General features: G+C 43.1%; 2 protein-coding genes across 2 annotated transcripts; both read left to right on the top strand.

Moving 5' to 3' along the window:
- Positions 1 to 3,901: 3,901 nt before the first annotated feature.
- GPR132 (G protein-coupled receptor 132) lies at positions 3,902 to 84,187 on the top strand. The gene is made up of 2 exons (XM_005149673.2): positions 3,902 to 3,947; positions 83,069 to 84,187. The coding sequence occupies exon 2, from the start codon at positions 83,093 to 83,095 to the stop codon at positions 84,185 to 84,187; it is 1,095 nt and encodes a 364-aa protein (XP_005149730.1). The 5' UTR covers positions 3,902 to 3,947; positions 83,069 to 83,092.
- A 13,966-nt stretch (positions 84,188 to 98,153) lies between these two features.
- CDCA4 (cell division cycle associated 4) lies at positions 98,154 to 107,311 on the top strand. The gene is given in 5 exon segments (XM_031049361.2): positions 98,154 to 98,509; positions 102,994 to 103,074; positions 104,931 to 105,102; positions 105,105 to 105,199; positions 105,332 to 107,311. Coding segments are annotated over 4 exon segments (1,062 nt in total). The 5' UTR covers positions 98,154 to 98,509; positions 102,994 to 103,035; the 3' UTR covers positions 106,088 to 107,311.
- The last annotated feature ends 9,131 nt before the right edge of the window (positions 107,312 to 116,442 follow it).

The following is a 116,442-nucleotide window of genomic DNA, read 5'->3' on the forward strand; positions in this document are numbered from 1 at the left end:
AGTGCTGTGAGGCTGGGTCAGCCTAGGACTAATTCACTGCTGGTAGGGGCCATGGCACTCCTGGCCTCCATCCTTCCAGACAGAAAGCTACTTTTAATTTCCTGGTGGCTTGTGGCCACTAGAACCCCCACTCCCAGATACTGGAGTCAGTATCATTGGCCAAGCCCAGTTCTAATTTACTTAATTTTCTGCAGTGATTTAAAGCAGAAAAGTTTTGTTGATTTCCTCCTTTTGAGGCAATGGCTGTGTAACACTCCTGGCTTAAGATAGCTGCTGTGTTCCAGTCCAAAGCAGCTGTGTTGCAGCAGCAGATTTTGGTGATCCGTATTACTTAGAGTGTCATTTGTCTGGACACCCTTCAGTCTGGGGTGAACTTTATGATGATAATGAGTTTAATGTCCTGATCTCATTTGGGAATTTTATTGGGGAACATGTGCAGGACTTGGCTAGTGATGGGTAGGGATAGTCAGCCTGGTCTTTACATATCTATCTGCTTAAGCTACATATGCTCTGACAAATGCTATCTGGAAAGCCTGGCACGGCTGCAATCTCTCCATCTCAAGCAAACCCTTTGTATACCTACTGCTTTGGAAAGTGGTGCCAAAGAAATGAAGAGATCCTCTCTATGCAGTTAGGTGACAAGAAAGGTCTGGCTCTTTCACAGAGCGATGGAAAGTAGAGTGACATGCAATCAGGAAAGCAATCTTGCATTTGTTACAAGAATGGCTTGCGCTAGGGCAGCAAGAGGATATGAAGACACTGGAGGTATAAAGGACAATTAGCAAAATGAGACTGCAGCTGGAAAAACAGCTCTGTGGATCGAGGACCAGAATGTTTTTTGCTTGTCAGACAGCAGGCTGTCACATTGGTGGGTAATTTCACCTGAAAGAGATCTGACAGAGGGGAACCAGAGAGGCTTTTCACTTTTGCTAGTGAAGGTGCAATATGATCAATGTGAAGCTTGGCAAACCCAGCCTCACAGTAAGGAGTCCACTGACATCTCACCTTCCCACTTTGGTTTTAGCACGAGAGGATGTTTTCCTACATAATGTGCTTTGATCCAGCTACTGGGAAAACTCCTCAATGAAATGAGTATGTATGGCAGGGCAAGACTGCATGGGGAGTTCCATTCTCTGAACCCAGAGGGAATTCACCTGCTTTCTGGACATTATGGAGAAGAAGGCAAGTTGCAATTGTCCTCAATGTAGTTATCATATACGTGGCTTCAGACTATGTCTTCAAACTATGACAACAATATAAGCTTGTGGTTCCTACAGAAGTAGACGTATTCTAAGAGTATATTTATTTGTTCATTTTCCACCTCCCTCTAAAGGCTCAGGATGTTTCCAGTTCCAAATATGACAGCAAAAGGGACCAACCTGCAAACTGAAATGTCCCTGAAAACACTCTTCTGTCTGGCTGATGCCTTGCTGGAGCACCACACATGCTCACAGAGGGTGCACACAGACTCATTTCTCTAGAGGCAGAGAGAAGAAATAGGAAATGCATGTACATCTGCAGAGAGTTGGGTGATTCAGCTGCAAGTTCCCAGAAGCAGCCAGTGAAAGGATGCAGCACTTACTGGAAATGCTCAGGTGTCATTTCCCCAGGACAGAGCACTAGTGTAGGTGGTTGAGCTGGCAGATTGTACTCAGTCACGCTCACCAAACCAGTGCAGAGAGAGAGAGAGAAGATTGTGGTTTAGCCATTCTCTCTTGTGGGCTCAGTTTGATCAGCCTGTGCCCCAGGTGATTTGCACTTTGTGGCATGTGCAGAGGGCAATCAGGAGCCTTTGACAGAAGCTGACTGCTAAGGATAATGGTCTCTGGCAAAGGGAACACTCTAGTCTACACTAGTCAGGTTTAGTCCATTCTGTTTCATTCTGTTTCTATTCCATTCCATTCCATTTGGAAGGTACCTACAAGAGTCATCTAGTCCAACTGCCCAACCAGTTCAGGGACAACCAAAAATTAAAGCATGTTATTAAGGGCATCGTCAAAATGCCTCTTAAACACTGACAAGCCTGAGGCATCAAACACCTCTCTAAGAATCCCGTTCAGTGTTTGACCACCCTCTTGGTAAAGGAAAAGTTTCCTAATATAAAGTCTGAGCTTTCCCTGGTGCAGCTTTGAACCATTTGGCTGGACCTGGGGGGTGTTGGTCTATGGGAAACTTAACATGAGCCAGCAGTGTGTGCTTGCAGCCCAGAAAGCCAATCGTATCCTGGGCTGCATCAAAAGGAACAGGACCAGCAGGTCAAAAGAGGTGATCCTACCCTTCTACTCTGCTCTCGTGAGACCTCGCTTGGAGTCTTGTGTGCAGTTCTGGTGTCCTCAACATAAAAAGGACATGGAACTGTTGGAACAAGTCCAGAGGAGAGCCACGAGGATGATCAGGGGACTGGAGCACCTCCCGTATGAAGACAGGCTGAGAAAGTTGGGGCTGTTCAGCCTGGAGAAGAGAAGGCTGTGTGGAGATCTCATAGCAGCCTTCCAGTATCTGAAGGGAGCCTACAGGGATGCTGGGGAGGGACTATTCAGTAGGAACTGTAGTGATAGGATAAGGGGTAACGGGTTAAAACTTAAACAGGGGAAGTTTAGATTGGATATAAGGAGGAAGTTCTTTCCTGTGAGAATGGTGAGGCACTGAAATGCCCAAGGAAGTTGTGAATGATCCATCCCTGGCAGTGTTCAAGGCCAGGATAAACAGAGCCTTGGGTAATATGGTTTAGTGTGAGGTGTCCCTGCCCATGGCAGGGGGTTTGGAACTAGATGATCTTAACGTCCTTTCCAACCCTAACTATTCTATGATTTCCATGCATGCTAAAACTGGATACCAGGGAGATCAGAACTGCCCTCTCCATTTCCCCTCCTCAGGAAGCTGTAGAGAGCAATGAGGTCACCCCTCAGCCTCCTTTTCTCCAAACTAGACAAACTCTTAGCCACCCCTCATAAAATAGTCCTTCTAGCCCGCCCACCTCCCCTCTCTGGATACATTTGAGTACCTTAGCATCCTTCTTAAATTGTGGGGCCCAGAAATGCACATAGTACTAGAAGTGAGGCCGCAGTAGTGCTAAATACAGGAGAATAATCACCTATATTGATGAATTAATTGCTTTGGGGAACAGCTAAGGTGCTGTCATTCTCTCATGCTTCTAAGGACTCTACAGAGGGCACCATCTCTGAAAGATCTGGTGGGAATATGTGTTTATATACATACACGACAACAAACCCCCTTCTGAGATTTTAAAATATTCAACAGCAGAAAAGGCCATATAAATGAGGAACACAAAAGAATTTGTTGTTGAGAACTTCCAGATTTACTGCCTGGTAATTTATTTTCTTGCAAGTGTTTTATAGTATTCAAATGGCATGCCCAATTTTTTGTGTGCATCAAGTCCTTCATTAGAAATTCTATTCATTTTACATGTTGTCTGGGAACTATTAACAGTTACTAACAAGAACATTATAGACTATGACTCTGATTTTTATTAATGTAGCATTCACAAATCCTGACCAAAAGGGTCATAGACCGTGCTTGAGCAATAAGTGGAAGTGCAACAAGAAAAGTGGTGTAACGGTTGTACATGGCATTGTTGCCACATCCCCTTTTGACTCTTGACTCTAACTTCCTGAGGGTCAAAGTGATTACTGTGTTTGAGGTTTAAAACCGCTTTTTCATCAGATCTGAGAGCAAGAACTTGGATTCTTTTTGCCTTCTTTTGCAGTAGTGGATTGCTTGTTGCCTGCTGGTACCATGGAGGCACAGTTCACCCAAGCCCTTCTCTGCCACTGACAAGGCATCAGACAACAGCAAGATCAGTCTACCCCATTCCCAGACTTTTGACTGAAATCCTATAGTCTTAAGAGGACCAAGATATTTTTCCTAACAAAGTCACCGGACCCACTATTCAGGTGAAATCTGATGGTCTGCAATTGCCAAGCCAGGTAAGACAAACTAATGGCCCCTTTTGACTTCCAGCTACCTCATGCATTGGATCTGGTGTTCTGTGTGTGTGGCGTCTCACAGGGCCTGGAGCATGATCAGTTTTGGTGTGTGTGGAGGGGGACCCAGCACACAAAGGTGGCACAGCCAAGGGGACAGATCCCCACCAGGGTGGCTGTGGGAAGACTCTTCGTGAAGGGAAGGTGCTGGGTGCAGCTGAAACAAGTACCCAGGAACAGCTTCAGGAGGAGTCCTGAGAGCTTGAGGATGCTGTGCTTTGAAATCTCACCTGATGTTTCTCCTGGGTGATTGTGACCAGGCTCTAGAGCTGTTCTCATGCAGCTCAGGCACTCACGTGTCTGCAGGGTGTGTGACGTGCACTCTCCATGTCTAACCCTTACCAATATCTGCAGCATGTTTTATGCATTTGTTTTCTAGTGGTGCCTCTCCCTTCTGCCTCCTCTCCCATGTTGCAACTATGGTCCTGTCCCCACTGCCCAGCTCCTGACACAGACTCCAGCTGAGCTGCTCTGGGAGGGAAGCAGTGCCCCAGGGGCAGCACTGGATGTTCTGTAGCTCCCACCTCAGTCATTAGCGTGACTGCTGATGTGTCACTGCTCACAAGGGAAACTTCTCACGTGTTCTCCTTGGCTTCCCTTTATTCCCAGTCACGGCAATTATACGGCTGCTTTTTGGCCTTTGTTTGTCCTAAGATGTTGTGCCTCAAGTGAGTGCTTATTAGCACTTCCTTCTTTGAAAAGGAGTAACTGCAAAATGAGCCGAGGGTCATTTCCCTTCCCTTGAGACCAGGAGACATCCTGGCTTTTAAATCAGGCTCCATAAATTTTAAGCCTTAGCATCTCATGTGTTTTGCCTGGAGAGGGGTGGAGGTTCCCCTGAAGAGAATGAGGAAAACTCCTACTGACATGACAGTGCATTGCTTGGGCAAGTGTTTTTAGGGCATGTAAGACAAAAGACAGCACAGACCAGTGAAAAACCAATCATTAATAGACCAAGTGAGTGAAACCAATCAGAAGAAGAAATGGAAGAAGGAACAGACCATTTTCAATTTCTTACATCATCTTTACTTGCATTTCATCCTACAGAGCTGGGCATCAGCAGGTGGAGTTGCTAAACATCAGCCAGTAAAACTGCCAGTAAATAAAGTGCTGTTGTTGAAAATCAGCATGAATAGACAGCACTATATGTGATGAATGTAAATTTTTAGGCTGAAAATGCTCCTGATATCTGCAATTCTCACTCTAAACTTGGAAACAAGGATTTGCTCTAACGTCAGAAGCTTGAAATTTCTAAGGTCCATAAAACTCCCAAATTTCCCAAACCATAAATTGCCATCTCAGCACTACCCATGGGTTTCTCTAATCCATGCTTATTTGTTCTGCAAGAAATTCCAGTGGGAAAAGCTGTCAGAGAACAAGGTGGCCCTTAACAAGTGGTATCAGGAGTACGTGTTAATGGGTGATATGGCAGGGAGGTCAAGAGCTGCCATGGCTGTCTGGTTTCAGTGGTAAGCATGATATTTGTACCTCAACATGTTCTGGTCCTTTGATGGAGTACCATTCTGACACCTGTGTTTAAATCTTAAGAGCAGAAACAAGGACTGCCTCCAGGAGCTCCTCTTTGCCCCTTCCCTTTCAGGGTGTGGGTGTACTGGTTGCTGGAGGTATGTGCCCCAGGGCAAACACCCTCATCGAAGCAACACATCTGGCCCAGAAACAACCAGAGGTCCTGTCCCAGGCTCAGCACTGTTTCTTTGTTAAAGACAATAGATTCTCCGTGTCTTCTCATTAACAATCCCATGGATACTAAAACTAACTTTGCTTTTTTCCATCAATCCCATGCCTTCTCTTGGGCCTCAGTTTTAATTTATTTTCTACAGACAAAATGGTGATGTTCTTACAAATTGCATATTCAGAAAGCCTTATAGCCCAAAGAAGTCCAACTTTTCTAAACCCATGAGCTGCTCAGTGAGATTTTCACACTGCCCACAGCTGTAATACCACCCACCTCCCACAGAGAAGCAACTCATGGGTAAAAGACAAGTGTGTGCCCAGGGCTTTTTTACTCCATCCCAGGAGTAGATGCCCTGCATGACTATGGCAGGATGGTAGCCTGATGGTTCCATTCTCAGGTAGGGATTAGACACCAAAACCCTCTCCAGGGTAACCCACAAAGTGGGTACGTGGGCTATGGGTGAGGGTGTGCAACAGACAGAGGGAGAAGGCAGGGAATCAGAAGAGTATTATTTCTTGATTTCTATGCTGCAATTAAGAAAAGGTTGTGTTTTTCATTTTCACGTGCCTCAACCCCCACCAGCTGCATGCACCCACCCACAGAATGTGTGCCGTGTTTTTATTACAGCTGTAGCCTCAGGTAGCATGGAATCGGGGCCAAGCATACATTAGTAAAATTAGAAGAAATATCATCTGACGGGTCTGGACAGTGCTGTGGGCAGAGCATATTTGGCAAGACTGCTTCCTTCACAATCCAGCCCAGAGACATTCCTTGATCCTATCTGAACAAGGACTGAACTTGCAAAACGAGTCCCAGCTTGCGAGCTGTGAGTCAGGGATGTCTTAAAAACTGCTTCAGCATCCAACACCAACAAGTTTTTTTATCTTGTTCATCCTGCTTAAATAAACGCAGCAATCCCTCATGTTATTAGAGCAGCCTTGAGGGCCGCAAGGCATCGGTCTGTTTTTTTCACACCCTCCAGCATTTGTCCCTTTGTATTTGGCCAGTTTTGATCCATTATTCTCCTCTTCTCTGGCTGAGCTAACACGAATCTAGACTACACTGCTGACAGTCAGTGGTTTGAAACCTGCATCTGCTCCATATGGCCATGTTCATGTTCCTCATTGGTGAGCCATAGGGACATACTCACTTCTATTGGTTTCTATATGTAGCAGCCTTTGAAGAGTGTGTATCTGTTCTTAAAAGCAAGAGCACTTTCCAACTTCTTTTACGTACCATCCTAACAAAGAGTGCCTCCTTTAAAACTCTAGAGATTTCATAAATTGTCTGTCAGGCAGGAATCTGTGGAACACCCAGAGGCACCCCTCCATCATATCTGAGAAAGAACAACTAGAAAGGCTGCATTTGGGAAACTTTTTCTGGAAAATGGCAATGAAAAACATCAGATCAGAGGAAGGCAAGATGTACAGTAATCTATTAAAAAAATCCTACCTAGTAATGGTATTGTAATGGCTCAAGCTTTCCCTGAGCAAGTTTCAGGGAGAAAGTGCAGATGTAAACACTGTGGAATGATATCTGCAAAGGTACATCTACCTTGTTACTAGAAGGTGGGAAGAGAAAATGTTACTTACCTGTGAGGAAAAGGAATTTAAATGGAAGTTAGTAGTGACAGAGTAGAAAGCATAGTGTTTTGTTCAACTACAAAGTAATAGAGACAAAAGGCTGATACAAAGGGACTACACAGGGTATGTTTGATGGTTTCATAGCCTTGATTTATCTTACTTACAAAAAGAGCAAATCATAGAGAATAAATGAGTCCTGGGTAGTAATAAACAAATTGCAACACTATATAGGAGAGAGAGGGTCATGCTCTCATGTACCACGGATGTACCGAGATTTACCGCTCTTGTGTACGAAGAAAGACCTGTTCAAATCTAAATTTCTAAGAAGTAAAGATAAGGATCAGACTGGAAGGGAAAATAAAGGCAGCTTGAAACTGACTTTTATCTTAAATATATTTCGCTCCTTTTCCAAAGCACAGTGCAATGCAGTCTTCGTGCCCCTTTTCTCACCTTCCTTTCGTTTTGCAGTATCACTCATTCTTTACATGACATCTTTACATGTCAGTACTGCCTGCTATCAGCACAATGCACATTCCTTTAACAAACAACACCATTCCCCTCTCATGGGCTTAGGATGAATTATTTCAGAGATATGATTCAAGGGACTTAAATATATTGGCTTTAGAGCTATTTTTACTTGCAAGTGCTTGAGCCAGACCTTTGATGTTTCGTTTGGGTTCAGGACAAAATAGCGAACACATTAAAATGAGAAAGAGCTGGTGGTTTTGTTCTAAGTGTTACCAGAAACCAAGGTAAGACCCAGAAGAGGAAGAGAAGGTATTGCGAAAGATTTCTGCTGGATACTTACTCTCTCCAGGGCTTACAAACCTGTCTTGTAACACTCTTAATCCCTTCTCCTGCAGAGGAATATAGTATCACTGAAATCTCCACAATCTCCTGCAAACAGAGATTTTAATGCAGCCCTTTGTATATTGTTTCTGCAAATCTTTCATTTTTCAGGAGATAAAAAAAGGGTCATTTCTTCTCCAGAGCCTGAAGGCTCAGGGAAGTTACCCAGTGTCCTATCCTGCTTTGCCTCTCACCCAGCATTTTAACAGGCATGGACTAGTCCATATCCAGACACCACCTCTCTGGACATGCCAAAGGAATGGCATGCTGGAGACCATGGCCTGACAATTTTCCAAAGTACAGGTGAAGGGAAGACAACCACAACTAGTGGGCTTGAAAACAATGTCCATGTGGCAGAGACAAAAGCCTTTAGAGAGATCTGCAGGCCACTTGTGGTGTCCACTGCCCAAGTCTCCTTACTCATGCTGAGCAAAGGGACTTGTAGCTCCCCATATCTCTTCCAGGACCCTGAGTGGTGGGGATGAAGAGGTATGAGGTGCTTGTGTGCCCTTTCAGAGCACCCTATGGCTATGGTGGGCATGTTACGTGAAAAGGAAGGAGGTAATCCTGGCCCTGAGAACAGCCTTAGCTAACTGTATTAATGTCATCAAAGGTGGTAGGGTTCAGGAGGCTGAACTGATCTGCCCCTGTCCCCCTACCCATGTAGGAACTGAGGGAAGTGAGAAGTGAAAAGCAACTCCAGCAGAGGTCATTTTGGCAAGTCTGACCTGAGATAAGATAGGATATTTCTCATCTAATGGCAGCTAAAAGCAAGAAGTAGGGAGGGATGTTCCCCTCCATCCCTGGTGCATTGTACAGGGAACAATTCACATCCAAACAAAAACAATCCAAGGATCATGCCCTGGTAAATGTGTAGCCTATTTGCTGTTTCATGTAATGAATTTTACTTACATTTTACTACATCTTTCAGCATGTGGGTAGACCCATCATTGTCTGCAGCTATTTTAAGGAGACTATGTATTAGAGGTGGCCCAGTATAAACTTGTTGTATCTGACATACATACGTAGAAAGGAGAGTAATTTGTCTTTAATTTATATTTTTTAGGAAAAGAAAATTCTATAGAAGTCATTTTAAAGTAAAAGTATTCTGGGAAGAATATGGGAGCATAGGAAGAAAACTGGATAAAAATGAAAGCAAGTCATATATAAATAAGCAGGGGAAATGCACAGTGCAACAACATGGTGTTGATGCTAAAATGGGAGGAGTTTTGAATGTTGTTGAACAGAAAAATTACCCTGTGGCACCTACAGAGATTAGCCAGGAATGACATAATGAAACTGGAATAATTTAGGCTACCAGCACTCAGGAAAAAATATCCCCAAAGGATACTCAGAAGCAGCCATGTAGGGAAAGGCTGGGAAGTGATACAGGAGGACATGTAACTTTTGGCAGTCACCTTGCATTTCAAAAGACCCATGGCATTCTCAGTGGGCATCACACTAACCAGCCTGGCTTAGATACAGCTGGAAGGTTGCTGTTCATTTCTTTGCATCCCAATACCAAACACAGTAAAATGAGAGGCCTCAAAGAAGAGTAGAGACATGATCAGATCGTTTGGTGTGGGTTTGATTTATGAAGATTAGTGATGCTTAGATATAAGCTGGCAAAGAGATAAGAAAATAGCAGACATGAGTCTACAGGTATCTGAAGGATGTAGGCAGGGTCACATAGATGTGCTTCAAGGGAGAAAAAACAGTATATGATTGGAAGAAGGGAAAATTCCCTACCAGTATCAAGTAGGCAAGACTTGGACACAGGGTCTCAGACAAAAGAAAATTCTCTTGAATGGGACCTTTCAAACAGCAGAAAATTATCTGTAGATGCAGCCTTGCTTGGATAGGGTAAAAAATAGTAGTTGCAGCTCAGACTTTTAAAGATACAATGATTCTTGATGAAAAGTGAATTTTAAAAGTGAGTTCATTTCTACCATGGATGCAGTGAGCTAAAAAAATCATCACCTACTTCAGTTTTCTAAATTTCCTTTAAAACCATTGTGTGGAATGAGAAGTCAAAGGAAAGCCAAGAATCTGAGAGATAAAAGTTAGAAAAATCATTAAAGGAATAGCAAAGAAATATTAAGAGCACAATGTGTTCAAATCAGCACAGAGGGCCAGATGGTACATACCCAAGGGCATTAAAGGAATTATCTGAAAAACTCTTAGGCCCATTATCCATTATATTCAAGAGCTCCTGGAGAACTGAGGAATCCCTGGTAACTGGCAGAGGGAAAACGCCACTCTTCTTTTCCAAAAGGGGAATTGCAGATCAATTAACTTAACATCCTTTCCATATGAAACTTGTTCTCTGATAATCAGAAAGTAGGCGTTCTGCAGGAAGAGCAAAACAGAAATGTGTTACACACAACGACAGGTTACATTAAGAGAAGCAGTTGCACCCAAGTGATACAAGCTCTACAGCCAGATTATACTCACAGTGTTGATGGGAGGAGGAAAACCACAGGGGGAGTGTGTTGTGTGGGGAGAGTAAAGAATAAGCATCTGCTTATCCATCATGTGGGATGGAGTATAAACCATAGTGGGACATGCTGATGGCAGGAAAAGGGGAATACTGTCCCTTGAGTCACTCAGTAAATTTGCCCTTAAGGGTTTCACTTATAGACAACTGGTTGTAGAGAGCTCTCCCATAGAGACCTCCTTGATTTCAGTGAGTAATTTTATTCAGTTCCTTCAGACCTAATATTCCTGTAGATTCTGGTCCAGCCTTAAGAGGTTCTGTGCAGAGACAGTTGACTCTAACAGTGGCTGGACTGGGCCCAAAGCAGAAGTAGAAAGATGTAGGGTGTATGCAGAGAATAACAATGAAAGATTAAAATCAGCCCTTGGTATAGAAAGTCGAGTATGCTTGTAAATATTGTTATGTTTGACTCCTCAGGGACTCCTGCTGTTTTGGACACTGTATTCATCTGCAGTAGCACTGAGGGAGAAGGATAAAAATGCATCAATCAAATTCAAATATAACACCCAGCTGGAGTGTGAATTGCAAATCATTTATTAGAAGTACCATCCTAAAGGGATTTCAATAAATGAAGGGTGTCACACAATGGGAATAGAAAGAAACTGAACAATTCTAAGTGCAGAAACATCCACAGGGTAACAATGTTCACTGGAGGGAGGTCAAAGCAGTAAACCAGAGGCTGTGGAGAGCGGTAATCCAGAAGAGTTCGGGATGCAAATGTTGATAGAAAACTACAACTGATGATTCATTTAAAAACCCAGATCAATCCACTTTTGAAGTGCTAATAGGAATACCACAGCGTACTGAAAAAAGCGCGTGCAGACAGATAATGTTATAGATCAACTGGTATAGACAAGAGGGTGGAAGGAATTATCTATTTACTAGGAAGATCAAAGGAAATAAACACATTCATCACCTGGAAAAAAGAGAGGCAGCAAGGTACAGTCTGATATGGAGACAAACCTTACCATGAAAGAATGCTGCTGAGTGGGAGGGAGAACCAGGACTCACCAGTTAGTAGTGATGGAGTTACACATGCAGGGCCACACTCAAACTGAGAAAAGGGGTAATGATCTGATGACTTGACAAGATCTCCAGCAGGATTGGCTTGGAAAGGTTCCCATTGTCCAGAAGAATAGGGTTTAAAACCACTATACATTCCAGTCCTGTGTTTTGTTCTCCTCCTACATGGAGTAACCAGTTGGCTGCCTCTGAGTTCAAGGTATGTTTACAGACAAATTTTCAGCAGCATTACTTGGGCCAATATATGTGAAAATGGAAGAAAAACTAATGAAGTTTGAATACTGGAAAGAAAGGTTTATGGTAAGTGGAAGGAAAATTGCTGCAGAAGAGGTGGAAAATCCCAGCTGCATGGGGTTAGGTCACTCCAGCTGTATACAGCCAGGCATGGCTGTAGGTAAAGAAGTAGGCACAGTAGGTAAAGAAAAGGACATGAATTATCACATGGAGAAGCCCAGACCCAGCGTGAGGATTGCAGGTGTTCTTTGTAGTGATGTTGTTTGTTCCCCTTTCTTGGAGACTAGTCGACATGGGCCAGAGAGGAGATCAATCTCAGCTCCTTCTTGATATTACTGTGGTAGTACCATGGTTCTCTCATGTGGAAACTTGGAAAAAGTTATACTGTCATACCTCAAGGGCTTAAATCCTGTTAACTAGCAACCTCAGCTAGACTTTTGCCATAGACAGGAGACTAATGCTATACACTTTAGTCCCAGTTTTGTTCATCATCTCTCAATGTCTCTGTTTCTTTTGTGGACAGCACCATCCAATCTGGCAAAATATTAGGGGACCTATCGCAGTGGTTACCCTGCAAAAGTGCTGGACCATTTGTTCTACCATGCCCCCATTTCTCTGTGTTAGCTGCCCACTGACTTCCGCCTGGGATTCACAGTGCAAGCTATGATCCAGAAACCTCAAAATGCACATGGTGTGCCAGTCAATTCTTCTTTGTTTTCACACATGTCACCTCCAAGTCTTTATTAACATGGGGCTTTCAGGAGCCTAAGGCAGAATGTATCTACAGCAGGCTCTCTGCTCTTGACTTTGCACCCAGTAGAGACACTCCTCATTCTTATCTGATATTCACCAGAAATAGCAGCTCTTCACCTCTCTGCTCAGGCAGTGCTGCTCACAGTAGGCTAAGGGATTCCTGTCAGCTCTTCTTGGTGGGAAGGCTTTCACTATATGTAAGCGATATGAAATCCACCTACATGTTTGGGAGGGTGACAGCATATTATAATCATACAGCATCACTCAAGTGCCATAGCAGTGACTGCAGCAGCACTAACGGAAGCTCTGAAGGAAGGGAATGAGAAATTGACTCCCACCACTTGACTCATGTTGATTGCTGCTTAGATACAGGTTGAAGCAGCCACTGAATCCATGGGTGTCTGTGGGCTGCCAAGTTTCTAACTTGATGTTTTATGGGGCTCTGCCTATCAAAATATTGGGATCTGCTGATCTCTGGTTACCATGCAGGTTTTGGGAGTAAGTTTTAGTGGCACAGAAGCCATAGTAAGGCACCATCTTGCTCAAATGCTGGCCGAGTTAGCTGCATTTTGACCATGAAAATAAGGGTAGAGCCCTCTGTGTACAGTAGCTACGAGCTGTTGAAAACAGTTTTTAAAGGGGCATCTCAAGGCTCCATGACTGCTATTCTGACTGGACAATATGGTGCTTACATAAGTATTGTTTCAGAGAAACAATCACAAAGGGAATATGCAGATACATGAACAATTGTTGGATCTGGGACTAGCAGTCAAGGACACAAAGTTGATATTACATTTTCAAACTAAATGTTACATTGTCTAATCTTCAAATTGCATGCCACTTTGGTTTTACTAAATGAAAGGAAGTGCAGACTCACAGTTGAAACAGTAGGACAAGTAGCTAAGGGTCAGGTCTAGTTCTGTCCCAAGCTTCCAGAACCCAAGTTACTTAACTCTCCTACCCTTATGCCCACAGTTCCCTATCAGGAGATAAGGATAATACTCCCTTTTTTCACACTTCCTCCGTTTTATCTATCAGATAATGGGGGCACATTGAGAGATTTAAGATGTACTAAATCCTGCACAGTGGAACACCTCGTTTTGATTGACGATATATAAATTATCATTATTTATATTAATTTAAGCTGTCCCATCAAGTTCTCATAAACAAAATAAGACTATTACAGAAAAAAAACTCTTATGGAGCACAACTGACTAAATATTACATGGTTCTGTCTTTCTGTCATATATATCTGTCTACATGTGGGCAATGTGTTAGAGCCTGAGTGGTTTACAAAGGGGCCAGGTTTTGTGATGGAGAGTTTATTGTGACAGAAAGACTGAACTCTAACTCTTCATTTTCATGGAATGGCTCCCAGAACTAGCTATTATTCCCTACATGTCTACGCCATGAAAGGGTAACATGTATAATTAAAACTATACAGGTATTTGATCAGTTTTGGCACAGATTACCACACAAGTCTATTTTAATTCATAGAATAATGTCTATTCTATGCTTTGCAAGCAAGAGTAAAAGTGTATGTATACTGTTTTCCAAATCGTGGTGAGTCAGTGATAGACTATTTAAAACTTCTTATTCAGGTAAGAGATTATTCCCTTGTTTTCTTCCAAATTTATGATCTTCTTTCCTGCCTTTAATTGTCCTGGTTTTCCTGAGGAAATCAAAATAAAATGGTATAAACCAGTAATATAGCTGTACATAGTGCATATGATATGGGTTTCAACTTTAATGGTTTTTACCTGTCTAAAGGTAAGAGTGCAGCATTTGTATGGGCCTGAGTTATTCCAGTGATGGTGGAGAGCAGGTTCTGCTGCCTGGTTGGGTTGGTTTGGCTTGTTCTCCAAAGCGTCTGAGGACATTCAGGGCCACATCCAGGCTTGGAATCATCTCATACAGTCTCAGATGTTTTAAAGTCAGGAGCTTAATCTGTATTAGGCACCATAGCCACTAGAGAGACAACTTCACTAAGAAATTCTTCATGTGTTTTTTCTATGGTCTAAGAGCTTGAAGAGTCGCAGGTGCTGCCAACTAGGCAGGGTGATTAACATTTTAAGTTGAAGAACTTACCACAAAGTGACAATCTGGTAAGGAATAAAGCTGTCAGAGCTCAAATGAGTTCACACAGAACTGCCCCTGCACCCATTGGGTTCAGGTTGATCAACTGCCCTGGAATTTATGCAGTTACAAGGAAACAGTATCTAGGTCCTTCCACCCACAAGGTCATATACAGTTCTGAAGTCCAGAAGCAGAAGTCTAAAGTACATAATCAGGTATCTGCTCTGCCCTTGTATTCAGCCTTCTGAAGGGATTGAGCTGAAGACATCTCTGAAACTAATTGCCCTTCATCTCCTTTTGCCAGCTAGTAAGGAGGGAAAGTTTAAAATTTCAGTTTCAGTGTTTCTTATTCATTCCTCCATGAATTTATTTTAATAAACGGGATGAAAGGGGGGGCATCAGTGCTTGCAAACCAGAAATTCTTGGCAGAATTGATGTGCCAGTTTCAATTTATGTCCAATATGTGCCACTTTCTGTTTCAGTTCTTAACAGTTGTAAATGACCTGACGCAGAGCACACTGAAATCTGTGGGTTTCAGAGCAAGTCTGTGGTGGATTCAATGTCTAGGAATGCTGACTATATTGATAAAGCATAAGATTTTTAGTCAAGCTGGAGCAGCCATGCCAAACTTTGAACTGCCTCAAGATTACTTCCAATGACAAAATACCTTTTAACACTATACTCCATCTGAATTTCTCACAGGGACGAACTTAATCCTCTTTCATAAGCCCTGTAGCAATAACAGACTCGTATTTTATAACAAAAATCACAGTTTCACTTTGCCTTTATAGTTGATACTAATCTTTACAATAAGGCTTTAATCACTGCAGCTTCTTTAAAGGAAAAGGATAATAAGGGAAACAGAGTGGGAAATACAGTTTTTTTTTTGTAGATAAATGCTGAATCACTGCAAAATGTGCACTGTGCTCTTAAACCTGCTGCCAAGGAAAAGTGAGAAAACAGGCACTTTTCCCATGTTTGTCTGTGTCATCCTCTCATAGTGTCTGTTCTACAAGCAGTACCGTTTGTGCACTGACAAGCTTGCAGGTTAATCTCTCATGTAACCCAAATGTGAGACAGACCCCAGCTGAGTAGTTCTCCAAGTTATATTGATGTCCTCTTGAGGTTATTTTGCTGAATATGGTTGTGCTGAACTCACTGATAACCTCACTCCCACAGGAAGATGGAGCAGTTCACAGCTACCAGTCTATTTGTCAAGCATGATCTCTATGGTCACTGATTACTAGCTTCTTCAAATTTAGTAGCTATCTGGCTCTCTACACTTTTTACATATTCTTTACAAGCAATAGCATTTGAGTTGCAAAAGCAAGTCCTGTCAGGGTGAGTATTTCTGTTGGTTCATTTTAAATTTGTTTTCCTGAAACACACAGATGTCATTGCAACATTTGCTTTCTACTCATTTTCCCCAAAAGGCTATGACAGTGGGTGTCCAGTAAGATGAGAAGCAATATGAATAACATTTAAATTAAAATTTTGCTGTACATAGGACATAGATACATGTTAAGACACCTTCTTTGACACTACAGTAGGATAGATCTTGTCTTCAGAGTATCCTAAATGGAGTGTCTTCCTAGAGTCTCTGCTGTTCCCATATGTTGGTTTTAAATATCAGATGAGATTTTCCAATTGGTTTCAACATCTTATGCTGTGCCCAGCTGATATAATTTGGCATAGGTCCATTATACTATTGGAAACATGTCAGTCTATACCAGCTAAGATTACAGAACAGTTCTAGTTTAAAATATACTTAATGTCTTTTTAATATTTTCTTGAACTCCTAGTAAAGTCCCCTGTTTCATCTCAGTTTCTGTCCTCAATAAGGGATATGGGTAAAAGTTAGCATCTGGGGGAAGGCAAGAGAGAACAGGACCAATTCCCACCCAATTTTTAAGGCAAATATCCTTTACAAAGTCATGATAGTAAGGAGTAGGTTTCTGTAAGAACCTGTGGGATAGAAGAACATAATTTACCATGTTAAGTAGTTCTGAAAACAGCTAAATTCAATGCATTGAAGCAAATCTTTTTGGCTTCAGCTCTGGCGCTGCTTAAATTATTCACTGTAAATATATGACCATACTGATTTAACACTTCTGCTGTTCTTTGTGATTTTGTTGAATGAGATGACCTTGATTTGCTGCCTGTTCAAAGCACAGTTTTGCCTATTAAGTAATTTCTGAGTGTTCACCTTAGGCTGCAAAAAGATGTTACTGATACACTCACATAATTCTTCCATTTGAAGTGCCAGTCTAGTTATATCAAAAAGAAGTACACATACACACTGCTCTCATGCCCCCATGTAAAGTAGTGTTTTGGCAGGGCTTTGTACTTGCCTGCAGTAACCACGTGCTGGTGGTCCCTTCTATGTTCTCTTACTTCCACACTCTGATGTTCCCCATGGGATGGGGGCTGGGGGGCTGTCAGAGAATAACGATGTTTTGGGATGGAGCAGCTAACTCCTATGAGTTCTCCCCCACCATGGTGCCATTTTGCTCTGGTGTCTTTGGGATGGCTGCTGGTACCATGAATGAAACCAAGAATTATGAGCAGGGCTCTCAATGGGGATTGCAAGTAGGCCTAAGCAGAGGCTGGGATGGAGCTTTCCCAAATGTGTGCCAGCTGCAGGGTTGGCATTCCAGTATGGCAAAAGCCACTTGCCACTTTCCCAGCTGAGCTAACCCCACCACTAGCCAGTGCAGTATAAACCCCCAGTGAGCTGTATCCTGACATGCCACCAAGCTTGACACTGCAGAAATTTCCTATAGATTTGATGTGAAAGTGCAGCTCAGCTTCATGGGAGCTGCTCTTGTGTGCTCTAGTACCTTATAGATATCCATCACTGGTCTTTGGCTCCACAGGCAGCCACAGCCTGGACTAGAGCAGACATACTCATCTGAGCTCTTCCTTAATGTATTTACTAATTTAACAGGAAACACGGATAGTAGCTGGCTATCTCTATAAAACCAGAAGGACTGAATATAAAGCAAATGTCAGGTGATTAAGCTGAAGCATGGATAAAGACGGGTGTTGTCAAAGTAGAAGGTGATTTACTCAACTAAATGTAGCTCCTCCTGAGTGTTCAGTCATTGTGGGAAGGCTTCCATTTAGGTTGACTGTAATGGTTGTTGCCAGGTGGTGTGATCTCTGAGCTTCAGCTGTGCAGCAGAAGGGGTTTATCTCAGCTGTTGTCCACAGGGTCAACACTGCCCCTTTCCTGAGGGAAAAAAATACACTTTTGGATGATTTCAGAGAGTTTCAGGGAACTACATCTGTCATAAACCCTGCCTTGTGTACCCAGGCATCACCACAGGCTTTCCTGGAGCATCTTCTTCCTTCTCCCATCCGGAGAAGTGCCTGCCACTTTGCGACTTTCCCTGCATTCAGAAGGAAAAAAGTTGGACTTTTTTTTTGGCATTTTTTGTAAGTCAGAAAGCTTTAAATCTTTATCCCATTTTTGATATCTTTAAAAGCCTATTTTGGACCATTCAGCTCAAGTCTGGGGTTTGTGAGAGTTAAGTGTGCAACTGAAACAGAGCTGACACGCATTTCTGTCTCTATCTTTCAATACCCTCAGCTTGTCTGCCAGGCAGTGCACTTGCTGCTTTTCAGATTCGCTGGTGATATCTGAAATCATCTGAAGTGTGAGTGGGGAAGCAAAAAAGATGCCATTTGGAAACTGGTGATTTCAACACGAGCACATTACTGTGTTGCTTTTATGCAGCAACAGAGTAAAGCTTAAAGATCTCTGTGTGTGCCATTTTCAGTATGTTGGGGAAAATACATTTTTATATATATAGAGAAAGCAAGCTCTAGAAGGCTGCCAGCTCCCTCCAGATAATACAGAAATTCTAATACCTGGAAAGAATAAGTTAAAACCCCAGAGCTGTGTGAAATAGTAAAATGCAGAGCACAGACTTGAGTAGTAAAACTCCAAAGCAGTTTGAGGATGCCAGTGTGCAAGGTCATGCTGCTTTTAGCTGTCCAATTAAATGTCCTTCTTGTCAAAATCAATCTTTGGTAAGTTTGGGGATGATTGTCGTGTCCAGAGGGTGCTTAGGTATGCTCCTTTTGACCTGAAGGAAGCATTGGTTGACAAGGGAGATTAAACATCAATCCAAACTCAAGTCTGAGTGGTACCATTGGCATCCGTAACCCTGAAGATCAATGAAACTTCCAGATAACTGCATAAAATACTCCTCCTCAAGGCCTGAGTTGAGTCTATGAGACATTTGATCTTGATCCTATTTTGGTTTAAAGACAGTTTGATTGTGTTGCAGCCCTCGGCAATTCTGCCAGTCTACACCAGCTGGACACATCTCCCTGGCCATTGGTCTTCACAGTGTGTTGCACCCAGCAAATATTCAGTGGTTTTGCTGTTGCTTGTGTTTCTTCTAATGGAACTCCTAAGTAAAGTAATTGGTAATTCACATTTTAATGAGCTCCTTATTATGGGGTTAATAACCTGCATTATTTTGTGTGGTTCTATCCATTAAAAGCTTGATGTTAAATGGCTTTAATTTGTTTTGATGCACATCTGTTGACTTAGCACCTCAAAAAGTAAATAGTTCAGTGAAGATTTGATCAGGAACAAATCTGGGATATGCCCTTGAGGTCCTAAATACAGGCAGCAACCCTCCCACTATCTGCTCTTTCAATTTGGTCTATTAAGATTTTCCTGAGACCCAACAGGATGCATTTTTCCAATACGATGCTCCACAAAGTTGTCCCACCACTACCGTAATTGGTGGCATGCTATTGTAACCCAGTGTTTTCAAACATCTCACTAGGTGTTCAACTCAAGGAATGAATTGATACTGGCACCTTGGGGGAAAAAAAAACCAAAACAAACGAGGTAAATCTGAAAAGAGACCTGAAAGGGTGGGAGAGGAGAAGGACCAGTTCGCAGGGATTTCACACGTAACTTCTGTTGCTATGGAAATCACTCTGTCTGTACTTGCTCAGAGCAACAGCTTCATCTGGAGCTGCACACTCAGGCAATTTCAGTACTTCTCATTTGGGAGTGTGGGGAACAAGCAACAGGGATGTTTTCTCAAAACAAAAAAATAAGTGGTGTGTAGAGTATGTGTTAGAGGGAGAAAAAGAGTTTGCAAATATGCATTAGCTTGGTCCCTGCTCTTGCCAGGGTGTCATCTGGGGCACTTTTGTGAATGCCGCCCTGCACAGCCACAACCTGAATTTCAGCTAGAGCTTCTAGGAAGAGCCACAGTACAAATAAGCAAAAATGTTTTGGTCAGGGAAGTGAGAATTCAGGAATCACACCTTTCAGCATGTGGAAGAACTGCAAAAAGTGTCTCTTTCACGTGCTTTCCAACTAGCAGGATGGAAGAAAGTATTGAATCACAGATATTGTCCTTGGTAAAACACCATCTCACCCACAAACTGCTTATAACACTAATAGAAACATGGCACAGACAAGAATCTGTGGGAAGAGTGAATCACTGGAAATGACATATTTATATATGTAATATATACATACATACAGTCCATACTCTTGGCATTGTATTATTGCAGCTCTGCTTCTGTGCAATCTGATTCTAGAGGTCATGCTGTGCTCTAAACCTTGAGGATGTACTTAGCCTGCAAGCTCTGCTTAACCATGGCCTTTCCAAATGTGGGAGCTGGTCAGCATGTTCCCTCCAATAGGGTACCAGGTGCCTGACTTCCACTGACCTTGAGACAGGCCACATTTCAGCTGTTTTTCATGATGCTGCATGGCCACAGAACAAGAGGGGTGCAGAGTTAAAGTGTAACCTGCAAGCAAGTAATATTGCTTCTGCAGAAAGTATTGTCTCTGGAGCAGAATTGAAGAAAAGCTCCATACCTTTCCACACTCTTTTCACCATGTGATTTGAGGAAACTGCTGCCTTGTGATGAAAAGTTCCTGCAATAACGCACCCTGAGGTGTTGGGTTTGAAGCTTTTCCAGTGAACAAGATGTGTCCTGCTTAGAGAAGTGTACTCGCCAGGGCGCAGCTTGCCAAGTGCTAGGGTTCAGAGAACTGATTTTTTTCTTTTTTGTTTCTTTTTCTAAGTTGAGCTGGATCAAGTCTTTGTAAGAAAAGAGTATCTTGGCACAGACTGGATAGAAAACAGAGTTAATGCCAGCTGCGTGTTAACTTTTCAACTGGCATGTATTTTGTTGTTTAGAGCTGGTATTAGTGGGATGTGATCTCCCTGGTGCCAGAGAGGTTAATGTAACTGTCACTACAATTGCTTGGGTTAGGCAACAAATATCTCAGTTTAAATCATGCTTCACATGTAGACTTAGAGTACTGAAAGGATTTAGGATTTCAATCCACACTTCCTATTTCAAGTCAAGGCTTCTTTCAGCTTCTCTGAATCCTTTTAAAGAAAATGAACTAAGTGGATGTAGTGCTTGGTACAATTTCCAGCACGTAGAGCAGTACAATCTTTAGGCTGCTCTGAGCATCATGACTAGCAAGGCTTGCTCTGAGCATGAACTGAGTGCTGTCATTCCCTAAATCCTCAGTGCCACAAGCAGTGGTCTGGAGGAGCTTCTGCTCCATTTCACTACATCCTCTAGAAACATTTCCTGGCCCCAGGTGCCCTGTAGTCTACTTTGATCTGAAAAAATATGAAGTGTCTTTTCATGTTCTGATTGCTGGTGTATGAAACACCATCAGGAAAGAGCATCTCATCAGGGAAAGCTCCTATGAGAAAGCCCTGCTCAGAATAAAGACCAGGCAATGAAAGGTCCATTTTGTTGGGCCACATGGTTCTCCTGGTTTCTGCTGGATGGAGTAATGTGAATCTCCCACGTTTTCAGCATCAGGATAGGCTTCTTTCCCAGCTATTGAAATGTTCCACTTAAATAAATGGAATCCTGAGAGGGTTGCCTCCCCACTACAAGAGTGAGAAGTAGTAGGTCCTATCTGAAGTGAACTGCCTGCAATCATGTTTCTCTTTGAGAAAAATCTCACTTTTTCCAGAGGGCTCCCCCAGCCTGGAAGCCTGGAGATAAGGAAGTGAAGATAAAAGCTGCACTGTGAGGCTGTTTGCATTGGAAGAGACAATAAAGTTGATGATAGTAAATGCTGAGTGTATGAGACTGAATGGATGGATGGAAAATCACTGAGATATTATATGTTGCTTTATCTTGGGAACTCAGGGAGCAAATGTGATTTCTAGCCCAGCATGATATCATACTAGCTGAGCTGCATCCTAAGATATATGGGAGAATGGCTGGCCTCTCCAGCATGCCAGCCCACTGCTCTTCTAGGGGCTTATTTCTGAGTGCTTCATGCCATGGACAGAGGGTGGCCTGGGGACTGGTGCATCCTCCATGGACCACCAGGCTTTTGGGAATCCTGCCCTACCACTGCCACCCCTGGGAAAATCACACAGCCTTGTTCCTCACCACCCTTTGATTTTTATCTCAGCACCTTTGGGGTTCTGAGCCTCCATTTGCCTGTCAGTCATTCTACATTACTTTATCTTCTTTAAGGCCTAACAGGACTTCCCTTACCACAGTCCTGTTGTGTAGATAAATAGGTAGTGCCTTAGGGTATATACTACAAGCCTTTCTGACAGTAAACCTGAGGCCAGCACTGGGAGTTGGCCGCTGGGGCAGCAGAAAAGGAGATCATGATGGTCTTAAAACAACATCCAAACCAACCAACAATGAATGAGACACTCACCTACCCTCTGAAGCCTTCCTCATCACCACCCAGTGCTCATGGCTGCCAGAGAAAGTCTTCATGGAGCACTGAGCTGATTGAATGGAGGCATTGGACTTTCTTTCCTCCAGCTTATGGGTTGCTGTGTTGCACCAGTAATCTCTGAGACAGAGAGGAATTCTTAGATTCAAGATCCATTAAAACAGAAGGCTGTTGTAGCTGAGCTGGAATTAGGGTGGAGACTTCATCATTCCTTTATGTTTTTCTCTTTCCCCTCTTGTCTCCTCCCCCCCTTTCAGTGATTCCAAGCACACTGTAGGGCAGGAGTGGGACCAGTTTGCATGTGGGGAAGCACATGCAAAGTCCAAAGGATGCACCCAGGGCCTTTCCAGGGAAATGATTGCAGCCTGTGGGTCATCTTTACCCAACGAGGAGCCAGATTGCCTCTCAGCCCCAGTGCAGGGCTCAGCCTCATGCATCCAAATCAGAAATGGAGAAACGGTCTGTGACCAGCTCAACAACAACCTGTGTGCTTCTCCTTTCCAAATTTCCTGCAGAAACATGTCAAGCACTGCAGGGACTACAGTTTTGGTTTGCTCTAGACATGATATTTCCAAAGGAAAGATATTAGCCTTTGCAGGGCAGGGAGAATAGGAAGGGTGGAAATAAATGCATGGGCTACATTCCTTTTGGATATAAAGCAACTGGGCCACCAGGAATTAACTTGCCCTACTGCCTTCTAATTTGAATCAGAATCTTTTTTCTTTATTCTTATTTTTCTTCCACAGAAAGGCACATGCTTTCCAGAGGTAAGAGCAGAGGTTTTCAGATGTGAGCCTCAGAGATTCAGGTGGGATTCCCAGTTTAACCTCTGAGTCTGGAGAGAAAAAAGCCCCTGCTTCCAGGCTGCACTGAAAAACAGAGACAATTTAGTGTCTCCCAGCAGCATGCTGACCTTCTCCTTGCTTTGGTCGATGGTGCAGAGCTTTCCTGTCCAACATGCTGTTTCTTCACAAGCCTGGAATCTGACAGGGCCTAAAAAAGGACAAAAACTATACAGATGTGCATTCCAGGCAGCATTCCCACATGAACTAGTGGAGCCCGAATTAGCCTGGATTTACCCCAGCACAGTAGGTCAGCCCAGATGTGGGAACAGAACTAAGCATACACCCAGGAGCCCAGCTCCACTGCCCCAGTGTCTCTGCATGTCTTGGAGCATCTCAGTATGAAAGGGATGGGGAAGGGTCCTGGAAAGACCCTTGTTGACACAGTGTTTCTGCAGCAGCTGCTGCCTCATTTTCCCCATTCCCAGGGCAGTCTGGAAGGAGGCTTTGGCAGGGGTTGGTTAGTCCAGTGATGTGTCCATGGGGAGGTTATCCTGCCACATCTCATGAGTAACTGGAAGGCTGGGAGAGGGTCCCAAAACTTTGGCTATTACCCAAGGGGCAGTACTTGTACTCTAACATTTCACACCACAGTTTCATGACCCATAGAAGGGTGCCTGTCATTACAGGCTGCCCTGCATATTGATCCTGCAAACTGGAGATATGCCTAACAGCTTTGTTATTGATATTCATTCATATATACACATAAATCTTACAGAGGTTAGTGGGCCAGAGCCTTATCAGGCCAATAAGGCCAGCTGGTGTATGCCAGAAAATATGGCTATGTGTGACTAAGGCTGAAAATGTTACTGGGATCAAACTGTCTGTGACATTTTGTCGCATGTCACATTGTTCCTAACGCTGAGCAAACAACTGACTCTAAATCGCCCAATCGACAGATGCAGCCGCATGGTTGCTAACAAAGTCAGCATGGGAATGGCAAGTGCTCTCCTGCTGAGCCCCAAATTAGTACCAGAACAAGGATTGGCCATGCACAATTCCTCCTCCCAACACCTTGGGGAAGGACTCCCTCCATGAGGCTAGAGAGGAGACAAGCTCTGCCTTGCAGCTCACATACCCCCTAGTCTGGGCATGGCCTAATTATCCAGAAGCAATGTCCAGTACTCACAGATTAATTTCCTGTGACTCACGATACAATAATTCCCACCGTAATTCATGGTATGACTCCAAGCATTGTGCTTCTAGGATTCACCATCTGAAATCTGAGGAGAAATGCAAGGGCTTGATTGGATGTGTGGATTACAGGGCGTCTCCCAGGAATCTCATGGCCCAAGCATAGAAAGTGCTCGGTTCTCAACTACAAATGTTCTCAGCCCAGAAGTGTGGTGGATTTCCTGTTTGCAGAGATACCAGATGTTTGCTTTAAAATTCACTCCAGCCCAAATGTTCACATTGGTGAACTCGTTCACTGCACTGTTTCCAGAAAATGGATGCAAAAACAGGGCTGGGACAGAGGGAGGGAGTGACAGGCGATGGTGTATTAGTTCACCATGGGTGAAACAAATGCACACAGCCACTGTCTGGGACCTGAGCAGCCATGACTGGAAAACTTGTAGCAATCGAGTAATGGAGATGGTAGAGGAAATCCTGTCATTCATTGTTTTAGTCTTACTGATGTCACTTCTATGTCCCTTTTATCCCTTGTCTCATAGAAGGCTTCCAGAGGGAAAGTTGTGACTGACAGTCTTGGTCAGACAACCAGACATGACGTGCAAGAGGTCAATTCATTCTCTGTTTGTCAGAGAGGAAGAGATTTATTTGCTGTAGGTACATCCGGCTTTGACTTCTTTGCGATGCTCTTTGTTTATGCAAACCAGTCAGCTGAGGGCACAGAGGTCAAGATCTACATCCCAAGTAGGAAATCAGTGCTCAGAAATAGCAGCTCTGGGAGTTCACAAGATGAAGGTCCCTCCAGGCTCCCTCTCAAATGCACCCTGTGGAAGGGAAAACAAAACCCCTGTATAAAAATACAGGATGGTGTATTTATGGCTTTAAATTGCAAAGCCAAGCTTTATCATAATGCAACCAAATGATTTCAGGGCAGATACACAGAGGAGTTGATTGGGAACTATTAGTTTGCCACATTTTTCAAATGGAAATTCCAAGCATTTTAGAACATGTTGTGTGTTTTGATAAATTTTGCCATACCAGCCCCTTTTGCAAAAACATTTGGGGATCAACATGAGTCCCTGTTTGCTACTTAAACACAGAATAAAGGTCAGGTTTGTGCCCAAATGAACACAGACTCTTAATAAATCTATTCAGGTGGCTTTCTTCTCTTGATCTGCAGTTATGTGGTAACCATCAGAGGTTTTTATGAGATGAAGGCTAATCTCTACGTGACATAGGACTGCTCTTTCTTTGCAAGTTACTTTTACTAGTTGTTCGCAGCCGTGGCTTCTTTCTTGTTTTCCTAACCCATTGCTGTTAAAAATTGAAAGTGGTTCAAGTTTCAGGTGAAATAACTCCCTCCGTTGACCCTGTTAATGACAGACCTATGTACTTGCCTTGCACTGAGTTCACGATTGGTTTCCTTGTGCTGCCATCTACAGAGCAAGCAACAGGTAGTGCCTGGGGATTATTAGCAGCCAGTTAATTCCAAATCCTCCTCTTAAATCTTCATGATCAGTATGCTCTCCAGCTCTGATAAACACTGGTGGCAGCTGGGGCTGCTGGTTTTCTGTCCCAAGACTGTCCTTGAACTCATCACCATAAGACTGTCAATCAAGATGGCTTTGCTGCAGGTCTGTGTCATGGGCTGCCTCGATGTCAGGGAGGTTCAAGTCTCCAGCCATCTGACCAGAGATCAAAGGACAGGTCTAAGCTCTAGGAGCTATGGGCCATACAGCAAGTGATCTCTTCCTGCCTCATTCTTACATCATGCTTTGATTCTTCATCCTTGTCTGCCTAAGACTTCTGTCTCTCCTTCAGCCCTGTGAGGCTCTGAAATACTCATGTGGCATCAGCAGTGGTGATCTGTTTGGGGTATTTTTATGTACATCAATACTCCTGTTGTACAGGGCACAAAGGAACTAGAGTCTCTACAACCGAGCTGCTTCATGCCCTTAGTCACATCACTTTACCCCAGTGGCTTTCTAAGACAAGGCAGAGGTGTGAAGTGCTCCTTTAAGGGAGGAAAATGTTGCCTGGGGTGATCCTAAATCTTTCTGTTGATTTCAGCAGGTTCAGGGTTAAGTGTCCAGAGCCAAGTACTGCTCTTGCCAGAGCCCAAGAAGTGGACAAAGAAATACCTTGAGAAAACCAGGCTGATGGGAACCCATTTGCTTCTGATGATACAGACATGGTGAAAAAAGTCCTTTAACTAATCCTGATGGTGCTTAACTGTCTGGAACCTCAAGATGCTGGGTGGGCCTTCTCTTTCAACAGAAGAGAAGAAAGTAGGCAGGGAATGTATTGATTTATAATGTGCTAACATCTTTAAAAACCTGATCCATCCCGAATGCTCTGAGGGTCTTTGTACAAAACCCTACCATGTATGACCCCATTTAGGTTAAAAATAAACGCTGTGTTTCTGTATGTGCTGCAAGCAAGCTGCAGTTGGACAGTCTGGATGCAAAGTGTATGCACTGGCCTGCACCTGCAGAGGGGATTGCAGAGCAGGAAGCTTGTCACTGGGATGGGGCTGGTGCCACGTGTTCCCCTGTGGCAGTGAGAAGGAAGCACTCCAGCATGATGGCCTTCTCCTTCCTGTTGTGTTTGCTCCCTGGGATGGCAGTGGGCAGGAAAGATCAATGTCTGGTGCAAGGTTATATGTTCAGTATGCAGACCAGCAGCAGGGCACACAGTAAGGATGTCTGCAGACACGGAAAAGCCAGACCCTTTGGAAACTGCAGCAAGCATTGCCCATGATTTCTCCAGACCCGTGGGAAACAGGGGGATTAACATGGGCCAGTCCTCGTGGGGGTCTGCATGGGTCTGGAGGACAACTAGGCACTGCAGAGACAAGGGAAACACGTTGCTCCTGCTGATTTGCATCATGCTGGAGAATCCTGTCCCTCTTCATGACAAAACTGGCAGCCAGCTGCCTCCCTGCACTGTGGCCTTTCAGGAACCAAAGAGGGGTAGGGCTGAGCTACAGCTCATGGAACCACACCAGGAAAAAAACCCTCCATGTCAGCATGCACAGACCAGGCACTGCCTGGGCCAGATGTAGCTTCTGAGACCTGCTATGAGGCAGAGCTTTCACCCAGCTAATGGCCAAGCTGAGCTTGCCAAAGCAGGCAAAGATACAACCTGCAGCTCCCTCAACGTGTTTGTGCAGCTCTTTGTGTCTCAGAGAGGAAAGAGGGCACTAGGCAATAACTCACATACCTGCACCAGGTTGTGTAAAATGTGGCTGTGAGCACCCGCTTGCCATGTTGATGCATGTGCATTGGTTTTATTACTCTCTGCCCTAACAGCTTGTATGCTGGTATTTTCAGGGTGGGGTTCATCACAGGTTTCCATGATTTATTTCCTTTCTCTTTGCTGGGGTTTCTGAAACTTATGAAGAGGCTTTTGGGACTGTTAGAAGGAATCATATTTTTGTGCCTCTGCCTGTTCCCCTAGATGAGGCTGTGTCCTAAGAGTCTTTGGCTTCAGGATAACTTTATCCACAAGGAAGAGGACTGTGAACAGGGAATTTTTATGCTGCAGAGGCAAGGTCTGTATTAAATCAGAAGCCCTGTATTAGATAAGAAGCTACACTTGAATAGGACAGGAATTTGTTTTATACCCAGTGGTTGACATCTAGTACTCTGCAGAAGCCAGTACTGGCCAAGGACTTATGGCCACCATGCAGGTTTTGCTGAAAGCCTTACTTGCACTGCATAGACAGCCTGCTGGCCTCCTGTGTGGGATCCAAATCCGTTGCAAAGGAGATCCTAATGAGTTACAAAAGCCACTCTGACTCTTTAGTCTCAGTTCGCAGGGTGCTTGCTCCTCCCTACACATCACACATAGTGCCTTAACTCCCCTGTGCCACCTCCACTTCCCCGGGGTGATGGGAAGGCACTAAGTCACCTGCGGCACTGAGTCAGCAACAGGTACTCATTGCTGCCTGTGGCTGGGGATAAAGGCAAACACTTCCCTTTTCCTGCAGAGGACATTCATATTTACTGAAAAGGCGTGATTAACATTAACAGCATGCACAGCTACCTGGGGGCTGCAAAACCTGTAGGAAAAGATGCATTGAGAAGCGGCCTGCAGTGGAGGAAGCATCGCGTTGAGCTACTGCCCTCTGCTGCTGCACGGCCCGACCGAGGGAGATCGTCGGGGTGTGCATCTATTTCCAGCAAAGCTCCTCACTGGAGGCTCTCAGGGGCTGCGGAGTCAGTGCTGCTGGAGTCTGCCATCCTGCCTTGCCTAAGGACTGGGAAGCTTCTCACAGGTTTTTACTCAGGATCAAAGTAAACAGATTTGTTCAGCTTGTCCTGAACACTCATTGTCAATGTAGGTAGCCTACGAGGAAGTAACTGTCATTTACCAAGATAAAAGGTTGCAATTTAATACTAATTATCTCTGATCATGCTTTGCTGACCTCACACGAGGAAAAATGAGTGCAGTGCTGCCAATAGGTGCTGTGCTGGTGCCCAAGGAGGGGGAACATCTGGGTTCATCTGCAGTGTGGGCAGACAGGGTCTGGTGTTTCAGTGTCCTCAAAGCCTTGTCATATGCATGGTACCCCTGCACACTACACACCATCCCCATCAGTCATATATTAGTGTAACACTACATTTTAAACAGATCTTTGATCTGTTCTGTTGTATTGATGAGTGTCTAAATGCTGCTTAAAAGCAGGAGGTATTTGTGAGAAGTAGTAGCACAAGGAATGAACTGCTTGATTAACACACAGAACAGGCAAATGAGGTCCCACTTAAGTGCCTTCAGGTCAAATGCATAGAGACAGATGACATAAAGAAGCCATTTCAGGGTGGGGATATAGGCAATCCTGAATGACAGCAGGGTCTAGAGAGCAGTGTTGAGAACAAAAGTCTGAGAGGCACCTGAAGCACACTGTGGCTCCCTGGCTCCTGATTTTGTCCCTGATGATGGTAGGAAGTAGCATTTGTTTGGCTATATCCAGTTCCAGCCGAGCAAATTGAAATACAGAAAGCAACGTTATAAAAGTAGGTGGCAAATAGATGTCACTTCCCTGCTGCCACAGCTTATCCTACCACTGTCCATACCAAGGAGTGTGATGACACTTTATACCCCTCCTTCCTTGGGTAAACAAAATAGGCTATGAGACCAGCTCAAGAAAATAAAGCTGATACAATCTCTCGTATTTGACAATGTCCTTTAAGAGAAACGGTCTCTGCTCTGCCCTGTTCTAAATTGCACATCCACCTCTAAAGATAAAATGATTTTTCATACGTTTTTGAGTAAACTATAACCCTAGGTTCACATTTTCCTCTCTTTCTTGAAAGAAATGCTTAGAAATTTTACAAGCCATATGTAAAAATGTGTCATTTTCAACAAGAATAACCTACTGAAATAGCAAATAGGTTTGGTAGAATAGAATAATTCAATTGAAAGGGACCAACAACAACCATCTAGTCCAACTATGTGTTAGAGAGATAAGCAAGTATTTTTACAGAGCTGTGTATAACTTCTTAAAATTACACAAAAATACATAAAATAGGATGGTTCTTTAGCAACACTGGATGAAATTCCTGTCACTGCATCTTGAACAGAGTGTACGATTATGATCAGCACTCAAAACAAAGATCACAGACTACATGCCTGATGCTGCTGCTCTTTTCACTCCAGAAACATTATGTCATAGATATACCATAATATTTTTTCAGCAAATTAGGAAAAAAAGGTTTTTTTAGCTAGCATATGAAATGCATTCTGTGCACTGCTACTGTCAAAATTGTAACTGCATAATGAAACATAATGTGGGATGTAAAAATGGCGTTATAATATGCTCTACTCAGGGAGCAGAATTTGATATGCCATGCTGGCTTACTAGTAATATACATTTCCCATTGGGCAAATTAAGAAACAAGTAGTCGTGCTATCCAGAAAGATGTCAAGTCATACCCAGTCAAGAATATGCTTTTCAGGCCATACAGAAAAATGTTATATTTTGCAGTACATGTTTTAATTCAGAGAAGATAACAGGAGTCACATGCTTTAGACTAAAATTACAGTAGTTGGGTGATTGCTAGAGGAGGCAGTGACAATCACACCAAATTGTAAACAAGCAGAAATTGCCTGGCATTACACAGCCTAAATCTTGCTCTGCTCTGCTCTGCTGCTTGGGGTGCTGCAATTTCAGGGGTTAGGCTTGGGCAAAGGCTGATGTTGGAGCCAAGTATAGTAACTGGAGTTGCCCAAGGTGTGAGATGTTTGGAGCTGCAGTTCCTGACTGATAGCTTTAACCATCCTTCCCTTTTGGCTAAAAACTGGGGAAATGGTTTCTCAGATATATGACTTAAAACCAGAACTTCCATTGACCACTGCACAGAGGAACATACCAGTTACACCTCAGAGTGTACACCAAAAAAGACCAAAAGAGCTGAGCTTGTGATTAAAAAAACTATTTCCATTAGAAATAGTCTAGTTTCTGAATCAGGACCCTCCTGCTTTAGAAAAGAGATGCTGTGCATTGTAGCAGATGTGCAGATGAGCTTGCAGACCCAGTCACTGCCACCACCATCCACAACAGCAAGCTGCAGGAAAGGGGTTTTTCCCATGGACAGCAGGAATCTGAAAGTGGAGTTGCTCTGCACCCAAAAATGCCCCTTCACCTTCTCCAGTGATCCCAAGCACAGTGACATGCCTGAGCCTCCCCTCAGCCATACATCAAGCACCTGGGAAAGTCAAGGTGCAAGTTGAGACTTGTCCACGCCAACAGCAGCCACTACAAACCCCACACCCTGGACACCAGAGATGCCTCCTACCCACAGTGCAGGCCACCTTCAGTTGTGGCACTTCCAGTGCCAAAATCCACTTATAGTGCTTCATCCTGATTGCTCCTTGACCAATTAGTGAGCTTCCCAACAGGATGTCATGTCATGTTATCTCTATTTGCACAGTGCTTCAGGTGCCAGAGAGCTAGCTGGGCAAAGCCAGACGCTGACTTACAGGAACACTGGACAGTTTATCATCTGTTCTCTTAATATCCAGTTGCTTCATGGGGCATCATCTGACCTCTTTTCTCACAGGACTCACAGGCAACCCCTTCACACCTCCTTTTTTTTGTATTTTTATAGGGTTTTTTTCTTTTTTCTTTCTTTCTGTTTTATTTTTGTGTGAGGGGCAAAAAAAAGCCCAGCCCTTCCTATAGCTCTAACTGCGTCAGGCCAGGTTCATCCTGACTGTCCAAGCAGAAGTGTTTCCCAGGCTCCTGGATCCACCCTTCTGGTTCCACAGTGGTGGAGGAAATTTCTGACAAGAGAAAGAAACCTTCAAATCTCACAAGAGCATCTTGCTTGGAAAAATGGAGCCTCTGAGTCACAACACAGCTCCTTCTTCCCATTTCCACAATATCCCACCAAAAATGTTGGTTCTCACTGCTTGCACCAGGCAACATCAGTAAAGAGACACAAGTACCGCAGTAACTGGCTCCCACCATCCACCAGTTATAAAGTTGTTGGCCAGCAAGTGGAGTTTGTCCATTGACTGCCTACAGAGCCCAGTATCCAGTGCTGTAGAACCAGCAGACCAGGAAATCTGCCCTAGGATGAGCCCACCTTGTCTCTGACTTAGCCCAGCCACAAACAGACAATAATGCATGCAATAGTATATAATCTTGCTTTCGGAAGCAGCGTATGAACAGTCAGCAGCTTGTTATCCTGATTGGTTTAGCATTGCATTTTGGCTGGTTCACAAAAGCCTTAGAGTCACACAAAGGAGCCAGTGTCACACTAGCTGCAGCTGAGCAACATTATATAAGGCTAATGAAGGTAGAAGAGAGCATGGATTCCCTTGAAGGCTGGGGATGTCACCCCAGGGAGTTTGTTAATGCTGCAGCTTCACGTTAGCATCATGAACGATTCGGGATAGTTTTCTTGGCCCAACAGTCTCTACAAACTCCAGTGTCTGCTGATGGATGACCCACATGACTGACAGGGTGTTACAAGCATGGGGAAATGGCATGCACACCACGTATGTAATGAAATGTGTGTGTGCACATTCATTAAAGACACGGAAAAAGGGGTGAGACTCAGAAGTCAGGACAAAATGGAAGAGACTTTTGGAACTGACGACCCTTGGTCACCTATTTCTGCACTGCAGTAGGGTAGATATAATTGTAGCAGTCATCTCTACTTCCACCAGCATCTGAATTATCTGGGATTCCCTGGTGTACTATCTCCACTAAAGCCTTTTCTTATCATTCCTGTTCCCACCAGCTGTACTTTTTGAAGTCAGTTTAACTGACCATTTGTTGAACTTCATCTTCTCCAAGTGGACCAGAAACATTGTGTGTAAGTGCAGGAAACATGGAGAACCAGTTCAAATTATGTTGTTTAACTCTGCTGGAGAAAGGAACCTGACCGGTGATTACGTGGGGCAAAACAATGCAGATGAGGCTTTCTAATTGTCTCTAGGAGTATAATTTCAGGGACACTAATCCTGGCCCTGAGTTGGTGTCCAGAGTTGGAAGAAGCGGAGAAGCATCTTGCAGGCATCCTGTGCTCCTCTTCCAGGCTTTCTGCAGAGTACAAGAGTTTCCATGCAGTTTTCCCAGAGACCAGGTTTGAGCCGATGCATCAGTGCTCAGTGAAAGGATTTCTTCACAAGCACGTGTCTTTCTCCACACTTCGGTTCCTGGAACCTGGCAGCAAACTGTGAAACAACTGCATATAAAACGGGTCACCTCTGGGAAGAGAAGGGGAAATGAATTGTCACAAAATATATGTGAGAAAAGGAAGTCATTGCTCCTAGAAAATGGGGTATGTTGTCCCTCTGCAAGCCCAAATGTGCCCTTTCCAGTTAAGACACTTTAATAGCAGTGGGGAATTGTCCTGTCCCATCTGCAGAGCAGCACCTTTGGACTTCTTCGTTAATGGAGCTGAGATTTCCCCATCCCTCAGTGATGACTGGAGTAGGTGGCCTGAGGAAAAATTCTTTATTCATGTGAAGACAACCCATCAGGTTCATTAAACTGCAGATTACATAGGCTGATGACAAAAAGAAATTAAATAAGGTTTTGTATCTTTACTACCTTATTTTTAATTGAATAATAGACAACTAATTTGATTGAAGCTAGTGATGTTACACAGTTTCCTAGGATATCATATTGAGAAATGTCTCCTCCTGCAGGTTGCCCTGTCACTTCCTTGGCAATGATTTCATGGCAGTGATTTTGAGGTGCCCATGAGGTGTTGCTCCTAGATTGCTACATCTTTTATTTTTTTGGAGGAGGTGGTGGAAAGTAGGATTATTATCATTATTCTGTATTTAAACCAGACCCAAGGGTGGTGAAAAAGCAAGCTAGTGTGAAACTGGGACAACTCCAGTGGAAGTAGGAGGGCAGACCTGGGCTGTTGAAATAAAGAAGGTTCAGGATGAGCATTGGCCTGTTCCTTGCACTCATGTCTATGTCCGCACTAGTGCATCTGTCAGGAAGTTTTCCTGGAGACATGAACAACTGCTTGAAGGAAAACAGGCTGAGCACTTTCCAGCCCACATCTGCAAAGCCCATGGGGGTGGGCAGATCCTCAAGGAAGACTGCCCAGTAAGTTACATGGGCAAAGCCACTTCCTTACCTCAGTGGCTGTGCCAGCACCTTGCAGATGCCCAGGCTGATCAAATCTGGTGTGGAAATAAAGCACGAGCTCAGTGGAGAAGAAGCGTGGCAAGGTAGCTGCCCCTCAACAAGTTTGGCTCCCTCCCCACCGCAGAATGTGGAATACTGTTTTGCTCCAAGCACACATAGTTTGTGTGGGTGTAGATTTACATTTTGTTAAGGAAAATGAAATAAGGGGACCGGTTTCAACTAGCCTGCAGTTTTATTATTTGCAAGAGTCCTTGCCTTCATGTGATGCTTTACGTAACAGCCTTACACATCTGCAAAGTATGTAAAGCATTTCCACTGTTGGGGAAAGAGAAAAGAGGGGAGGAGTTTTCTGAAAGGTACTGTATCTTCTGGGAGGACTTGAGGAATTCTTAGCTCCCACCAGGCCAGAAAACAGCAAGGATCATGAGTCTGCTCTCTAGAGACAACTTTTCCTAGGTTTGTGAGAGAGTAGGCTATATTTCTAGGGATGACCACAAAGCATACTTGAGAACATATTTGATAATAGCTTCAGTTCAGAAATAAAATGCTAAAATGATGCAGCTGAGTGGGAATAAAAGAAAACTGGGACAGGCATCCTGACTTCAGGGAGAAATAATGGTACCAGGAAGAACATGAAATTAAGAAACATAGAGTTCAGGGAGCATGAGAGATGTTGCCATGGGCAGTCTCTAAGTGGCTGCAGAGCTACAGAGAGCTGAGGGCTACACTTCTGTCTTACATCACCTCGAAGACGTGAGCAAGCACACTCCTTTAATGCTTATTAGCACCCTATCTGATAGTGCGATGTATATACATGTAAGGCTGTGGAAAAAAAAAAAGGCAAAAATATTATGAATGCCTCCAAGGAGAATTGGAATGAATGAAAAATGTCTGAAGCTGTTCAAGTGCAAAGTCTAGTGAATCAGCCCATCCACTTTTCTTTGGCTTCTGAGCCTGGGTGGACCCAAACCACAAAGAAAAGAGGAAACAAAGGTGGAGTAGACATCGAGAAAGATCTTTCTGAAACTTGGCATTAAAATATAAGAGCTCCCAATCACTGCTCAGCCCACGCAATGTGAAGCAATTGGAAAGGACTGGAAAATCACTGCACAGTGCCCTGAGATACAGGAGGTGTTTGTTTGTTTCTTTTTCCCAGGGGCTGCTTAAGACTTGTATGACTTCTGAGGAACTGTTCCTCTTCCACTGAGATCTCCCTTAAAATGACCTAGAAAAAACACAAGAAACAAAAGTTTGGTTCAATTCAGTAGTTCTGCTTCTGCTTGGCACTTAGTTGCCCTCATCTGAAGGTGTGTCATCAACAGTCTTCCCCATTTTTATGGAGTAAGTCTCAGGCTGCTAGACTCCTTCATAATAGAAACTTGTAAACATGGTATACAGTTTCTATGTACCCATCTTTTGGGCATAATTCTGCAGGTACTTCTTATCATCGGCATGGCTTACAGCTGAAAGCAGATCATCATATGGCTCTGTCTTGGTTCACCAGGTTGCAGGAGCATAAGACCATCCAGCACCTTTCTGCCAGTTCCCGTTCAAAAATCTTAATATAAAAGTTAAAAAAGCAGTGTTATTCACACCATGTATCACCTACCCCCACAATCCCACTTGGAACTCATCTTAGAAAAGTCAGATAGATGAATATGAAGTTGTAAATTAGCTTAGTTAGACATTCCTGCTGTCAAAAAAAGGATTGGATACAGTATAGTCCCAGCTCCTTTACCAAATCAGCAGAAGGCAAGAAAAACTGGTACACGCTTTCTTGTAGGCCCTTTGCTATAGCTCTGCTCCTGTGCTATAAGCCTGTTGTGCATAAGCCAGCAATGGGGAGAAAGAACCCTGCTTGAAGAGATGGGAGGACAGCCGCCAGCCTTTGAAATTCCTGCTGAGGGAACCATATAATAGAATCATAGGATCATAGAACAGTTAGGGTCAGAAAGGACCTTAAGATCATCCAGTTCCAACCCCTCTGCCATGGGCAGGGACACCTCACACTAAACCGTGTCACCCAAGGTTCTGCCCAACCTGGACTTGAACACTGCTAGGGATGGATCATTCACAACTTCCCTGGGCAACCCATTCCAGTGCCTCACCACCCTTACAGTAAAGCACTTCTTCCTTATATCCAATCTAAACTTCCCCTGTTTAAATTCTAACCCATTAGTTAAAACTTAATCCCATGAGTCTCTCAGATGTGGTGCAGATGGAAGAGCTCATTCCCCTGCTCCCTACCGGGGTTGTAGCCATCTGAGAAGGACAGACATTGCATTTTCCAGCACATGAAGAGGGTGATGCTTCCTCCATGGATTTCTTTAGATCCTCAATTCTGTCATATAAAATGCACGTCAAAAAACCTTGCACTGCTGCCCCCATGACTGAATGTTGCTCTCTTCCTTTGTTTGCCTGAACATCTTCTTGGCGGGGATTCATTTACCAGGACCCTATCCTTCTCTTAGTTGTGTACTTGATTCATTATCCTGGTTTATACTCTCCTCCTTCCGTCTGAAAAGTTTACCACTCGGTAGAAACATTTGCTAATCTCAGGTCTTTTTACTGTTGCACATCCCCACAGCATCTGATCCTCTTCCCTATCACTTTTCATCACTTATTAATATTTTTATACAATCCAGGACTCAGAGATCACTGCCAGAATCATATCCCAGTTGTGCCAGGCCCACAAGGAAAACTGCTCCATTCCTGGAAGTTTTCAAGGCCAGGCTGGACAGGGCTTTGAGCAACCTGGTCTAGTGGAAGGTGTTCCTGCCTGTGGCAGAGGGTTGGAACTGGATGATCTTTAAGGTCCTTTCAAATCAAACCATTCTATCATTCTATCTGAGGGGTTTACAGTTGAAATGGCCAAGACAGAAGGACACCTGGTGTGCAGAACGACCAACCACTATGCTTGCATCCCTCATCAGCACCACATGAGTGTCTTCCTTGCCCCTGACTATGGATTCCCCTGCCTGCCACACTGTAATGAAGTGTGACATGAACAATACCTCTTGCTTCACAAACAAAGACCAAGGAGCCGGCAGGAGTTCTCTCCCTCCACTGAGCCACCATGCAGTACTGTCCTAGCCTGGAGCTCTATCAGGTCCTTCTCCAAGGGAGCTCCATCCCAGAACGACGATGGTGCCACCTATCCAGCTTTTGAAAATGATTTGCAGGGCACGGTTTTTACCGTTTGACCCCTGACTTGCAGCTTTTCTCCACTGTGTTTTTATATTATTTTCTTGCCAAACAAATGTCAATTTTTCTTCACTGAAAGGATAAAGACAAAAATTTGCCCCCAGAGAGAAAGGAGAGCTTTTCTTGTCCTTTTTTTGCCCCTTTCCGTAATGCTGGCACCAAGCCTGGTCTCTATGTTTTACTTTCTTTCCTCTGTATGTTTTTTTTTAATTTTATTTTTATTTCTTTTTTGCACAGTTCCAGAGGAAAATGATTTCTCAGGCTTAACATCCTGTTCACTTCTGCATACTTTTGAATGCACATTAATAAAAGCTAGTTATTTATACACAGGAACAAAGTACATTCCACTAACCCCTCGTGGAATAACTCTGCACGCTAACTGCTAAACTCTAGCAAGGTGAATCAAATGTGTAATAGATAGCTTTTATAGGGATTGAATACCCACTGTACATCAACACAGTCATACCCTTTCAAAATTCTCTTTGCTATCATGTCTTTGGGAATATGAAAGGAAAACCTTTCAACAGCCTCATTCCCTCTGACTCTAATCTTGATTGTATTGAGGGGGATAGGTGCCAGATAACTGTATCAGTGGAAACAAAGATAAGAAGGCTATGAATACCATAAACTGTTATATTGCTTGAATTATGTTCTTGGGCAGATGTAGTGACAATAGCAGGACAGCTTTAATAGGGTGAGTGGTTAATTTACCTGCCTGGTGTCTTTCAAAGGGATTAAGTTGCATTTCATTACTGGAAAATTCCTAAGGGCCTAAAATGAACGAAGAACAAGTGCATTATCTCAAAATCACCCATCTGACAATACAACACAGTGGGCATCTCACAAGGAAAGTTTAATTTAAATGATGCCTCTCTGCAGCTGACAAAAGGGACTGGGATTGAAAACAAGATGTCAAAGCAACCTCTCACCTGAAGAATAGAAGGGTCCTTCAGGAAGGGCTTGGATGGTTTGGATCTATCTACTCTTGGAATATCTTTAAGACAAAAGATTGATGCACAAAGTGTAATTCAACATTTTTGCTTTGATTTTCACCTTTTTTATATTCCCATCAAAGGGTACATGGTGCCCCTCCAGTTTGCAGCTGGTACATTGGTTTCAAAATCCACTTTTAATCTTGATGGAAGCTTCTTCCACCTGCATGCTCAAAAAGTGCTTTACTGTATGCACAGCTGTGACTGTAGTTCCATCTGCTATTCACCCACCTAAATGTTTGCTCCGGGCCTTCAGAAATAAAAATCTAACCACAGAACAGTGTCTTCAGAGAGCACCAGGCCCCAGGTTCCCTGGAGCAGATTCTGGTGAGACCAGGTCATGGCTTCCAACTAGTATATTGTGGGAGCAGAGAAAGTACAGCACTTCAAAGTCCCAACCTCTCGAGAGGACACAGTCTGTAATGCCATCCCTCCTCATTTGTAGACTTTCTGATCAATGCATCACCCAGTTTTTTGTAGATCCTCTTTCTTTTACTATGCTGGTACAAACTGTGTCAGAAAACCCTGGCAAAAGAGAGCAAAAAAAAGTAGCCCTTCTTAACCTAGTTTACTTGACAGTTTCCATAACAACTTGACATGGCTATTTATATAGCAGGAGAATATAATTTGCGTTTCATCATTTTAGAACCTTTGTTGCCATATCAACCTCAGTGTCATGTAGCAGAGCACAGCCCCATTCAATTCTCCCTTGCTCAGAGAGAAACTTGCCTCTCAATGAATTGAAATTCAGTTGGTTTCACAAGGACCCATGAGAGGCCTACATGTCACTTAAAGTACTCTTCCAGTCCTAATTTAAATGGGCTGATGGGTGAGATCATCTGCAGTGAGAAACAAAGATGAGGACAGGGTGGGCAAGCAGACCAGCAGTGCCAGCAGATTGATTACCTTTGTCGAGAAGAGAATAATCAGAGGGACATAGCAGCTACTGACTCTCTCTGCAATGGCTGCAGAAGCAAAAACTAATTTTGAAATGTCAGAATTTCAGAAGCTTTCTGTTAGCATTCCTGAGTGTGCATTTTGGGAGGGAGATTGGTTGTCAAGGAGTTCCAGCAAAAAGAAAGGTTAGGGTGCAACGAAAATCAAGACGGGCAGAAGACAACTGCCACGGGAAAGATTGTGTTCTGAAAGGAAGAGAGGAACCTTCCATGTGCAGTCTCATGTTCTGCTCAGTCCTGGATTGATTCCCTGAAATGCCAAGCATTAAAAGGCAACCCAGAAGGAGACAGACATCATCAAAGGACCACTCAGATGGGGATTAGGTATCTCCCAATACCTCTCTCTGGAGGAAGCCACAGTGCCTGGACACCTAGTGAAGTCCTTACATCCAGGTGAAATGAATCTGGGCCTCAGTTCTCACTGATGCTTTTTTTCTGGTTCCTTGCTGGCTGGTCCAGCAAATACTCATCAGTTGCATAGCTATGGTCTGTCTGGGGGATTTCAGCCTTGCAGACTCATGGCACCAAATCTTCCATTCCAAGTCAGAATATAATTAATTTTAAAATACTCACACAATGTGCAATCACAAGTATCTATAATCCACCTGACACCTTTGGCTGACTAAACAGCATTCAAATAATCCTTTGGCTGCTCTGCACTTTGTCACTCACACTTCCTCCTCCTGCTGGCAGTTGGCAGGACTGTTGTCCATGCCCTGACACCCCTCTGTCTCAACCTTCTGTGGTTTCTACTTTCCCAAGACACTCCTGTTCAAAATAGGTGTCCCCTGTCTCTCTTCCTTCTAAGAGCTGAAGGTGTCTACATATTCTCTGGAACAGGCATCCATGTGGCATAACAAATTTCATACAGATAAGGAGACCAGCTGACTTAGTGCCAGTGATTTAGCCTGGTTTCCACCAGCAGAAATGCACACAACAGCATTTCTAAGAAGCAGCATCAGTACCAGATTTGCGTAAGTTGTATTGTTGTATTAGTTGTATTGTTCTATCTTGTCTTAATCATCTCACTATTTCTACAGGGTCTCCAGTGAGACTGAGAAGTGTGTTCGCAGCTCCAGCATGGCTGGGTTTAGCTGCCTATGTCAGCAGATGAGAACTTCTACTGCACGGATGTGTTTTGTCAAGCAGCTGTGCTGAATACAGACTCTGCCAGCTTTGTTAGTAGCAGACCTGTTATTTTAACTTGATGTTACACCAGCTCCTTGGACTGGGGACAATGGAACTTCCATGTTTAAATCTGCAACACATTGAACTGTTTGGATCTGTATGATTCATTGTCAGACAGTACTATATCAGGCACTGCAGGCAAAATAAAATAGACTGCATATGCATGATCTATAAGTAGTTTATACATAAGCTGTATGAAATGCATCCTGTGCAACCACCTCTTGCAGAAGCCATAAATGAACTCCATGTATCATTTAAAGCATTATTGGTAGGATCTTGGGAAGTGCCAATCTGGCGCTTTTATCCACAACCCCAAACGGTACTAGGAGCTCTCCTCTTGTCTGCAACCTCTTGAGGATGTCTGGCTGGCTACTGAAAAGAAATAGCTTTAGGTATGTTCTAGAAGAGGTCATTTGTATTAGTTTAGCCCTGAAAAATCTGGGAAGACCTCAAAGTTTGAAACTTGCACTGCTCATATTCCTGCAGCATCTGCCAGCATCTGCCTGGTATTTCTGGGTTTCATTTCACTCTCCTCCCCCTGATCCCTGCTTGATTTGCAGAATTCAAGAAGAAACTTCACATTTGGAAAACTGTACCCTGGAAACACTAGTCTTTGCAAGAAAATAATAATTCTGAAAGCTGTGACATATCCTAAAAGCTTGTGTCTCACCATACATACGGACCAATATAAGACTTTCCTAGAATGATTTGCATTATTCAGACTGCATCTCCAGTCCTGGAACAGAAATAGCCCTAAGCAACATGTATGTGATTCTTCCTTTAGGATTCTTAGCCCAAACCAAATCCCTTTTCCTTGAGACCAACCTGTCCTAGGAAAAGACTGAGGCAGTGACAAGCTACACTGCTAATACCCCTTTGAAAGACTGAAATTCTCATTTCCAAAATAGGATTTCTTCAAAAGCTGATTGCAAACTAAACAAAAGATGTCTGATAAAAACTTTAAGAGTCCCCTGGTAATTCCCAGCCCATAAACATGCTCCATCTCTACTGCTGTTAAAACAGTGTCTTTCTGCTGGTTGCTTTGAGTATGAAATTAGAACTTACACATGGTATCTCTTTTTTTACTTGTCTGCAGGAAATAATTCTCAATTTGCATTCGTATGACAGTGATAAGATTATTCATTTTAAAGAAAGATATCAATTTAAAGAAAAGCCCATTTGTCTGAAAGCTGCAGCAAAATCACTGCATTACCCCATCCCTCAAAAACAAACAGGTTTCTGCTCTGAGCATCTCTCATTACCATTATTTAATCCAGCTTCTCCCTTCTCCCAGCCCTGCTCCAGCAGCTGTCCAACCTGACCTGCCTGGCCCTGATAGGAACTAAAAGCCACCCCAGAGGAACTTTTCTTTGAAATCTAGCAGGACTGTAGCCCCTCTAACACCACAGACATACACAGCATGTGTTGTGCCACCTTTGCTGTGATAAGCCACAATACAGGACTTTCCAGAGACGTCAAGGCCTCCTTCTGTTGCTGATCCAAAATCTTGTGCATAAACCACCCAGAGCTTGTGACAACCAAGGCAATTTTCTCACTGTCCTCCTTGACCCTTTGGTGTCTGCCCTCCTGCTGCACATCATCCCCAGCCCATGTAAGAGGCAGAGAACTGTGGGCATCATCTTCCAGTGAGATCTGCACAGCTTTCACCAGCAAAAACCATAACCGGCTCTTTGCCCTTTGTATGTCAGGTGGAATCTGTATCTGTATCTTTGGTTTTTCTACGCATAAAACAATGAAAGGGAAAATAAAATCCACACTAAATGCTGAGCCAGGGTCTGGTACTCTAATGTGATCCATCCCATTTATTTTATAACACTTTAATGCCTCTCTCAGTTGTCTCACTGCACAGACTTCAGGCAGAGTGGAGCCATGTTACTTAGCAACTCACAGTACACATGACAAAATTAACCCAAACAGTTTTGTTTATTAACTCTTAATAAGTAGCAAACAAAACAGCAACCTGAGTTTTACAACAAGAATGTTTTCCATTTTGGGTGCATTATTAATATTACAGACAACAATGTTATCTTGGGTGTTCTGTGGGATTTTTCTTAGCCCTTTTGTAAAGACCTATTTGAAGCACAAAAGTCTTCCCCACCCTCCCTGATGCCTGATGTTTCTATAGTAGAAAAAGTATATGTAATAACAGAAAAAATAAAAGACTACTGGAGCTAACGAGCTCTAGCTGGTGCCTGCTTGGCTCTGTGAATTCCAGGTTTGGAGGCTGGAGATGTGAATGTTCCCCTAGACTCCCTCCCAGAGTTTGGACAAATTGCAGGGGTGGGGTTTTCAAACTGCTGTGATTTACTGCAGGCTCTTCAGAAAATGTCACCACATGTTATGCTGCCCCTGTACCCCAACCCTTGAAATACAGTCCTGCTTCATAGAGATTTCTTGAGGATACATGTATTAATGCATGCAAGGCAGTACAGTCTTGATTTGAAAAGATACTTAAGTAGTTAATTCACACTGATTTCAGCAGCAGTTAGGCTTCTAAAGATCTGGTCTTCAAGTGTTCTGGAGATGTAAGCTAAACCTGTTCCTATGATGAATATTGAGGATGCCACTTGTGGAATATGTTGGTTTATGTTCACCATAAAAAGGGACTAGATGTATTCTTTCTATGCTTCCTGTTATATGTAGTTAAAAAACAAAGAAACAAACCAAACCAAACAAAAATAAAAAACCCACAAAAAAACCTTTACTTTTCAAAACCATGTAAAACTTGCCAGGCTTTACCAAAGGACAAGAGTCCACTGCCTTGCTGTCTCAGGGGATTTGGATGAAAGGCTCCTGCCAAGAATTTCAACCCTAGGAGAGACTTCTGCAAGATTATTTCCAGATATGAAACCCTTTTCCTGCTGTGCTGCTGAGCCCTCCCTGTCCAGCACTTTATGGTGATTGCTGATAATGAAAGTGCAGAGGCCTCCCTCCCAACCATTAACCACAACAGCTGATCCAGGCAGTCTTTTCCGGCTTTTATGGAAAAGAATGAGTGACTTGTATGTTCTTGTGAGAAACTACTTAAACACCAGATACAGCATCTATAGGTTTTTATGGAAGCAGAATGCAGATTCTTATCAGACTCCATTTATTTCACAAGCAATGACAAATGAATTCCTTGGAAACTTACTCCCAGTAATCCCAGGGCACTGAGTGCTCAGCACTGATACAACTTGGAGGCAGGATGGTCAGAGGCACGTACTCTAAGGGTCATGCTCTGCCTGGTGCCGGCTGGTGGAATAGCGGCAGGGAGGTGAGAAGAGAAGGAGGGTGAATGGAAAGGAAGCAGGAGGTGAGAAAGGAGGTTCACGTATGTTTTTAGCTCTGCACCTGAGATCAGCCTCTTTGAAGGGTTTCTGCCCAGATGCAAGTGAGGAGGTATGAGCTGAAAAGATGCCAATATACCCTCGCTTGATGCAATATAGTGTAAGTAAATAGAGAGGCTCTGAGAGCCTGACAAGATCTTTTAACTTACCCAGGCCATCCTCTGTCCTACACAAGAATTTTTCTTTTTTTGTACATTTTTCAGTGTGCTAAACCTCAGTCAATGTAAGCATTTCCCTTAGGAAGTCTTTCACAAGGGACTTGCTTTCCCTGCCAGGAGGTCTTGCACAGACTGAGCCCTGTTGCCAGGAGTTATTGGCAGAAAAGGAGTTATTGGCAGAAAAAGAAAAGGGGGGAGGTTCAAATATATAGGGGATTCCTGCTAAAACTAGCTTGCAGCCTTGCTCACCTTCCCACCCAAAATTTTGGCTATCATCTTCTGAGGTTCCCTGAGCATAGTATATTTCCCCTTACATGAGCACTCAGTGCAGAGGGGAAATAGTCTGGGAAGGCATGAAAGCAGTAAGTCAGCCTATGCATGCATACCAAGTATAAGGCAGATTCCCCTCCTATGCTGCCTACTCAAATCCTTTTGCTACACAGCCCATGGGCTCTTCACACTCTGCCTCAGCCCTTTCTGTGCACCCCCTTATAATCTTATTACTTGTAGAGATCCTAGAGCATATCACGAAAAATCATCCTATCCTGCCACATGGAATGGGCAAGGGCTTCCCCATTTCCCCCCTAATCTGCCATCTTTATTCCACTATGGCCTTGGCACAGTCTTGTGCTTGATTTTTTTCCTCCATGGAAAGACAGGCCAGCTTTGTTTCTACACCTCAGGTAAGAACACAACCCTTCTTCTATCTAAGCTCCACAGCCTCTGTGGTCCTTGACATCAGAATGAAGACAACCAAGTCTTCATAATCAGGTCTGCTGCCTTTCTATAACAGAATGTTGATAAAATCATTGAACCTCAAAAATTAAAAAGGGGGAGGATTCCAGCTAGGATTAACATGACAATGATGGCACAACATAGCGCTGCTAACAACTGAAGAGTACACACTGACTTATCATCAAGAAGGTTGAGATTTTGACTCTGCTGAGCACAACAAGCAGACATCTCAACTGGTAGCCACTTAGCGTTCAGTGCTGATGCTGGAACATAGCAGCAGCATCAAATCCCAGAAATTATGGACCAAACCACAGACTGAAATTTCAACTTTTCCTGGCCTCCATGACACATGAATGTGACCAACTGAGCCTTATGGAGCTACCCATGCATCCATCCATCCATCCATCGCTAAAGCCCTAGGAACAAAAAAGGGGCAAGCATGAGGCTCAGGACCTCAGCCCTGAGATCTGCTTCTTCTGGCTCCAGTGGGAACAGACTCCGAGAAGAGAAAGATGAGTGGATAATTCATACCTGGTCCCCTTAATATGCCTGGTCTGTTTTCTTGCTCCTCTCCTTCACCATCCCCAGCAGAGAGGAGGAGGAGCAAAATATCCAGCTGCTGTTCTGCCCCCAAATCAGCATCTGAGAAAAGGAGAGGCAAGCTTTATCTAAAGTGTTGCTGAAGAAAAGGACAGCATACCCTGGGGAAAAGGGAGGAATTTCCCCAGGGTCCAAAATGCCTTGCCCCCAACTACTCACCAAGGTTTCTTTCTTTTCTATGTTTATTTTTTCCCTTTTCTCTGTGCACTTTCTCTGAAAGGAAATCTGAAAGCTGACATTGCCTCAAAACCTTATTTTAAGCCTTCCCCATTCCCTATTTCTACTGTTTTTCATCCACAGCTCCCTCAGTCACACCCATCTAACTCTGTGCCTTGCAGCAAGACTTGGATACACATAAAGGTAGATTTGAACTATTGCCTTTGATAGTTACAGGGTCTGCTTGTGAAAATAAGGCTTAACACAAAAGTTTCCAAAGAAAGTTCATACAATCCAGGTCTCTCAAGGCTTAGATGGCAGCTACAGATGTGCCTCTCAGCCGAGCTCAGAGGGACATTTGCAAGTTTGGTTCCCATTCTTCTGTCAAACCTGTCTTACAGAATTTGGGGAGTGCTCTGATGTTCAAGCCACACTGAGTCCTTTTATGCCTCTGCTCATCATAAAACTGTTCAGGTGAAAGTGCTTTAGTGAAAAAGGCACCACGGGAGACTGGGTAGATTATTCTCCTCCACCCCTTCCCCTTCTTTTCCTTTCTTTGTTCCAGGGCACTGGTCAGCTTCAGGCTCACCACCTTCAGCCACGTGCACACGCAGCTGGGCCAAGAGGTGAAATGAACCATTTGCAGTGGAAGACCATGATTGCAGGATTCTTATGTTGAAAACAAATGTGCACATCTTCAATAGCCTGGTGGAGCAAAAGCATCTTGGCCAACTCAAGGACTCCCAAACAAGATTTCCGTGGGTTCAGGGGCAAGTTTAGTTTCTTATTCATCATGATCTTCTTCACCAAAAAAACCCAACCCAAACAGTCTATATACCAATCTTTTCAACTGCAAAATATGTACACTGGGAATAGGGAGATGGGAACATCCCTACCAGATCAGTAGGTCCAGGCAGGATGTCCTCTGTGTTGTGATCTTCAAGGGTCTTTCAGATTCCCCTGAGCTGGCAGGCTGCAGCCATTGTATGAAATTGGATTACATGGGTAAGAATTCCTGATCTGGATGTCATTTGGCTGTGGCTGTTGCATACAAGCCAATATTATGTAGACAACACTCTGAAAATCCAACTGGTTCTCTGAGAACTTAGAGCTTCTCAAGGCAAAATTAATTAAGAAGTAATGAACTGAGCTTTTGATACCACAGTGGAAGTGTTGCTGCAGGCACAAACATGAAGAGAAGGGTGCTTCTGACTGATTTTTAATTAGAATTTAATAGTGCCCTGAAGTCACATCTCTCATTAAAAGACAAAGAAAGCTTACCTATGTGATGAACATCTCAAATTAGATTATATGCAAATAACTGGTCTGAGAGGTCTGGGGATGGAGGGAAGAGGGGGTAATAGAGACAGGAAAGGTTAAACCTTGACCCTTTACAGTTGATTTTTCTTTAACTGATCCATCAGTCAGTTTGTTTGCAATTAAACATTAGAATTAATAGAGTTTAAAGGAAGTACTGAAAAGCCATCTGAAATGCAGACACCAGGATCTTCAGCTGAGGTAAATTAGCACAGCCCATTGATTTTAACTGCATTAACTACATTAACTATCTCGCTGGAGTGTGCAGATCTTAACTGTATGCAGTATTTCCAAGTCACGCCCAGTCCTGAGTCCTTACAGTGAATAACCTCTTACTCTCCAAGTTGTCCCATTAATTACATACCGCTCAGCATGCATAATCCTGAGGAAATCTGTCCGTAGAGTCATCCATATTGCTCAAAAGACCTAGCTGGAAGACAGTGTCTGCCTGGGTAACTCTAAGGGTTCCTAGGGTGGCCTAGCCAAGGAGGTTTGTATCTCTAAAACCTTTGCAGGTATGTTGCCCCTACTGATAGCATCAAGAAACCCTGCTGAGAGTGAGCCCACAGGGTCTGGCCTGAGATAAGTTGCCATTACAGGAGGCCAGCAAAAGCTCATCCTGAAAAACAGCTTTTTGGATGCATGTAACAGAATATTCGTATAATGTAAATATAACTCACCTTCTCTGTCTGGAATGCTGTGCTTTTGCTACACTTCTTTTAATGTCCACCTCAGGATGAACATCATGCAATGTCAAATAACAAAATTAAATAATGAACATGATACTCTTCAAACAATCCCGCCTACCAGAGATTACCACCTAGCTGCTTTTCAAATGCATCTCAAACTCATCTCATTCAGAGGCACAATAAAAAAAAAAAAAAGACAAGACTCCATCCTCATCCTATGTCTGGTGGCAATGGAGTTAAGCAGAAGGGAGAGCACCTGACAAGACACACAAAATCACACCTCCTGCTTGAGACAAAGGGCACTTGGGTACCTAATGTAGGTGCCACCTGTTGTTCTTTTCCACTCACTGTAGCAAAGCCTTGCAGTCCTGGATAATAAGTGACCTGAATCACTTACAGATCTCTTGTGGTCACATGCTACAGCAGTTGGCTGTGAGCAGTGCCAGCAACAAACCGGATACAGCCCATAAGCTCTGGTCTGCCATGCTCAAGGGTCTTGTCTGTACAGTTCTCTAGTCTTTAGGACTTCATTAAGCACAGGGGAACAATAAAGAATTGGTTCTTGTTGTGGTTTGGGGTTTTTTCCTTGCTTCTTTTTAATTACACAAGAATTTAAAGCTAGTGTAGAAAGACCATGCCAAGAAACTATATCTTTCCTTGCCGTGTTAGTTAAGCACTGATTCTGTGATTACTGAAAAACAAGTTTACACCTTCTCTTTGATAGGAACATGACTTTCTGGGAAGTCATATTTACACACAGGAGGAAACTTCCTATTGCCATCCTACCTGTCTATGGGACACAGCCCAAGGATAGCCTAAAATTCTAGGCTACAATAACCTGCTCACGTGACCCATAGCAGGTTGCATTCAAAATGACAATGGCTATCAGGGGGTGATAGAATGGGCAGGAAGAGAGTTTCAGGTCATGGGCAGGTAATCCATGCAGCACTGGGGAAGGTGCTGAAGGTTTACTATGTTTGATGGGATGCTGTGCATTTGGTTTACTTCTGAAGCAGTGTGGTAGTAGGGGATCGTGCTTCATCTGGATGTGCAATATATGAAGTCTTTCCCCACTTTGAGTCCTGTTGTATTAGTACCATTTACCATCCGTAGTGAACACCCTACAAATGCATCTCTAGAGACATATTTTGCTATTGCAGTCATGGAGTTTTCCAATCTGCATTCAGATTTGATGCCAAAATAGAGGCACTGACTTTGCTTCAGACCAACTCTGTCATCTCGTAAAATCACAGAATCATAGAATCAACTAGGTTGGAAAAGACCTTTAACGTCATCAAGTACAACCATTACCCCAATGCCTGATCACCTTCTCTGTGAAGAAATTTTTCCTAATATCCAACCTAAACCTCCCCTGGCACATCTTGAGGCCATCACCTCTTGTTCTATCGCTTGTTACCTGGGACAACAGACCTACCCCCACCTCACTACAACCTCCTTTCAGGCAGTTGTAGAGAGCGATAAAGTTCCCCCTGAGTCTTCTCCAGAATAAACAGCCCCAGTTACCTCAGACATTTCTCATCAGACTTGGGCTGCAGACCCTTCACCAGCTTTGTTGCCCTTTTCTGGACTCACTCCAGCACCTCAGCCTCTTGCAGTGGGGGGCCCAGAACTGAAGGATTTAAGGTGTGGCCTCACCAGCGCTTAAATTGTCTCATATCAGCTCCAAATTTGCTTGGTTGGCTGCTCATTTTAACCTTTGAGATCCCATATCACTCCTCCAGCACGTCTGCCTGGAGTCTTTGACTGTTTTGTTGCTTTTTCATGCAGCCTCACAAACACTGATATTTACCAAGGAAATACAGGGCACCTCAGCAAGCAGCACTGAGAGCATCAGCATCTAAATGCCCAGGGTAGCTGAACTATCCAAGTGAGCCCTTTGGGTATGTAGAACACAGGCATAAACTATGGGCTTGGGATACTTTTGTGTGGCAAGAACAGCTGGGAAAGCTCATGGGTAAATCATTCTCTTTTGGTGTTTATTGGGACCTCTCATCACTGGTTCATACTTTCTTCCTTAGCTCAGACATGATCCCAGACAGAATGTATGGGGGCTTGATAGGTAGATAATAATAGCAGCTCCTTTGCAATTACTCTGTGCTACCCCCACCATGCTGTGTTTAGAGAGTGTCTAAAGTGGGTGTTGTTTCAAAGGGACAAATCAGCTCCTCAAGCAGTTTTATGGCTTTGTAATTTATTTACCAAGGCAAGCTCAGGTCAGTCACACTATCTATTTCTTTTTTAATGAGGTGCTGTTTATATTTCACTCTCATGTTCTGGATGGATTGAGACACAAGAAGGTCAAACGACTTTTTCCTGAAGTCTACAGGGCTTCCAAAGCTAAGTCATTCCACCTTTTAATGTGTTAATCATGGGGCTTGACTTGAATCAGGAGAACTGCAAACACATTTATAGATGCTTAAAAACCTTCATAACAAGGAGGCTATACGACAGCCTTGATCTTCTGTGTACCAGTGAGTTTTAACACCTGTGCAGCTCCATTTGCTTCAGCTGAGTCTCACTACCAACTGAGGTGATGTAAGGATATCCTTCGGGAAAGGTCTGCAGATGAATATTCTTCATTAGCTCAATACTGACCTGGACAAGTTCAGATACTCCCACTATATTTCAGGTCTGAAATAGAAGCTCCTAAACTTAGCCTGGAGTTTTCTGTTTCAGACCAGTCAAGGCCTGGCCATTTGTCTTTCTATCCAAATATACCAGAGTGGCTTATAAAAGATACTGACTCTCTTTCCACACCTTACTCCAATTTAAAATTGGTCTAACAAAATAGGGAATTGAGAGAGCCACTGATGATGCATGGAAGTTAACTATTAAATATTCAGAGGCTTTTCTCAAAAAGATGTCCTTTTTTTTTCTCCCCTTTCCTTTTGCAAAATAAGCAAACCCAATCTGATACTAAATAAAATCATCCCAGATGCTCTTGCACAACCAGGTCATTAAAGAAAAGCTTCAGGTGAAAAATAATAGAGGCTGGTGTCACTTATGGTGGTAAAACACAAAACCAGCACTCAGTGGGTGCTCTGGTGGTGCCTGTGGCCTTCAGACATGCACAATGCTTGGTGCTGCACAATAATAAACCAGTACAGCTCAGAGGCACACAGCCACTGCAGGGATCTCCCAGCTCAGATTTGGGTGTCCCTCTGCCATAGGGTATAATTAAAATGAGTGGCTTAAGGTCATAAGAAATGAGCTAAGGCACAAGAATAACCCATGGGAAACCCAGAATATGTGACCGTGTGTTTATATGCACTTGGGAAAGACATCACTCCTGGTGGCCCAGTGTGTGTCCTGGGGAGGTATCATGAAGTATTTACCCCATGGCTTTGCTCTTTCACCAGCACCTGCCTTCAGCCAAGGCTGACGACAGACATGGGCCTGGATGGACCCTTCTGAGCTCATGTTTCAGATTTTCTGTGAAGTAGCTCAGGTTCTTCCCACAAAGACGTCTCTGCTCTTATACCAGCAATTAAGATGCTCGCAGTGTTTGCAGGTGGCTCTTTCCTTTCTCCTCTATTTCAAGGAAATGTCCAAATGAGCAGGCCCTGGATGGTCTTTGAGAAGGGGGGTCTCAGCCTCTGCTGTTGGAGCTGGTCCAGTTTGTTCTGCTAGTTAGCTGTTCACTGGCACAGAAACCTATAACGTGATTTTCCCACATCACAAACATGAGTGTCCTGACTCTAGTGCTGGAGAGTCCATCTTCTACTTCTTCTCTTGGTCCAGTGAATGTTTAATTATTTATACAATATGGAACAACTTCAGTAGGAGACTTTGAGACCAAACCCCAGAGGATCTGTCAGTTGGATGCTCACAGCACTTTTTCAGGATGTGGGAGCTTCTGTATAAACCATAGGAAACTGACAGTCAGTCATTTCCAACAGCCTGGGAGAGGGCTTAAACCAATGGCATCTGTTTTCAGTGCAGACTACTGGCACGCTAGGAAAGCTTATGGGATATAGCCATTTACAGAGCTTCTTGTGCCCTGTAAATTCAGAGGATGAACTCTTAGTCAAATCAGGAGACAGGATGGACTTCCTGATTGTTTCCATGGGCTGGGAAGTCATCAAGTAGGATTCAGGCATGATCATTTCAGCCAAGCCAAGATTTAGGCAGGTATGCATATATCAGCATGTCAGAAGTGTAAACACTGCAGTTAGGTGGGGCAGATGTCCCTGTGTGAAAAGTTAGGCTCAAAGTGGAAACTAGTTACCTACCTACCTACCTACCTTTATGGAGTTAATCTGCAATAACTCACCAACATAAAGCTGCAGAAATGCTATTTAAGTGATTGAGAAAACATAGTTAGAGAAGATGGAAAGATACAAAGGCGTACACAATTATGACCTTCCTGCAGCACAGCTTTTGCTTAGGCTGTGTGTCACAGGGAGAGATTTTATTAGAGCTCATTAAATTTTAAAGCCTTAATGGTCCCTTCTGTACCGCGTGGTTGGTACAAAAAGGAGAGCTTGACAAAGCATTAATGCAGCAGGAGGAAAGGCATCTTCCACTGCAGTGTTTGTGGCTGGGAGGTAAGCGCCCAGCAGCATAGCATCTGCGGGATTAGAGTGACATCGTCTGGTGAAAGCTGGTATGAGTCCTCCAGCTCAAGGCCGGAGCATCCGTGGGCTGGCAGGAGCAGAGCAGGGAAGCAGAAAAGGTTTGTGAGGTGAACGAGCTGGTCCTGATGCCTTTCAGAATGTGGGAGTGTGATGGTCAGGAGCATAGGTAGGGCTACTACTCAAATGGCCAGATTTACACTTTATATTGGTTGGTTCTGCTGAGACTAAACCTGCCTACTGCATCTACCACTGTGTTTTCTTACTTCTTTTCCCTCATTTTCCCCACTCTTGGCTTTTTTTTAAACTTCAAAACTTTAGCAACTAGTTGGCACATTTTCTCTTTCCACTCATCTGACACCTCCAGCCATACTACACAGACCAGATGGAACATACACAGTCACGGGACAGACCTGCTGGCTGTAAAAAGAATGGCCAGGAGCAGGAGGAGTGAGCCACAGCAGAGCAATAAGGTTACTTTCAGGTGGATGCTCTGTGCATGACTTGAACTTTTGCATTTAGAAACAAAGAATGTATCTACATTATGGGATCCTGCTATATTATATGGGAACCAGGACTGAAATTTTCATAAAAACCCTAAGAATGTTGCCTATCTGAACCTCAGTCTCCTTGGATGCTGAAGGCCTGAACACACTTAGGTCTCTGCCCCTCTGAGCTGTACACCCACAGCAGTAATCTGAAACTGTGTATGTTTGTATCCAGGTCAGGGAGACGGCATAAGAGCTCATTTGCCTGACTCACCAACTTGCTTGCCAAGTGAGCGTGAAATTTTCATGACACTGCAAAGTAGCTGATCCACAGCCTCCTAAATGTTCCTTCTCCAGAGATTTTATGCCCAGGAAGCACCCTGAATAATTGACTTGCTTTTGGGATGTAAAATTATTTATTTATTTGTTAATTTGTGGTGGTGGTAGTGCTGGTGGTTTAGGGAAAGCACATTGACTGAGTTGGGGAAAACAAAGTCTCTATAAAATTTTTTTGTGGGACAAGACCACCTACCAGTTCTGTATAGAAAAAAAAAAAAAACAGGAAAAAACATGGGAGTATGATCGAGGGTTGTAATTTTAAGCTTGTGCCTGGGCCAGGGGAACAGTCTCCTATCTTGGAGATGGAGTCCCCACCAGTCCAAATTTTGTATAGGACTAGTGTCAATCACTCAGATGAAGCTACTGTTCTTCAGGGATGCTGAACATCTGTCTGAAAACCTTTTAATGGCAGCTGAAAGTTTCTGTCCAGAGTGTTCTGGTATTCTCCAAAGGCTAATAAAAAAGGCGAATGTCCCAAGCAGTGAATCTGAAAGTTATCCATCATTTTCAAAGCACCTGGGGAGAACAACAAATGGCCTCAAAGTCCAAATGCTGGCACTGGTCTTTCCAATGTTTTTTCACCATTATCTCAAGGGACAGCCACAAAGCACACAAAACCTTTCTCTGTATCTCACTTTTATCCTCTAATGCTAACAGGAGCCTTCCTGGCTTTGCTAATTGTACCCACAGTGTCTCAGACATTTTCCCTGCCAAGACTGAGCAGTTACCAAGATCAAGGTCATCCAGCCAGGCATTGCCAAGAGGAGCTCTAGCTGCAGGGAGTGGAGCAGGGGGACAAACTGACAACTCAGTGAGAACAGAGTCATGCCCCATGCCCTAAGGATGATGTCCATTCTGCTGAACCAGAACTCTACAGAGTCAGCCTGGACCATTCCTGAATTCCTCTGGTATGAAATGTTCAGACAAAAAATCACCTATCAGTTAGAAGTACAAGGTACTTCGAAGCCACACATAACAAGTTGAGTCTTGCTTTAACACTCAGTGGGGCCCAGACTGGGTTGCGTTATTATTCAAATGCACTACATCTTAGTCACGTTATTTTTCCAATGTGGAAACAGTTACATTCCTTCTGCGAGCAAAGAGGTTGGATGTGCAGCTTGCACAGCCAAGGCAGGTCTGAATTTGCCTCTTTTAAAGTCTTTGATAATTTTCCCTATCCCTGAGTAACTCAAATAGTTTTACAATGAGTGACCCAGGAGAAAAAAAAAGAAAAGAAGCTATCCCTTCTGCTTTGAAATGCTTCCTGCAGATGACTGAATTGTGCCACCTCTGAGTCCTCAGCATGAAAGTGTGTGAGCTCCCTTCAGCCATGCAAGAACAAGAAGATCTCTGCACCAGCAGCAGGCATTTGAGGATATTTATCGAGGCAGCCAGCCTAACACAACACAGGCAAAACATAAATGAGCACCATCTAAGTGCTCTCACACTGAGAGCATGCACGGGCTCCTCACCACTGCTGCAGGGTATCTTTAGTAAACAGCCAAGTAGAAAATTAAAAGCAGCTTGGTGTCAGCAGCAGGCAGTTCTGCTGAGCTGCTCCTGGCCCAGTGTGAGGTTTCCTCCCCAGCGGCTTCCTGGGTAAAGTCATGCTCCTCCAATGGTGGGGGTCCAGGCTCTGTCCTTTGGACACATGGAACCAAATACATGCCCATGAGGAAAGAAAGCACCTACATCTGAGAGGAACTGAGGTCACTGTCCACTTGCAGTAAAGAAATAAACTTTTTACTTTTAGGAAGTAAAACTTAAGTTTTTTACATTTAAGAATTAGAAGTTACATTTCCTGTCAAAAGAAGTACTGCATTCAAACCATGTCTCATGTAGCCTTTCGGACCTGGAGCTGTGACCCTGGTGAGGTGTCCCGGTACTGACAGCCCTGGCTGTATTAGTTAGGGTTCTGCACCTCCAACCATCCAGGAGGTCCCACCTGGGGACACACAAACAGACAGACACTTTCCCCGTAACATGTGCTTTCCCAGTGACTTACTCTGTTTCTGGGTAGACAGACAGTCAGAGAAGAGCTAAAATCTTTATTTGCATTTTAGCAACCCCCCAAAAGCCACCACAAAACAGATTTGAGGCATGCAGAGAGAGGACTTTCATCACGGCCTCGGGAAATTTCCTGAATCAGGGGAAGGCACTGAAGTGCCATCAGCCAAACAGACAGAAAACCCCGCAATGCCCCTGGCCATCACTAGGTCCCTCCCGGCTCGCTCCTGGTGGGGAACTCCTGGGTTCTCTTCCTTAAATCCCTGGAGTAGCTCCCCAGTGTCTTTCCCCACCTAGGGTAGTTGCTCTTAGCCCTCTAGTAGCCATGTCTCATTTCAGAAAACTAGTGGCTCTGTGCTTCACCTCTCAGGACAACTGACACTGCCTGCTCATCTGCCCATCACTCCTCCTGAGCTCCTCCCCACCACTGGCATCTCCAAGGAGGAGCTAACAAAGCTGGCAGTGAGTACTACTGCCTTCATCCAGATCTTTCATGGTGAGCCTTCAGCCCTGTATGCTGCAGGAGCTGGACTTTAATCCCTCAGTGTCTATCCCATAAGACATCTCTGCAGCCCTTACTAGAGAAGGTGTCCAGTCCCTCCCTGGCAAACTTGTCCCTATTCCTTATCACAGCAACCATTTCTCTGAGAAGAATATTCTCATCTGCATTGTAAGTCTGAGCTCTCTGTTACTGTGAACTCTGACGTGTCCCACCACCAGCTCAAAGACTGAGATTCCTACAATAAACATCTCTTTCAGATCCATTCCCGTTCCTGCTAAGTCCCTCCTCCACCTCCATGCCAGATTCACTCTTCTTTTCTTCTTCAGTCTTATCTGCACTCAGATTCAGTAACTTCTGTCTTTGTTTAATAGCATCACCACACTCTGGGGCTTTTCTCATCTTGCTCATAGTAAAATCTGCCCACATCTTTCTCACCATCCCCACCTTCAGTAGCATAAATTCCTCTCCCCTGACTTCCCATCCAAAATGCCACTGCTACAGAAAACCCCCTTGCCCTCCCTGCCTCATCACACTCTTTCTGTCTTTCTTTTTTGTGCCTCCTGTGACTGTAATACCTTCAAGTCTTGTCCTGACTTTCTATACTTGGCAAAATGACAACTCTTTCCCATCCTTAGATTCCTTACTACTCTCAGGAGGCTCTCTCCAGCCCACTACACTACCTAATGCAGCATCCAACCCCAGGTCATGGGATCTTAGCATCCATCTGCCTTGGCAGCCCTCTGCCTGTAAGCAGAAGATGCCTTCATCTGGCACAAGATTTCCATTATGTCCCTCCAGCCCATTCTAAGCTCTGCAACTGGGAACAAGGTCATCTCCTCCACCTGGACAAGTTTTGGGTGGATTTGTCCCCCTTGCTATGGTGTGGGAGCTAGGAGACAGAAGCTGTGACTCTGCTGCTAGGCACTGTGCTGCAGCACAGTGCTGCTTGCAGCAGCTTGCAGCAGCTCTCAAAGTGGGTGGCTGTCTGGCTCACAGTGTTTCTCACTTTCTTGAATACACATTCACTTGTTACTGTCTCACACCCTCTTCCTTTCCTTCTCCTTGAAAGACAATCCCACCCCAACAGCTTGTCTCACAAGCACCTGCCCTTGACCTAGATACTACAGATGACATTTCATCCTTTATTACTGTAACAGTGATGCGACTCATGAGAGATTTAAAGTCAGTTTCAGAACTTGTTGATGTTTGTGTGAATATTGACAGATCAGCAAAACTGATACGGAAACCTCTTAAAACTGAGTACTTTCTCATAAGCATTCAGGTCTTTCTTGTTCTCCTCCAGCTAGAGCTGTCATGAAGTAACAGCCTTAACACAAGTAAAGATTTGTATGACTGATATTCTGATGTACCAAGGCAAAACAGAACAACTTGGAAATATGCTGTATGCTGCCAGCACAATGAGAATGAAGTAATCGGCTTTGCTTTTGCTTGTCTCCTGTTCTTGAGGAAGAGGAGTAACATCAGAAACAGAAAAATGTTACTGTCACATGCAGGTTCCTCAGTTTTAGAGGGGGCCATACAGGGCTGGATAGACCAGCAACACTAATGACCAGGCTGAGAAAGTGTGCCCCACACAACTGTGCATGCAAACAGCAACTTGGCAAGACTGAACAATAAAAAATGATAACCTGTAGTCATTTATACTGGTGTTAAAAAGGTCAGTAACAAACGAGAAGAACAAGGAGGTATGTTACGTATGAAGGAATCTGACATAACTGATGCCACGGAAGCCTGGTGAGATAACTTTTCCTGTTACTGTAATGAAACTGTTGATTATGAAGGGCAGACTGGGGGTGGATTTCTGTATCATCACTATGAGCCTGTGAGTTACTAAGTCAGATTTACAAGATGCTGAGTAAAAGAGAGAGAATATCTGCAGAATGATCTCCTACAGATCATCAAAGTCAGAAAGCCAAAAAAATTAGTTGTTCCTTAAACTCATTATTCATTAAACCCTCACCAATCTGTGGAAAGAAAAGTTCTGTATGCATGGAGGACTTCAAAGTAGGAGACATATGCTAACAATGTATGCAGCCAATAGAAAAATAGCATTTAGGTGATCCAGGTGACTTCTCTAACCTATCAGGTACTATACCCAAGGTGAGATCATTCATTATAACACACCATGGTGAGTTCATAATTGGTTACTCTCTGAAGACCAGCAGTCATGATTGTAATAAGCTGAGGAAGTGTGGGCTTGATGATCAGGTAGTGAGGTGGATCAAGAACTGGTTGAAAGGAAGAAGGCAGAGAGTTGTGGTCAATGGGGCAGAATCTAGCTGGAGGTCTGTGACTAGTGGAGTCCCTCAGGGGTTGGTACTGGGACCAGTGCTGTTTAATATTTTCATCAACGACCTGGATGAGGGAACTGAGTGTACCCTCAGCAAGTTCGATGATGACACTAAATTGGGAGGAGTGGCTGACACACCAGAAGGCTGTGTTGCCATTCAGCGAGACCTGGACAGGCTGGAGAGTTGGGCAGGGAGAAACTTGATAAAATTCAACAAGGGCAAGTGTAGAGTCTTGCATCTGGGGAACAACCCCATGTACCAGTACAGGTTGGGGGTTGACCTGCTGGAAAGGAGTGAAGGGGAAAGGGACCTGGGGGTCCTGGGGCATAGGAGGATGACCATGAGCCAGCAATGTGCCCTTGTGGCCAAGAAGGCAAATGGCATCTTAGGGTGCATTAGAAAGGGTGTGGTAAGTAAGGCAAGAGAGGTTCTCCTCCCCCTCTACTCTGCATTGGTGAGGCCGCATCTGGAATATTGCGTCCAGTTCTGGGCCCCTCAATTCAAGAAGGACAGGGAATTGCTTGAAAGAGTCCAGGGCAGAGCCACAGAGATGATGAAGGGAGTGGAACACCTCCCTTATGAGGAGAGGCTGAGGGAGCTGGGTCTCTTTAGCTTGAAGAAGAGGAGACTGAGGGGTGACCTCATCAGTGTTTACAAATATGTAAAGGGTGGGTGTCAGGATGATGGAGCTAGGCTTTTTTCAGTGATAACCAGTGGTAGGACAAGGGGCAATGGATGTAAACTGGAGCATAGAAGGTTCCACGTTGATATAAGGAAGAACTTCTTTACTGTAAGAGTGACAGAGCACTGGAACAGGTTGTCCAGGGAGGTTGTGGAGTCTCCTACATTGGAGATATTCAAGGACCACCTGGACAAGTTCCTGTGTGATGTACTCTAGGTTACCCTGCTCTTGCAGGGGGGTTGGACTAGATGATCTTTCGAGGTCCCTTCCAACCCTTGGGATTCTGTGATTCTGTGACCTGATTATCTGTAAAATAGACTGCCCTAAGCACTCAGAATTAAAAAGGTAAGTTCTCTAACTCGAGGAAAGTTACTATTCAGATTCATTGGTAGAAAAAATGTTGGGAGAAGAATCTGAATGAAAGTTCAGTCCTTTGATGAAATTATCAGGTTTATCAGGTGGTCAAAAAGTAAGGATTTCCAAGTCAACAGATCATACCAAAAATCTCATCCTGGTTCAGTGAAAAAGTGAAGTAAACAACGTGGAATAGAAAAACAATCTATTACAAATGTGGAAAAGGGAAATGGCTGACAATTAGTAAAAGGCAGAAGTAACTAAGTATGAGAAATGAGTAAGTGAAATTAGAACCATCTGGAAACACTTTATAACCGAGCAAAGAAAGTATTTTAACATTTACAAAGAACAAAAGTAGCTTAACGATAGTGCAAGAATATCACTCGAGAGACAATAACATTGATAGTAATGTAAAAAAGAGAGTACTTAACTATTTGGCTGTATTCAGGAAGAAGTCAGATTGTGTACATGTATAACATTGGGCTGTTGATGGATGGTTTTGCTCAGTAATATCAAGTGGATGATAAAAAAGTTTTAGTAGAGAAAATATTTAAGATGAGCTCTCTGGCTAACTAGCATTCCTGAAAGACATGATAGAATGTCTCTCCTGCTCCCATTTGAAGAAGTGCTCATAGTGTCAATACTCCAAAACGGTAAAGAGGATGAACTGGGTAAATATAGTTAAATAGAAGTCACAGATGCAAAGACTGACCTAAGGGTGGAAGTATAGCAAATGCTAATAGGTATCTCTCAAAGAACAACATGGTTTATCTGCCAAACTGAGTTCCAGCTTTTATGACCACCTTTCCACCATGTCTTGCCCAGACATAATGGATTCAGAATTTTCCAAGGCATTCGATGCTGTACTAGGAAACAAAAATGTGTCCTGTGGAACATTTGAAGTTATCCTATAACTGATGTGAGAGCTGGAGAAGTGAGAGATTTCAAATACAAATGAATGACCACAGCATGGGCTCCAAGTACAGCACTGTAACGTAAGGAAATACAGCAACTATGAGTCTGTATATGGTGCTACATGTAGACAGAGAAGCAGGGAAATTATTTTATCTTTGCACATTCATGCGTAGCAGTAGAAAGATCTATGCTGAAATAGTCCCTGACCAGCTGACTCATGGAGTCAGGAAGAGGTTTTGAGGGAAGAATATTGTGTGCTGCTGCTGTTACACTTCTTTTCCACAGGGACTGTTTTTAGCCACCATGGGAGACTGGATCTTGAGCTAGACAGACCTTTGATCCCCCAGTAAGGCCACTCTTGTTGTCATACGTTGCCCACACACTTCCCATATGTGCGTTCTTCAGAGCAATCTCAGAAAAGGAAACCGTGAACTATCTGTAACAGCAACCTACAAAGAACAGAACAAACACCATCCTGGGTGAAGTTAGGACTCACTCTGCTTTTTGGTCTGTTATTCATCACGTTAAATCACTCCTCAGTCTCCTGTGACCGTGTGTAGGTTAATTGCACAAACAAACCATTTTGGTGAGTCCCTAGGTATCACCAGAGCTTTTTGGCCTTGCCAGCTCCTGTGTGGCCTTGAGCATGACCTGTGGCACAGTGCATGGCAGCAGTTGTGTGTTGGGTCCTGTGTCAGGATTTTCTCTCTGTTTGACTGACTATAGCTGTCAGCTAAAAGACAAAAATAGCCCTGGCACCGGGGACTGGGAGTTCCTGCTGAGAGTCAAGTTCCCCATGGCCAGCCCAGTTCCTCAATTGCTTTCCTTTTGAGATGTAACTGTATTTTCCATATACTCAGCCTGCTTTCAGTGGGAGTACAGACCTCATCGTCTTCCACCCCTCCCCTTTTTATCACATCTTTTCTCCAAAGCAACCAAGATGCTCATAGGAACTGAGGAGGACAGACTGGTACCTGCCACCAGCTGGCGAGTCAAGGACTACAGCTGCTGGATTGACATCTAATAGTAAAAAAGATAACAGCAAAGATTAAAAAAAAAAAAAAGCAAATCTTGGGTACAGCAGCATTTTCCGGAAGGACCTGTTGATGTGAAGTGGCTGTCCCCAGTGTAGATTTGCTGTGCTGAGACTCTTGGGACAGTTTCCATGGCTTTAGCACATGTTTTTAGCGATACCAGTATTAGGTGCCTTGCTGCTCAGCACTGGGCACATGGGAAGACTCAGCTGAAGGTATCTAAAGGCCACAGATGATAAAAATCATGATTTCTAAGGGAAGGAAACAGATTGTGGGTTAGATGTGGGCTAAATAGAAAGGGGGATTCATGTTATGTGTCTGTTATTTCATGTTATGTGTCTGTTATTCTACTAAGAATGGCTTCCGGGAGTTATGCTTTTTTTGTGCCCTGAATTTACATGGAAAAAAAAAATACCAGGAACTAAAGATTGCTTTACTTTAGGTGAGAAGGTTGAAATAGGTGTTTCTTATGTGTTAGGTAGGTGTATTCCCTGTATATAAATGATGCATTGGCTTCTGCTGAGTCCAGACACACTGAGTGTGGAAGAAAGGAGACAGTTTTCAGCAGTGGTCTCTGATAACTGGGACAGAATACCATCAGAAGGGACCAAACACAGCTGGTGTGGTCTCGGTTCCTTGCATCTCTGGAGCAAGTCTGTACATTTCTGCAGGATGTGCTTTAACCCGGTGATATCTCTTCAGACTCAATGCAGAGCAATGGGGTGAAAAGAGGGTGAGACTCAGAGCTCAGTCTCAGCAACCATACACCAATGCCATCAGAAACCTCCACAGCCAAAGACCTGGTCCAGTTTTACACTTACTGGAAATCTAGAAGAGGTTTTGGGAGAAGGGGTTTCTTTGGGCTGGTTTTTCTTTTGAACTCTATAATAACACTACCCATGTCTAGCTGTGCACGCTCTTTAAAGATCTGGGATTCCCCCTCCTGATAGAAGTTACACAGCAGTCATACTTCCTTTAATCCCTATAAAACTATTATTTCAACATACCACCTACACAGCCAGATGAAAAAGCACCAGTAAAAGGGAACGGTTATTTTGGATTTTTTTTCCTTCTCAGAAAAAAAAACAACCACTCAAAAACAAAACTTAAAAACAAAGCACAGAGTCCAGCTTCACACATAATAACTTTTCCATCTGGAAATTCCCTTTAGTTAGACCATAAAACTCCCTCAATTATGGTATAATAAAGTGAACTGAAATTCAGTAGCAGACATGGAAGTAGGGACTGTTTGCAATCTGGTGGTTAACAAAAAAAGGCCAAGAGCAGATAGAATCTGATTTTTCATTTTAGACTATTTAGAATTTCTTATTCAATGAAGTAATAACTCACCGTATATAGTAAGTTGCATTTGAATATAGTTTTCATTTGATTTTGTGATTGAGCTTGATAAGGTTTTTAACTACAAGAGGTTCCTTCTCTTCATTCCAAATTAATGGATTAGACTTTGAAGACTAAATACCACCTTTTTTCAAAAGGATTTTGGCATCGCAAGGTGATTATTGTTTTCTTGTCCTACCAGCAGTGCTTTTAGGAAGATCTCTTCTAACAAGGAGATAAAAGATGGTGTCCTAACAAAAAACAGTGTTTCTAGGAATAAGTGCCCAAATTTTAGATTACCATGGCACATAATTTGTTACAACAAATCACTATCAGGGAACCATAGAACAATCAGAAAACACCAGATGTCCCTTTCAGAAATATGTCAGCCTCCTCTTGTTGTTATACCTTTGGGTTGTTAAGAAGCTTTCTAAGGAAACAGGCCTGGTATGCACCATGTCCTTTTTTTTATATATTTTTTTTTCAATAAAATTTCAAAGCAAAAGAATTACATGATACATCCCCAACTGTCGTTCCACTAGCCAGCAGACAGAAGCAAAGAACATTTTAAATTGTGTTGCTATCTGCTAATAGGAACAGCTACTGGGAGCCTGATGCTGTTCTAATAGAGATCTACCTGCTAAAGCAGGCCAGATCTAACTATGTAGCTCTGCTCAAGTAATAAGACCTTGATTCATAAAGCGTTTTAAGCACATGCTTCAGATTGGTACAAGCTGCAGTTCCGCAGGCCGCTGAGCCAACAAAGCAGTTTTCTGCCAACCACCTTTGTACCATCTCTGGCATTTGTTAGAGCCTTGGTTGGGCTAATTTTTCTCACTAAAGTGGCAGAAATGTATCACATTGTTTGTTTTTCAAAGGGAGTTACACCTTCCCCTCTGGATAGAAGCAAACTGAGATGCTGGCTAGCCCTGCCTCCTGGAGCAGTGCCCTCAAGCAGTTATTGAGATGCCATGTTAAATTGCAGCTCACAGTGTTCTGGTTTCCCTTCCTGCTGCTTTTGTACAGTGCTTATGAGAAAGGGGGTCTGGTCCACACAGCAAGGTGCCAACTGCAACAGTACAAATAGAAAATACTGCAGACTGGACTTAACAGAAACTGCTGGGGAGCAAACTGAGAACAAAAGTGACTGTTTTCATATGGAGCAAAATGTATGAAGCATGAATCGGCTGAGGTGGATAACAGAAGGCTGACAACCAACACTGTGGCTGCTGTTCTCTTGGTCTTTAGAGAAGTCCTGAGCAAAGGGACTGCTTGGCTGTACGTAGTTTATGCAACGTCATAGAGCCATAGATTCATAGATCCATACAATGGTTTGGATTGCAAAGGATCTTAGAGGTCATGTAGTTCCAACTCCCCCACCTAGTCAAGGCAGTAGGAGTCTTGGCATTTATTTCTGTAGAATTGTGTGAATTTCATTATGTTCATTACATATAGCTATCTCTATCTACATTGAATTTGTAATAATACCTGAGTCTCATACAGTATGCTTTTGTCACTTCATCTCAAAATATCTTTAAAGGAAGTAGACACCACAGATGTCTTTTTAAATGGTGAATACAAAGATCAAGGCAGAAATGAAATTATTGAAAAGAGCCCATAGGATCAGTCCAGAACTGAGTTGTGTCTGTCCCCTTCCCATTATTTGGCCACATACCTTACCAAAGCTGGGGGAGAATTATCAGATATTTGCATTTCTCAAAACACTGAAGTCTGCAGGTTTGCCTGTGTTGAAGTTTCATTCAAAACCACTCTACATCTGGGTAACCTGAAGTACACAAAACTTTGTGGTTTCAAGGTCCACCTGCTTCCACTCAGCAAACTTGCTCTAGAAAAGCTATTAGTCTCACTCATACAGACTGCAGGGCAGACAGACTTCCCATATACAGTCTCACATGTTAAAATATGGCTGTACTACACCAGCAGAAGGTGAAGCTACACCATTTTTCTTTCCATGGGTAGCTCTGTTTACAAAATTATCAAAGCTGCTAATATCAGGAGGAAAGACAATGGAGAGGATGTCTTTTAATGTTAAAGAATCTTGCCAATTCATATGGTTGCTTCAAAAATGTTTCTTCAAAAAAATACATTCCTGGCACCAAGTAGGGCATGGAAATAGTGTCTGGAAAATGAGGATGCAAATGCATTGTTTAAGTGAATGGAAACTGCTGAACATAAGCCAAAATCCCAGGTGTCTATACGAAGACTAATTTATAGGAAGATCTATTTATACTGAGAAAATTGTGCCAGAGCTCAAAAGTCAGTGTTTTCACTGTGATTTCCAGTAGATTTTTCTGTTGTCTGTCCCTTCTTTATGCTGCAGTAAGAGGATCTGAAAAACTGCAGGAAAGGAGAAGGGGAAAGCTTGGATTTTTTCCCTTCAGTGTGTATGCATACCTGGAAATCTCAAGGAGCTCCATACTTCAGTTTTCAGAGTGTATCGCGGAATTTATTTGAAAAAAGGTGATTCAAAAAGGTGCCCACTACATATTTCACTTCAATTGAAGGCTGAATGTCATGCTTTCATCAGGCACCTCTCTTTCTCCAAAACATTAAGCTGCTTGTGACAACATAGCAGCAGAGACTGGATGGGGCCTTTTACCCCTATCAGCATCCCTCAAGACTCAGAGAAGATGCTTCAAGAGAGTTATCAAAGGTAACCATCTAACTCTGCAGAAGATGGCTCCATGGCCTGGCCACTGCAGAGTGGTATCATCACCCAGATCATCACCCACATATGAACCTCAGTTTCCCCAGTAGAGGCTAGCGACACAAGAAAAGTAGAGCAATATGAATAAATACCTAATTGTAAAGTAGAGTTGGTGCAGCTCTGTGAGCTCCCCCATTGAGGTACAGTCAGGTAAATCACAGAATGTCTAGCAAGGGCTCAAAAACTCAGTTGTGCAGAGAGATTCTCCCTGATGCTCCTATAGAGACACATCCTGCTGGCAGGAGGAGTGTTTCCCCTTGCTTGCTGAGGTTCATATCATGGCTGAGGTTCTCCTCACGTGAAGTCATGCAGACCTCAGATCTTCTTGCAAATGGGTCTTTTGAGAAAACCTGAGAAATGGAGCACAGGGGTGACAGCTCTATCATCACACACCTGCCCTGCAGTCACTTCGTTACACAGAGATGTTGAAGTTCAGATCAGTGGCTCAGGGTCCAGTTTGCACTAGTTTAGGTCTAGCATGCCCAGGATGATTCCAACTGCATACAGGAGGGAATTCCCAGTGCAGGAGAATCTCAAGATTACACAAGTTGCCCATCTTGTTAAATAAATACAGGCATTTTGTTTTGAATCAGAGAACTCGTATCCTAAGTGTCCATGTGTGATCACAGACCTCTATGACACAGAAAACCCAGGACATTGTGTCCTGTCCCAAATAAAATCTGCCAACCTGTTTTCTTGTCCTGTTGCCTCTTTCCTCCCCCTCCTCCTCCAACCTATTTCCTTTTCCTGAGATGCTTACATGGCAGGTCCTGCTCATGCACATCAGTAAATCAAACCATTTGCAGAGTGTTATTTTCAATGTTATCTCTGCTTTGCAAAACATTTCCTGCTTTCCTGTCTGCAGCATTTCTCTAAGGTGCCCCTCAGCAATGAAGTCCCAGCACAGATGTGCCAGGGCGCCTGTCAGTTCAGCAGCAGTTTCCCCTAGCAGCATACAAGCTTCCCAGCACCTCTCACCCTCCAAGGACTTGGTGCAGCTCTCCAAAGCAGACTGTCAGAGTCTCTGCTACTAAGATCTACCAGTGAGGCTGCCTGAATACAGCAGGAGCTCACACAATGTAAACACCAGAGCCCCTTGAATCATTGCTGCATCAGCTTGGCCAAGCATAGCTGCAGGGCAAACTGCTGGAGGTTAAGGGTTAAAAACAGGAGTAAAAAAATATTTTGGATATGTGGCAGATGTCTTTGAGTGGGATTTGGTTGGTCAGAAATCCAGGTTTGTCCAAGGCACACACTCTGTGCATGCCAATTCCCTGTCCTTCAGCCACTCACCTTATTCGGGATTTTGAACAAGAGGAGAAATTTAATGACTTTGTTTCCATGGTTTGACACGGTTTTTGTATTATTCTGAGATATAATCAAAAAAATAAAAGAGCAATGCAGTAGCACGGAGGTCTGAGTAGCCATATTAAAAAGTCATGCCTCCTCAGTAAATCATCCCCTTAATGTGTATAAAATACTGAATTTCATCAGCTTTTGGACCTCTCACAGAAGCCTCCCCAGTTAAAAATGAAGTGAGGCTTGAAATTACAGCGCTGCGTGTAGAAGGTGCAGAACCAGCTTAAACTCCTATATGTTTGCACCATAGGACAAACCTTGTTGCTCATGAGTGTAGAGCATGCTATAGATGTGCAATTGGTTGTTCCTTTTGAGTTTGCTAAGGTTAAACCACTTTAGGTGTTGCCCCAGCACTGCTTCTACTTTTGAGGTTGGCAAAAAAAATCAGAAATGGGTATTCTTTGAACCACACCTTTTCTTCCACTACGCACTAACAACTGTAACCTTTGTAACAATGTGGATATTAGTTTCCTAGTGTAAGGAGGGGTAGTTATAAAAAGAAAGCCAGACCTATCTGTCAAAAGGCTGTGACTGAGGCAAGTATGGCACAAGTGCCAGAGAGGTTCCAGGGGTGCAGAGTGGCAGCCGGAGTGGCTAGGCAGTGATTGTCATCTGCCATCCAACTCTATTCACAGTTTTCAGTTGCCTTTTATTCTGACTGTTCAGGAGGAACAAAAGAAAGATGTGGATGGGCTGGGATGTTTAAGGACTGTGCATGTGCAGAGATGGAGTTTGAAGCACAGAGCCAAATCTGCTGTGGTTGCAGCACACTCCCTCAGCTTCAGCTGTGGTTGTATCGCCAGCAGCAGTCTTCCCAGAGGGGCTGTTGGATATGACATAGCTGTGTATCCCACTTTGCCCCAAGAACCCCAGCATACAGACTGGCACCTTATCATACAGACTCTTACCATACAGAATACAAATCTGTTGTGCCACAGAAGTCAAGTAGAGTCAAAGATCTCTCAGAAGCACTGTGTGAACAACAGCTGCACTATGCTAGGGAGTTCCTGCCAGGGCACATATTAATCTCAGTGCATGAAGCGGTAGGACTGTCACACATGATAGGACTTTCCTCTTTGGGGTGAGAGACCTTTCTCTGAAGAGGGCATGATCAATCACATATTTAACTTAGCAGGTTTCCACCCCTGAGCAGACAGAACATCACCGGGTAATGAAAACTGAGGATGACCAAATTTCTACACACTACTCACAAACACAGGCACATCAAAAGCAGGACTTTAAAACACAGATGTGAGATGCACGCATGGATGGAACGCACCCACGGGTGCTGAGGGAGCTGGCGGAGGCCATCATCTTTGGTAAATTGTGGGAAACGGGAGAGGTGCCTGAGGACTGGAAGATGGCAAATGTCACACCAGTCTATAAGAAGGGCAAGAAGCAGGACCCGGTTAATTATAGACTGGTCAGCCTTACCTCCATCCCTGGAAAGGTGATGGAGCAACTTATTCTTGACTCCATCTCTAGGCATACCAAGGATGAGGGGGTTATTAAGAACAGCCAACATGGTTTTATGGGGGGGAAGTCATGTTTGACCAACCTTATAGCCTTCTATGAGGAAGTGACTAGGTGGAGGGATGATGGTAGAGCGGTAGATGTGGTTTTTCTTGATTTCAGTAAGGCATTTGATACTGTCTCCCACAGCATCTCATAGATAAGCTAAGGAAGTGTGGGCTTGATGATCAGGTAGTGAGGTGGATCAAGAACTGGTTGAAAGGAAGAAGGCAGAGAGTTGTGGTCAATGGCACAGAATCCAGCCGGAGGTCTGTGACTAGTGGAGTCCCTCAGGGGTCAGTGCTGGGACCAGTGCTGTTTAATATTTTCATCAACGACCTGTATGAGGGAACTGAGTGTACCCTCAGCAAGTTCGCTGATGACACTAAACTGGGAGGAGTGGCTGACACACCAGAAGGCTGTGTTGCCATTCAGCGAGACCTGGACAGGCTGGAGAGTTGGGCAGGGAGAAACTTGATGAAATTCAACAAGGGCAAGTGTAGAGTCTTGCATCTGGGGAAGAACAACCCCATGTACCAGTACAGGTTGGGGGTTGACCTGCTGGAAAGGAGTGAAGGGGAAAGGGACCTGAGGGTCCTGGTGGATGGGAGGATGACCATGAGCCAGCAATGTGCCCTTGTGGCCAAGAAGGCAAATGGCATCCTAGGATGCATTAGAAAGGGTGTGGTAAGTAAGGCAAGAGAGGTTCTCCTCCCCCTCTACTCTGCCTTGGTGAGGCCGCATCTGGAATATTGCGTCCAGTTCTGGGCCCCTCAGTTCAAGAAGGACAGGGAATTGCTTGAAAGAGTCCAGGGCAGAGCCACAAAGATGATGAAGGGAGTGAAACACCTCCCTTATGAGGAGAGGCTGAGGGAGCTGGGTCTCTTTAGCTTGGAGAAGAGGAGACTGAGGGGTGACCTCATCAGTGTTTACAAATACGTCAAGGGTGGGTGTCAGGATGATGGAGCTAGGCTTTTTTCAGTGATATCCAGTGACAGGACAAGGGGCAATGGGTGTAAACTGGAGCATAGGAGGTTCCATGTGAACATCAGGAAGAACTTCTTTACTGTAAGAGTGACAGAGCACTGGAACAGGTTGTCCAGGGGGGTTGTGGAGTCTCCTACATTGGAGATATTCAAGGCCCGCCTGGACAAGTTCCTGTGTGATGTACTCTAGGTTACCCTGCTCTTGCAGGGGGGTTGGACTAGATGATCTTTTGAGGTCCCTTCCAACCCTTGGGATTCTGTGATTCTGTGATCTATGCAGCCTGACAAGACAAGGAATCCTTGTCATCCCGCCCAGTACAGCATGTATCACATGTAGAAAAGCCGGTGCATCAAAACTCTCAGCAGCTGCACTTCTGCATTTGATTTCCATCAGCAGAACAGGGAGGTTTCTGCATTCCTTGCAGACTGCATGCTGTAAACTGGATATGCATGTGAAGCCAGAAAGCTGTGTGAGCTCTGTACTGGGCTCAGCTCAATGGTTTTGCCACCCAGCTGGTGTGATTGCCAGGGTGAGGTGGAACTACATTATACATGTAGGGTATAAGACTCTGCAGGTAAGCGGTTGCTGGGAGGAAGCTGAGCTTTGGTTTTAGTACAGAGCTCATCTTACACTATCTGACTTGAGGGATCAAACCTGTGACTGATCCTGATATCAACTGCAAGAAACACCATGGGTGGTTTTTGTCTCTGTCCCAAATCAACACCATCACAGCCAGTCACAGATAAACCAAGTCTGAGCCACAAGCTACTGAGATTCTCTTTTAGCCCCAGTTGTATATTATACCAGTGCAGGGGCACTTGTATAGTGCTTGGTCAAAAAAGCACAGAGCTGAGCAGACTCCAGCCCTCAACACTTCTTAGCTGCTGGTCACTGCTGTCCTAGACAAACTCTTTAGAACTTCCCTGCCTTGCTTTTATCATTAAGCATTCTATACATGCAGCATAAAATCATAATCACAGAACAGTTAGGGTTGAAAAGGACCTTAAGATTACCTAGTTCCAATACTCTTGCCATGGGCAGGGACACCTCACACTAAACCATATCACCCAAGGCTCTGTCCAACCTGGCCTTGAACACTGCCAGGGATGGAGCATTCCCCAGACATGTCTGCAGCTCAATCCTGTTCAGTGTGCTGACAGGTAACAAGAGAAGAGCCAGACATTTGGCTTTTTCCTACCAAAACCCATACTTTCAAGGACCTGTTTTCATTTCCTCGTTTTCCACACTGCAAAATTTAGAGCCCATAATTTTCCAAGAAAAATGGGCTTTAGTTGCTTACAAAAAAAAAAATACACACAATTGTGCAAAAATTGTCTTCTTGGGAAATCTTTTGCAGAGCTGTTATGTGAGTGTGACTTTGTTCATTTGTACATGGATATAGAAGAGGCAGATGACCTAAGGTTTCTGCCATTCACAGGTTCTTGTTGGTCATGACCGCAGGAAGACAGCATTAATGATATTTTCATGTGCAGTGGAACAGAGAAATGCCAAATATCCTACCAGCTTTTCCCTTGAGAGTTTTTAATGAAAAACAGGAGTGAAAAACTCAGTCTGAAAGTCTTTCAAAGACATTGGACCCCATCAATCTTTCACAGGTATTTCTGTTTACTGGCCAGTGGTGCACAAGCATTTTCTCTCTCATAGTGCTGTGAAAATCCCCCACCTAAAAGTTGCATGTTATTCAGCAGTGAGCTAAAGAAATTTGGACTCTTTCCTCCCCTATTCTTTGGATGGTCTCCGAACCCCAGTAGGAAAATTATAAGAGTGCAGAGAATACATCTCATATGCAGCTTACCTTGCTTAAATGTGCCACACTGAAAGCAACTATCTAAACAGAACCCAGCAGTTAAAAAGCAGAATGAAAAAATGCTCAAAATTACCCAATCTAAACTCATGGATGCTCAAAGAAACATTTCCATTTACTTCAACTGGATTTAGACAGAGGCCAGTGGGTTTCTGACTTCTGCTATAAATGATTCTTTATCTGATCTTTTTTTTCTCCCTGGACATGGCATCAGTGCAATACAACTCAGGCCAAAATTTATATTGCTGTACTGCTTGTATTGTCTCTACTGAATGCAGACTAAACTTACTTGAAATGTTTGGTTTATTTTTGCCACCCACGGAAGCCTAAATCTGTTTTCATCTCCAGTCACAGAAGATGTGTCAAAAGTTTCTGAAAGCATCTTCCAATGTGAAATCTTGGCATCAGTCTTCAGCTTGCTAGGGCAATGATTGTGGGTGATGCTGACTGGGGCCGTATTACTGACAGAAGCATGAAGCAGCAGTGACTCTAAATAGTAATGTTTTTTCAGGTCTGTCTGGAAGATTCAAGCACACAGAGATGTGTTGTCTTTCATTTCTCTATGGAGGGCCACACAGTTTTCGGTATTTCATCATAAAATCTAGTTGGCAAATGCATACGTGTCTCTGAATATCCTAAACCCTATATGACTGTGTGCAAGTAAGCATCACAGAGAGCATAATCTGGCACTATGCAGCTGACTACACCCAAATGGGAACTGCGGCCTGGTACATTAGAAATACCACAGAGGAGCCCACTGGTTTCTGTGAAAGCTCCAGTTCTGCAGGATGGACAGCACTCTCCACTTTTCTGTTCCACACCTCTGAATGAAGATTGGCCATCTACACAGAGAAATAAGTCCTATCCATCTCAGAAACATTATTCCCACCCTTGCTTACAGTTTCCTTTCAGTTTTATATTGATGCAGAGGAGTATAATGATGAAATCATGAGTTTGGAGCAGTGCACAGACTGGGTCCAGCACTATGTCCAGCCAGGCTGAGCTTGTGCAAACAGAAATTTTACCTGTTCTTCTCTGGAAATGGAGGCTACTAAGCTGCCTCCAGGCTCTTCTTTCCCAGATCCTTATGGCTCTGAGAATGATTTTCTCTTTACAGACTCTTCCCCAGAAACCCTCTCCAGCAAAACTGAACCAAAGTGACTTTTTCACCCCAGAATGAAATTACATACTAAGCATTTCTTTAATTTTACAAAAGAAATATTTCACTTTCAATACAGCTATCAAAAGCAAATTCAGCTATCTGCTTGCCCTATACTGACACCCAGTTCCTCACTGTCCTACCTCAGCCCCAGCAATCTACAGGCACTGACAGACCTTCATGGGGTGCTGCAAGCACCTTACCAGAGGTGGAATTAGTAGAAGTTGACCAGCAAGTTGCTTTCATAAATTTGTTCATAACTGACTCTCACAGAGTCATACATAGCATCTGCAATGATGCATGGAACAGGTCTCACAAACAAGGTCTAGGCTGGCAATATAACATTGGGATCTTCTTCCTCCTTTGCCTAAAGTCTGAGTTAGGGCACTTGCTAAAGCTTGCAGACTCCTTGATATCAGTGTCCTTGCCATTAAGAAGCTCATGCAAATGAACTCTTCTTCTCAAAGCTGCTCGAAACACTGTCTTATCTTCTTTTGCATTCTCAGCCTTTTCTAGCACAACTGGCATCAGAATGGTCTTTCCTTCATATCACCACCCCCTTCTATTGGGCTTTAATACAGTTTTTTCATCCATTTAAATATCTAGCCATTTCATACATATTCAAGTGAATTTATGTGTAGCACCTAGAGCAGGTATTTTCTCCACTGTACAAAGAACAAATAAGCATCTAAGGCAGGCATCCTGGTCTTGACAGGGCCTGGCAGCCCAAGTTCATTGGTCTCCTGTTCCTCCAGGGCACATTAGCACAATGATGAAGGAGTACACCTGGAATAGAAGTCCAAGAGATGAAAATTTTGGTTACAAATGGAGTCTGGCGGTTACAAGAGCTGAACCTACATTTTCTAACCCCTGCCACAAGTGACAGAATTTGAAAGGAATTGCTCCCCTTGTTAAGGCTTTCTTTTCTCTTAGCTAATCTTCTGACTGCACTGGTCAGCCTCAGCTTCCTCCATCAGCCAGCCATAGCAGCTCATCGTGCCAAGGCTACACAAGCCCAGCAAATAGTCCAAGCATACCTATGCATGTCTCTCACCTCTGCTGGCACAGCAAGAAAGATAGATTAAATGGAAGCTGAAGTCAAACAGCAACAGCCCGAAGTCCCCCCAGCCAGGCTGCTTTGGCACAGGGGGGCAGGGAGTATTGCTCTTCTCATGAGACACCTCCTAAAATGCAGCTGTGGTTGCCAAGCCACTGACTTGTGAAAAACGGCAGCCACATATGTCTGCTTAAGCCCACTGTGCAGGAGCATGGGTGCCATTTCATATCTGAAAGCAATACAGGGGACAGTATGAGAACAGGCTGTTCCAGAGAATTCTCGAAAGCCTTGATTTGCAGAAATGTTGAATAAACTCTGACACCCTGTGTGCTCTGCTTGGTAGTAACGTCTCAGTGTCTGGTCTGCATTTACATGCAGATCCACCATCCCAATGCATTTCTCCCTTCTGTCGTCCTGATAATTCCACATTTTCCTGTTCTGACCATTCGGTTTTTCACCTCACTTCTAGTAACTAGTAAATAATTTCTTCTGCCACTTTTAACTATTTCAGGATATTTTCAGGTGCAGATCTTCCCCAAAGATATTCTTTACCATAGATGTCTTTTTCCAGTCACTTTCTCAAATGATGGCAGGACTAAGATTTTCAAGGCTGGGGTATTCCAATCACACCCCTATCTATAACTGTGCACTTAACTACAAGTGACACACTTTGGGAGCCTGATGAAGTCATCAGTAGACAACTTTCTTTCCGTTCATACTGCTTATGACTGTTCACGGTATCATTAGCAACTTCCTGTAGTGTTTACAGAGCAGCCTGTGGGTACAGCACGAGTTGGAGCCCTTCATCGACTCTTCTGCAAAAGCCAAATTAAAAATAGGTAAGTGATTTCTGCCCCTGAGGCAAGGCATTATTCCTCCTATTCTGCTTTGTTCTGCTTGATTACTACTTCTCTGTGCTGTGTTTTTGTGCTTCAGAAATGCAGGCTCTGTTGATATTTCACCATAGTCTAAACCTCCTGTGATTCATACAACAGACATAAAGTGTTTTTGGGTCTGTATTAATTAGAGTTCATTGCAGTTGATGGAATCCTTGCTACCTGTTCTTCTTACGAATTCCCTTTCCTACAAAAAACATGTTTCTCTCTTACAAACCAATTTTAGTTCCAGTTAGGAACAGATGATATTTAGGACTGAAGGATTTTAAGCAGGATATAGCTGGCTGTTAGGTCAGATTTAACCATCCCTGCAAAGCATGAGACATGCTATGTTGGAAACACGAATGCTGGGCTTCCTTTGGTAGACCATAAGAAGAATTCACAACCAGCCTTTCCTCTCATCCTTACTCTGCTGGAAAAGCAAGACAGACATTTTACTATGATGTTTACCTGCTGGTCTATAGTGACTACTTGGATACATTACATTTCTTCTTTTTCTCAGTCTTTTACTTACACACCACTGCTGATCTTTGGCACTCAGAAATGCGGAGTCTAAATTAAGATTATTCTTTTTGTCAAATGTTTTGGGAGTCGACTTGTTCCTCTGAGACTTCAAAATACTGGGCTCATGCTTGATGCTCTCCTCTGTAATCCAAAGACCTTGCTTTTAAATGAAAGCTGATACTTCTTTGCATTTAGTGTAGCTGTCATTTCACGTAGTAGCTGCAGCTTTAAGGAGACCACAAGTCCTGTCATAAAGTCACAGGCTGGTAACAGCAATCACACCACACTGATAGGTGGCCAAAATGAATTAGTTTGGGTTCTTTCCTTTGAGACTTTAAAGAAGTCTACTTTTGCTTTGAGACATTCTGAGCTCAGAGAGGATCCTTCCTATGCCAAATAAGATTTAGCAAAGGGTGAACAGCCAGGCTGACCAGTTGGCTTGATCAAACTGAATTGTTTCCTCAGTTTAGTTTTTCATAGGGTCTTCTTGGTTGGTTTTCTTTTCCTTGTTACCTTCCCCACTTGTTTGAGTTTGTGTTGCAAAAGAAAGCACTACAGATGATGGCTACTGACTTCTCTTGAATTTTTGACATAAAGTTTGCTACTCTGGCAAAGACCAAGGAGCATCTAGGCTTGGTTTTAACCCCCTCTTCCCATAATCCCATTTATATCAGTTGCTGCCCTTAAACCAGCAGTTCCTTAACTTCCAGCAATCTCATGCGGGGAGGGGCAAGAGGAGGAAAAAAAAAAAAACCCACACACTATTTCTGCTCTTTAGCACTCAATGGGCAAGGCTAATTTTCTTCTGAGGACTCTTCCACAGTTCTGTACACAGGACACTATTTTTAAACAAAAACTCAGTCTGAATGGAGCACCTCCTCTGTACAGCTTTCTGCCTGAAACTGCAGACAGCTCTTTCAAGCCCAGCATTTCCCATGTCTCTTGGGGAGACACTGATCTTCTAGGCTCATCATGATCACATAAACAGCATTGTCATCAAACTAGAAGTGCCTGAAGGCAGTGTTTCATCTATCTCAGGCTGCCCAGACAAAGCTCAGTCCCACTTTGGAACAGAAATGGAAATTTCAAGGCCCTGTACAGAATGTTTTTGCCATCCCAGCCATATTCCTTTATTTTTTTTATACAAGAGGTTACAAAAGTGCATTTAAGCCAGTGGTTTTCAAACCAGAAAAGCTGGGAGTGGGGAAGTGGAGAGCAGTATTTCTGAAGTTACAAACAGGGTCATGCCACTGCTCACATTAGCAGCTGCTGCTCCCACTGCAGCAGGAATGTGGCTGAAGTGGCAGCTGCAGTAACTGCTGTGCCAAACAGCATGAAAACAGATTTCTGTGGCTGCTTTCTGACTTAGTGCCTGTGCATCTGGCCTGCGTTCAGCACAAGCTCAGGTTTTGCTTGCTTTCTCTTGATCCTCAGTGCCAGCCTAATGTGCTTTCAGTGTGCCATAGGGTACAATTAGCAATGAGCAGTTCAGTGTAGCTCCACCGGGCATTTGTTTTACCTCCTTTGACCCTTTTCCATCCCTGTATAGACTAAACTACCTGTCCAAAAGCTGCTGTCCCAACTGCTGCTGGCTCCAGGGTTGCTGTGCATGTCTCACAAGTGGAGCTAGGACAAGCATGGCAGGGTTTAGCTGACAGGACACCTCACATTCTTCTGCCACATGTTTTTGCCTCCCAAGTAAAATGTGCCTCCCTGGGTGAAAATCACTGCTTTAAACTGAACCCCTGGAGGAACACTATTTTGCCTTAGCCCTCCCTCTTCTACTGGACCTACAACAGAGCACTGTAGGAGGAGAAGGTGGTCAAGGATCCCACCATACTGACAGAAATCCCATCATCTTTATAGCTACCTTCTGTAGAGCACATCAGACTTGACAGTCTGTCTCAGATTGCAGCTACTTTGATCTCATCTGCCTTCATGAATCAAGGCTATTTTTAAAGCAGGGTATTTAGTGCAGATAGATACTACCAAACACATCTAAGGTTCAGACCTGGCTGCTGCTGTTGGTGGAGCAGAACATGTGACATTCTATGAGAAACAAATATTCTGCTGTGGATCTGGAGTCCATAAACACACCAAAGGTTCAGTATTAAAACTGAAGTGAAAGGTGAAGTGGGCTGTATCACTGCACAGTCAAGCAGAGGCTGACTGCAGTGGAAAGGTCTGAGAGGACTGAGAAATTCAGAAGACGGTCTATCAGAAACAACATATGATTTTGATATTCCCAAAGAAACGCTCCTTGTGGAATATCTGATAGCTGGGATTTTTACATGAATGTCTTCCAGGATAGACTCTAAGAGTACCAATGAAGAACAAGATGTCCATTGAGATAGATGTACTAATAGCTGGAAGGGATTGCAGCTGAGGATTCAGACAAGACACTACAGGAGACTTAGCATTTATGAGTGGGCTTACAGAGACGCCAGAAACACGTAAGTGCAAAGAGGAATCTTTGAGTATCATAGTTTTTGCTGGTATAACTAAGATCTTGAGGGGAAAACCCTGCCACTATGTGAGCTGGCTAGCTATAGGAGGTGACCTAGATGGCAAAAAAGGAAACCTTTTAGTTCTTATTTCTTCAACTAAGAACAAAATAGGACAAAAAGGAGCAAAGAAGTTTACTTTCATTTCATGGTAAATGAAAAAGGAGGAAATATTGGTGTCTGAGTTCAGAGCACTCGTAAAGACCACCTTTAACTGCTCTGTTAAAAATGGGATTCTTTCACATGCAGAAGTGTCATGCATGCATTGTGGTTTTCAGAAGTCTTTGCAGATCTCACCTGCTGAGACACATTCACTTTAGACAGAACAATTTTGAGGCAAAACTAGCTAGACCTCTCAGTGACAAACAATATGCCAATGAGGCCAAGTCTGGCAGGTCAGAAAATTATTTTGGGCATCTTTTTGCTCTGCTTTTCCCCAGCAATCTCTTTAGTATTGACGATGTTACTGGCAGCCGTGCAGCTCCCATGTCACAGGAGCTCCTGCACAGACTCACAAAGGCAGTGCCAAGGTTAGTAGGTCCCGTGTAGGAGAGAGATCTTTCAGGTTCCTTCCAACCCAAGCCATTCTATGAATCTACGATTTGTGGATCTCCTGGGACAGCAGTGGTTTGAAAAACACTGATTGACTTGGGACAGAGGGAGAGAAAGCATCAGTAAGAAGGTGAAAAGCAGGAGTGAACCATGGTAATGCAGAGACCACATATTGGGAAAGACAGGAGATGATGGGCTGGCAAGATGTGACCAAGCCAGCAATGGAGGAGAGAGCCTGGGCAGGGCTCAGCAGCAGCAAGCCAACCGCATGCAGGACACAACCCTTGACCATTAACAAACCAAGATAGGGAAACAAACAAAACCATTGGCCAGCCACAATCCACAGCCAACTTAGAAACAAGTGAAGAAACTTACCACAAGGTAGGAAAACTGCATGTTCACTAAAACATATACCCTTAACCCAGCTCTGCTACAACGACATTGCTCTGTTCACGTGTGGCAGCGATCACCTGAGGTCTCCAGAGCTTCTGTGGGTCCTGGAGCACAGAGGTGCTAGGTGCCACTGAAGGGCTACCACGAGCCATAGGCATGGCTGTGCCATTCCCACGCTGATCATCTGGCTTACCTGAGAGGCGATGAGATCGAACATTCACACCTCTGGACGTGACATTCCTCCTAGCAGGAACAAGTCTGTCTCTTGGATACAGGGTGGCTGTGGCTATCCTTCATCTGCTCATACACGGACTTGGAGGCTTTACTCAGGCCTTGCATTGGTTCAGGTGTCACATGTGGCCAGCTGCTGGCATTCACCAAAGGGAGGGAAGAGATGTATGGCCTCAGTTCAGAAATCTCTAGCAACCCCAGGTGGACAGTTGCTGCCCTAGAGAGGCTTTTGAGTCATGACAGTCTGGGGTGAAAACAGCTCTAGTACAGGCCATTCTGTGATTCCTAGTGTGTTTCTAACTGCCAGAGGTTTGGCCTGAGTCTCTTGTCTGGAGGCCTGGATGGCTAATGCCAAGAAGGACGAAACATGTCCATAAGCAAATGATGGGGAGATCCTGATCCTAAAGTCTAAGGATGACTTTTTAAGGGTTACACCTGTGGATTTGAATATAGGTCTCAGCGCTTCTTTGTTTAGCCCCTGGAGGTCAGATTTCCCTTAAACCTAGCAGTTAGACACACTCAGCTCTAGCAGTGTTACAGCATGGCCAGATCTCCTTGCTTTGCAAAACTAGCCTGCTCTCTCAAACCCCAGCCTGCTCTTTCAGGAGTCCAGAGCAGTGTCAAACCTTGGTGTCAAATCTGCTGCACTCAGCTGCGCTCTGACCTCCAGAAGCATACTGGGATGGGTCAGAGAAACTGTGCATCAGAATCCCTCCTCTCATCTCCTTCTTCCAAGACTTCATAGTTCCAACACAAGCCAGCAAGAAAGTCTGTTAGATTTCCAAATAGATTTCCCAGTCAAGTAACAGAAGACTTATTTGAATAGCCTCCACTGCCAAAGCTACCAATCAAGCTGTGAGAGCTTTAGGGAGGCATCAAGCATGAAGGCATGTTGGTTATGTGTGTGAAGGGGTGTGAAGAAGAGGAAGTGAATCAGGAGCACAAAAATCTCCAGTCTTCGGGCTGCTCTTAGGTGTTCACTTTCACTGCTGCTGCTCCAAACCCTATGCTTTCCTCAGCCTCAGACTCGACAGGTTTTATAGTTAACCCCAAATTTATGATGGCCTTTCAGGGGTGCCTGATAGCTTCCTGGCCATGAAGCCATTCCTTTGGCTCCAGGACCTTTTCTAGACAAGCTAGTAGATACCAGGGAGTAAATCTGCCCTACAACAGCCACTCTCTGATGCTCTCAGGGAAGACTGAAAAACTTTGCTATGTCCTAAAGTCTCAAAATCATGAGTCACAGCCTCTGAAGCATAAGACTAAGGAAAAAAAGTCCACTGGTACAAGATGATTTTGCAGTCTATTTTTCACCTGTGAATTTCCCTTATCTACTGTATCTGACAGGTAGTTTACCTACTTTTAGAAGTGTTGAATAAGATTGCTTTAAACCCTGCAGCAGGACCTTTCTTTTACGTATTTCCCTCTTACCCATCTGTCATTCTTGTCTCCTGTGCAGTCTCTCACCAGGTACTATAACACACACAGTTCATGGAAGGGCCACTATTTTAAGACGGGTCCTTTGTCAACCTTGAATTATAACAGTTCATTGCTCATTTTTAGCAAAATAGTACATTTAGTTGTACATTGTGAGAAGGGGGGAAGTGGATGTGTGGATCTACATAAATGCCCACACATGGGTATTTAAAATCTCTAGTTGTTGAGAGTTCTTTATGAATCAGAAGATTAATTAAACACCTTCCTCTCATCAGAAATGATTGCTGACTTCCCCTCCTGAACGGCAGATGATGAATATCTTCTCTCTCCCAACAAATATTTTTTTATGTAAGATTTCTTATATCTGCAGTATAGAGTTACATATTAAAGCTGTATAACTAATCCCAAGGTGTTGCTGCTTCCTTACAGTAGCTAATTTCAGCCTACAAATGCTCCATAATTTGTTTTAAGCAGGAGGCTGCTTAGATGTCTTTCTTGTTTCTTGAGAGTCTTCTCCACTGCTGCAGCAGCCAGGGAGCATTCAAAAGAGAGTAAAGCTCAAGCAGAAGTCTAGCAAATACAAGAAACTTGCCACTCCCAGGAATCACGTGGAATTTTTGTTTTTCCTGACTAGGCATTAAATCTGCTTTGTACCATGTTTGTCTCTACATTCAAATCCCATCAGTGGTTTCTTTCCAATCAAGCTAGCATGAAGGTAGATATTTTAAGATGGAGTTGTGCTCAGGCTGGATTCCCAGTATAGTTCTGTAACTTTAATCTACCCTTTTTTCTCTACAGTTTCGAAAAAAAAATAGTTTCAAAATTATATATTGTATTCTATTATTCAAGATTCAAAATGCATTGCTTCAAATCCCACTATCTTGTGTGTGTCTGCTGGGTAAACTAAGAAGAGCTGTTGTTGTTTTTCTTTTGTATGCTGAGACTTGCTTATAGGAGTTGCTTCATCTACTAATTTGTTGATTTGTAATTGAAAACCAAACAATTTCAGTCACAAAAACAAAAAAGCCAGTTCACTGACTTGCTGGGATAATGGGTCATAATCTATTTTTATCCACAAAGATACCGCAAATATTTTTCATACATTCAAGAGCAGCAGAGCAAATAATCCACAGCGAATTTCTTACTTTCTATTAAAGTTAACAAACACAAATGCTAGTGGCCAGAAAGTTTAATTGTCCATAAAGTTCACAGGCAAGTAATGTAGTTTCTGCATGAGAAGAGAATCCCAGGTTCGTAAGAGGGGTGATGTTGCTGGTGATGAGTATTTTGTAGGTGGTGTATCTCTCATATCTGGGAATCGATGACTTACAGTACTAGATTTGAGTGGTCAGACTGACATCATGTTAGTACTCCTGTTAAATACTTGCAGTACTACATGCTACTAAGGAAAGCATGTAAAATCCCTCGGGAGAAATGCAGATCCTGTTTCATTGAAGGTTAAATTATGCTTTAAACTATGTAGGTTGTTACGCTTTCCAAACACTGGGGCTGGAAGGAAGGTGTTAAAGTATGGTTCATTTTTATCTTCACTATTATAAGTATAGAGCTTTTAAAAATTGTTCCTAATACCCACACAAACCCCTCAAAACTTTCATCTCTAACAATAATCCTTGGCATAGAAGGATGATCAGAAAATTATTGGAGGATGAAAAATATATTAAATAATGCGTTGCACTCATGCTATGGATTTCACAGTCTTTTTTCTCTTCTGTCCCCCTGTATCTCAGGTGGATCCACCCAAAGACTTTCAACCAGTGCTCTGTTCAGATACTGTTCTTTTTTTGATTTCTCACTCTTTTCTGTGTAACTGTATCTTCAATATTCTTTTCTACTTCTCCTAATAGGGGTACTTTTATCACTGCAACTTCTCTATTGGAAGCTGAAACAGTTTTTCAGTAGCAGCTTATAGACAAATGAAGGGAAAAAAAAAAGAAAGAAAAAACAAAAAAAAATCCTTTTGCTTTCCCCCTTGTTTTCACTTCCCTTTCTACCCCTCAGTGTTAGTGAAAACACTTCAGCCTCTTGAGGGAAGAAGACCAGGTATTATTGTAATTGGCCTGAATGAGCAGCAAGACCCATCAGTGAAGTCTCTGCACCTTCCAGGACTCTTTCCTGCTTCATTAAGGGACCAGACTCCAGGAAAGATCTTTACACTCACTCTGAAGTTATAAGCTCTAAGCTGACAGACTCACAAAAGTCCACAGACTTTTCAGGCTTAGGAGTGGCATTTCAAGACAAGAGAAATGAAGAGAGTGATGTGGCTAGAGCTGCTGCCCACATCCATGTGACCCAAATGGCCAGATGCTTCAACCAATCACTAAAACTGCTCATCACAAATATTAGCAGAAAATGAACCCTGAAATGGTGGGTTGTTGCTGGTGGGTTTTTAATTAGCTGTGTAATTATTATTATTATTATTATTTATTTGAATTATTATCTCAGATGCAGAATAGCCTGCTCCAGTCCTGCACCAGTGGGAGTGCAACCCAACAGCAGAGTGCTCACAGATAACCAGCTGCCTCTTTAGATAAAGCAGTTATGAATGTTTAGATAAAACAGTTATGAATGCTCTATTAGAGAGATGTGGGAATACATCCATCACGGCCCAGCCACCACAGAAGAAAACAGAACTTGCAATTTCCTGGTCTGAGCCAAATATCAAAACAGCAAACTCTAAAGGCCTGAGGAGAAGATAAAAGTGTGTGTTCAGCCACTGAGTGGTAATGTTACAGGGAGAAGTTTCATAAACAGCTGAGTGCTGCTTTCTGGTATTCAGTTTGACGAGGAAACCTCTTGCAGGCCTCAGGAGCTGAGCAGAGAGAAGTGAAGCTCAGAAGTCAGGTTAGATGCAGTGGCCAGGGCTAGAAGACTCTTCCCTGGGCAGGGAGAAAGCTAGGAGAAGGTTAGGTAGGGGAGCAAACGGATGCCCCCCTCTCCTCCTTCCAGATATGAGGCTGGGACATATTCCTGGATCCTTCCCAGGCTCCTGAGCTGACAGGCCAGACCTTCAGGAGAGTCATTCAGATCATGCTTTTTCTCTCCAAGTGTAAATTCACAGCTATGGCTGCACATTGTCAGCTGGGGCTTTGAGCCTGGCAGCCAACAGTCAAAATTTAAGCGTGAGTCTCTTCAGCTCAGCCTCCGCCCTGTGCCTTAGGCTGTATGCCAAAAGCCAAGGAAAGGAAAGCATGTTCCATGCAGGCAGCTTAAAAAGCACAGGCATCTCCTTCCTGAGGCTCACTCATGGGTGCTAAACACAGGAAGGAGACCTGGAGCAAAGCGGGAAGGTGGTAACAGAAGGAGGCAAGAGAAAGAAACATTGGGAACCATGTGTCTACAGAAAAACTCTTCCACCACTTCCTTCCTGCCCTGTACCATTGTCAGCTGCACTGGGGGAAGCATGCTTTCACACAACAAGCACAAACAGCAGGCATAGGCAGTGCAGAAAAGAGAATATGCAGACAAACACAGGGTTAAGGAACATATGTAAAGCCTGGGAGAGGGGGAAAGAGCAAAACTTCAACCACTCTTGAAGGCTTTTTTCTTAAGGTGTCTGGCATAGACAGCTGCTGAGATGGTGTGTAACTGTGTGGTGTCCCTACCACCAGCTGCCTCATGTACGAGTTGTAGTCACCTGCTCTGCTTTACCACAGAAGAGGTCTTTAAGACCTCTATGGTATGCTGGTGTACAGCAGCTCTCACATTGGTCAAGCTCTCACATGCCACATCCCAGGAGATGTCTGGCCAGAGAACTACTGCTGACCTTGAAATCAAGCACCCTTTTTTATCACCTCTACACAGCAGCTCAGTAGGTGTTCCGGAGTGCCTGTCTTAGGTCCTTCCCCAAGACAAGCACCCCATTTGTTCCCCTGATGCCCTGTTAGCACCTAAGGGACTGTAACCTTTACTGACATACTTCTATGTGATGCAAATGCTAACCTTCCATCTTGTCTTCTGATTCTCAGGAAACACCAGCTGGAAAAAGAATAATGGAAAATTGCACAGACACAAATAACAGCTCCATTTGCACAGGAATTCCCTACAAAGACAGCAAGACACTTCTGGTTGCTGTTTACAGCATTGTTTTTGCCATAGGCCTTCCAGCAAATTGCTTAACTTCCCTGCTTACGTTCATACAAATCCAAAGGAATAAAGTAATTGCCATCTACATTTTCAGTTTATCATTGTGTGAGCTGACGTATTTAAGTACCTTGCCTCTCTGGATTCTCTACGTGCAAAATGATCACCAGTGGACTATGAGTGAAAAAGCTTGCAGAGTAACAGGATTCATCTTTTTCTGCAACATATACATCAGCATTCTGCTTTTGTGCTCCATTTCTGTGGATCGTTATGTGGCACTGGTGTATGCTCTGGAATCAAGGGGAAGAAGAGGACAGAAAAAGGCAATCATAATAGTGTTTTTTCTCTTTGCTGTGGTTGCAATAATCTATGTTCCAGTATTTTACATGGAAGATAATCCAGGTAGTAAGACCTGCTTTGAGACTTTGCCCCTTGACATAAAATTGGCTTCTTTCAGCTTTGCTAGATTCTTATTCGGATTTGCCATACCTTTTACAATCCTCATTTTCACAAACTATAAAATTTTCCAAAGTACTAAAACAAGCAGCAGCTTGACTTGTCGTCAAAAAGCCAAAGTGAAATATCTGGCTATTGCCATCATTATCATTTTCCTGATGTGCTTTGCTCCCTACCATGTGGTACTCATAATAAGATCCATATACTTCATGTTTCATCAAAATTGCTCATGTCCATTTGAAGAAGACATTTATTCAGTTTTTACAGTGTTTCTGTGTTTAGCCACTGCAAACAGCATTGCTGATCCAATCATCTATGTTCTGGTTAGTGAAAATGTCAGAAAAGACTTTTATAGGAGTCTGAGAAGATGGAGATTGAACTCATCCAGGCTAAATTCATCCATTAATCACAAGAGTGACAGCATAAAATGGAAAATGTCAAAAGAATCACAGGAAGGAGGGCTAAGAGAAGAAAACAAAGAAATAACAGATTCATCTGACATTCAGAAAACCTGTAATAGCGGCAAAGACCAAGAAGGTGGAAGCTAGCATTTAGCTGCTGGCACTAATAAGTTGTTTCCAACGCCAGCTGCAGGATGCACACTGCAGCATGCTGCTTATATGCTGATGTCCATAGGAAGGTTTGCCACAGCACATGGACTAGCAGCTCCTTGAGGATGCTATGGAAGAGATATTCCTTATTTCTGCTTGTCTCCTACAATAAGGTTTGCCCATCAGTATCACTGGTGAAAACATTGCTTTGCTAAGGACATGTGAAATAAACAACATAACTTACTTTGACTCACACTGAAATATTAAAAACTTATTTTGGGTCTGGTTCTTATTCATATGAATTCAGAACCAGTTTTATCTTCTGAGCTGGACAAAAAAAATACCTGCTGAGGAGAACACGTAAGGCCCATTCTTGTGGTTGAAATGTTTAGTTCTTGGGGAGGTACATGTTCAGATTCTCATACACGTACTCGGTTGTTAACGTTTGTGGTTAACCAGTGGAAAACATTAAAAATGAGGAAGTCTTTCAACAAGAGCCTTGAAAACGTTCCTAATACTTCAGTATGCAGCTTTATCTACCTTGCACATTCTGGGAAGAATTAAGAGGGCAAAACAGTGGCCTTGTAACACAGAACAACAGTACTTCTGTATTAGTCAAGGTCCTGCATGGCCTGAAAGTCTTAAATGTACAATTCTAACACTTGATATTTTATAATTAGTAAAATTTTGCAGTTAAATTTAGAATGCACAGAAGTATACAGAAAATTTTCACATTTCTAAGAGGAGTCAGGGACTTTTTATGCCATCTCCAAACATTTGTTGAGCTTGTGTTTCATTTCTGCTTAACCTTTCTGGCTTCCCTTTTGGTGTTGATCCAACTTTTGCTGTATAGGAGTCTGCACAAGAGTTAAGTACCTTACTGACAAGGAAGGGCTGGCAGCATGGAGGACAGTCCTATTGCCCCACAGAGGGAACTCTCTCAAACACACTGCTGGTGCATACATGACACTATGATGGGGCAGATTGTGTTGTTACTGCTGCCACTTTCACTATGAATAAATTATTGATAGTAGTTTCCTGTGCCTTGAAACCAGAATTTAAAAAATAGAAATGATACAAAACTGGCAAGATTTATCTAAACTGCTTCTTCATATTTTCATGCCATCAAAGTAAAACAGACGAAAATCATGGATCAATTACATGTTTATTTGAGTACAAGTTTGTAAAGTGTTTTACAGCATCATTCTATCTATTCTATCTATTCTACATTTTATCTCTGTAATATTTTAAAATTCTTATTAATGTTCAAATTTCTGAATTGTATTAATATTAACCAATGTTAATGTAAATAGAATACTTCTTAATATGTTAAAATTGTCACAGATATTTCTATAGATTATGCTTTATTCTTATACACTTTTGGGAAAAAGCATTGTGCTAAAATGGCATTTCCTCAAGTTATTATATTTACGACATATTTAATTTTTGTATTATTTAATTACTCCTCTGGCATCTACCTATGAAATGCTTGTGTCCGCAGAAGTAGTTCACATAATACTTACTGAGAGATTGTTTCTTGGAAACATGGGAAATTCTGTTGTGATGCTAAATAATGAATTCTGTTTTTCTATTTCCTCATGCACCCCAGAGATCAAGCTCTCTAAGGTATCAAGGAGAGATCTACAAAATGCTGAATATCTGTAACTTTGCTGAAAATCAAACTTCCTGTTGCTAAAATATTCAGCAGCAGGCATTGCTTGTAACAGCACCGGTGAGCACTGATGATTAATCTCTGGAGATACCTATGCAAACTGCCTTAATCTCTGGATTTTCATAGTCTAAATGTAAACTTTGATCAATAATAGTGATGAATAATAGTGATGAAGAAACCAAAGGTACAGACTTCTGAACTGATTGAAATGATGCACATTGGATATTCACCTCAATTAATTTAGAAATCTCTCTGATGTTTTTCCGCTGATAAAAAGTCTCTTCAGAGTATTCACTATTGGAGCCCCGGGCCATAGATGCAGGGGACAGGGATTAGAAGGGCCTGCTACAGAGTCTGTAATTCTTTTGCCTTGCCTAATTTTTATGCTATTCTAAATTACTGTATCATTATGCATCTTCTCTTAATGAAAATCCTGGGAGCTTGTTTGTTCAGATGCATTCTGAAACAAAATTCTTAGAAGTGACAAAGCCCTGAGCAGCCTGATCTAACTTGGATCATCCAATTAGATGATTTCTGGAGGTGCTTTCTAAACTAAAATATTCTGTGACAACTTACTGCAGGGATGAGGGGTCAGGTACCAAGCAATGTATCCACACAGGAAAACTCCAAATCCTGACTTTTTTGGATAGACGGAAAAGCAGCTTTACATCTGAGTGACGACATTGAGAAATGCTATTGCTACGTTGTTAAATTATCCCATCAGATGAACCAACTGTTTCTCATCTGATGAATTCAAGCATGTGATCTGCTCTGTCACACAGTATCTGACTGTGCCTTAGAAGCAAAGGAAAGGCCTCAGCAAAGGGACACATGCTAGAGATGCAGCAAAGGACACTACTCAGGTCTGAGCAGATCTGAAGGGTGGACTGATTGTGTGGGTCTTTCCATCCCTTTCTCCTGCAGAACATTACCAGTGAGAATGAAGGGACTGCTTTGTGCTGTGAAGAAAGGTTCACCTACTACATCATATCTGCAGTTCTCAACACAGCTAATTTGGATCTGTCCCCTGACTTACTCAACTCAGCTTAAGCTATAAGATGACTTGGAGAGAGTACAGAACCAAGCCTAGGCCATGCTTCTCAATTTAGTCTTTAGACAGCCAGGTTTCAACACGTAAGGTTCAGGGTGGGTAAATTGCTCACCAGTATCAGGGGGCGAGATTCGAAAATTTCACTCTCCTCTATATTCAGCATTTTCTCAGGTATGACTTCCATAATTTGATTTAAAGAATAGTGGGCTACTCAATAAACAAAACATTATTTTCTTTTTACATGTGTCAGATATTCACAACATACCTGGGAGCACTGCTGGTTATTTTAAGTGTGACTGTGAAGCATAAAGTGAGTAATTTCTGCCTATGAACTACAGCTGGCCAAAACTAAGTTTTGCAGACAATACATCTGTTTCATTTGTTTATTCATCAATTTTACACTATTTCTAAAGAGTGCATTTTTCAAGTAATTGTTTTGACACTCACTAATAAAACTATTCCTGCCTAAGTAATGCTTTCATGTTCAGCACTGAATTTTACTTCAGGAGGATAGTTACACAAAACAGGCAAATCCAGATACAAATTAATTCAGACTCTCTATGCATGACAAAGTTTCTTCTGCAGTTGGTGGTTCTGTAGCTGATCTGATTTATTCTCTGATATCATGTACAACCCAATGCCGAATTTCTGTTGGCTAATAAGTGATGAAACCCAACTCAGAATGAGGCTTTCAAAAACATCCACAATCTAAAGGCTTTTCTTCGGGAGCATGCTGTCATCCTACAGGTAACACTGGGAAATAATCATTTAGGAAACATCCTTTATATAATGAAATGATTCCAAAGTTTTCTCACAGGCCAGAATACCTGTCTTGTTTTCAAACCAGCACAAGCTAAAGGTAGCAAATAAGGGTAGGGGTGTTTGCATCAGAGAGGTGCAATCATGTTTTTAACCTCTTTGCTGTGCAGGCAAGCATACAGGTGGCAGCATTCCCTAAACTGGATCTTCCAGCATGCCTTCTGCAACTAGTGTCTAGAGGATGTGATACCTACCAGTGCTCTCTTCATCTCATCCCCCTGTGCTCCTTTTCCCCTGCACAATTAACCTTTGCACAGGAGAGGGAGCTTCTCACTACCTATTTGCACCAGGGATGCAGCATGGCCTCATCATGCAATCTTCAAGTGAAAGGAAAATGAACCACAAAAAAGAGAAATCTGTTACCCCAGATTAGACTATTATTAATAACAGATGTTAGTTGGTGTCATTATGAGCCATTGGTAAGAAAAAGTAGGACTCTAAATTCACTGTCTTATCTGTAATTCAGATCACTGAAAAAACTTCTAGGCTTTTAACCCTCCTACTCCTGTAAGAAATGCTCAGAGATAACAAATCAAAAACCAGCCGTACAGCCAGATGGAAAATTTGCTGAGGATAGATGATAAGCTATGTGGTAAGAAATTCACAAAGCATCACATGAAAATCATCTACATGAGCAGCCTCAAAATAAGCCTTCTCAGTATGCCATGAAATGATCCATCCTGTTCCGCAGCTTCAGTCTGTGACAGGGCCCACGCATTTCAGCCCATGATCACAGAGAATCCCCTGCATGTTCAAAGGTCTGTCTTGAAATATTATCATGAGGGAGGTGAAGAATCAAATTGAAGAGAGATACTGTGGGAAAAGTGTACACGAAGTTCTGAAAAGCCTTGCAAACATAAAGTCGCAGATGTTCTGAACGAGTATGCAAATATCCGAGTGCTCAGAAAGTTACTTAGAAATGCCCCAGCTATACCACAGTTCCCCATCTGTAAAATGGGACACTTCTTCCCTTGAGCATTGTCTGTCTTCTCGGTTTAAAATACAAGCCTTTGCAGGCTATACTAGAAAGAGTGAGCAGGTGTGTCGTGCATACTCAGAGCTTACTGCAACGGAGCAATGAACGGCATGGAGGCAAATAGAAAGTACTAAACCTCAAATTCTAATGAGTCTGAACTTTCAGGGGCAGATTCAAAGCACTTCAATTTTTTTTGCCTTTACCCTGGGGCATCACAAAAAAAAAAAAAAAAAAAAAAAAAGAAATAAAGCTAATTTTCGTTTTAACTTTGGGTCTCCTTTTGTTAACATGAGCACTAAGCCTCTGTGGACTTCACTGGGATATTTTGGTGTTTGGAGGTGTTTTGTTGCTTACAAAAGGTAAAAGTAACAGTGATTCAGACTAGAAACGCTCAGGGCCAAGTGCGCACAAGGTTCATAGTACAAGGTTCATAGTACCTCTCCAGGTCCAGGAGAGGTTACAGTCAGTAACACTAATAGCATTCGTTGTTGCAACTTGGGTACACAGTAGGCCACCAGTAATAATCTCTAAAATCCTTAGTGCTTTGAGATCTATCCATGCAGACACTGCCTCTCAAGCTCCTCCCTTCCTAGTACTATTTACATGTGCTGGGAAGCACTTTCTTAGCATCAGGTTTCTGGAATGGTTTTCTGACAGTGTGAGCCTGATATGCTTGAGGCAACAGCACTGTTGCTTACCTATTTGATTAATTTCAGAGGGTAGGGGTGCCTTTCTTAAATGTAGTCTAGAAGAGTAGGCTCACACTACCCACTACAGGTAGTTTTTATTATTGTATGTTTGACGTTTATAGGTGACTTGACAAAACACTGAGTAATGGACATTTAATGGGGTAATAAAAAAAAATCTTGTAAATTTCCATTTAGCTGCATGTATGGTTCCTGTCTACCTCTAATTCTTTCATTCAAATCTTTCCTAAAATAAGGCTTAGGAAAACAGACAGTCTGTAGCTGTCAGTGGAATGGTGCACTTAACTGCACTGTTTGCAGTAATAGCTGTGTCTGGAAGATAACAAATGCACAACCCTCAAACTAAACTCAAGACTAGATGCAGCAATATGCAAAATAGAAGGAAAATGTACATTAAATAACAAGGGAACTAAGGAGTATGACTGACTTCTTGCTGTCTTTATTACTGTGGGAATGGCATGTCAGCAAAAGGCAGGAGATTCTACACAGGTGAAGTACAAATCTGAAGTTTCTATCAGAAACAAGTAAAAAGGGGACAAATGTGGAACTTCCTTTGTACACACCAGTATGAAGCAGATACTGACAGACTGTAATGTAATAATAGAAAGGGAAACTAAAGGTCAGCAGGTAACTTCAGTATCCACAAAAGCAGAATTCAAAGGCATGTATGATTTTACAACCCAGCAAGGGGCTTTCCCTAATAGGAGGCTGAGTGGACTCTGCTTGCTTCATCCAAGGATGATACACTCCCTCTTCTGACCAGAAATGATCCCCTGTAATGAGAGGGTAAAAGCTGAAAATTATATTAAATATTTGTCTTTTTGTTTTCTTAGCATTCAATTTCAGATACTAGAACAGTTTCTTAGTCAAATTCCAAGATTAAAAATAACACTCTGCAAGGAAAAAAACTCTCTGGAGTTACCGAATACCATTACAAATAAATCTACATGAAGTTAAGCCAGAGCTGTGAAACTAGCTGTGAAAAAATGAAACTTTTTTTGCTGGTCCATAGTTTCAGATCATAACGACTTCAAACCTCCACAATTTGGAGAAAAAAATCTCTTTTATTTTTATGTAGAAATGTAGCTTGCACATATTCTTCCATGATGTAAAGCAATACTAATGTATCATCCTGACTTGTCCATGCTTCAGTATCATGTCTAATTGACTAGCATGAAGAAAAGCTTTCATGAAAGCAACAAATCAATGAAACATTAAACACACCAGTCAACTATGGTTTGTGAGTCTCCTGCCTCTATTCTGAATCATGCAGCAGAAGTTTCATGTCAGAAACTATCCTGAGAGATCAATTCCCTTTTGCTATACTTTCAGGTTTTGTTTTGGATAAATTTCTTTGTGCTTTCCAGTGTAATTCAATCTTGATCGCGTTAAAGTTAGGGGATGATGTTTTTTCCAGGAGTTTAATGTAGTCACAAGAGGGCACCAGACTCTACCATATTTCTCCTTCTGCCAATGGATTTCACAATGGAAGAAAAAAAATCAGTATCCCTTGTATCTCTTAAGTGCACAGCCTATAATCATAAATATATAAGACATTGTGCTGCTAGGTAAATCAGTCCGTACAGATGATTTGTGTGTATTTATGCTCATGCTTACCACACAGACAGCTGCTGAGGCAGACACAAGGTTGGGTTATAATATCTATCCAGCTGTGACAGAAATATGAAACTTTTTTCAAAAGGCAGCTACAAACACAGAAAAACAAGAAGCAAAAAAACAGAAGTGAAAGCAAGCAAGAAGAATCATGGAAGGAAAAAGAGAGAGAGAATATCCTTGCATTACACAATAAAAAACAGAGGATGATGGAACTTGCATGGATCTGTCCATGATTCCCTGGAGAGGATGCAAATGTCAGGACTGCGTAAACGTACCAAGGCCTTCAGTCCCCGCAGTAACTAAACACCCAGCAAATTCTAAACAATTCTTTCAGGAGTCACACTTTGTCTCCCTGTCTCAGTTAACCACTCTCCACATGGTCCTATCCCACTGCTCACTGCAGCACAAGTGACTTACTCCCAAGTCTATCGGCATTTAGTGCTATTTGTTAGCCAGATTAAGTAAGGTAAATTAAACATTTATTATTCCATTAACATTAGACATGTTGAAATGATTGCTGGGAAACCTGGCTACCAACAGAGCACCAGGGGACATGAGTTAACATTCCTTTATTGCTATAAAAGTCAAAGCTGTCATTCCCATCATGGTACAGGATGAGAACAAGACCAGCTCACAGCCTGTTATGTATATTCCTATTCATGCTTCTAATTGGGCTAACCCTCTAAACAGATCAGGCAGACAAGCATTAGCAATCATTCTCCTAGAAAAAAAGTAGGGTAAAAATATCACATTTTTAATATTCTTTTTTGCATCTTGGTTTACCTAATTATGCTCACTTTTATACCCTCATTAAACTATAATTGTGATGTTCCTACTATAATTTATGACTTTTTTTCTTATGGAATGTGTAACTCAGATAAGCCACCATCAAATCAAAGACAGCAATAATTTTTGGATACAGTACATTTTCCAGTTTAACCTATCAATTCACCAGACTCTAAAACATAATTTGGAAACAATCCAAACACTTCAACAAGCCATCACAGCCTTCACTTACTCTTCCAGGGAACACAGAGGGTCATTTTAACATGTAGATAAAGAGTTAACTTCTATAACCAGCATATTTCTCTTACTAATGCTTAATTTTATTCAATAGAAAATCACATTTCTGTTTTGGAAAATGTTACTAAAGTCACAGCCACCAGAATTAAACTACTGCATAAGAAACTCAATGTTCTTATTTTTCTTTTTCCTTTTATTTTTCATGGTCTAAATCTTAACAACTTTAAAGCAAGCCTAAAAATAAATAACTGACCTACATACTCCGAAAAGTTTTGTTAGCTTTAACTGTGCTTTTGAATTATCTCTCCAGTTTGCCACTACAGCAGAGATTTGTTTGCCACTGCTATTGTAATTTTCTGTGACACAACTTCTAGAAAAAGCACAGTGCCTTCCAAAAGGCTGGTTTCAAGAGTTAAACACTATAATATGAAAAGATGCAGAACAGCAAAGGTGTAAACCTCAAATCTGGCCTAAAAAATCTGAAAGACACACTCTAATGTATGTTCAAGGATGTATGAAAAAGGAATTATTCATTAACTTCTTCAGCTTGCAACCGCTTCAGGCTATTTTGTTCTTCCAGTATCTGCAGTTTTCAAAGAAAGGTAGAGCTGGTGGGGGGAAAAGGATCTTCACATGCACAGCACAAGCACATTCATGAGAAACAGACTATGCTGAGATGAAAATATGGTACATAGCTTGCTGCAAAGAAAGGAATACCTTGTGTAGTGACAGGCTGCACATGTTTTTTGAGCTTGTGGGTGCTATTTAACAGTAGATGCTTAGTTGCTATAGCAACTGTCATACCCTAAGGTATTTATGCTTAGATATGGAACACATATTTTAAGCAGCACCAGACAACATAGCATTCAAGTGTCCAAAATGTATGTTTAAAAGCAAATCCTTGTTATGAAGGAAGTAGGAGTGTTCTTCTAGTTATTAGAAAACCTTTATAATAATGCAACACTTGCAACAACAAAACAATCCTGCCTCTTATAAACATAAACGGAACTACCATGATGATCCAGAAGAGGGCTTAGAAGCCTTAAAATAAAACCACAAACAACATTCAGCACTTTAAAAATCCCTCTTTGCTGACTGCTACTGCATAACCTGAAGACTCCTGCTGTCTGGTACAGTACATGGTGCTTTGCCACTAGAAGTTTCTATTGTAGTTTAGCATCTCACTAGGTACCGCTTTGAAAGTCTTCCTCTCATCTCGGCTTTGTTCATATCACAGACATCCACTACCAACACAAATGCACGTACTGGCTGTTGGCCCCTGCCTGCCAGTGCACATACACATTATGTGGTTTCATGGCTGGAATTTCTCAAGCATGCTTTGTGTCCCTTTGGCTTTTGCAGCTTTGTGTATCAGCCACTATGGAGAACATTTACTCCAAATTATCTGGCAACAGTAAATCTTGCTGAAAAGACTCCTATTTTTATTTTGCACATCTCAGTGGTTGATGAGCATAAATACATACTGTAATATGAGGGCACTCTTCCAGTTCTTTCCATCATAAGAGGAAATATAGTCAGCAACTTCTACAGCTGCCTGTGAAGGGTCCTTAACTCCAACACATCCTCTTAGCCAGGCAGGCTAAAAGTTTGCAGACTAGTACAAGTCTAATAGCTTTCCTGTGTCCTTTTTCCACTCTATTTCCTCTAGTCAAAATGTATTAATACCTCTTAGCAATTTATTATCGGTTTCATAAAGTTAGTAGCTGACTTAGATAAACAGTGTTGGTGGTTTTAGCTCACAGAGTTTCTTAATTTGCACAAGTTCTTAAAAAAAACAAACTCTTTTCTTAGCTCATGTCACTTTCAATCCCTTTGGCTTCCTACCAGAAACATCAGATAACCACAGCCATAAAACCTAGGGCCTGAGGCTAGTGGCCTGAGGCAGACAGATTTCCACCTAAGAACAGATTTTCTTTGCCACTGCTGTACTGACAGCCACATACCCTCCCTCCCATCACCTGTTTACTGCTGCTCTTAGGTTTTTCACTAGCACAAACACCCAGCTCGGCCAATGCAGCCAGACAACTGATGCCATATTCAGACATGCATTATCTGGAGTGTCGATTAGTTGGAGTAATGAGTGCTCTGACTATGCTATTCTCATTTTGTAAGCCACTAACATCTGATGCCAGCATCGTTTTAATTCAACATCAAGCTACAGTTAGCCCGCAAATTCTCACTCTCTTACTATGAATGCTTTGGTTTGTTTTACAGGCACCACATGGCTGCTGTTCTTTGTCCAACCCCCTCCTACAGGTAGAGCAACAGCCTTCCCAGGCTCAGAACAGTGAAGGAGCAGCTTATTGTCACTGAAGGCTGAGCAGAACTTCCAGCTATCTTTGGTGGTCCACACATTAACAAACTGTAACAATATAAAACCACTTTCTCTTAATTTCGGTGCACCATGACTGCAGACCTCACACAATTAAGTTGTATCCTGTACCTGCCTGACAGGGCCCAGCTGAGCTGCTACAACAGGCTTACTTCTTAGGGAACAGCCACATTTAATTACCCTCCTTAGCCTTCTTCCATCTGCTCCTGGATTTTTTAGGCTATCTCTGCTGCAGGAATGTGCTTGTCTGCAGAAGCACTCAGGCCTATTTCATAATGCTGCCTATCTCACAAGTAATCAGAATATGCCAGGTTGGGCTCAGAGGAAATGGTACATTATGAGCGGGCCTCCTGCCCTACTCTGGAGCCAAATTAAAAAGACAAACATATCTTAAGTGCTTTAATCAAACAGTAATTACAAGAGAAACAATACAGACTCAGAGCAAGTCCACTTTGTCTTTAGCAGGCAGAGGCAAGCAAGCTCTGTCCCTGTTCTGAACCAGCAGGATCAGAGCCAAAACCACCCAAATCTCAGGCAGTCACGCTGGTACAGCACAGAGCTTGAGCTAACACACCTTGTCTCTCAGGAAGACTCACCAGCCAGAGTACAGCACTGCACTGACGACAGCTCATGGCTTCCAGTTCAGGGCTGAGTCATGTCTGGTTCTTTATTTTTGTCTTTCAAAAGCATAGTTCCAGCCCTGCTCTTGGCTACTGAGTTTGTATTAATTTCTGTGGTTTTATAAACACTGTCCAACCCTGAACCATCCTTCCCGGCACTGCCGATGTGCTAAAGCCTGGCCAGCTCAGCAGGGGTTGAACAGCCCTGAGAAAGAAGCAGCAAAGCTCCAAAGGCATCAAGCACAGCCCAGCACGGGCTTGCTCGAAAAGGGAAGGAAGGGGGCTGGGAGCACTGGCTGCTTTCCAATGAGCATGGCACGCAGGTCACACCACCCAGTACCAGCCACTGCCGGAGGAAGAGGCAGGGCGGAGCTCCCGGCGAGGAGGCTCTGCCGGCACAGGCGGGCTGTGGGATGGGGAGAGCGGGAGCTGGCTGCCAGCACAGCTTGCACAGACGCTGCTGCTCAGCTGTGGCGAAGGCAGCATGGCTGGAGCCCGTGTGCACATGCAGCTCTCACAGATTGAGGCTGGATCTGTCCCTCATCCACCCTGAGCACAAGCTAACCATGGCCCTGCCAAGGGAAACGGCTTGGGGTAGCTGTTCCACTTGACTCAGTCCTCTGGCTATGCAGCAGAGGCTCCAGCTCAAATAAGCCCCACCATGTGCTAAGGATGGATCTGCACCTAGGACCCTCTCAGAGAGGTCAAGGCAATGCCTACTCCTGTTAAACTAGCCCTGTACCTCCTGTTTTCAGACAACAAGGACATCCCTGAATGGGGGGACATCACCCTCTTTGACAATCATACTTTTATAAAGGCTCTCAGTCCTTTTGAATCCCCTTGGGATTGCCACTTGCTCTGGAGGTTTTGCTGAGTGCCGCTAGTGAGCCATCTTCCTATGAGAGATCTGCTGAGCTGATTTACATATTTTTTCCCCCCATCACCTGTATTACTCATTTCATCAGCAAGCAGGTTGCTCTGCACTCTCACTAGGTGCAGTGCCTCTCAGTTGGCTAGAAGCTTTGAATACACATTCTGAATCACTTTTCGATTTAAAAGTCTCCTGCCATTTCTAACCAGTAATTTCCCTTCTTGTGTGTGTATGCAGCTTCTGTCTTCATTTCAGTTTCCCCTATCAAGTTGCTTGGCAGACGTTTCAGTTCAGCTCCATGCTTTGTCTCTAGAACTTCAACAAATACATTGGTTCTGCTTTTGCTTGCAGATTATCTTAGCTATGAGAGTTTCATGCACTGAGGTAGCTTTCTCAAAATATACTTAGGAAATTACCAAATTTTCACCTGTTTTAACACTGGTGTTAAAAGAAGGGTTTACCAAAACCAGTAGGAGGATGAAAAATTTTAGTTCATAGCTAAAATTTGATCTTTGTCACATTGTGTTTACAATTAGATTATTTATAACACTTTTAGTCTTACCAGAGATTGTTTGCTTTCTAGGGCTGCATTGTTTTGCATAGGTCTGCCCAGATTTTTCCATTTTGACTTTTCAAGTTTTGTTTCTCACATGTGAGATGTGGGAGTTTTCTCCTCCTGAGAATAATCAAATCTTACCATACCTCGACAAGACAGTTTTGCAGTTTTTCAAAGAAGACAGAGTGCTGAGAACCTTTCACAATTTTTCTTTCAGCCGTTTAATCAGAAACGTAGATGATACAGGTTTTAAACCATCAGAGATCCTCTCGTTTCACTGGAGAATTTACTGGGAGAAAAAAACCCAACAACCCACAACACAAACAAAAATTACAAGACCCCCTCACTGTGTGTGTATTTATATATACACATATATATATAAAAAGAAAGGGTAATTATATACCTTACTGTACAGATGATGCTCTCACTAGAAAGATCAACACCAATGGATTCTTCTTGCTGAGCACCTCCAGGGAACACCCCCCCCACTGCTTCTAAGGGGAAGTCCAGAAAGGCTAAAGGCTCTTGCAGGATTTGTTGTGGGTTACCTCTTCGTATTCTTTGCAACAAAACTAGAAGCCAATGTCAAGCTGAATAGAGCATGAGAACATCTCTCTTTGTGGTATTGTTCTTTCAGTTTTGACTCTCATTTTTACACCATGACGCCATAAGCCCACTGCAAGAACCCGTGAGGGGAACTTACCCAAGGGGAAAACACTGCACTTTATAACCCGTATTGTCCCAAAAGCAGATTTCGATTTGCTATGGCAGGGTTAATCTCCTCCTGCTATCCCCTATCACGCAACTGCTCTGTTTTACAACCTTTCCTACTAAGCCTCACCCCCAAGACCAGTTGATGACACACACAGACACACACGCTGCCTACCCTCCCTTTTCCCCGTTCTTTCTCTCCTCTCCCCAGTGCGGGCAGCAGAGCCCCCGGCCTGAGGCTGCTGCAGCAGCTGCCGTGTTCCTGCGGCTACCTCCCGGCCCCCCTTCTTTCTGGCTACTTCGGAGACAGCGGCACGTAGCTGCAAGACCGGGAATGCGACAGAGAAACACTCGCTCAGACTAAGTACTTGCAGATGTGCAGGAGCAGCGAGCTGGAGGTCACAGCAGCGTCCAAAGCATTTGCGGGGTGCAGGGGGTGTTCTGGTTTTTTTTCGGTTTTGTTTTGGTTGGGATTGTTGTTATGTTTGACTGGGTTTTTTTCGTTCAGCAGGGCGGTTGGAGAAGCAGCCTCCTGAAGGGTGCGAAGCCTCAGTCTTTCCCTTTGCCCCAAGGAAGCGGCTTCCCCGTGCTCTGGCTCCAAGACCTGCGGCTGGGAGGCCAGGCCCAAACAGGAAATGCCACAAGCCTTGCTAATGGAGTCATGAGGCTTGGCACCCCCCGCGGGGCGGGAGCTCGGGGGGGGGAGCTGGGGGCTCCCTGCCTGGAAGGAAGCGGCACCCGACAGCAGAAAGCAGCCAGGCCCAGTGGGGAAGCCGGCGCCCCCCGCCCTTCCGTCACGCCTGCAGCTCTCTGGGCGCCCTGTGGGCTGCAGCAGGGCCAAGCCTGAACCTGCTCACGCCGGAGCCCGTGGCCTGGAGCCCAGACACGCCGCGGGGCCTTGGCCACCGTTTGAAATCGGGGCGACTCCGCCTCGCCCCCCGCCTCCGCCTGCCGCCAGCCTCTCACGGCCGAGGGGAAGAGCTCGGGCGCCATGGCAACCCGCAGCCTCCCGCAGGCGGGGCCTGGGGGCGGGAAAGCACGGGAGCCATGGCAACCGCATCTCCAATCGCAGTGCCGAACGGCGGCTGCATGGTTTGGCGACAGCCAATAGCAATAGCCGTTTCCTTGCAGGCGTGGCTTCCAGGGAAAGCCCGCCCCTCAGCCGGTAGGTGGGGGAGGAAACGAGTTCCTTTGTGGGCTTTGACAATAAAATGGCGGGCGGGGGGAGGCGGACCTGATCTTCACGGTTGGCTCCGCCTCCCTCCCTGAAGCGCGGAGCGGTCGGTGAGGCGGGAGCGGGGATTTCTGCGCTTGTAGGCGGCGGCGACAGCAGTGGCGAGGCGGTGAGTAGAACAGACTAGTAGAATAGACTACTATACTAGTAGATAGGACGCGGTGCGGTGCCCTGGGCCCGCCCGCCTTCCCCGGGGCTCAGTGTGGGGCCGGCGCGGGCGGGGAGCCGGTGCCGGCGGAACCCTTGGAGGAGGGAGTCGATTCAAAATGGCGGCGTGCCGTTTGTCGGGAGCGCGGGACGATAAGTAACCGCCGCCTGGAGCCGTTCGCTGTGAGGGCTGGGGCTGGTGGGCCAAGGGAGTCTGTTTCCTCTCGGGTGCTGGGCACCCCTGTTCTCTACTGGCCCTCTTCCTAAGCCGCTGCGCCCGCACCGCCTGAGCCTCCACCTTCGGGTGCCCGTCCCCGCCGCTGCCCGCCCATCGCTGGTGGGCTGTGACTGCGGACCTCCCCCAGCATCCCAGGTTAACGCATCGCGGCTTAATCCCGCCTGGGCCCGCCGCGTTCCCTTCCCAGCCTGTGCGCCGGACCTCGCTCCCCGTCTCTGCCGCGCCCGCCGGTCACGCCTCTCCCCTCTGGCTCTGGCGGGCCTCCCCCCCTCCCCTTACAGCCGTCACGGCCTCAGGCGCCTGCATTTCCACGAGGTTTCCGCTCCTCGTACCGTCTGCCGTTGCCCCAGCTTCCTAGCCTGCCCTTCCTCTGGAGCTAGTACGCCTTCCCGAAGCCCTTGGGTCCTCCATAGGTACCTGCTAGCCCCCTATACTGGGGTTGGAGAGAGACACGCAACCCCCGTGCTTTATAGGAGCTATAGGTGCTTTTGTCCAGGTCCGAATAGGGATGTTTCTGGCTCTGTCAGCTCTCTGCTGTGTCTGTAGCCCAACTTAGAACTGAACATCACTATACATACACATGCCTAAAGAGGAGTACCTGGCTTTCCATCTTCTTTTCACTATTACACGTAGCTTTGACTTCTTCCCACAATTGTTATAAAGGCTCAGTTTTGGACTGAGAGTTAGCGTGGTAGACAGGAGATAGAACACCTTCTTGTATTCCCTTGCCTAACTATCATCACAGTATTTATGGCTGTACAAAAAGAAACAGCACTCTACTTAAGTGAGCTTCCAGCAATAGCCAAGGTAGTTCTTATCTGCTTTCTCATAAAGATGAACAGTGTAAAATTTCCTTTTACCCTCACTCTTGGGAAGTTACTTTTTCCACTAAGCACTGAAGTATATCTTTGGCAGCGTATTACCACATGACTCTGAATTGAGTGCAAATCTGGAATGTTTAAGTTGATGCTTTAGTAAGAATTGGATCAAATTTCAAGCAGCTTCTTTGTAAAGCAGACTGGGAAATTGTCAATCCCAAAAGCAAAGCTTTGAATGAATTCCATAATACTGTGCTCCCAAAACTCACTTTTCCGTATTGTATTATGCTTCAGATAGCTGTTGTCTCCTTGACAGCTTTTTTGTACAGCTGTTTTAGACAGTGGTTAAGTTTAACACACTTGGTTTGAGCTCTTGACATTCTGAGTGTAGTGGAAGAAGGGACATGATACAGCTAGTCTAGATATTGCCTCTTGGACAGAGACATGCTACTTGAAATTAGCAGTTGATTTTGAATACCATGATTCTAAAGAAGCAGTGGTCTTGCTGGCATGTACCAAGAAACTTTACACAATGGCTAATGCCTTTTTGAGTATGTTAATATTTAAATCAATAGAGAAATGTACTTACATTTCAATTAATTAGGCTTTAAATTTAGCATTCTCTTGAGATGAGTGCTTGTTGGTGATAGTGCAGCAAAGTCTGGGGGAGGTCATTTATTTGCAAAGTTTTAATTGCATCTTGTAATGGCTATGACGTTAATATTTTTTTTTAACTGTGAACTTCAGTTCTGAGGTACACTGGTATGCCAGTTAATAGAATCTGAGGAGATAATTGCTGTGATGAGAATATTCTTTATGCTTATGCTAACAGAAGTCCACATGGTTTATTTATTGCTCTAGGGAAGAACTCAACTCACATGTAGTAGGCCTTACATGTTATTAAATTCCATGGGAAAACTCTTTCCTTCTTTAGTGTGTTAATAGACTACACACTGATCTGGACTGCCAACATCCACTATGTCTTCAAGTTTGTGGATGTGATAATGGCTCTTTTACCAATAACTCGTGCGTTCCATCACCAGTCCCCTCCTGCCTCAGTCTGCCATTCTGGGAGGGGAACAGCTAAAGCTTCGTCCTCTAAAATCATCAGATGTACAAAATAACAACAGAAGATATTTCTAAATTATTTTTCTCATGACTGCCTCATCTTTATCTGTAGTTGTGGGAGGGTGGGGAGGTTGTTGGGTTGAGTTTTTTTAAACAAAGCTTATTCCCATGTCACCTACCCTAAAGTAGAAATTGGGGGATTCAGTTACCATATAGAGGCTCACAAAGAGATTGCACTTCAGGTATAGGATGTTCTGAAAGCATAACCAGAACTTTCATACCATCATCAAGGTGAAATACTTTTATTGATTTGATATCATCGTGTCTCACAAAGAGTGGTGGTTCAGATGCCTCATGACCCTGTCTTGAATATTGCTGTGAGTTTCTTTGCAAATGAGGATGAGACTATGAGTCAGTTAAAATACAGTTTCCATGATGTAACAGCATTTCAGTCTGAATATTTTGGGATTAAATAAAAATATTTCGTCTGGTTTAGGTTTTTTATTTTATGAGGGGGTTTTTGTTTGCTTGTGGGGGGTGTCATTGTTGTGGTATTTTAACAAGTGTGCAGCTTCTTGAAAAAAGACATGTTTTCTGTGCCTACCTCCCCCCCAATCCCTAGTCCTTTGTCAACTATTTACTCCACTCACATCTCAGAGCACTCACTCTTCAAAAACAATTTACTACTAGCCACAATAGAAAACAAAAACAAGTGTAAGGCCCTACACCTGGGTCAGAGCAATCTCAGGCACAGCTGCAGGTTGGGCAGAGAAAACACTCAGAGCAGCCCTGCAGAGAAGGACATGGGGGGTATTGGTTGATGAGAAACTTAACGTGAGTCAGCAGTGTATGCTCACAGCCCAGAAAGCCAACCCTATCCTGGGCTACATTAAAAGGAGCGTGATCAGCAGGTCGAAGGAAGTGATCCTGCCCCTCTACTCTGCTCTTGTGAGACCTCACTTGGAGTACTGTGTGCAGTTCTGGTGTCCTCAACATAAAGAAGACATGGAACTGTTGGAACAAGTCCGGAGGAGGGCCACAAGGATGATCAAGGGACTGGAGCACCTCCCGTATATGAAGATAGCTTGAGAAAGTTGGGGCTGTTCAGCCTGGAGAAGAGAAGGCTGCATGGAGACCTCATAGCAGCCTTCCAGTATCTGAATGGGGGTTATAAGGATGCTGGGGAGAGACTCTTCATTAGAGACTGTAGTGATAGTACAAGAGGTAATGGATTAAAACTTACACAGTAAGTTTAGATTGGATATAAGGAAGAAGTTCTTTACTGTTAGGGTGGTGAGGTACTGGAATGGGTTGCCCAGGGAAGTTGTGAATCCTCCATCCCTGGCAGTGTTCAAGGCCAGGTTGGACAGAGCCTTGGGTGATATGGTTTAGTGTGAGGTGTCCCTGCCCATGGCAAGAGTATTGGAACTAGGTAATCTTAAGGTCCTTTCCATCCCTAACTGTTCTATGATTCTATGTCCATATGCATCCTCTTGTTTCTTTTCTAGGTATGTACTTCAGTTGCAGACACTGAACTGGCTTGTACTGTACAGACACATCTAGAAAAGTGTCTGAATTGTCATATTTTATTGTATAAGCTTTTGTAGCCTGTTGAAACAGCATTGTTTGGGGATTTTTTTGTTTCAGTATTTAAAGGAATTGTTGCATGTGTTTGGCAGTTGTAGTTGGTATATCAAATCTTACTTTATCTTAAATGTGTTTTAAAAATTCAGCCTTCATAGTTTAAAATATTTTATTTACTGTCATTACTTTAATTATTGTCATCTTTCAAAGTAAATCTTAGTCATAAAGTTTCTGTGCTGGTAAAGGAAAATTCTCCCTGGTTTTGCTGTTTCAGTTTTGTATTTGTGCATGCTTGCTCTTTTTCTTTAGATGCTACGGGGAGACATGGTTTTGTACAACAGAGGTGAATACTGCATAGTTTTGTGTTGAAAGTAATGAGGACTTGCTTTCAGTATGCTTTTGAGTATGTTTAAATTTTTCAGATGATCGCTAAAGATTTTGTTTGCTCTTTAAATAGCAAAGTTGTAGGGATAAGGAAGAGGCTAGTCCGAAGGTCAGGGAGATAATCTGGGACTAGACAAGCGGTTTCCTTCTCCTATTGCAATTTTTTGGGATATTGTTGGGTGAGCCACCTCTGTGCTCTAGCTGTAAATTTGGTTTAATAGTACTACTCAAGTTTGTAGGAGTGTTGTGCAGATAGAGCAGTTGAAGGAAAGTGTGTAAGGTCTGGAAATGGGAAACTATTTTGTCCTGCATCTCCTGTACTTGCCTGACATCTTGCTTCCCGGTGCTTGGTAGGTGGTGCTCTAACTTTTACTGTATGGACTCTTGCTCAGTAGCATGGGAGAAGAAGAAGGACTACATCAAACTCAATTACTGGTATGTAATACTTTGCTTCTTAAATGAAGCTGTAATCTAATATTTTGTGTGGTCTCCGGAACAGGGTGACAACTGTTTTTATGATGTGACTTACTGATTGCAAGTGTTACAGCAGAAAAATCCAGTGAGTCCTGTGGAAGGAGTATCTTTCAGAATCCATAAACATTTTTTTTCCCCTGCTTGTACACACCCAAGTGTGTAATGTATTAGGTTTTCTGCTGTGTTCTGTTCTTCTGTTGGTTTGTCTTAGAAGGCATTTAAAAGCCAAATAGTAGATGTATGAGAATCAGCTTAACATTCAAAGTGTTAATTATTCTTCACAAGAATATAAGTTGTAATAAAAGAAGCTTCAAACTCTGCACAAAGTGTTCAATTTTTGATGACATAATCATGCACAGTCAATTAGTAGTGCCAAAAGATATCTCTAGAGGTAAAATTTTACATGGAGGGAGGTCTGTGTGTTTAGAAATTACTGTATGTATGACTTTGGGAAGATTAAATGGGATATCCTCCAGTAGGAGGTTTGCTGGAAAAGGCACTATCAAGTAAAAATTTGTGTTGTATTTAATGGGAGTAATGCAAATATGTTAGTTTACGGAAGTAAAAATGAAACTTCCAAAGCATTTAATGTATTAGTAAATCAGGGATAGGTTTTGAAAAGTCTATGTGAAATGACTATAAGACCAAGTCTATATTGTAGTCTCTGCATTTTACAGTGTCTGCATATTATGATTTCTAAGGAGTTTTGTACCTTTAGTAGAAAGAATCTTCAAGACTCAGAAAATCAAAAAAGGTTTATCCATGGATATATACAGCAATATAAGAAGCATTGTACAGAGTCAACCCAGATGTTTATCTAGCTGCTGTGCTATCACCAGGTTTTCAGAGTAGATAAGTATGTAATATATTTTGAAAGGAATGATGTTGTTGCACTTTGGATTTTTAGTGACTGAAAAAGCTGAAAGTGCTCTCTGAAAATACATGGAACATACCATAACAACCAGAAAAGCAAGGCAGTGGTTAGGGCTTACCAAGGGAAATGGAAAATTATACAGAAAGACTCTGCAATAGTATTTTGGGTTTATCAGCTTTTAGTTGAAAAACTTTGTTTTGTTTGGGTCACTGCATTTAAAAAAAAAAAAAAAAGAAAAAAAATCCCCAAATAGTGGCCAAAGAGGAATTCTAAGCAGGGAAGACTTAGAAGGGACATAACAAAGGTGAATAAATGTACTCCTAGCTTAATTTTCCACCTAATTTTTAGAAGACTGAAAGAAGTGAGGTCTACTGCATTAAAAAAAAAAAAAAAGAAAACTTAATCTATTTCAAGAGATCATTTGCTGTATGTGCATGGGGCAGTGTTGTCAAAATGCAGCTAAGAACAAGACCTGGAGGCTAGTGCTTCACAGTCATACCTTGGGAAATTCAGCAAGTGATTCTTAGGTGAGGTGTAAATAATGAGAAGCCTGCATGCACCTCGCTTTCTATCTAGTGACCTTAAAACTAGGAATACAGGATTATTGCTTTATAATAGTTGACTGTGAAAGAAGTACAGAAGCCCATAGAGAGGATGGCTAAGCATGTCCCTGAGCACTTGCACAATTCATGTCGAATTACACAGTTAATTTACTCACCTGAGTAAGGGAACCAGGACTGCTTTAGGCACCTCAGTTGAATGTCTCAAGTTCTGTGGAACAAATCTAGATCTTGCTTTCTCTGTAGAGAAAATAAGCTAACCTTTTCAAGTATGCTGCACATGCTGTTTTTTTCATGTTCCTCTGTTAGGCAGGTTGATGTTCTGGAGAGGTCAAATCTTTTGAAGATGGTGTGCCAGGCTGTATTTTTATTTCCAAAATTAGAGGTTGAGCATGCCAGTAGAAACTCGGGAGGAGCAAGGAGAAGCTGCCTCTCCAATAAGTGAAATACAGCCGTTGAGATGTTTGCTTCTGTGCGAAGCAGTGGCTCCTGACTTCCATCAAGTGTGGAGCTTAATGGGAGCTAGGAGCTGAGAGCCCCTGCCACTCTCCGATGCCGTGACTTGTCGACCTGCTCACCCCTGGTTCCCGAGTGCCATCTTTGGGACCCAGTCCTGACCCCTGTTGTACCACACTGGCCATTCTGTAACCTGGTATGACAATTCTGATGTTTCTATCTTAAAAAAATTTGCTGTTTAAGACAAGAATTTTGTTTTTCAGTCCTTCCTTACCCCCTCTTGAGCTGTTTGCTTTGTACAAGAATTCTTTTTTTTTTTTTTTAATAGGACACAATGTTTGTGCGAGGATTAAAGAGAAAATGTTTTGATGGCGAAGAAGACATTGAGGGAACTCTGGCTGGTATTAAGGCTATTCCTTCATATAACCTTCAGCGGCAGTCACTTTTAGATATGTCCTTGGTTAAACTTCAGCTGTGTCACATGCTGGTTGAACCTAACCTTTGTCGTTCGGTACTTATAGCCAACACGGTACGGCAGATCCAAGAGGAAATGACTCAAGATGGGACTTGGCAGATGATAAACACACAGAGTACAGGGCAGGCATCCCTGGATCGTCTTGTTTCAACAGATATCCTTTGTCGTTCATCTAGGGAACAAGCTGAGGGAAAGCATGTTCCAGGCTACAGTACTTTCAATAAAGACTTTGAGGGTGATCAGACACAAGATAATTCAGAAACTATGTCAACAGTCTCTTCAGTGCAAGCTCCAAGAAACCTGCAGAGCAATGTGTGGGAAATGGAGAGCCCACAAGAAAATAAAGGAAGCTTTCAAAAATCATTAGATCAGATATTTGAGACACTGGAGAATAAAAGTCCTAATTCTGTTGAAGATCTGTTTTCAGAAGTTGACAACTCTTACTATGATCTTGATACTATGTTAACAGGCATGATGAGCAACACAAAAATGGGACATTGTGATGGGCTGGAAACATTTTCTTCCCCAACAACTACAGCTTCTAACTCTAATTGTAAATCTGATCTTAATGATCTTGATCATATTGTGGAAATCCTTGTTGAATCCTGAAACTCCTTATCTAGGAGATAAAGGTCTGTTAATGGAAGAAACGACTCAAAAGTTGTTTCCACAGTTCTGTCAAATCTGCACATGTATTTTATAAATATATATTATATAGATACATATATTAAAAAGCACTTCATTATTGCAAAATAATGTTAACTCTTAAAGTTAACTTGCAACTTGTAGTCTAATAAGCCAATCTATTGTCCATGGAACTGTTAAGTACATACGGTAAATGTGTTTTTAAGTTTTTGGTCTGAGGCTCTTGAAATTGGGAACCTTTTACCAATCGTTTTAGCATTTGATGGAGGATATACTCAATGAGAGGGATTCTCTCATCTTTTTCTTACACTTCGTCCAGTAAAGATGGTAATAAATGGAGACAAGTTGGATAACTGGTTTCCTATTTTCTACCAGTTTTCACTTTGCTATATCACAAAACTCCTACCATAGCTGCTGCTTCTGTTTTAAGTCGCTACATGGCTCTTAAAGAGCAGTATGCAATAGTTGTTATCCTAGCTAGCTTACTCTGGGTTTTGCTACAATTTTTACTTCAAAAATAGTTTTAAAGTGTTTATTGGTGTTTAGATTTTTTCAGGTATTTTCCTAAAATATATTTTTACTACAGATGTTATGTCAGCTGCTAACTTAGTAACTTTTGATCATACCTGCAGTTGATGTATTTTTTTGAAAGGTTTTCAAAAAGGGATGTTTTTTTTTTACTGCGAGCTACCCAATGTAGTTCAGTAATGTGTATATAACTGTAAATACATGATTTTATACTTTACATTAAAATGTAAGAGCTGTTTTCATTATTCTGTTTTATAGAGTAGTACTTTACTAAATTGAGAATTGTACAGTTATGCTTTTCACACCCCATATGTCAGTATCATTAGAAGAGCTTTGATCCAGCTAGATAACAATTCACTTCAGACCATACTTTTTGTTAACTATAAACCTAAATTACATAGGTTTTTATTTATGTATATTTATATGTAAATGTCATAAAATGAATTGTTTTATCACTGAAGTCTACCATCAAACATTTGCTCATATGGGTTAGCTCTCTTGCACTACTTACTACAAAAGTATTACTAATGGCCTTTAAATCTCAACTGCTATATCATGATGTCTTGTCATAATTAATATGCTTCACTCTTACCAAGGGTTTGCTCTTGACTTTTTTTAATAACAAAAGATAATACAACATGGGATGGTGTCCTTCAAGTACTCATGTTTATTGTAAGGTGTACATAATTAAGCGAAAGCTTATGAGACATTTTCAGGGGAAAGGGATAGGTCATGCACAGTGTATGGTTTCATTCTATAATGACAAATGTTTACCTTTGCAAACTGGTACTGGGGAGGAGCCCCAAAATAAAAGTGAGGTAGACAAGAAGGGGGGGAAAAAGATTCATTTTTTCTGGAATGCGTTAGTGTTCACTGTGCTAACAGAGGAAGAGAACTGCTAGTTATTTGGTAGTTTTCTGTAGTCTTGAACCAAGCAAGCTGCAGAACATGGAGAGTACCTTTGTGCATCTGACAGGCTTTTCCTTCTCACAAGTGATATTACCTCCTACACATGATCCTCTTCTAATTCTCAAACCTCTAAAAAGGGGAGGGTGGGGGCAAGGGGCATTAAGGAAATTTTTTGGGTCCCCAACATAAGAATTTAGACCTGTTGGATCATCTCTGAAGGAGGGTCATAAAAATGTGCCCCTCTGTTCTCATGAGACCCCCTTCTTGGAGTACTGTGTGCAGTTCTACACAGTATTCAACCTAAGAAGGACATGGAGCTGTTGGAGCAAGTCCAGAGGAGGGCCACAAGCATGATCCAGGACTGGAGCACCTCCCGTGTGAAGACAGGCTGAGAAAATTGGAGCTGATCAACCTGGAGAAGAGAAGGCTGCATGGAGACCTCATAGCAGCCTTCCAGTATTTGAATGGGGGTTATAAGGATGCTAGAGAGGGACCCTTATCAGGGACTGTAGTGATAGGACATGGGGTAATGGGTTCAGACTTAAAACAGAGGAAGATTAGGTTCAGTATCAGAAAGAAATTCTTTATTGTGAGGGTGGTGAGACACTGGAATGTGTTGCCCAAAGAAGTAAATGCTCTATCCCTGGCAGTGTTCAAGGCCAGGTTGGACAGGGTTTTGAGCAACCTGGTCTAATGGAACATGGCGGGTTGGAACTAGATGATCTTAAGGTCCCTTCCAACTCAGACCATTCTATGACTATGACATTTCACTGTCACCTCCACAAAAGAAGACTGCTGAACTTACAGTTTCAACAAGAACTTTAGAAGCATCTGGTTTGGGAAAAAATGGCATCACTTTGCTAAATGTTTCAGACTTGCTAATTGAATGCATATTGACTCAGTCGAGTGACACCATGCAACTGGTGTGAGTCTTAAGTGAATTTGAACATGTTTCTTGTGTTATATAAGATCAACTGTAGTTGCTGTATAGTAGTTAAATGTTGCTTCCTCAATTAAAACTTGATTAATAACTTAATATTAAAGGATGAAATACCATATAGACACTTGCCAGTTCAGTCCATATGATGTGGCTGGGACCAAAGAAACAAGACTATATTACATATTTTAATTAATAGAGATACCACTCATAACTGAAAGGTGCTTCAATCATACATCCTGCTTCAGGAGGACAATAATATTAATGTGAACTGTCACATCTCACAGTGAAATAACAACAGTCTTTTATTTGGCAGTGTTTGTTGCAGCAACAGATACTCCTTCAAAATATTTTTGTTGATGCGTCTCTGTGTGTGAATAGGTTCATTGAAGTGGGCAGCAGATGCCTTAAGGTAACGCAGAAAGCCAGGCAGTTTCAAGGTTTATAAAGGCAACATCAGTGCTGAGTTGAATAACTAAATATCTTGTCCCTCTATTCCCAAAATCTGCTCTGAACTGTGGTTGAAAATGCATAGGTCTGAACAGCTGTGGGTGTTGCTCTCTGCCCCTCCTCACTCTCCATTTTCATTCAGTGATCAATTGCATGTTAAGGTATTTAGAAAGATGTTCTCCCCTGCTTTCTTAGGATGCATTAATCTCATGTTATAGGTAGGAATTTGTTTAATTTATCTATAACTTTTATGTGAGAAATGCACGTGGGGGTGTGTATATAATTACATATCTTGTATCTTGCTGTATGAAGCATCTAGCCAGATGCATTTCTTTGCTGAAGAAGCTGTGCCTGGTTAGGGCAATTTGTAGAGACTACTTGGCTTAACGGGAAAAGGATTAGGTAAGTATGCATTTATGTAGTTACGCATTTAAAGAGAAATATATAGCCTGTTATGTTCTTAAAACTTATGCCAAACCTTATGTGTTTTCACTTGCCTGGTATCTTGGCTCGGGCCTTCAGCAGGTATAATAATTTGTATTGCTGAAACTTGCACTGTCACTTTTCAGAACTGATGTGTCCCTGGAACTGGTCTGACTTTGCAAGGACTGGTCAATGTAAAATCGGCTTGTCTCCCTACAGCTTTCTTGGCGTGCTTCAATCTAATTCAGCTGCTCATGCTGGGTAACTGCAGTTCTGTGTTGGTTTGGGGTTTTGTGTGTGCTTTGCGTGGTTTTTTTTTTTTCTTTTTTTTGGGGGGGGGAGGAGGGAGTAGGATGTTCATTTAAAAAAAAAACAAAAACACTTTATTTTTCTACCTTACATTGTCATTTGTTTGCTAGTCCAAAGAGGTCTTAGTCACATATGCATCACTTAAAGGTTAATATACTATACTTCCATTCTATGTATTCCTCTAAGATGCTGAGAGACATCAGAAATAATAGGATGTCTGTAAGATGGTGAATTTTAAACTACTTATTTTGTGAACTGTTACTACAAATGGTGAGAGATGATACTTGCTGGTGGTGATATAATTAATTTCTACATGTAAATGGGTAGTAATCTAACCTCTGCTAAATTAGGAAAGGCTTCTGTCAGATTTTGCTACCACTTCTAGCATCCTTTTTTCTTTTATGTGCTCCTAGGGAAAAGAATCATGAAACTTGCAGGGCAGTTGGCACTGTGTCTGGAACAAGGCTGTTGGTCTGAATGACGTAACTCAGCTGCAGACTTGCACAAAAGAAAGTACTTTCAAGCAAGTAGCTAACATCAAATCTGCTTTCTTTTCAGGTAACCTTATATTTGTCCCTTTTTCCTCTGTGCCTGTGGGTTTATTTCTCCTTCTCCTTTGCCAGAATATGCACAACACATCAAGCTTCTAAAGCCTGGGCTTTCTGCAAATATGAAAACCGTGAGAACCGGGCTGCATTAACGCTTGTCCACATGAAAGCTTGTCTGCTTATTGCTTCCCTGTTTTTTTGATGTTTGCTGGCTGGCTTTTTTTAATCCCCACTCTCTTCCATAGCTCTGTGAGTTTATCTAGCAGATGTTGCCTGTGTCTATGAATGTAGCCTTATTTGCTTAAAGGACAGATTTGGTAAATGAGAAGAGGGAGTTCTTTCTCTGGGTGAAAAGCTCCATTCCAGACTGCCTCAGAGGTGCAGCAGTGAGGGGGTCTGGCCTTGAGCAGGTTAGGGATTCATGTGTGAGCCTTCACTCAAGCTAGGAATTACCTGTTTTCGAAGCTGTACTTACTGTTTCTGAAGTCTCAGCTATGTCTGGACTTCTTTAGTAAGCATTTTAAAAAACACTATTTCCAATTGACTGATAGTATAGTTTTATATTGTAATCATCCAACTACTACAGATGTCTTGTGCGTCAGATTATTGATTTAAGTGTATGACTGCTTTACAGTTATGCAACTTATTACATGTTCCCATCTAACTAAAAAAACTTGTGTAAAAAGCTAGGATGAAAAAAAGAATCCACTTATTTACTTACATCTAGGACAAGACAAAAATGCTTTCAAAAATTACTTATGTTCAAAGTGAAAGTATGATTATGTCTCAGGCCTACGGTGTATAGTCCCTTATGCAAAAAATCATAGAATCATAGAATAGTTAGGATTGGAAAGGACCTCAAGATCATCTAGTTCCAACCCCCTACCATGGGCAGGGACACCTCACACTAAACCATATCACTCAAGGCTTCATCCAACCTGGTCTTGAACACTGCCAGGGACGGAGCATTCACTACCTCCCTGGGCAACCCATTCCAGTACCTCACCACCCTAATAGTAAAGAATTTCTTCCTTATATCCAGTCTAAACCCCTGCTGTTTAAGTTTCAACCCGTTACCCCTTGTCCTATCACTACAGTCCCTAATGAATAGCATTCTCTCCAGCACCCCTGTAGGCCCCCTTCAGATACTGGAAGGCTGCTATGAGGTCTCCACGCAGCCTTCTCTTCTCCAGGCTGAACAGCCCCAACTTTCTCAGCCTGTCTTTGTATGGGAGGTGCTCCAGTCCCCTGATCATCCTCATGGCCCTCCTCTGGACTTGTTCTAACAGTACCATGTCCTTTCTATGTTGAGGACACCAGAACTGCACACAGTACTCCAAGTGAGGTCTCACGAGAGCAGAGTAGAGGGGCAGGATCACCTCCTTCGACCTGCTGGTCACGCTCCTCTTGATGACTGATCATGACAAGGTTTGATTGCTCATCAACTCAAATGAGTGTGATTTCACACTATGTGAGTAATACTAAAAGTACAAAAACACCGAATTCCAAAGAAATGAAATACACATTTTAGGAACATATGTATTTTTGTTAATTTGGCTTATTCAGCTATAAGCTTTCACAAGGACTGTCTAAACTCTTCTGGTTTCTCTTGCAAAGTTGACAGTTAGACAAATTTTCCTGCTTTTTCAAGGAACTTACACAAAGAGATGAAATCCTGCTGAATTATTTAAATTGTCAGAAAAGAAATTTACTTCAGATGCAGTGATTTGAGGGTTTTTTTAAGCCAGTGAAAAATACTAAAAATTTCATTATCTGACATGGTTTTTGTAATTTTGTATGGTAGACTTTACTCCTTTGCTTAACCAAGATTCCCCCAAAATGAGTGGTTTATGACCTGAGGAGTTACTGTGTTGATGCACAACCAGTGTTGTCAGCAGGAAAATATAAAAGTAGAGGCAACTTTCCATTACAGGGATAACATTCAGTAATTTCAATGGTTATCTTTTTAAGGAAGAATAATTAGAGATATCAGTGATTACATGACTTCTTGCAAAAACAGAAATAAAAAGAAATGATATCCACATGTGTGATGTAAGTCCCCTAAGAGCATGTGGGAAGTGGCAAGTACATACTGCAGTAGTAAAATCCTACAACAAAGAAGCAGTATATTGTATTTTTCTTGTGCCAATTACAGATAAGTTTTGGAGATCAAGACAGTGTAATGTAACTTTAACCTCAGGTTGTGAAAGTTTCCAAAGTAGGACTTCTGAAGGGAAAAGCAGGTATGTTGCCAAAAAAAAAAGCCAAAACCAAACCAGAACAGAACAAAAAACGCCAAAACAATCCCCCAAAACCCCAAAAGAGTTTTAATACTCAGAGGAGAAAAACAGTACTTACAACAAACTTGATTTTCAGTGTCTGAAATCATCACCAAGAGATGTGCTGCATATAAAAAGTACTGGATGTTGGGATTTTTTTTTGTTGACCTGTGAGCTCACTGAAGTTAAAGATAAAATGGCTGAATGGTTATTTGTTTTAATTGAAGCCTAGTAACATTTTGTTTGCTTGAAAGGTATACGGAGAAAGTGCTCTTTCTTGTAAATTGTGATTCTTTTGACAAAATAGAGTAATGGCTTTTTAGATTTATTTTTTTGTTTAAGTTTGGAGATCAGAAGAAAACTGAATTCTGTACTGATATCCAGTAATCCAGATAAGAGAGAGACATCTCTTAAGTTTCCAGGCGTGAGACCAGCTTCAATTAAAGCTCATACCTTAGACACAGAGGCAATTAATCACAGGCATAAATCCATAGGAAAGCAGTCTTCATTAGTTCCTGTGTTCCTGGAACTGTGTTTTTGAATAGATGCCTGCTATGAAGGTAAGTGGAAGTAGGAGACCTCCAGTAACCCTTTCGGATGAGCTATATAGAGACCCTGATTGGTTTTGGGGTTCGTTTTTTCTGGTTCATGTGAAATTTGCTACAAAAGGAAAAAATGCTGCTCATGAGAATGGTATGCTGGCCTGCTGTGATAAGTATTGTCATACTGAAAGACCATGTTTAAATCATAAAAAAGAAAAAAAAAATCATATTGTCAAGTCTGCTGCTTGCCTCCAGGTTAGTTTCAGACAAAATGAAAAAACATGAACGACTCGTGGAACACGACCCCATTCGAGAAAGTAAGAGCCTTTTAAAGCAAGCTTTTGTCAGGGAAGACCTTATATGCGAGTTCAAAACTCTGAATTATTAAGCTTATGACACAAAATGTGGCTCCTCTAGCTTAAGATGCGAGTTGCAGGGGACATAAACTTTGCTAAACAGAACTAGATTCCAATTCTCTTCACAGAGAGGGTGCTCAGGTATTGAAACAGATTTCCAAAGGAAGTGGTGGAATCACCATCCCTGGAAATATTCAGAAACCATGTAGAATCATAGAATCATAGAATACTTAGGGGTGGAAAGGACCTTAAGATCATCTAGTTCCAACCCCCCTGCCATGGGCAGGGACACTTCACACTAAACCATATCACCCAAGGCTTCATCCAACCTGGTCTTGAACACTGCCAGGGATGGAGCATTCACAACCTCCCTGGGCAACCCATTCCAGTGCCTCACCACCCTAACAGGAAAGAATTTCCTCCTTGTATCCAGTCTAAACTTCCCCTGTTTAAGTTTCAACCCATTACCCCTTGTCCTATCACTACAGTCCCTAATGAATAGTCCCTCCCCAGCATCCTTATTACCCCCATTCAGATACTGGAAGTCTACTATGAGGTCTCCATGCAGCCTTCTCTTCTCCAGGCTGAACAGCCCCAACTTTCTCATCCCATCTTCATACAGGAGGTGCTCCAGTTCCCTGATCATCCTTGTGGCCCTCCTCTGGACTTGTTCCAACAGTTCCATGTCCATTTTATGTTGAGGACACCAGAACTGCACACAATACTCCAAGTGAGGACTCACGAGAGCAGAGTAGAGGGGCAGGATCACCTCCTTCAACCTGCTGGTCACACTCCTTTTGATGCAGCCCAGAATACAGTTGGCTTTCTGGGCTGTAAGCACACACTGAAGCTGGCTCATGTTCATTTTCTCATCAAACAGCACCCCCAAGTCCTCTGCAGGGCTGCTCTGAGTGTTTTCTCTGCCCAATGTGTAGCTGTGCCTGGGATTGCTCTGACCCAGGTGTAGGACCTTGTGCTTAGTGTGGTTTAACTTCATGAGGTTGGCATCAGCCCACCTCACAAGCATGTCAGGGTCACTCTGGATGGCATTCATTCCCTCAAGCATGTAGACAAGGCCCTCAGCAATATGGTTTAGGTGGTGGTCTTGGCAGTGCTGCGATAATGGTTGGACTTGATGATCTTTAAGGTCTTTTCCAACCTAGTCAATTAATCAATTCTATTCTATGAATCCCACCATTGACACGAGCAAAAAAGTAAGAAAAACCTTTGCAAATAATCGATACACCTTCTATTCTCAAAATGTTAGGCCATAAATGCAAAGTTCTGATGCGTGTATATAAACAAGTCAGTGTTTTTTCCATACATCTTGTCAAAGCATCTATGAAATAGAACTGACATTTCTAGAAATGCCTGCTGTAGAAGGCAAAAGCCCCAATTTCTACTACACAACCAAAAAAATGGTTACAAAACAGCTGACCACATTAGGTTAATAACTTAAGGAAGAGCAGGGAAAGCAGGGTGACTGGTGTTGGTGTCTTTTTGTGAGGTCAGCTGAACAGGGGGAGAACAGTAGGGTGTCTCTGGTACTGCATTAACCCACTGAGGCTGTACAGAGGAACTAATTGTCCCCTGTACCAGCACTATGGAGTTGATTGGAAATCGTGTGCTTTTGTCCAGCAGGGGTTAACTCTAGAAAACCAAATTTTTGTTCAAGTTATTAAAATACTTTGTTTGTGCTGCTGGTTAAATTACTCCTTTATATACTGCATTAGACATAATCATTCCAGGTCTCTCCCTTCAACACCAACTTCCTTTGTATTATTCTCCTGTCTTTTCCTTGGAGATAATCCCTAGCATATGGCAGGGGTCGGTCCTATTGCGTTCCTTCTGTTTGGCCTTGCTTGGCTTGAGCAGAGAGAATCCTGAACATCTTGGAGTTACTCTTCCACTTGCACCGCAGTACATGGTGGGAAGGGAAGGGGTACAAGGACAGGGATATTCGATTCATTCTTCCCCCATAGCGCTGCCACAGGTCCCCTGTTCACATTTGGTGAGCAGATGGACCATAGGGATAGGGGTGTCAGCCTTCAGCCATGCCGGGAGGCATCCTTCCCGCCGGCACAGCCCCGGCAGCGCTTCAGAAAGGATTCATTAATGATTCTCATGGCAGCACTCGCCCCCCTCCTGCGCTTTGTGACCCAGGCAGCGCGGTCGGAGCACAGCTGTGGCCGGGAACCGGCAAACTGCAGCAGAAAGGAGGCCCCACAGAGACGGTCCCTCTCCTACAGCTATGGATCCTGCGGGCTCGGCTGCGGCTTTCTGTGCCTCTGCATTTCGCCCCGTCCCGTGGGCCGAGCACGCTCCTACCCCCTCACAAGCCTCTCCTACCAGGCCACAACGGTTTAAATCAGTTGAACCTGAAAGGTTTCAAAGTGGTATTTCATCGAAGTCGCAGTTTCTCTCCAGCAAACAACTGAAGTGTTCTTGTGGTACTTACAAGAACAGCGTACAATCTGTGTGTGCATTTGGCCTGTGCTCACATCAGGCGTAGGAAGGACGTGCCTGCACAAATGTGCCCCAGTTTTCACTATTTTACCGGTTAATCTAAGCTCGTTCCAGGGAGCCCCGCAGGGGACCCACCAGGCTGTCCGCGCCAGGCTCCAGCAAAGGCTCTGAATCGATCATTACAAACGGTTCGTGTCAGATTTTGAAATCCGTTTGCACAAGCACTTGTGCCGATGTAACTCGTTTACGTAAATACCCATGGAAAGCAAACACAGGAGGTTTGAACGTGGCCCAAACTGCCTCGTCTTTAAAGGAAAAGGCGGTCTGGTGAGCGTGGAGGATTGTGCAATGTTTGAGGTGGGCCAGCTCCGGCTGACAGGCGTGTGCGTGCGCCGTTTCCCGAACACCCTGCACACGGCAGCGGCACGGATAGCGCTTCACGGGCCACCCTGTTTGAAATCCGGCAGTTCCGGTCAGAGACCGACGCTGAGTTTAAGCCAAAACGAGGAAACGGGATGGCCGGCCTCGACCACCGCCGCCACCACCAGCCCCGCTCCAGCGGTCACCGTCTC

This window comes from Melopsittacus undulatus, chromosome 4, assembly GCF_012275295.1.
Source record: "Melopsittacus undulatus isolate bMelUnd1 chromosome 4, bMelUnd1.mat.Z, whole genome shotgun sequence".
Classification (NCBI taxonomy): domain Eukaryota; kingdom Metazoa; phylum Chordata; class Aves; order Psittaciformes; family Psittaculidae; genus Melopsittacus; species Melopsittacus undulatus.

Excerpts from the sequence above, each read along its gene's own strand:
- GPR132 (XM_005149673.2), top strand. The coding sequence starts at position 83,093 with ATGGAAAATTGCACAGACACAAATAACAGCTCCATTTGCACAGGAATT.